General features: G+C 35.6%; 1 protein-coding gene and 1 pseudogene across 1 annotated transcript; both read left to right on the top strand.

Moving 5' to 3' along the window:
* Positions 1-47848: 47848 nt before the first annotated feature.
* LOC129903707 (scopoletin 8-hydroxylase-like) lies at positions 47849-120179 on the top strand (annotated as a pseudogene).
* Positions 120180-133416: 13237 nt separating this feature from the next.
* On the top strand, positions 133417-134733 carry LOC129903706 (scopoletin 8-hydroxylase-like). Its single transcript, XM_055979251.1, has 2 exons — positions 133417-133758; positions 134448-134733. The coding sequence occupies exons 1-2, from the start codon at positions 133417-133419 to the stop codon at positions 134700-134702; spliced, it is 597 nt and encodes a 198-aa protein (XP_055835226.1). The 3' UTR covers positions 134703-134733.
* The last annotated feature ends 9446 nt before the right edge of the window (positions 134734-144179 follow it).

Raw genomic sequence — 144179 nt, 5'->3', positions numbered from 1 at the left:
TCCTTTTCAGATGATAGGAAATGAGACCTTGAATTTTGAGTAGATGATTGAGTCTATTTGAAGGTTTAACCCATGAAGGGTGTAATGCTTTTCAGCAAGAAAGGGAAACTACGTTCTAGATACGTTGGACCTTATAAGATACTAAGACGTATTGGCAAAGTGGCTTATGAGTTAGATTTTCCATTTTAGTTGGCTATGGTTAACCTGGTGTTTCATGTATCTATGTTGAGAAAGTGTGTGGGTGACCCGAATTCCATTGTCCCATTGGAAGATGTAAGTGCTGAAAAGAACTTAACATATGAGGAGGTTCCAGTGGAAATATTAGACCGGCAAGTTAAGAGGATAAGAAACAAAAAGGTTGTGTCCGTCAAAGTATTCTGACAAAATCAACAAGTTGAAAGTGCTACTTGGGAGGCAGAGGCAAATATCATGAAATGATAACCGTACCTCTTTTCCTGTACTCAAGCCTAACATAGTAAGTTGTTCTTATTCAAGTTAATTAAACTCTTACTTATTTAATTCATCCTATGTCATTCATATGCATATATGTTCATAAAAGTTGATTTTTAAAGTCATGATTTATGTCAAGTTTGAAGTTTCATGTTCCATGCATTTTAAGGTGTCATTATATACATGTTGGGTTTCTAGTCCACTTTCCGTGTCTTTCCTATGATAAGTAGTCTCATTAGAGAATGAAGTTTCCCAAGAGGAAGATATTGTAAGACCCCGAAAGTCAAAAAGTTGGAACGAAGGAGAAAATTGTCAAAATTCTCGAACTGACTCATGTTTAGGAGTCTCTCTTTGACTCGTACAACTTTTTATGACTCATAAGAGTGAGTCGTAGAGTATCCCCTCGAGCATTGTTCAGCTCCACCCTCAGAAGAGGATCTACGACTCAACAAGATGAGTTGTCATCCTATTGATAAGTCGTATGAACGACTCATAACCAAACTGCAGTAGCCCATATTTCAAATTTCCTCAGGGTTGAGTCTACGACATAACAGGATGATTCGTAGGAATTATTACTAGTGTCGACACGACTCATAATGAAAGTCCAGAGGCCTTCAAGTTTGTGGGTTTTGATACCTACAGGACAAATGCACTTTACTATTTGTCTTCATTAAGAAGAGTATCAGAAACTAATTGTTTGCAAATTTTAGAGGCTTGATTTTTCAGAGTTTTCCTCAGACCTATGGGACGAGTCATCTTGATGACTAGTCAACTTTTCTATGACTCGTAGTTTTATCTTGTAGGGTCGAAATCCGTGTTTTAATAAGGGGCATTTTTGGTATTTCCCAAGTTTGGTTCAACAAAACTAGACATATTTATGGAAAAGTTCAACCCTATATCATCCCAATTCTTTAAAATTTCCCTCAATCTAAATCACTCTCCCAAAATTCACAAAGGCAAGAACCAAATTCTCTCAAGGATTCCTCTCCAAGTTCCAAGCTAAGGTTTATGATTTCACCAAGGTTCCTTCTTCAATTTTGAGTAATTTCAATTAAGGTATGTGGGGATTGATCAATACGTTCCTTTCACCCATGGAGTCCCAAAGTTTTCTCAAGTATTCTTCAATTTTCAATGGTTTATGAACCCATGTTTTGATGAATTACATTGGGTTGTTTCAATTTTATTTTGAATTGTTATCAATGATTATTCTAAGAATGTGTCTAAATAAATTACATGATTTTAAGTTGAATTATGAATGCCCATGCATAAAGCTATTTTCAAGTTATGATTATGAAGTTAAAAATGATTTTCATGAATTGATTAAGAGTTTAATGATTCTCAAGGAAAGTTCTATGATTTAAAGTTGAGATTATGATTTAATGATGAAAGTTCTGATGATTATTTAGTTATGATCAAAGATAGTTATTATGGTGTGATAAATACAGTTCTCACATGTTAAAGATGGTGATAAGGATAATTCTCACCGAAGTTAGGGATTTCTATGAATCACTAATTTTAATGAGTTTTCCTACTAATTTTTATAAACATGGATTGATAGGTAGTTACTATCTTTCCCTATTATGTTATGATCATGTTTTTATGAGTTTCCATTGGGATATTAACTAAGCACCAAGAGAAATTCTAGGTGGGGTTCCATCTATTAATGGAGTTAATTACCCAAGGGAATCCAAGTAGCAACCTAAAGTCCCAAACTACGTTGCCCGCATAGGATTGCCTTCATGGCCTTGCTAGTGGATCCACATAAAGCACAGTTGAGTTGAGTTGACTACCGTGATAGAGTATACCCGGGCAAGGTAGCCTCCCTCTTCTCGATAAGGGTTCTATCATATTCCATGTTATAGGTTGCATAGTCTAAGATGTCAATTAACGGTCCTATCCAACACAAGTTGATGTTAAGCTATGAGTTTATGATAAAGTTTTGTGATATACATTGACCAAGAGTTTTCATATGTTTTCAAATGCTTTTAAGCCTTACTCATGTTCATTACTATTTGTCCTGCATCTTATGGCATATTATTCACGTTCCTTTACTTGTTCATGCATATATCACATACTTAGTACCCTCTACGTAGTAATATATATTTTGCCTACATTGTCTCATAATGTAGGGATGAACGACACTCACAACCATCCTTTTCGTGGCTCGAGTTGCTTTAGATATCAAGGAGTTGGTGACTCATCATTCTATTGAGGACATGACTTTCAGTCTCATTGCTTTCTTGACATTTCTTCTATTGTTTTAAGTGAGCTAGGATCTTTGTCATTACCAAGCCCCGTGGGCCGCGACTGGTACCCTATTTGGACACCCAAATAAACTTATACACCAAATCATCATATTACAGAATAATTCAAATTTAATATTTATTTCACTTAGAACAGTAGGCAATTATTAAATTAAGTAGTCGCACATGCAAAAATTAACATATCAAACCAATAGAGGCGGCGGAATGCGCATCGCCAGATATGTGCATATATACAAACAGATGGGCCATTTAGGCCATTATAACAGAAGGGACCGCATTGAGACATAAGTCATAAAAAGACGAGCATACACGACCCACAACCCATACCTATGTCTATAGGTCTCTACAGAACATAGCGAAAATGTATGATAGGACAAGGGGCCGCCGTACCCAAATGGTCAAATATACAGGAGCATGTACATAGGAAAGCCATATACTAAAGTGCGGGCTCTGAGTCAAAGGAGCACTCTGTGGTAGCAGAAGGTGTGTAGCCTACACTGACGGATCACGAATGTCTGTACCTGCGGGCATGAAATGAAGCCTTCGAAGAAATGGGGTCCAAACAAAATGTGTACTGAATATGCAAACCACAAGCATAAAGAATATAAACTATAACTTAAAGGAAAGGTACAAGGAGCTCATACCAAACCAGGACATCAAAATCTGTACTAAAAACATATATGCATAATACAAATAAACATCATGCATAAGGCTCAGTAATATGGTCACCACCCCGACGCTGGTTCCACAGCACATCATACTTTGGAAGGTTTGAAGTCCCCATATAAACCCCGAGCACATCATATCATCACAGCATGCCATATTATCAGAACATACCATATGCCATTTCATCAGAAAATATCATATGCCATATCACATCATGACAACATAGATGGTATCCGGCCCTATGGGGAGGTCTCAGGACCCGTAACACATCATACTGCCGAGTACATTATAGGGCGCACAATTACAAAGCCGGCTCAAGTTCCGACGAATGAGATCATAATAGTATGCATGAGTGGAGTAGTGAGAAACTAATGCAGCACATGTATATAAAGCATTTTTGGACACAAGGGTTGTCCCGTGATAGCATTTCTAAAATCATATTTTCAGCTGCAACATAGGTATTAGAACGCAAGGGAACGATTAGTACATTATTCTTTAGTAGGGAAAATGATAGACATGTTATTCCTTTATGTCATATGAGAATAAACTAGATAGGACAAACTAGGCGAGTTTCAGAGTTAGTGGGTCCACCTCTGTCCAAGACTAGGTGGCGTATATGAATTTCAAACATTTGGCTCTACGGAGTCATCTATCAAGGTTGTAGGATGATTCGATCTCATAAGTAGAAGTTACGGATGTTTGCACGTTCCTTTTCAATATACATGAGTTTTAAATTCAATTTCACTGAATGGATTTGTAGGAAAACAAAATTCGGATTTTCATTGACAGAATTTCCCCGAGGCTCAAATTACAACTTACTACACTTAAGATATGCCAAAAGAAGGAAAGGGAGAACTTTATATACTGTATCCGCTTCTTACGCTCACTCAAACTCAAATCCCATTTCCTCCAAAATCTAGAAATGGTCACAATTATCAAATGTAAGTTATATACCTTTAAGAGTTCAATTTTAACCCCTTACTTGCCTACAAAAATTTGGGGAGCATCTCCCCTATAAGTTCAACATCCTTGAGAATTTAACTCGGCCAGAATATCAACAACAACACCCACAAGCATGCCTACAACATCAGCCACTATTACAAAACATAATTTACACTAATAGTCTTTCTTCGTCTCTTGGTTTTTTTGTTACATAAGGCAATAAATTCTACTCCAACTTCACACCTTCAACTAATATCGACATTTCATATTCATTCACTAACTCAAGACCACTTAGACACAATTCAAAAGTGATTCACATTATTCCACACAATATACAAAAATTCCACCAAAACCATAATCCACCCAAAACTTCTACGAATGCAACGAAGCTACCAAGTCGCATTGTCTTCTTCTAAATTCATTAAGAATAACAATAATTTCCATATTAGAATTCTACTTTTATAATTATATAAAAACTATACTAAAATCACATAATTCCCTATAATAACTTGTAACCAATTTCAAGGTCGTCTCGAATCATTAAACTTTTAATTACACCATAACCGCCATAACCATGCAACTAACAAGCTAAATAAAATTCAATTCCTCTTCTCCTAACCCTCACACCACACGACCCCACATACTTGCACACCCATACAGTAACACACACACACATACATCACGATTTTATGATTTTTATTTAATTCTAACACATACAACACATACACTTCTTCCATAACATAAAAGATAGAATTCTTACATTTTTCATCAAATTTCCACTTGCCACAAACGTAGTTTTCTCGCTTACCCAATTATACCACGTTGAAGAGGACCTTGAACTTAACAAGAATTTGAGAAGGAAGAGATTTTTGGATCAAAGTTGAAGATTGGAAATTTTTTCCCTTTTTTTCCCTCAAGTTCGGCCAAGAGGCCTTTTTGGTCTCACTCTCTCTTTTATTTTGATGACTTCTCTTTCTTGAAGTTACTAGTAACTAGATGATATATTTATATAGAAGATATAAGGATAATGGGCCTTCTTAATTAATTTGCTACATAAGATTAATTTCCATGGGTTTGGGTCACCCTCTTGCTTTGGGCCTCAACTTCTATTATTATTATTATTATCTTCTTCTTCTTTTTTGAGCCCAAAACTATAAGTCTTACTTTGTAATTCACAAAACTAATTTCCAAAATTCCTAATTTTTTCTCTCGGCCTTCCTCTATATTTCCACATCAATTTTTCCTAAATATCACACTGGTATTACATAAAATAAATTATAACCCCATTCCTAGCAAGTCAATTTTTTTTTCCGAATGTGCAAAAGTGCGAGATGTAACAATTTTGTCCTAAAGCCCCCTTCAAAGACTAGACCAGAGGCATGTTTAGACGCTATTGTGATGTAGTCCATTCGGACATCAATTGATTGATTCTATACCTTATTCCCATTCCCTTGAGTTGTTAATTCCGTTTATTTTACTATGTTCCTTTATCTTATGTATGGAAAGTATGCTAAGATTGCTTGTTTTGGTCCCTCTTATCCTGATTGTCGTGTCACGGCCTGTCCCTAGTTTGGGTAGTGGTTACTTTGTTGTCATTCTAGGCATGCTTTTTATGTCTCAATCGATTGTAGAACTTAAGTTTTCGAGTTTCAATTTCTAAATGAGTCATCCATATAGTGGAAGGGTCATCCAGCAGTGCCTAAAGGTCAATTTATTTCATACCTTAAGCACAGAAAGTTAGTCTCTAAGAGGTGTATCTACCACATTATTCAAGTTAGAGATGATGATGTGGTGATATCATTTCGTCGGCCAGTCCCAATCTTGAGCGAGTTTCCTGTAGTCTTTCCTTATTATTTAGCTGGAGTACCTCGTGATAGAAAAATGGACTTTGGAGTAGATATTCTCCCCAATTCTCATGCTATTTCTATTCTTCCATATAGAATGGCTCCATCCGAGTTGAAAGAGTTAAAAGAGAAGTTGAAAGATCTGTTAGATAAGGGATTTATTAGGCTGAGTGTCTTACATTGAGGAGTTCCTATCCTATTCATGAGAAATAAAATATTTCCCTAAGAATGTGCATTGACTACAATTAGTTGAACAAAGTTACTTTAAAGTTCCCTCTTCCCAGAATGAACAATTTCCATTACAACTCTTCTGATGGTTAGTCTCATTAGCTGCCATCCTTGCTATTTTTTATTGGTGCTCCACCCACTATTTATTCTTTTTCTCCTCAACCTATTCAATGTACACCATAAGTGTAGAGGTGTCCATGTCCCAAATCAATAATACAACCTGACACTCCTTCTTCACATGCTTGCTAAGGTGTCACGACATGATGTAGGGCCCAACTGCGATACTACGATTGGGATGCGAAGGACCCCAACCATAGGCCATCTTATCATACATTAGATACATAAGGTAAAGAAACATGAAAATATAAGCGAAAGTAATATAAGGGAATGGGTCTAAGGGATAGTAACTCAAAAGATGTCCAATCTAGACTATATCATAAACCGTCTAAACATGCCTCTAATCTAGTCTTTGATAGGGGATTAGGAGAAGCTCCTAGATCAACCTAACAAAGAAGAAAATCGAAATAATAGAAATATGAATAAAACTCAATTCCTCGATAGAATGAGGACTCACCAACTCTTTGATAATATAGGTCAATCTCTAGCGATGAATAAAATGGTCGTGAGAGTCATTTGTCCCTACATTATGAGACAATGTATGCAAAATATACGTTAGTATATTTGAATGCACTAAGTATGTGAGGTATGCATGAACAAGTAATTGAACATAATCAATATGTCATAAGATGCATGACCGATCATAATGAGCATGAGTAAAGTTTAAAAGCATTTTAAAACATATGAAACTCATGGTCAATGCATATCATACAACTTCAACTTTAAAGTCATACTTAACTTCAACTTGTATGGGATAAGACCTTTAATCAACATCTAAGACCATGCGAGCTGTTACATGGAATCTGATAACTCCTGCATCAAGATAGGAGAGGCTACCTTCCCAGGGCATACTCCATAGGTAACTCATCTCAACTCAACTCAGTTGTGCTATATGTGGATCCACTAGCAAGGCCATGAAGGCAACATACGAGAAATGTAGTTTAGGACTTTAGGTTGCTACTAGGATTCCCTTGGGTAACTAACTGCATTACTAGACCGAACCCCACCTAGAAGTCCTCTCAGTGGTTAGTCAATATCCCAATGGAAAACTCATAAAACATGATCATAGCATAATAGGGAAAGATAGTAACTGTCTATCAATCCATGTTTAAAACATATTAGGAATAGCTTATTAACTTAGTAATTCATATGAATTCTTAAATTCGGTGAGAATTGTCCTTATCAGTATATTTAAACATATTTGATCTAAAATTTGATCATTATCATGTCCTCAACTTTAAAATCATAATCTCAACTTTATCTTATAGAAACTTTCATAGAAAACCATTCAACTAATTATCAACTCATAAAATCATCTTTAACTCATGATCTTAGCTTGAAAATAACTTTATGCATAGGCATCTATAATTTAACTTGAAATCACGCAATTTATATGATAATATACATATAATGATCATTGATACCATCTAAAAACAATATCAAATCAGCCCAATGTAATTCATTAAAACTAGGATTCATAATAAATTGTAAATTAAATGAAAACTTGAGGAATCTTTGGATCTTCATGGGTGAAAATAGCCCATGAATCAATCCCCACATACCTTGTTTGAATCCACTAAGAATTGAAGAAGAACCTTGAATAAATCTGGAAACCCTAGCTTGAGCTTGAAGAAGAAACCTTGAGAGACGTTTTTCTTACCTTAGAAAATTTTGGGAGAAGGAACTGAATGGGAGGAGAATTTGAAGAATGGAATATTTATAGACTCTGAAATTGTCCATAAAAGTGTCTATGTTCATTGAACCTATCTTTGAAAAAGACACAATTGCCCTTCATTATACTTCAAATTTTAAACCTATGAAACCGTTCCTACGGGTCATCTAAGGGATGACAAGTCAGTGCAATGACTCTTCTTGTATGTCTGATAAAAGAGCGTAAAATTGAGTCTCTGAAGTTTTGGAATGGGTAAGATTTACTACTCGTCAACTTGTGTCATGCCCCGGGAGGGTACCCTAGATATAACCGGCACCTGAAGACCATTTCTGACCTCCGAGCGAACGACCTGGTCCAGTCACACATTCATTCAATCACATTCTCTTAGCGAAAACTCAATTAATGAAATATTATTCACAATATGGGGGCCGAAGGCCAAACATTCATCAACTCAACAAACAAATATAATAAGACTCCTCAAAATAACCGTTCAACCTCCCCACACTCTAGTCTATGAAGCCTCTATCAAAGTCTAAAAGGTGCCAATGACATGTCCATGTCTACCAACAATCAAAATAAGGGAAATGACAACAAAATTGTACAAGAAGGCTCAACATCCTCCGGGAATTAGGAGGACTCACCAACTAACTGGAAGTGTATGTGGATCTTCAATAGAGCGCCGGTTGATGATCTCTAGTACCTGTCTCTGCATCATGAAATGATACAGGCCAACTGGAGTCAGTACATGGAATGTACGAGTATGTAAAATGGCCGAATACAACGAACATCAAGGAAGAATCAGTCAACTCGGAATCTCAACTCATATATATATATATATATATATATATATACAGGATAACTCACTCAAATATCCTAAGTCTAAACAAGAATATGATTTAGATGGGACCAATCACATATCATTCAACTCAGTCTGACTCAGCATACTATCAAGACCTATTTGGGAGTTTCTCTTATCCGACAACCATCACTTATGAGCCAGTGACAGTACAACAAGCTGACATTGTTGTCGCGTCTGTTCATGCTTTGCCAGGGTATAAATGAGTCAACCAATCATGGATCTAATCCAACAAAGTCCTATAATGTCAGGACAAACATCTCGGGGAAATATCTGACTTTAACGGTTCAATCCCCCCTACGTTTGGCGACGTAGTTATTGGGTTTGAGCATGTACTATACTCTTGCCAAATTCGATGCTTGGTACTCCTCCCAAGTCTCAATGCTCATAAAACTCCATCCAATCAACTCAATCAAATCACACCGACAAGTCTCATTATAACCTTGTCAACTCATCGACTCTATCATGATCAAATCTCTCTCAATCATACTATCCGATCAATCTCAATTATATCTTTCAAAAGAAATTTGAATGCACATTTATAGAAACATATAGACATAACCAATCATTTCCTCCATCCATTGAGAAATCTTTGAGACTCATAACAACTTCAAGACTTTAAATTGACACTTTATAATAGGCAACATTTTTTAAGAAGATAGCATCTTTTATCATAATCTACATAATTAAGAAAATCAATAAAATATATTTAACAACTCATCTTCATCAACTCATACTCATATAAAGGCCCATTTTAAGAACTTTTTAGCTCAACAACATCAACACATATAGAGTGAAATAAATAGGGGACAAAGCTCATACAAATATAACCATACCAAGAAAACTCCATTTTTCATGAACATCTAACCTTAAAGCAAGAGTAGGGCACATGGGTGGACTCAACCCATATTTTGGATATCCTTACATACCTTAGAATAGACTCTTGAAGAAACCTTGTTGTTGGGTCTTCAATGGAAAGCTTGAAGTCTTGAAGCTCTTGGAACTCTTCTTATTGGAAATAGAGAAGAAGAAGAAGAGATAGGGAGAGATTTCTAGGGCTTTTCTAGAAAGAGAGTGGGGGCTAAAAATATGTCCCCAAATTGGCCAAGGATGATACATATATAACTTGGGTAAGTTCCCAAATTACCCCTCCTCAAGAGTTCTGAAAATAGGCAAAAATACACTTGGCGCAATAGTGGCGTCGCGCCATTGCAGCGCCAGGCTGATTTCACCTAAAAACCTGCACACCTCATAGTGGCGCACCGCGCCAAAGACCAAACTACTGAGGCATGTTTCTAGCGCGATAGTGGCGCATCGCGCCCTTATAGCGCCAAGACCATTGTTCATGGATCCTGGAAATTTAGCTTGAAAGACCCTGCACATCTTTTAGTGGCGCACCGCGCCAGAGCCCAAACTACTGAGGCATGTTTCTGGCGCGATAGTGGCGCATCGCGCCACTGCGGCGCCAAGCCCAGTTTTCCAGCAATTGCAACCCAGGCCTGAAAACTCTGCTGTGCTAGTTCATCTTAGGATCGTCATCTCTTTCGACTCCAAACTCCAAAAATTAAATTCTTGGTGGCATTGGAAAGAAGACTCGACGACCTTTAATTTAATAGGTCGTAGGCCACCCAAATTGTCGTCTTTCAAAAGATAGGGTCATTAGAAGTCGATCCCTTTTACAAACTCATCCTAAAGCTTAGCCCCGATGGATCTTCTAGACATAGCTTGGTCCTAGGGGTCCTTCATGACCCCACATCACCTCTAACGCTGCTCAATTTCTCAATGACTCATCTTACTCATGCAATTGCTTCACAATACTCGAGTTCGACCTTACACGTGTACAAGAAAGGTCTGAATCTTAGGGAAAAAATTTTTAAGGGGTGTTACAACTTGTCTATTGATCGTTCATAAGTCTCATCTTGAAGGTCCCAAAAGCCTGTAAATTCTAGGGTCTCTGAACTTTCCTGACAGGTGGTTCTTACGACCCATCATTATTTCTACTACCCATCCTAGCAAGTCATAGAATTGGCCCTGAGGAGTCTTTGAATCAAGGCCTCTGAATTTGGTTTACGAGGGGTTTCTACGACCCATCAATAGGATGATGACTCATCCTATTGAGTCTAGAATGTCTCCTAAGGAAACATCCCATTTTGTTCGAAGGGGTCACTCTACAACTCAACTTTACCAGTCGTAGAATGACTCGTTCACATGGTTTATTTCAAGATTTTTGAGAATTTTCTCCTTATTTCCAACTTTCCTACTTAAGGGGTCTTACAATATCTCCTCCTTGGAAACATGAACATGCATGCATATGAATGACATAGGAGGAACTGAATATGTAATAGTTCAGTTAACTTGAATAAGAACACTTACTACTTTAAGATTGAGTAGAGGAAAAGAGGTACGGGTATCATTTTATCATATCTGCCTCTGCCTCCCAAGTAGCACTTTCTACTTCTTGATTCCTCCATAATACTTTGACAGACACAACTTCTGTATTTCTTAACTCCTTATCTTGCCGGTCTAAGATTTCCACCGGAATCTCTTCATAAGTCAAATCCTCCTCAACACTTATATCTTTCAATGGCACAATGGAGTTTGGATCACCTACCAACTTTCTCAACATAGATACATGGAACACCGAGTGAACCATAGCTAACTCAAATGGAAAATCTAGCTCATAATCCACCTTACCAACACATCTCAATATCTTATAAGGTCCTACGTATCTAGGACTCAATTTTCCTTTCATACCAAAATGCATTACATCCTCCATGGGTGAAACCTTCAAATAAACAATCATCCACCTCAAATTCAATCTCTTTTTTCCTAACATCGGGATAGGACTTTTGATGACTTTGACCCATTTTCAACCTCCCCCATATGATTCTTACCTTATCCATAGCATCCATCACCAAATCTGGACCAATCAAGGTCATCTCACCTACTTCAAACCATCCTACCGGGGATGTACATCTTCTCCCATAAAATACTTCGAATAGAGTCATTTGGATACTAGAATGATAACTATTATTATAGGCAAACTCATCAATGGTAAATGTTCATCCCAACTCCTTTTGAAATCAATAACACACCCCCTTAATATATTATCTATAGTTTGGATCATTCTTTTGGCTTGACCATCGGTTTGAGGATGAAAAGCTGTACTTGACTTAACTTTTGTACCAAGACCCTTTTGAAATGACTTCCAAAAGTGTGAAGTGAATTATGTACCTAGGTACAATATGATGGATAAGGCACACAATGAAGTCTTACCGATTCACAAACATACAACTAAGCATAATCTTTGGCACCGTATGAAGTCTTAACCGATAGAAAATGAGCCGAATTGGTCATCCGATCTACAATAACCTAAATGGAATCATGTTTCTTCTTAGTACGAGTTAAACTCATTAAAAAATCCATATTCACATCTTCCTACTTTCAAGTAGGAATTTCAATATCTTGGGCTAGACCTCTCAATCTTTGATATTGAACTTTGACTTGTTGTCAATTAGGACACGTAGCTCCAAACTCCGTTATGTCCTTTTTCATTTCATTCCACCAATACACTTCTCTCAAGTCATGATACATCTTGGTGGAATCCGAATGAATCAAATATTGGGAACTATGGGCTTCATTCAATATCACATCTGTCAACCCATCAACATTAGGTACACACAAACGACTTTGGTAATGTAGCACACCATATCCCTCTTGCGAGAAAGCCTCAATGGATTTTTTGGCAACTTACTTCCTTAACTAAACCACATTGGATCTAGATCTTGCTTGGCCTTAACATCCGCTACAAGAGACGATTCTGAACCATTACGAACAAGAAAACCTCCATAATTAGAATCTATCAAATGCTCACCTAAACATGCAATCTATGAACATCTTTAATCAATTCTTTCTTATCTTCTTCAACATGTGCCACACTACTCATGGACAATCTACTTAGTGCATCGGCGACAACATTATCTTTGCCATATGGTACAATACACTCATGTCATAGTCCTTGAAAAATTCAAGTCATCTTCTTTGTTGAAAGTTCAAATCTTTTCGCTTAAACACATATTGTAAACTCTTATGGTCAGTGAATACATCTACATGAACACCACAAAGTTAGTGTCTCCAAATGTTCAATGCAAACAAGTCATCGCTAGATCAAGATCATGGGTTTAATAATTCCATTCATGCACCTTAAGTTGCCTAGAAGCATAGGCTATTACCTTACCATGTTGCATCAATACACAACCAAGACCAACCCTTGAAATGTCACAATACCCCACAAAACTATCGTACCCCTCTGATAGAGTCAAGATAGGAGAGGTAGTGAGGCAATATTTCAACTCTTGAAAACTCTTTTCACAGTTTTTGAACCATTTAAACTTCACCTTCTTTTGAGTAAGCTTGGTCAAATGTGATGCTTCCATAAATCTCCTATAGCATCCGACTAGGCCCAAGAAACTCCTAATATCTGAACGAGATAATGGTCTAGGCCAATTTTTCACCACCTTGATTTTCTTAGGATCGACCATAATCTCTTCACCGAACACTGTGACCATGGAAAGCCACCTCTCTTAACCAAAAATTACATTTATTGAATTTGACAAATAATTGTTTGTCCCTTAGATTTTGCAACACAATCTTCAAGTGATTAGTATGGTTTTCCTCATTTGGGGAGTAAACCAATATATCATCAGTAAACATAATGACAAACGTGTCCAAATATTGTTTGAATAACCTATTCATCAAATCCATGAAAGCTGCAAGAGCATTGGTCAAACCGAACGACATGACTCAAAACTCATAATTGCCATACCTCATATAAAATATCATTTTGGGAATTCCACACTCCCTCACCCTCAATTAGTGATAACCAGAACCTAGATCTATTTGGAGAAGTAACTTTCCTCTTGTAATTGATCAACCAATTCATCTATCTTAGGAATCAGGTAATTATTCTTGATGGTTATCTTGTTCAATTGCTGGTAGTCAATGCATATATGCAATGAGCAATCCCTCTTTCTAACAAACAATATGGGAGAACCCCTTGGGGATTATTTGGTCTAATAAAACCCTTTTCGAACAAGTCAATTTCTCTTTTGGGAGGAATAGCGGGTAAATTATCTGGAAACACATCTAGAAAACTCATTAACAATGGAGATCGACTCTAAGATAGGGGCTTCAGAATTCTCATCCCTAACCCTCACAAGATGATAAATACAACCCTTGGAAATCATTTTACGAGCTTTACAACATGAAATAAATTGACCTTTAAACATGGAATAACTACCCTTCCATTTTAGGGTTGGCTCATTTGGAAATTGGAACTTAACCACTTACGTTCTACAATCAATAGAAGCAAAACATGCATAGAGCCAATCTATACCAAGGATAATATAAAAATCAGTCATCTCAAGCTCAACTAGATCACATAAAGTAACTTTATGAAAGACCATAACCAGACAATTTCTATAAACTCTTTTAGCCATAATCGACTCACCTACGGGAGTATAAATAGAGAAAGGCTCTAACAATGTGTCGGGACTAACATCAAATCTCATGGGCATATAAGGGGAAATAAAAGGCAAGTTTTCACCTGGATCAAGCAAAGCACAAATATCATAGTGAAAGACCCATAACATAGCGGTAACAACATCGGGAGTCTCCTCCATCTCTTTCCTACCACGGAGGGCATAAAACTTATTGTTGGGTTGACTACCCTTTGGTTTCACTTGTGAATCTTGAGGAACTTGTCCTTGATGATGAATATCTTTGACCATTCCTTGGAATAATGACCCGGCTTACCACATCGGTATAACAGATTCAACCCGGCTAGACATTCCCCCTTGTGGTTCCTCCCACACTTCTTGCATGCGGGTGTAACTTGTCCTATAGGAGCACCTCCTTGAGATTTAGTATTGGTCATCCTATCCTTGTCAAATCTTGGAGAAGTGGCATTTGAAGACCCTTGGCCGAAGTACTTTTTGTAAAAACGAGGACGTCCACCACTTTTGGACTTGGCATAGAGAAGTCACTATCATCGATCCTTTCCTTTTTAGACTCCATATTCTTCATCTTTAGCTTGTCACTCTCTACTTGATTCGCATAGGTCAAGAGTCTAGATATATCCATCTCCTTAATCAACATAGCCATGTTGCACTCTATCATGACCATATCTGATATACCCAATACAAACTTGCTTATATGAACCCTTATATCGACAACCATAAATGGGGTAAATTTTGACAATTGAGTAAACTTGAGGGCATACTCCATCACACTCATACCTCTTTGCTTAAACTGGATAAACTCATGCACTTTGGCCTCCCTCAATTCTAATTGAAAAAAGCAATTAAGAAATACCTCTTTGAACTCATCCCAAGTCACGGGCTCTGCCTCTTTAGACCTCTCAATTTTCTATTGATCAAACCAAATTTGAGCAATACTCCTCAATTGGTACATGGATAACTCTGCCCTCTCAACCGGACTAATCTCGATGATCTTAAGAATCTTATGGATGTCATCAACAAACTCTTGGGGATCCTCATCAACTTTAGAACCCCAAAACTCTAAAGGACTCATCCTTATGAAATCACGAACCCTTGTCGTAGCCGTATCCATATTTGGGTTCATAGGAGATACCACCTCATTGTTTACTTGAGCTGTAATAGCTTGAGCGAGCACTTGAAAGGCCGCTCAAAACTCAGTATTGGAAACTTGATCATTCATAGGATCATTTTAATCTTGTTTCTCCTCTTCAACTACTTTTCTTCTAGCGGGGTATCTCCATAGAGGAACCATTTAAAAATTGCAAAGAACGAGCATTAGAGAGAAAATACTTAACCTCTCTACCAATACGACATAGATCATGAAAGAAGTGATGATTTCCTCAGAAGTTTTGTAGCCTCCTATTCATGGATGTGGTTCACTTCAGAGCAATCAATAAGTCTCTTCTTAACGTGGCATGTTAGACTCCCTAGGATGTAACACCCTCTAAAATGTTATTGATTCATGGATCCTTTCATTCATGAAACCCAAATAAATTATCAAAGTTTTCTATTTAATTCAAGCATTAGACTTTATGGGTTTTCATATGATGATTCCAAATGCATAGATTATTAAATATTTGAACTTTAATTATCTATCTTATATTAGCTTATGTTGGCTCTTAAATGCATTAAATTGTTGATTTATCAAAGGTCCTTATATAAAGGCATGAAAAGGTTTTAAAGTATTTTGATTATAATTATGTTCTCATGCCTAAAGTATTTTGGTTATAATTATGTTATCTCATGTCTAAAGTATTTTGATTATATTATGTTTTGTCATTCCTAAAGTATTTTTTTTATAATTATGTTCTCTCATTTCTAAAGTATTTTGATTATATTATGTTCTTTCATGTCTAAAGTATTTTGATTATATTGTGTTATCTCATGCCTAAAGTATTTTGATTATAATTATGTTTTCTCATGTCTAAAGTATTATGATTATATTATATTCTCTCATGCTTAAAGTATTTTTATTGTAATTATGTTCTCTCATGACTAAAGTATTTTGATTATAATTATATTCTCTCATGCCTAAAGTATTTTGCTTATACAAATTATGTTTATTTTCTTTAAACTTTACTCTAAGGTATGTAAGACTTCAATAAGAGTATTTCTTCCTATAACACCCCCTAAAACGTTGTATATGGTATTTCAATTCTCGATAAAAATGATACTGCTTCTGTATTTTGGGCATAATATTTCATAGAGTAGTCCAAATTAGGTGATTCAAATTTTTGAATAACTCCAATGACATTAACTACAACTTTCATGATGACCATATCTCAAGATTCGAAGGATAAGAAGGTTAAATAAATTATTTTTTGTAAGACATGGTGTTGTGATGAAATAGAGTATTTGTAGAAGAAAAATCATATCTCATGGTAGGTTGCTCCAAATTTGATAATTCTTGAACTACATGAAACTAGCCTTCTATATATACCATTCTTAAGACACCAAATCCTAATGAGGAATTTATTTTCTTCAAATGCAGCTCCGAAAAAGAGTATTTCATTAAAAGAGAGCTCATATCACCTACCATGGAAAGGTCTAGAACCATTTGACATCATCCATAACATTAAAATACTCCATTAAATTTTTAAGTGTATTTATTGTTAGATCCCTCCTCCACACCTATAAATACCCACCTTATTTCTTTATTTTATTCATCCAGCTTTCTCAAGAAACTCTTCTCTCTATACACTTCTTTACTCATTCTCAAATATATTTTTAGTAGTATAGAAATACTATTCTAGTGATTCTTATACTGCGGGTACTACACAAAATGCTCTAGCTAGGCGAAAAGGCTAGGAGTTCAAGAGTATTCCAATTCTGAATAATGCTTTGGATTTCAGGTATGTAAGGCTATTCATAGCATTGGATTGAGTTCGTCCATGCGTCCAATATTTAAATTTATCATAATTGAGATATAGTTGAGTTTTATTATTATTATTAAACTTACAATACATATTGATGTTGAGATGATATTGAGTTATGAGCCTAGTCTTCCTGAGAGGAGTTTCTTGATATCTGTCCTTACTTTCCTGCCATTTTACATACTCGTACATTCTATGTACTGAATTCATTCGACCTGCATTATTTTATGATATAGATATAGGTGTTAAAGATCTTCAATAGGCTCATCGTTGAAGATCATTACTTTCCAGCTATTTGGTGAGTCCTTCTTAAATTCGGAGGAACTCTTTATCCTTTTATTATTATTGAGTATTATGTTTCTTTTGAGGTAGACATGGACATGTCATTTGCACTATATTATAGTGTCAGAGGCTTTATAGATAGAGTTTGATGATGTAATTGGAGTAGTTTTCCTTTAAAACTACTTCTTTTAAGAATTTCTTTTTTTCATTTGATGTTGATGACGGAGAGTCCACATAAGTATTCTTATTTTCACTTAAGTCTTCTATTGATGAACGAATAAGTGATGAGACCAAGAGGTTCTCTCAGAGGCCAGAGATGGTTTTTGAGTGCCGGTTTAGAAGGTTTAGGACTCTTCTAAACCTTATGCTCTGATACTAAGTTTTTCATGACTCGATCTAGGTCCAAACAATGACACGGCTATTGGGATGGGAGGGACCCCAACCATAAGCCATCCTAGCATATATCGCATACATAAGGTAAAGAAACATGACAATATAAGCGGAAGTAATCAACATAGGGGAATGGGTCTAAGGGATAACAACTCTAAAGATGTCCAATCCGGACTACATCATAAACCTTCTAAATATCCACTAATCTAGTCTTTGATGGTGGCTTAGGACAAGCTCCTAGATCACCCTAACAAATAATAAAGTCAAAACAATAGAAATATGAATAAAACTCAATTCCTCGATAGAATGAGGACTCACCAACTCCTTGAGAATCTAGGTCAATCTCTGCCATGAATAAAATATTCGTGAGAGTCATTTGTCCCTACATTATGAGATAATGTATGCAAAATATGCATTAGTATGTTTGAATGCACTAAGTATGTGAGGTATGCATGAACAAGTAATTGAACATAATCAATATGTCATAAGATGCATGACCGATCATAATGAACATGAGTAAATCGTAAAAGCATTTTAAAACATCTAAAAATGAAATCAAATCACCCCAATGTAATTCATCAAAACTAGGGTTCATAATCCATTATAAATTGAATGAAAACTTCAAAAATCTTTGGGAATTCATGGGTGAAAAAATCCCATTAATCAATCCCCACTTGCCTTTCTTGAATCCACTAAGAATTGAAGAAGAACCTTGAAGAAATCTTGAAACCCCAGTTTGATCCTGAAGAAGAAACCTTGAGAGACTTTGTTCTTACCTTAGAAAATTTTGGGAGAATGAATTGAATAGGAATGGAGTTTGAAGAATGGAATATTTATAGACTCTAAACTTGGCCATAAAAGTTTCTAGGTTCATTGAACTATACTTTTGAAAATACACAATTTCCCTTCATTAAACTTCAGATTTTAAGCCTACGAAACCATTCCTATGAGTGGTCGAAGGAATGACGAGTCATCTAAATGACTCATCCTTTAGGTCTGAGAAAAGAGCATTAAATTGAGTTTCTGAATTTTTTTTATAATGGCTAAGGTTTATGGCCCATCAACTTATCTTCGGATCATTTATAAGGCTCTTACTACATGTCTCAAAAACTTACAAATTTTAGGGTCTCTAAAGTTTCATGATGGGTGGTTCTTATGACCCGTCATTATTTCTACGACCCATCCTAGCAAGTCATAGACTTGGTCCTGAGGAATCTTTGAATCAAGGCCTCTAAATTTGGGTTACGAGGGGTTTCTAAAAATGTGCAGGAAATACAATATCAGAAAGAATCAGGTAAGATTACTTGTGTTATTTCAACTTCTAGTACTTCTAAGTGTATGAACACAATAGGGAATCATTCACAAACTAATGCAAATGATCAACATTGTGTTGCACTAACATCTCTATTGCAGGATAAGAGCCAATTGGAAACTGAACACAATCCTAATCAGAATGACAATTAGAATCTCCCATCCCAGGCCCAAAAAAACACCTCTAACCCCCTTGTGGGGAAATCTCATTCAATTTTCCAGCTATAGTAATCTTTGGTGTACTATTGTGTTAATGAACCCCAATTCTGTAACTGGGCCTGATGGTATGAGTAGCAAGTTCTTCCAAGCTTGATGGGAAGTTATTAATATTTACATTCTTAATGTGGTCATTTTATTTTTTTGTGGCCACCATATACCAAAGTAATTTTCCCATACACATTTGGTCTTACTCTAAAAAAATAGACCATCCTAATAAGTTCACTGAATTTAGACCAATAAATCTTAGTTACTTTACTAACAATATCATATATAAAATTCTTTGTCTGATATTGGCTCCTATTCTCCCTAACCTTATTTCTGAAAACCAATATGGATTTTTTAAAGGGAGAAGTATTGATGAGAACATCATGTTGGCTCAAGAAATCACTCGTGGTATCAAGAAACCTAAGAAAGGAGACAATGTGGTTATCAAACCTGGCATGCCAAAAGCATATGAAAGGGTCTCTTGGTCTTATACTTGTTTGGTACTAAGAAGAATGAGATTAAGGAGAAGTATTTATTGACATGGTATGGAGAATAATGAGCAACAATTGGTACTCCAATATCATCAATGACTCAAAACTTGGTGTTTTCAAGTCCACCAGAGGGTTAAGACAAGGGGATTCCTTATCCCCACCCTTGTTCATTATGGGAGCTAAAGTTTTGACTGGAGTACTGAATATTCTTAATCAAAATCATTGTTATCAGGGCTTTCAGATGGAAATGAGAGGTCCTCGGATCAACCACCTTAGTTTTCCAGATGATGTGATAATTTTTACTTCATGCCATAAGCAATCTCTTCAGCTTATTATGCACACTTTGGTACATATGAGATAATGTCAGATCAACTCATTAATAGGGACAAAATCCATTTTTTGGTCCCCTCAAAAACTCCTAAAACCATTGTGAACGTAATCAGAGAAGTCACTAGTTTTGTGCAAAAGGAAAGTCCTCTTATCTACCTTGGTTCCCCCTATACATAGGTCATCAAAGAATTATTTACTACTCTACTATGGTTGCAAAAGTGATCAAGAAAAATAGTGGTTGACAAGCTAGAATAATGAGCTATGGTTGACCTACATTGGTAAAATATGTCGTGCAATCCCTCCCTATACATACTCTAATTGTTATATCTCCTCTTAAGGCTACCCTCAAGTACATTAACAAATTAACTACTGACTTTTTTTTGGGGTAGGACAGAAATAAGAAAAAAATACCATTAGGCTTCATGGGATACTCTCAGCTTTCCTTATGATGATGGAGGTATAGGCATTAGATTAATTTCTAATGTATGCACCTTTTTACAGTGTAAATAGTGGTGGATGTTTAGGACCAAGAATTCATTATGGGGTCAGTTCGTTAGAGGTAAATATTGTTAAAGGGCTAATCTTGTGACAAAGAAAAGGAATACTAGGCAATCTTTAGTTTGGAAGCATATGATGTGAAACAAAACCTAGGTTGAAACTCATATTCATTAGAAGCTCAACTCTGAAAGTTTTCTCTTCTGATGGGAAGATTAGTTAGGCACTAGACCATTAGCTAATCATAGTATTGGCAGATCCATGCCTAAAAATTATAAAGTTTCTAACTTCCTTGTGAATGGACAATGGGATGAAGGTATGGTAAGACTGCATGCCCCCCCCCCTTATGGTTCCTGTAACTTTGAGAAATCCATTGCAATATCAAGAAGGGATCCCAGACTCTGCAATCTGGAAAATAAATTATGACAGCTCCTTTGCATGTTCTTCTGCCAGGGACATTATGAGGAAGAAAAAATCCAAGAACCCGATTAATACTCTCACATTGAACAAAAATACTCCCTACAAGATCTCTTTTCTTTGGTGGAGAGCACTTAGAGACAAACTCCCCACTAATGATAGGATTAATTCTTTTGGAGGAGAGTATGTTGACTGTTCATGTAGGATCAGACCAGGTCTTGACACCATAGATCACATATTTATATCTAAACATTTTGCAAACTACATTTTGAAGTATTTCTCAACTTTTCTGGGAAGCAGTCACAGGCATGTTCCTCTCGGGAACTTGTTAATGACATGTGGACTATAGAGCATAAACATGAGGTGCATAACTTGTTTATTAACTCCCTTCCTATAATTGTTTGTTGGAACTTATGGAAGAATAGATGTATTTTAAAATATGGAGGCAAATAATCCAATATTTCAAGAGTTAAGTTTTCTATAACGAAAGATATGTGACATCTCTTGAACATTTTCTATCCCTGTATCTCTTGGCCAAACAATTTCAAAGATCTGGTAATGGGTATAGAAAAATGCAGGCATGAAGTGAAGATTCTCAAAGTCCTTTGGATCACACCTCCCATAAGTATATACAAGCTGAACCCTGATGGGAGTACACTTCAGATTCCTGGATAGATTGGTGGAGGGGACATACTTAGGGACTATCTTGGCAATAAGATTTATGCATTTTCCACTCCTTTAGGCAATGGCTCTAACAACCAAGCTGAGATTCAGGCAGAAAGTTTTGGAATGCACTGGTAAATTTAACATGGTTATAATAAGGTCATCTTAGAGGTTGATTCTGAATTGCTTTCAAGATGGCTTAATCACAATAGTACTCATCCTTAGACACTCCAACAGCATACTAGTGATCTTCTTCACCTTATTAGACAGTGGGAATATTTTCAATGCAGGCATATGTAAGGACCCGTTAGGTATTTTTTAGTAGGAGTCCTCCTTCTTTCATAAAAGATCCCTTTTGTACATTTAAATTGGGAATTTTGGACTATTCGATAACTTCAATTAATTAAATTAATGGATGATTTTAAATAATTAATTTAATTGATGGGCTAAAGTGTTAATTTATTTAATACCTATACCACTTGACCTATTTATTAAAATAAGTTAAAGAAGGTTATTGTTTTTTATAACATAATCCAACTGCGGCTAATATCCTGAGACGAGAGAAGGAAGGGCACCTCATACTACATGTTCAGGTAAATAAATAATTGGTAGGTAGTATTTAATCTTCTATATCTAATATATGTTGAATAGATGAAAAATCCAATTTTCACTATTATATTAATTAACTTAGATAGAAGATTGGTAACTGCAACATTAAAGCATAACTGTTGTTGCAACTTTTGGTGGTTTTGTAAGTTTATGGGGACAAGAAGTAGTGGGTCATTTATGGCATAATGATCATCCAATTAAGAAAAATCATAGAGGGGTGGGGCGTAGGATTCCTAAATAAATTGATACAATTTTGGCCTTTTAGCTTTATGTTTGGGAATGTCTGTTATGAATATGGTGTTGCAACTTCTAATTTTTATATGTATATGGGGTGATATAATTAAATATTAGGTGTATTGTATTATATGAATTCTATTGGATTTATGATGTTTGGAGAAATTGAGACCTAACCCTAGACTTGATAATTAGGAATTGAATATAGAATTGGGTGAGTTTTTTTGGGGGGTTTAACTTAGGCATATAGTAATATGGGTATTACTAGTCTCAAAATATTATTGTGATTATTTATTGGACCAGATTACATTGATTGGGAGGCCCAATGAAAAGAGAAGTTTCAAGTCTTAGAGTGATTACTTGATTAATTAAGGCAAGTAAATTTCTAAACTTTAGTTTAAGCTTGTAGATGCATGTATTTCTGTGTTATGTGTATTGGGGAGTCATGAGAATTGGAATGGATTATTGATTGTATAATTAACCTTAAAAATGGAGATGAGGGGTGTATTGGTGGAATTGATGTGATAAGATTATGGATTTATTTTGGACATGTAAAATGACTATGTTAATATGAGATAGGAAAAATTATTGTTGTTATAATGTTATTATCGTGAATCATATGAACATGAATTAATTGCATTGGTTCTGACATACTGTGCTGAGAGTGAAAATGATATGAAACAAAGGGGTCGAGCCATACGTTCTATGGCAGGTTTTATGAAATAAAGGGGTCGAGCCACACTCTCTGTGGCAGGTATTATGAAACAAAGAGGTCGGGCCACATGCTCTGTGGCAGGATATATATATTTAGGGGATGGCCACACACTCCATGGTAGGTTACATGGACAGAAATATCCCCCATGGGTTTCGAACTGTAATTCAGCGGATGTGTATCGATAGGACAAGTATGCATCATCTCATTGCATTGATCATATTTTGTTGATATTTGTGAATTCATTTTTACCTCTTTATTGCTCTGTATATGCTAAACCTTACTTGATATGATTCATTGATGAGACTATTGATGAGTATTGATGGACTGTATTACTGTTATTATTGTACAAGTGTAGAGTTGGGATGGTTTTATACAGGTTGTAGTTAAGGAGGTTCGGTTAGGAGAATAGGAGTAATTATATCTATTGAGCTTTGCTTAGTTTTAGTTATCCACTTGTTGAGTACCATGTTGTTTGGTACTCACCCCTTGCTTCTACACTTGTGTAGGTTATGAACCCGGACCTGTTTGATCTCCTAGTGTTTCCTACCAATTCTGAGGCTATCATCTTGAGTGTTGAGGTAGCTGTTACATCCATCTAGCGGACACAATTTACTTTTTTATTATATTTTATTCCTATTGTAGAGACAAAGACATTGTGATTGTATTTTCTTTCAAACTTCGGTAATATAGTAGTGACTTGTACACGTGACAATTATTCCTAGGGATTTTTAGATTATTTATTTGTTTTTGACTAAGTTAAACCTTGTTTTATCTCAATTACTTCCGTATTTACCTTTTGTTGAGTTTTAGGCTAACTTATCTCAGTTGGTTGAGATAAGTGTCATCACACCTAGATTCAGGTCATGACAAAATGGTATCAGATCCCAGGTTCATAGGTCTCACGTGTATACAAGCCGAGTCTAAGTAGAGTCTTGAGGATTGGTATGGAGACGTCTGTACTTATTTCTAAGAGGCTATGAGGACTTTTAGGAAATTTTTTCTTTGTTCTTTCACTTTGTATCGTGAGTGGTTACTTGTTTTGGTTCTGAATTTTTGCATGTCCTTTTTAGCAATGTCTAGGACCAGAACTACGACTTGTGGAGGTAGAGGGTCCTATAGAGGAAGTGGTTCTTTCTAGCATAGAGGACCAGTTCATGCATCTATGTCGGCTTTTGAGGATGGTCAGACATCTCACGGGTCCTATAGTACAGGTCAGAGTTATCAGGGGTCACAACAGAGTCCGGTGAGCTAAGGTGGTTATATAAGTTCTTCAAGTGCATCACAGAGATTTTGACACGAGAGAGCATGTTAGAATTATGGAGATATGGATCATCTTTCGTGGCAGTGTACATCTCAGGGTCGAGGAGGAACCCAACCTAGTTCTTTAGTTTCAGTTAGAGGACCAATGCCGCCAATTAGAGGTCGAGGTAGAGCCTAAACTAGTAGAGGTGGTCACACTCCTAGTAGAGGTGATGGTGGTTCTATAGTCCTTAAGGGAGGAGCTAGAGGTGTTGGGAAGGTCGGAGGTGATAGGGGAGCTCAGGGTTATACTTTTCTAGGTAGACCCAAGGCTGAGGCTTCTGACACATTTATCACAAGTATTTTCCCAGTTTGCCATCGACCTACATCTGTATTATTTGATCCAAGGTCTACATTTTTCTATATGTCTGCCTACTTTGCATCTGACTTTGATTTGACATGTGATCATATGTCTGTGCTTGTTCTTATTTCTACACTCATGGGCAAGCCCTTAGTGGTGGATCTAGTATATCAATCCTGTCTTGTTTACTTGGCCGGGTATGATACTTGGGTAGATATGATAATTCTGGGGATGGTAGATTTTGAGGTTATATTCGCTATGGATTGGCTTTCTCCCAATCATACTATTCTCGATTGTTATGCTAAAATTGTTACCTTAGCGATAACTGGTGCACCGAGGATTGAGTGGAAGGCTACTAATGGCTCCTATCCCTGTAAGGTTATCTCATATATTTGTGCTTAGAGGTTGATTGATAGAGGGTGTATGTCTTATTTGGCCTTTATTCAGGATACCAATATAGAGTCACCTCCTATGGAGACTATTCCAATGGCTAAGGAGTTTTCTTATGTATTTCCTACTGATCTTCTTGGTGTTCCTCCAGATAGGGATATTAATTTCTCTATTGACTTAGAGCATGGCACGAAACCCATTTCTATTCCTCCATATCATATGGCTCCAGTTGAGTTGAAAGAGTTGAAGGATAAATTTCAAGACTTGTTGAGTAAGGGATTTATTCACCCTAGTATGTCACCTTGGGATGCACCAGTTCTGTTTGTAAGGAAGAAAGATGGGACTATGAGGATGTATATAGATTACAGGCAGTTAAACAAGGTAACTGTTAAAAACAAGTATCCTCTTCCCCGTATTGATGATTTATTTGATCAGCTTCAGAGAGCAGCATTATTCTCCAAAATAGACTTAAGGTCCGGTTATCATCAGTTGAAGATTAGGGCGTCATATATCCCTAAGACAGCTTTTTCGACTCATTATGGTCATTATGAGTTCTTGGTGATGTCATTTGGGTGAGCTAATGCCCCCATAGAATTCATGGAGTTGATGAATGGAGTATTTTACCCGTACTTTGATTCTTTTGTGATAGTGTTCATTGATGACATCTTGGTGTATTCCAAGACTGAGGAAGATCATGTCCGCCATTTGAGGTTGGTACTTCAAAAGTTGAGGGAAGAAAAGTTGTATGCAAAGTTCTCCAAGTGTTAATTTTTACTTGATTTGGTGATATTCTTGGGACACGTGGTGTCCAAAGAGGGGATTGGAGTTGATCCAGCTAAAATTAAGGCAGTTAGAGGTTGGACAAGGCATACTTCTCTTATTAAGACTCGTAGTTTCATGGGGTTAGCCGGTTATTACAAATGGTTTGTGCAGGGCTTCTCAATTATTGCAACTCCATTGACTAGATTGACTCAGAAGGTCATGGATTTTCATTGGTCCGACAAGTGTGAGGCGAGCTTCCAAAAGCTCAATACTTTATTGACTTTGTCTCTTATTTTGATGCTACCCGAGGAGGGTGTGGGCTTTACTGTATACTGTGATGCTTCCATTGTTTTTTAGGTGGAGTGTTGATGCAAAAGGGGAAAGCGGTTGCCTATGCTTCGAGACAGTTGAAGGCCCATGAGAAAAACTATCCTACTCATGATTTGGAGTTAGTGGTTGTGGTCTTCATGCTTAATTTGTTGCGCTATTACCTATACGGTGTGCATTGTGAGGTCTTCACCGATCATAAGATTCTTCAATATATATTCAGTCAGAGGGATCTAAAGTTGAGGCAACGTAGATGGCTTGAGTTGCTAAAGGACTATGAAATGACTTATTTGTACCATCTAGGAAAAGCCAATGTGGTGATGGATGCCTTGAGTAGAAGTCCTCTAGTATAGGGAGTCTTGCTGCGATCCGAGTTGAGGTGCGACCATTGGCTAGAGATGTTCAGACGCCGACTAATAGTCTTGTTCAGTTTCAGATTTTAGAGAATGGTGGTGTTCTTGCCTTTGTGGAGGCAAGTTCTTCCTTAGTTGAGAAGATTCAGGAGAGATAGTTTTAGGATTTATGTATCATTCGAGACAAGGTATTAAGAGGTGAATCTAAGGAGGCGGTACTTGATTCAGAAGGCGTATGAGGATTGGCGGCAACATTTGTGTGCCTAAGGTGGGTGACCTGACTAGACTTATTTTGGAAAAGGCTCATTGTTCAAGGTATTCTGTCCATCCGGGAGAGGACACGATGTATCATGATCCGTACCAGCACTATTGGTGGTATGGGATGAAGAATGACATTGCAGAGTTCGTGTACAAGTATTTGACTTGCCAGCAGGTAAAGTGTGAGTACTAGCGGCCTAGGGGTGTGAGTGAGAGGATGCCTATTCCCACTTGGAAGTGGGAAATGATCACTATGGAATTTATTGTGGGTTTACCTCCACCGTGAATGGTTATGACTCTATATGGGTAGTGGTTGACAGACTGACAAAGTCTGCCAATTTTATTCCAGTTAAGGTGAGGTACACAGTAGATAAGCTAGCCCAATTGTATATTAGTAAGATCTTTTGGTTTTATGGTGTCCCAATATCCATTATTTTAGATTGGGGTTCAGTATTTACTTTGCACTTTTGGCAGGCATTATAATATGGTTTGGGCACTAAACTTGATATGAGTACAACTTTTCACCTACAGATCGATGGTCAGTCCGAGTAGTCAATTCAGGTGTTGGAGGACATGCTCCAAGCTTGTGTTATTGATTTTGGTGCTAGATGGGATCAACACTTGCCCCTAGCGGAGTTTGCCTATAACAACAGTTATCAATCCAGTATTTAGATGGACCCATTTGAGGCTTTGTATGGTAGGCAGTGTCGATCTCCTATTAGGTGGTTTGAATTAACTAAGATGCACTATTTACACACAAACTTGCTTAGATATGCTATAGAGAAGGTTTATATGATTCAGGGTAGACTCTTGACAGCCCAGAGTAGGCAAAAGAGTTATGCAGACCGGCGAGTTCGACCATTGGAATTCATGGTGGGCGATCAAGTTTGACTTCGATTGTCTCTCATGAAGGGCATGATACGGTTTGACAGGAAGGCCAAGCTCAGCCCTCGATTCGTTGGCCCATTTGAGATTTTGGCGTGGGTGGGAGAGGTAGCATATAAACTGTCCTTACCACCGAGCTTATCGGCTGTGCATAACGTGTTTCATATTTCCATGATTCGGAAGTATGTTTCGGATGAGTCCCATGTGTTATCACTTGATTCAGTGGAGTTGGGTCCATACCTGACATTTGAGAAAGAGCCTATAGCTATTCTAGATAGGTAAGTTTGTAAGCTTAGAACCAAGGAGATAGCTTTAGTAAAGGTACAATGGAAGCACCGTTCAGTAGGAGAGGCGACTTGGGAGACGGAGGCTAATATGCGTGCTAGATATCCCCATCGTTTTTAGGCTTCAGGTATATTCCTCTAGTTTATGTTCGAGGACGAACATGATATTTAGTGGTGGATAATGTAATGACCCATTAGGTCATTGTGAGTACGAATCCTCCTTCTATCATAACAGATCCCTTTTGTACATTTAAATTGGGAATTTTGGACTATTCGATAACTTCAATTAATTAATTGATAGGTGATTTTAAATAATTAATTCAATTGATGCTAAAGTGTTAATTTATTTAATACCTATACTACTTGACCTATTTTTTTAAGTAAGTTAAGTCTTGCAACTGATCCTTCAAGTCCTTCAACTCAACTAGAGCCATGCGATATGGAGGAATAGAAATGGGTTTAGTTAGTGTCAGGCTCTAAGTCAATAGAAAAATCAATGTCCCTATCCTCAGGAACACCAGGAAGATTAGTAGGAAATATATCAGAAAACTCCTTAAGCACTGGAACAGTCTCTATAAGAGGTGACTCAATACTGGTACCCCGAATAAAGGCCAAATAAGACATACACCCTCTACCATTCAACCTCTGAGTTCGAATATATGAGATAACTTTACTGGGATAAGAGCCACTAGTACCCTTCCACTCAATCCTTGGGGCACCAGGTATTGCTAAGGTAACAGTTTTAGCATAACTATCGAGAATAGCACGATAGGGAGAATGCCAATCCATACCCAATATCACTCCAAAATCTACCATCTCCAGAATAATCATATCTACCCAAGTATCATACCCATCTAAGGAAACAAGACAGGATCAATATACTCGATCCACCACTAAGGGCTCACCCACGGGTAGAAAAACATGAACAGGAATAGACATACAGTCACATATCAAATCAAAGTCAGATGCAAAATAGGCAAAAACATAGGAAAATGTTGACCCTGGTTCAAATAATATAGATATAAGTCGATGGCAGACTGGGATGATACCTGTGATAACTGCATTGGAAGCCTCAGCCTTGGGTCTCCCTGGAAAAGCATAACACTGAGCTCCCCTACCACCTCCAACTTGCCCAACACCTCTACCTCCTCCCTGAGTGACTATAGCACCACCCACACCCCTACTAGGAGTGCGACTACCTTTACTAATCTAGGCTCTACCTCTACCTCTGACCGGCGGCTCTGGTCCTCTAACTGAAACTGAAGAACTAGGTTGGGTTCCTCCTCGACCCTGAGATGTAAACTTCCATGAAAGATAATTCGGATCACCACAAGTATAATATGCTCTCCCATGCAAAAACTTCTATGATGAACCTAAAGAACTTGTATAACCACCCTGACTCACCGGCCTTTGTTATGACCCCTGGTAACTCAGACCTATACTATAGGACCCACAAGGTATCTGACCATTCTCATAAGCCGGCATAGATGCATGAACTGGTCCTCTACGCTAGAAGGAATCACCTCCTCTATAGGACCCTCTAACTTCAGATGAGGTACCCAAAAACTGACCAGAAGTACAGGCCCTCTTGGGGTCCCCAAACTCCTCTCTCTCCATCAACTCTGCCTCTTTGAAAGTACCCATAATGGACTAGAAGGAAGATCCCTCATGGGCGGGTCAAAAAATTATTGTACGAATGGTATAGTTTAGTCCTCGCACAAATCTGCGAATCCGCTCTGTCTCAACAGAAAGGACAACCATGGCATGTCTAGATAACTAGTAGAAATGAGACTCATACTCAAGAACTATAAGACCCTCTTGCCTCAAATTCTTAAACCATAATCGGCTCTCTTTCTTTATACTCTAGGGGACGAAATGATCTTAAAAAGCACTAGCAAACTCATCCCAAGTCATCTAGGGTGACCCAACTTGCCTGGAACTCAGATACATTCTCCACCATTCTCTGGTTGTCCCAAGTAACTAAAGTGTAGTATAACAAACTCCGTGAGTCTAAGCTAACCCTACTACCTCCAACAAATCTCAGCACATGGTCAAGAACTCATGTGCATCCTTAGTCCTCCCATCTTGAAACTGTAGAGGGTCCATTTTTTGGAACCTCTCATATTGGCATTGCTCGTCGTTAGTCAATATGACTCTAGGTACACCCTCATCAGCTCTAAGTCCCGTGGGTGGCTGACCCACCGGATCCTGAACAACTGGAATCTGATTCTGCCTTAGGGTTTAAGCCCCTGCTCTAGTTTGAGAATCCTGGGGTGTACCATTCACCCTCACACTCTGATTAAATCCTTCGAGCGCATCCAATACTCGCATCAAAGTGGCCTAAAGTAATGGTGCAGTAGCAAGCTCTGTAGGGATCTATTCCTTTCTAGCACCTGTCTATAAATCAAGAGAAATCTCTCAAACATGACCTCTAGCTGGTGCCGCTCCTCGGGCACGACCTCTGCCTGCCTCTACACCCCAACCACAGACTCTAGCTCGACCTCTATCTCTACCCCTAGTTGGGGTCCCAACATCAACCTCAGGGAGTGCCTCCCTTCCTCTACCTCTAGTCATAATTCTAGTCCTAGCCATCTGTCAGAATGGACATGCGAAAATTTAGTTCCAATATGAGTAACCATGCACGATACAAAGTTAAAGAACAAAGGGAAAATTTCCTAAAAGTCCTCATAGCCTCTCGGAGATAAGTATAGACATCTCCATACCAATCCGCAAGACTTTACTAAGACTCGGATTGTATACATGTGAGACCTATGAACCTGGGGCTCTCTGATACTATTTTGTCATGACACAAATCTGGGTGTAATCGAACTTATCTCAACCCACCAATACAAGTCAACATAATACCCAACGAAAAGTAAATGCGGAAGAAAATGAAATAAATCAAGGTTTAACTTAATCAAACACACATAAAACAAACTCAAATTCCTCTAAAATTGGTTGTCATGTGTACAAGCCACTAATACATTAATAAAGTCCGAAAGGAAAATATAGTCACAATGTCTTTGTCTCTAGAATATGACTAAAACATAATAAAAGAGTAAGAGGTATTTATTAGATAGATATAACAGCTACCTCAACACTCGAAATGATAGCCTCAGAAGTGGAATACAATACTGGAGATTAAGCAGGTTTGGGCTCACAACCTAAACAATTGTAGAAGTAAGGGGTGAGTAAAAAATAACATGGTACTCAGCAAATGAATAACTAAAACTAAGCAAAGCTTAATAGATACATGTACTCTTGTCCTCTCAACCGAACCTCCTTAACTACAACCTACATAAAACCAGCCCAACTCTACACTTGTACAATAACAATAGTAATACAGTCTACGAATACTCATCAATAGTCTCATCAATAAATTATATAAAGTCTAGTTCAGCATATACCGAGCAATATAGGGGTAAACACAAATTCACAAATATCAGAAAGGTGCAATGCAATGTAATGAAATGATGCATGTCTGTCCTATTGGTACACATCCGCTGAATCACAGTCCAGAACCCATGGGGACATTTCTGCCTATGTTACCTGCCATGGAGTGTCTGGCCCATCCCCTTAATATACATATCCTGCCATGGAGCGTGTCGCCTGATCCCTTTATTTCATAATACCTGCCACAGAGCGTGTGGCCCGACCCCTTTCGTTTCATATCATTTTCAGTCTTAACATAATATGTCAGAACCAATGCAATCAATTCATGTTCATATAATTCACGATAATAACATGACAACAACAATAATTTTTCCTATCTCACATCAACATAGTCATTTCACATGTCTAAAATAATTTTATAATCACAATATATCAATTCCATCAATACATGTCATTAGATCACCATTTTATATTCCTCATCTCTATTTTTAAGGTCAATCATACAGTCAATAACCTAGTCCAATTCTCATTACTCCCTAGTACACATAACATGGAAATACAAGCATCTACAAGCTTAAACTGAGGTTTAAAAATTTACTTACCTCAATTAAATTTAATAACCTATTTAAAACTTGAGACTTTTGTAACACTTCCGAATGATCAAAATATGTTCAAAGACATAATCTTCATAAGAATACTAATTCAATGACACCCATATTGCTATATTTATTTTCGGATCAAAAATTGGGTCAAAAGGATAGCCCAATTTATTGAAGTCAAATTTGAAATTTCTTTCTGATTATATTCACTCATGATAAAATAAACTCACATGTCAAATTTCAGCTAAAACGGATTGTTATTTGACTCCCAAATCAAGATTTTATGTGAAGAATCTTAGGGTCATATTTTCTTATTTCAACATTATTTTTCCACCAATATACCCTAAAAATATGTTCATAATCACATAAAAATTTAATGAAAAGGATGAGAATAATTACCTTGAAGCTTTGGAATGAAAATCCCTATTTTCTCTTCTCCTTTATATTTCTTTTCCGCTTTCTTTTCTTTCTTCCTCCGTATTTGTTTTTCCAATTTATGCCGCTGCGCTTTCTCATTGTACTCCTTTTTTTGTCTTTCTCAAACTTATTATATATTAAAATTTACAAACTCTACTAATCTATTTTAATAAATATAAGAAAAGTGGTATAGGATATTAAATAAATTAACACTTTAGCCCACCATTTAAATTAATACTCTAAAATTATCCCTCAACTAATTAACCTAAGTTACCGAAAGGTCTGAAATTTTCAACTTAAATTTATGAAAAGGGTCTTCTATAAAAGGAGGAGGACTCATTCTCAAAATGACCTAATGGGTCATTACACAATCCAACTTCAGCTATTATGCTGACACGAGAGAAGGAAGGACGCCTCGTACTAAATGTTCAGGTAAATAAATAATTGGTAGTTACTGTTTAATCTTCTATAGCTAATATATGTTGAATAGATGAAAAATCCAATTTCATTATTATATTAATTAAGTTAGATAGAAGATAGGTAACTGCAACGTTAAAGCATAGTTGTTGTTGTAACTTTTGGTGGTTTTGTAAGTTTATGGGGACAAGAAGTAGTGGGACATTTATGGCATAATGATGATCCAATTAAGAAAATTCATAGAAGGGTGGGGCGTAGGATTCCTAAATAAATTGATATAGTTTTGGTTTTTTAGCTTTATGTTTGGGAATGTCTGTAATGAATATCGTGCTGCAACTTCTAATTTTTATATGTATATGGGGTGATGTAATTAAATATTAGGTGTATTGTATTATATAAATTCTATTGGACTTATGATGTTTGGAGAAATTGAGACCTAACCCTAGACTTGATAATTAGGAATTGACTATAGAATTGGGTGAGTGTTTTTGGGGTCTAGCCTAAGCATATAGTAATATGGGTATTATTAGTCTCGAAATCTTATTGTGATTATTTATTGGACTAGATTACATTGATTAGGAGGCCCAATGGAAAGGAAAGGCTCAAGTCTCAAAGTGATTGCTTGATTAATTAAGGCAAGTGAATTTCTAAACTTTAGTTTAAGCATGTAGATGCATGTATTATTGTGTTATGTGTACTGGGGAGTAATGAGAATTGGAATGGATTATTGATTGTATGATTAACCTTAAAATGGAGATAAGGGGTATAAAATGATGATCTAATGACATGTATTGGTGGAATTGATGTGATGAGATTATGGATTTATTTTGGATATGTGAAATGACTATGTTGATATGAGATAGGAAAAATTATTATTGTTATCATGTTATTATCGTGAATCATATGAACATAAATTGATTGCATTGGTTCTTACATACTATGCGGAGATTTAAAATGATATGAAACAAAGGGATCGAGCCACACGCTCCATGGTAAAATAAGTATATCGAAGGGATGGGCCACACGCTCTATGGCATATAACATGGAAAGAAATCAACCCCCTGGATTTTGCACTATAATTCAGCGGATGTGTACCGATAAGATAGACATGCATCATCTCATTGCATTGCATCAAATTTTGTTGATATTTGTGAATTCGTGTTTACCACTTATTGCTCTATATATGTTGAACTTGAATTGATATAATTCACTTGATGAGACTACTGATGAGTATTCGTGGACTATATTATTATTATTATTGTGTACAGTGTAGAGTTTGGTTGGTTTTATGCGGGTTGTAGTTAACGAGGTTCAGTTGGGATGACAGGAGTACTTGTATCTATTGAGCTTTGCTTGGTTTTAGTTATCCACTTGCTGAGTACCGTGTTGTTTGGTACTCACCCCTTGCTTCTACACTTGTGTAGGTTGTGAGCCCGGACATTCTTGATCTCCTAGTGTTTTATACTACATCCGATTCTATTATCTCGAGTGTTGAGGTAGTTGTTACATCCAACTAGCGGACACCTCTTACTCTTTTATTATGTTTTAGTCCTATTCTAGAGACAAACACATTGTGACTGTATTTTATTTCATACTTCGGTAATATATTAGTGACTTGTACACGTAAGAACCAGTCTTGGAGGATTTTGAGATTATTTTTTTTGACTAAGTTAAACCTTACTTTATCTTAATTACTTCTGCATTTATCTTTCGTTAAGTTTTAGGCTGACTTGTCTCGGTGGGTTGAGATGAGTGTCATCACACCCGGATTCGGGTCATGATAGCATATCTACAAGGAAGCAAATTATACAGCCGACTCACTTTCAAAATTGAGTCACAACAGTGATATTCCCCAGCATTTCTACACACCACAACAGCTACTAGATGAGGTCAGAGGATACTTCAATTTGGACAAGTTGGATATGGCAAATTTTAGAAGAAAGAAGCTAAGGAGAATTATAAAACCACCTTGAAGATTTTTACTCGGTTTTGGTTTTTCTTTTGAGTATAGCACTTCTCTATACTAATCTTGTACTCTATTAACCTTTTCACCTTAGTTATTTCTTTTTTCGTATTTATAGCTCTTATGAATAGGTTCTAGAATTTACTGATTTTCCTTTCTTATTTTGTAAGGGGAGAGTCTCCCTAGTTTATGCAATTTCTATATACTTGTATTTGAGTGAAGTCCTCTCTTTTTAAGTGTTTAGTACTTATTTCTAGAATTGGGGGCAAGTTGACCGACCTTAGCAGGTTAGTCGAATTGTGTACCACCATAGGAGAGGAGGTAAGGTCTATGTCCCCTTCCTTGTAATTTTGTATTAGTATTTATTTATGTTAAGGCTTGGGGGTGTTTAAAACAATCTCTCACCGCCTCGAGGGATAAGATCCTTGGATTAGATCTGTTTATATATATAAAAAAAGCACAAATATGTAATTCTTTGAGAGATCCTAAATGCAAGATGATAATAAAGGGCTTCGAAAATGACTTTTTCGTATGTGTGGGCCAACACTGCTTGAAAATAATACATAATATGTAGAAACTAATCTTTTTAAAACAATATTTTTGTCATAAGACGGGTGCTATTGACCTGCTACTAATAATATGAAGGTTCGACAAAAAAATATAAGGTGCTTCTTAAATAAATGTACTGCACTATAGAAAAGAATTTAAAAAATTATTTTTTGTCGCCACAATCATCCATATGAAATTCATCAAAAAGAAAAAAGGACGCATCACTTGCTTTTAATGACATATTATCATGACAATTTACCATTAAATCACCAACATTGTTAGAAAGTATATAAATATTATGTAATAATATATAAAAGATGTATATATATTCACATATAGTTATATACTATATTTATACATTATTATACACTGTATCTATATTGTATAAATAGTGTATAACATTGTATATATAGTGTATAACTATATATAACAATGTAGATACACATACAGTATGTTTATATTAGAACATACCTTTATTTTAACACCATAATTAATCACCAATAACACAACAAAAATGAAAATATATAAAGTTTGCCAGTTTGCATTGAATCTTTTTTATTTAATTAAGATCTAAAAACTCCTTCTAAAACATCCATCCAACGAATTTTCTTTTACTCAGACTAAAAAATATCTTAAATTTGGGTTTGTAGGTGAAGTAACAAAGAAAAGAAAGAAACATGAATGATAGAGGCAGAAAGAAAGATAAGCAGTCACATGGAAGACGACAGAAAAAAGCAATGGGGATTAAGTAATGTGGTAATTGGGTTAAATTGGGTGATAAAATATTATAATTGAGTCATAAATTAATTGATCGAGTGGCCTTCAGCCTTAATTATATCAAAATAAAAGTTAAAACATTACAAGAAAGGTTAAAAACTGTGCAAACTATTACTAGATATAAAACCAACGCTAGAAAGTAAATATGCATATTTCATCTGTATGGGACTTTGATGATATGTCCTGATCTGTGTGTTGTATTATCTTGGATTTTATATTTTTCTGATCTTGGTACTTGACACTTATAGTATTTCATCAAATTCAAAAGTAATATTTGTTAATATCCAAGATGTTGAACTATATGAGCATGGGATTGTGTCATTGCATCTCTTACCTCTTCCAATATCTCTATAATCTGTCGTGGTATCTTCTACTTGTTCACTAAATATGTTTGAGAATTAATGAATTTGTCTCTAGTTGAATATTTTGTACATTAGCATCTCTGCAATATTAGAGAGCTTTCTATAGCTTCAATTGTTTTGTGTATATCTTGTGTCTGAGCAAAAATCAGATCCCCTTTGTATCTCTCAAGTAAAGGTTATAAGAGTTTCTTTCCGTTTCTCTTTACTAATACCATATGTGTTGCATTTTATTGTATTTATCCTTGGTTATTTATATAATACCTTAGCTAATTAAACTCCTGATTTTATAGTTGTGCAAATTCTGAATGAGTGTTGGCGAATTTCCATGTACATTATACAATCAAGGAGATATTACTCTAATCAATTGATTTAAGATGGGCTGCTTTTGATGTAGTAAATTATGGAATGTCATGTTGCATTTATGCTTAAAGCAGTTTTTCTGTTTTATAGTTTTCACATTATGATAGTAGACACATCATAGGAAAATGGCTTAAGTTTTGGGTCAATTAAAGTTATCCATCATTTAACTATGACTTATGTTTGCTGAATTTCTCCATTTTGTATATTTTCACAAGTAGAAACAATTCTTCATATCATTGCAACTATTGGAGAGGATAGGAATAAATGTAACATGCTTTCTTATTTAATTTTAGATCACTGTAAAATCAACATCTACAAGTAAGATATCTTTTTTTCTTTTCAAAGTTTCATATGTAGGAAGTTTAATTAAACTTTCAGCTACTCCACCAAAAGAAATTTGTATTAGTGATCTCTTTGTCCATATAAATTTATTTGCATATTTCTTTTCAGCTTTCATATCCCAAATAATTTTATGCATTTTTCACTATGCAAATTTCATTTGTAATTTTCATTCACCACGCCGAATTGTTAACTTCAACCTCTATTGGATGTGCAAATGTTCTTCATTATGTGTTGCATCAATTCACGTGGGAGATTTTCCTTCAACGTGTTGTCATTCCACTATCCAACTATCACAAAATTAGATAGTTGTATCTTCTAACAATTAGAACACCATATAATACATGATATAGTGCTCCTAGATTAGTTTAATTGTCAAATCAAAAATTAGAATTGCCCTGCTTAGGTTGCCACCAGATTTAAAGTTCTACCACTTCTCTAATAATTATCATCTTCATCCAAATAGGTGTACTTCTTTAGCTTGAGCAATAATAAGATCAAAGTTTTTATATTATTTATTCTTCATATAAGCACTCCACATGAATATTATGGTCTCAAAGTACCAGTATAACTTTTCAAATAAAATATTTCATATGTCATGTAATAATCTAAAAATTAAAGATTTCCTTCTTTTTTATTAGACACATCTTTTTCCAACTTACTCATTGATTGGCTTTCATTCCAATGGTATTACTCTAGAAAGTTTTCGCAAATAATTTATGGCCCAAAAATTTATCCTCTTCATCACCTTCTTCAATATGTCATTATATATAATAGGCTATTTTCTTCCAATCATAGTATATAGGATATCCTAGATATATGAATTTTCTTTCCTTATTCATGTATTAACATTGATTCTCTCCACTATATTAGCATAATTGTTTGTGCATATAAAAGAAACTCTTTAATTAGTAAGTGATCTAAATGTTAACCTTTTATGGAAGATTCTAGATATAACTTTATTGGCAATTGAGCTAAAATTTATTAACCTTAAATCTGCAAAAGTATTCTCCACTTTTTTTTAAACAGTAATTTTAGATTGGTGTGAGTAATGAATAGAGCTATCAAAATAGGCTGGCCAAATCCAATCCAACCCAACCCTACCCTAAAGGGCTAGCGAGTTAAATGGGTTAGGATAGGATGACTATTTCAAATAAAGGGCCTATAAAATTATAATGACCCTCCAGGTTATTTTTGAATTTAAGCATTCACTCCGTCATTTAGAGCATTCTTGTATCGACCCTAGATCATTTATGACATACTGGCACTAACTTTTCGAGCGCTTGATTGTTCGTTTGAGTTTTAGGCCTGTTTCCCTATTTTGGAGCTTTTATAACTTGAAAAGTTGACTTCGGTTATAACTTCAGGAAAATGACCTCAGAACAAAAATCTGATAATTCCATCAACTTTGTAATGGACAACTTAGGATAGTAGAAAGGTCAGCACAAGTATCGAGGCAATCAATATGAGTTTAGGACCATTTAGCGTTTTTTCTTTGAAATTTGGTCTATAGTTGACTTTGGTCAACATTCTTGAAAAATGCACTCGGATGAAAATTCAGACATTCTAGTTAGCTCTGGAATGTCGAGTTTGGTCTAGAATGACCCCTCATTCACTACCCGAGGCTTTCGGTCAAATCCTGAGGTATGTTGTGAAAATAGGCTAAAAATCACTTGGGTGTGGAACCCATTTTTTATTAAAATTACCTCATATGAGAATTTTCAATGTGCCATCGAGTCAGGAATATCAAATTTGGTGGGGTAGCATAGCTCATTTATGCGCACGGGATTTCGAATAAATTCCAAGCACACCGTTGGAGTATTCGAACGTAGTGAGAATCAGCTGTTGCAGCAGTTGCTGGTGCAGGTGGCTTTCCTCATCGCATTCACGAAGGAGCCATCGTGATCGCAATGAAGAGTTGGCTGGGTTTGACCTAGTTGGTCTTCACGATCGCGGGACCTGACCCTCGCGATCGCGAGGTCTTTTTGGGAGCTGGTTGCAATCGTGACATGTGTCCCCGTGATCGCGAAGAGCAATTAACTGGTCTTTCAAATTAAGACCAGAAATGAAAATCAGCCATCTTCCATGTTTTAGAACTCAAATTCTCTCTCATTCCTTTATCAATTTTGGCTATTCAAAGGTTGAACTTCAAGAGAATTTCGAGGGTAACGTATTAGGGACTTAGGGAGTGCATTAGAAGCTTTGTTGGACGTAAATTCGATGTCTTAGCTGTTGCACGTCCCATTTTCAGAGTGTTCTTTTAGTAATTTTTTAGAGGTTTGTAACTTGATCATCCTAACTCTATTTTTAGTAATTTTTGAGGCTAACTTTTGAGTTTTTCCGCAAGGAAAATCGTAGTGTACTTAACTTGAATCATGGGGTTCTGTTTTTGAGAATTTTTCTACTTTTAGAAGATGCCATAGATGCTCTTTTAGCTTGATTGTGGGATTTTTGTTGCAACCCGTTTCGTGTCGTTTCCCAATCATTCTATTTACCAAATTGATTTGTGAGCTTGGGGTGCTGCTTTGGACTAGTTTTTGTGGTCAATTCTAGAATTTTGAATGTGGGTCCTATATATCCAGTTTTAGACTCCAAAATTGGCTTGTCTTCGAATTCGATAATTTTATTGTCATAACGACCGATAAAACATTGTGATTCTATTGGTGATAGTGTGGCAAAATTTGGAGGCCGCTCGGAAAGGAAGAAACTTTGATTTTGTGAGTTAGAGCACGAAGTCAGCCTACAGGTAGGCTACTGTCACGACCCATTTTTCATCAGGTCATGATGACACCTACTATAACCCTCTAGTAGGTAAGCCAACCCGTCAACCTGGAACTTCAAATAATGGGTTTGAGGGAAGAAACTAAATAAGAGTATCGAATTATAAAAGTAAACAGAATGAGTAAGCGGAAGTTACCCAAAACATGTTTTACACAACTAAAGATCCCTCCCAGAACTTGGAAGTCATAAGTACAGAGCTACTAGAAAATAAAATACGAGTACAAGTCCCGAAAGTGGACCGAAAATATATATAACCACTGGCTAGTCTCAGAAGACAAAAGACAGGCCATCCATGCTGAAGGAGACAAGAATGATCTAAAAACTCCAAGTACTCACCCTAGTCTCCGAAGTTGACCGCAATAGGCTTGATTTATCCACGGCGATAGCTAGTGCTCGGTCCTGCATCACGAAAGTAGATGCAGAGTGTAGTATGAGTACTAAGACAACAGGTACCCAGTAGGCATCATAGGCCGACTGAGCAAAAAAGGTAAAAACAATATGAAAAAGAAGAATAGCCTAAATAGGAGTCAACATAAGCATCAAAAGGCAAAAGAGTACTACCTATGAAAACTACAGCTAACTATACCCAACTGGGCCCCCATAAGCCCAATCGGGACATTTGTGCGCAAGTTAAATAAAAACTCGGACGAACCCCCATAAGCCCGCCGAGTACGCAGAATAGCTACAACTACCAAGGCTAGGAACCAAGAATCTGCGATGTTAGGAGCCGAAGTACTATATCATTTCCAAACCCAGAATCTCTAAGAGTCAATCGATCTAGTGGTGACTTAGGGGTCGAGGCGGGATTGGGACCCAGATGCTCACCCAAATATTCAAAGTGGCCAAGGCCAGGATTGGGTACCCGGATGCTTGCTATAATACATAAGTGTGGTCAACGTCGGGACTGGGTACCCGGATGCTCACCGTAATACATAGGTATGATCGAGACTGAGACTGGGTACCTGGATGCTCGTCATACTAGCAAGTCGGTAGAGGCCGAGGCTGAGTACCCAGATGCTCCCCGATAATTAAGAACGGAGGCCAGGACTTGATACCCGGATACTCACAGATAATTTATCCCATGATACCAAACATTCTACTTCCCAACTAGAATACAACAGTATCAAAAATCTTTTCCCAAATGAATCAACCGATATGCCGCCAAAAATAGAACCGGAGCTAAATTTAACGATCATGAAATCTAATATTGCCGACGCATCACAAAAATCATGATTGTATCGATTTATGGATGAAGATATTTTTAAGAGCAAGGGTAATGCCTAACCAAGGCCAAACTACCAGGCACTAGCCCGATACACCATTCTACAAGGATCTAAGTCCATCGGAACGACACCAGGACATCTAAAGCAAGTTTACATCATATACTAAGGACAACATACCCCACAGTGTCAACAACATTCTCATTCAACTCTCCTTATAATACTAACAAATAACGACAAGATACACATGCTTCTAAATATCCAAAAACCCCGATAATAAGCCTAAAGCATGATTTCTACATCTAAGATATACAATCAAACTACCCAACCCAAATTCCAATTATTTCAACATGCTTTCACATATTCTTGCTTAATCTAAAGATAAGGTAAACCGTAGCCTACCTGTAGGATAAACACGCGAGCTTCAATTCACTGTGCTGGAGCTTTTCCTTTTCGAACAGCCTCAGAACGCTGTCAAGCTTTCAAAAATAGAACCAATACGTCGATACGGTCGTTTAGACACTAATTTCATAATTTTTGGAGATGGACCAATTTTGGGGTCGAAAATGGGAATTGTGGTACCCACATATAAAATTCTGGATTTGACCCCCAAAACAGGTTCTAAACGTCACCCCAAGATCACAAATCAGTTTTATAACACAATTCGGGGTGGGAAATTACGTAAGATGATCAAACAATCAATTCCCACATTTTCAAACTAAGAAAACAATATAAGGCAGCCTCTTTACACTTCGATTTCTTAAAAACGAAAATCTATCAATCAAAACAAATTTCCATGACGTTCCTTGCGAAAACCCCACAATCTAGCCTCAAGAATCACTCAAAACGGAGTTATATTAACCAAGATACACTCTTCCAAAATTCCACAAAATTTCATTCCAAAAATGACTAAATCAGTAACTTAAAATGCATTTTTACCTCAAACGAAGCTTCTCCTCGCGTTTCTAAGATTACCACGAGATTTCTCATGAAATTATCTTGAATTTAGACCCTTGAATCACCAAAATCGGGTTTATATAGGTCAAGAAACAATTACTCAAAGTTCTTCAAAAACTCAATCCGAAAATAGACACAGTTGCAATTAAAATCGCGATTTTTACCTGAATCGATTGCTCCAAATCAGTTTTCAATCTCTCCAATGCATTCTCCACGAAAAACCTCATAATTTTTCCTTTTGAATAACCCAATTTGGAGCCCTAAAGCTCAAGTTATGGGGTTATAAAGTTGGAGAAAAATCCCAAAAATGGGATTGTACCAGCTTTTGTCAAATGAGATTTTGGAAAATCCAAAATCTCTGATGGGGTGCTCGAAATTCGTTCGGAATCCGATAAAAATAAACCAAATATGTACCCCAGTAAATTTGATGTTCTAGATTCAATGGCGCATTCAGAATTCCGATACGAGATCATTTTATTAAAAAGTGTGTCCCACACCCAAGAGCTATTTTCCACAACGGGCCTCGATATTTGCCTGAGAGCCTCGAGAAGCAAACGAAAGATCGTTCCTGACCAAAATTGACATTCCGGAACTAAACGCGCTGTCAGAATTTTTATTCGAGCGCGTTTTCTAAGAATGTTGACCAAAGTCAACCATAGGCTAACTTTCAAAGTCAAAAGCGCCAAAATGGCCCAAACTCGTATCGATTGCCTCGATAGTTATTCCAACAGTGCTACTAGCCTAATTTGGTCATTTCAAAGCTGATTGAACCATCAGAATTTGAATTTGAGATTTTGTTGACCCAAAACTCGAAAAGTCGCAACTAAACCAACTTAGGCCTTCAAAATACAAAAACGGACTCGGGACCTCTAAAAATTCAACCAACACTTCTTCTAGACCAAAAACCATCTCCCGAATCCAAAGGAGTCGTCGGAATTCCATTCCGAGCATCGGAACGCCAAAAGTTGACCAAAGTCAAACCTTGGCTTAAAGTTCCTCAAATTCTCAACTCAAGGCCTCAAATCTTCATTAAAACTCCAAAACTGATTCCGTAAAGTCTCCTAAGCCTATTTCAACATTTTGGAGCTGCTGGAATCGACGGAATTCCATTCCAAGACTCGTAGCTCCAATTGACCCCAAATACCACTTTTTAATACTTAAAACTTATGAAAACTCAAAATTTTCAAGCACTTAACTGTTCATGAGATTTTCTTAAAATCAACACCCGGTAACAATTAGAAATGACCCGGGGCATCTAAAAGAAGGGGTACAATGGTCATTTTACAAAAATTCTCAAAAAATGTCCTTCAGGGTCATTACAGCTATGATTTTCCCCTCATTAGACTGAGTATGTTTAGTCAATTGTCTATTGAATTGTATGAGTTTGGAGGGGTTTGGGTGTCAATCATGCTAAATTTCTAGATTCCATGCCCTAGGTGTTATTTTCTAGAAATTGTTGGACTGTGTAAGCATGACTTCTACTAATGTTGATCATCCATGCCTTGTGGTGAATGTCGTGCATGTGGTTATATGTTTGGAAGCATGTTGGGCCTTAGTCTAGGCTTAGACTAGTGATTGCCTTAGACTTGTGCGATCTTAGTGCCTTGGGCCTTAGAACTTTTCCAAAGTAGTTTCGGACGGTTAGCTCCCTGTAATTGATATAGCCAACTTCAATCTGATAGTCTGAGCTTTAGTTAGGCGGTAACACAGCTTGTGACCTTACCTCCATAATGCCCTATTCTCTTATCGATCCTGTATCGCTTGGTTCTTAATTTTGGGGAGTCTTCTCGATGATTCAGTTATATTTGGTTCGAGCTAGAGTGGTGTGCTGATAACATTCGGTTTGGGGGTACTCCATGTGATGCATGGTTAGTCACTGATTCTAATTCGATTCACTCCCCTAGTTACAGTTACCAGGTTAAAGTCTGTGGTCCATCTTTCTTGTGTTCAGCTCCGTAGCTACAATTATCTAGTTGAAGTACATGATCTAACTTACTTGTGATTAGGCTCCTTAGCTAAAGTTATCCGGTCGAAGTACATGGTCTAGCTTACTCATTTTTGATGCTTCACTACAGTTACCCGATCAAAATCCATGGTTGAGCTTACTCGTGTCGACTCATTAGCTACAGTTACCCGATTAAAGTCTGTGGTCCATCTTACACGTAATTCAAATCTTGATTCCCTAATGAATCTTCAGTTCAATGTCTTCATCTACTCTTAGCTTGGGATTGAGTATTAGAGTTGGGAATGGTCCAGTTAAAGTCTGAGAGATGGTGATATTATTGGAATCCTTTTAGCTCCGTTCATTTTCCTTCAGCTATTCTTGCATCTGTCGGTCTTATGACAGTCAGTGCAGATAGTTACTCTTTACTTGTGCACGAGCGTACCCATCGGGTTTATGGGATCCTGATGGATTTAGTTAGATTCTTTCTCTTTGTTTGTTTGTACGCTCGTGTACATAGCTAAATTTACTTCTTGCCCTATCTTTGGTTGTGATCTTTTACTCGCATTTCAGTTTACTTTTGTTTATCTTCCTCAGTCGGCCTATGATGCCTACTGGGTACATGTTATTTTGGTACTCATACTACACTTTATATCTGTTTTTGTGATGTGGGTACGAGTACAAGCTATCGGCGTTGATTCGAGCCAGCTGCGATCGTGATTGGAGGCCAGGGTGAGCGCATTGTGTCATAGATTTACCCATCTCCCTCTGTACATATGGAATTATTCATCAAACTACTACCCACTACATACCACAATCAAATGGAATTGAGGAAAGGAAAAAACAAACATTAGAGGAGATGATAAATTCTTTATTAATAAGTTCCTGTTTACAGTAGATATTTTGGGAGGAAGCTATTTTTAGGACTAACTGAAAACTCAATAGGGTGCCCACAACAAAACTCAATCAATTCTATATGAACTATGGAAAGGAAGAAGACTAAACTTAAAATATTTCAAAGTGTGGGGGGTGCTTGGCAAAGGTACAAGTTCCTTTATCCAAAAGAGTAAACATTGTACCAAAAATTGTGGATTGTATAGTTAATATATATGCAACAAATAGAAAGACTTGTATGTTTTTAGTTCACAAATATGATAATTCTGAAATTCATGTTAATATAGTAATTGAGTCAAATAATGCTGAATCCTTCAAACAATTTATTCGTATACAACTAAATATAAGTCTTCAAGTGAAAGATCTAAACGATTGCGGAAATAACCAAAATAAAGTTGTCACGATCCAAAAATTGAGGTCATGATAGCACATACCCCAAAAACCAACCCGGTCTGTAAGCTTAAGAAATCTAACTCAAAGGTTATCTCATATGTTGCGGAAATAGAAGGTAACAACACATACTGGCCGCTTAGATACAACAAGGTATTGGTGTAATATACCACAATTACATTATATTAGAGATGAAAATAAAATAAACAAAATGAATAAAAATATATTCCGGCTGAAGCGCGGATATCTCACTCTCTTTTAAGGAGATTCAATCTCACTGCGGCATAATCTATACCGATACATCAGTAATACTCTTGACTTGTCTCCTCCAGGATACAATAGCCCAACAAAGTTGTACAAATCAAGCAACTCTACATTAGTTGAAGAGTCCAACGCTCCACAAAAAGAATACCTTCCGTCAACATATAATTACTCTCTTTTGTAAAGTGAATATAATTGAAGACTTAGAATATTTTCTTGTCTCAACTCTCTCTTTCACTACTACACACTATAATATTATCTACACTTCTCATCTTTCTTCCATCCTTCACAAAGAAAGACCACCACTATTTATAAGTGAGGAAATTTTCCTTGTCTTGAATAGGAATAAAATGGATAATGATTTAGGTAAATGAATGGAGGATTTTATGCCTTGGAAATTATATATGCTACAAAGCATAATGAGGTAGAGCATGAGTTAGCGGTTACATAAGTTACACCAACAATAATTGACCACATTCTTGTCAATTTATATTCACTAAAATATGCACTTAATATTTTGTTTTACTAATAAAATACATATACACCAACACCAAGAAATACATATATATATATATCATTTTTATAAATAGTCTTGATATTTTTTTTAAAAAAAAGGTATAATCTATTATTGCTAAAACAAATTGAGGCCTCTCAAATTTGGAGGCCTAAGGAGCTTGCCTTTTTTCTAACTCTATCGAGCCAAGCCTGAAAATAACATAAATTATCAACTTGTAAATGAAGTAAAACCCACAAACCCTAACCCAAACTCGTGTACATCGAGGTGTGACAAAGAATTGATATTATGTCTCGATTGTTAAGGGTCATCACGAAAGGTTTGTAATACATTCTTCCAAACAACAAAACACTCACATTGGTGCAAAGTCTCAAATTTGACGACTAAAAGGCATCATGGTTCATGCCATAATAGATGAATCACCCTTTTGATCTAAAATTATATTTAAAATTATTCTTTGATAAGGAGATACTAACCACTCTTTTTTCCAGTTGACTAATAACAAAAAGAAAGTGTGATTTTATCACGTGTCATTAATAAAGAGCCTGTTTGAATTGATTTTTTATTTGTGATTTATTTTTTTTATTTTAGCTTAAAATCAAGTGTTGCATTTTTTAAATTTATCCAAATACTTCAATAGTTCCTAAAAGTTATTTTGACTTTAAAATACTTAAAAGACGTCAATCCAAACAGGCTCAAAGTATCTTATCACATGAAATATATCTTATTATGATAGGCTAAATTTTATTCCTAAAACTTCACTAACTAGAAATATTGATTTGGAATAGTGTGCAATTGATATTCTTTGCAATTGGATAAAATTTTATTTAAGCACAAAAATTCTTCTTTGTCTTCACCTACTTTGAGGGTCAAAACCGTGCTTTTATGAACCTTACATGTTATTGGAGTCTTGGACATCCATATTATTATATGGTTTTTGGGTTGATTCTTAGACAACAATTAAACTAATGCAAGCAAAGGTTAGAATAAAGAATCAAAGAAAAATGTCTTCTACATTTCATATATATTTTTTGATGTTCAACTTGATCATAGTATATTTCCAACAACTTCAAGTGACAAAATCTTGCTTTCTGAATATAAAATAGAATTTGACTATATACCAAAAAAAAACATTTACTATAAATTGGTATAGACAGGAAGCACAACTTCCTCATTGAAAATCACAAGATATTGATTAACCAACAACCCAAAAGAGGAAAAAGAATATTTCCAAGAATATAATATGGCCCCTAGTATTGATGAAGGTAATGCCTTGTTTGATTTTGTGGTCCAAAAGAGTAATGGAGTAAAGGGACTTGTAGACAATGGCATTAAGATGGTACCAAAAAGATACATACAACCACCAAATGAAAGAATATTAATTGACAAGAAAATCATCAATTCAAATGATGATGATCAACTATTGGTGGCCATTGATTTATCAAAATTACATGGACCTGAGCATGATCAAGTAGTGGGAGCTATTACAATGGCTGTTGAGACACTTCGATTCTTTCAAGTAGTAAACCATGGTGTGACTTTGAAATTGTTGGAATCTGTTAAAGCTACAGCCCATAACTTCTTTGATTAGCCACCTATGAAAAAAGGAAAAATTACTTAGAGCCCGTTTGGATTGGCTTTAAGTTGGTCAAAACCAACTTAAAGCTCCTTTTTAGCTTTTGGACGTGTTTGTCTAATGCTGACTTTAAGCCATAAAGTTCTTAAAGTCAGTCAAAAATGAAAAGTTAGGATTCCTAACTTTTTTTTTCCAAAGTGCTTAAAGTCATTTTCTTTGACCATGGAAATTACTTTTATATCCCTTATATTATAACTAAATTCTCAAACTATCTTTTTTTATTCTTTTAACCCTAAAATTCACATCATAAGCACTTTTATCCAAACACTCAACTGCTTATTTATAAAAATAACTTTCAGCACTTCAAAGTTCTAAAAGCACTTCATACATAAAAGTTACTTTTTTAAGCCCATCCAAACGGGCTCTTAATTGAATATGTTTTAAAAAATATTTACTATTTTTAAATATACTTTTATTTTATTATAATTTTTAACAATCAATAATAATATTTTAATTAAAGAAGACATTATATAAACTTTTTATTTGAGGAAAAGAAAAGGGCGTTATCTCTCTCTCTAAGGGTTTTTCTTCAGTTTCTGCGTCTCTCTCTCTTATTCCTTCATCTCTTCTTCATTCTTTCCTTATTTCTTCATCTTTTTATTTATTTCATACGAAACTCATAGGTTTTAGGTGCACAATTATAATAAAAGATCAGAAATCTCCTAGAAGAAGCCTAAGAATTCGAATTGTTGATTTAATCGACAATGGTGAAGTGAATGTCGGTCCAACTTTTAGTTTGGGAATTTCTGTAAATCAATCTCCAAAAGAAGATGGTGGTGAGGTTAATCAAAATTTCTAAGCATTGCATGTAAAGAAAAAGGGTGGTAGAAGTAAGAAAAAAACCAGTGAATTGAGTTCTAAATCTAAATCGAAAAGAAAATGAGTTGATGTTGCATCGGTATCTAAGAAATTTGTTGACAGTGATGATGATTTTGAGGATTTACCTTCTCAATTTTAGTCAAAGAAAGTGAAAACTACAGTTGCTCAGGAGAAGAATCCAAATATTTGAAATCGATTGTGCAAAAATATGGTTTTACCGGAGAATTTATATCTGGTATGTCATTCTACAAACACATTATTTAACTGATAATATTTTTAATCCGTTTATGTGTATTTTCTTAGTTTGTTATTGTTTTGAACTTGTGTGCTAGATGTTGAAGAAATATTTGTGTATTTGATACTTTTATTATAGTCTAAATTTATTTGCTCAAGTTTATTACATCAGTGATTGTTGGGAGTTTTGCCATGAATTGTTAGATCTTTTGTGTTACAATTTATTAATTTTTTTAAATAAATAAATATAAATGAATTAAACTTTGAACTAAAATGTATTACACATACATTAAAATTGAATTAGAAGAGAATAAGAGATGAATGAAATCTGTAGTTAATTGAAAAATGTTTTCAGTTATCTGTACACCACAAAAATGAATTAAACTTTGAATGAAAATGTGTATTACACATATTAAAGTTGAATTAGAAGGGAATTAGAGACGAATGAAAACTATAGCTAATGAAAAAGGTTTTTAGTGATTTGTACAACACAAAAATAAATTAAACTTTGAACAAAAATGTGTATTACACACATATTAAAGTTGAATTAGAAGAGAACTAGAGACAGTAATCTTTAATTCTAATATGCAACCTATGTTAGCATCTTCCTACTTATTGGAACAATCAATAATCTCATTCATAATCCTCCCATAAATCTAATGTTTTTAGAACTAGCCACATGTAGACCAGCAAAAACTGCAGGAAAAAATTAATCCAACACAGATTTCTTTACCATATGATTGTTCAAGCTTATTCTCCCTCACAACTATTAGTTTTTCAATGAGAATAATTTAATCTAAGCTAAGACTGCTTTAAAGAGTTTTCCATTATTAAAAGAGGAGTGAAAATGAAATAGTAATATCTTTTTTTTTGCAAAAAGTAAAGCGATCATTAAAGTTTAGTATGTTTGTGATGATGTGTTTTCCTTGAAACTTGAGGAGTACACATTAGCAGTAGTTCATTTTTAAATGAAATATTTGATTTGCTTTTATTTTACATTGGAGTCATGTTTGTTTCTTTTCCTTTTTCCTAAATTGCTGAAGAAATCTTTAGATGTATAACTATTGCATGACTAGCTCCTTTTTATATATCTACACTCTACAGTATCTCTGTATGTTCACTTTAAATCAAGTGTAGTTTGATAAAATTTTGATTTATTGTCGAGTGCAGTTTCTCTGTTTTGAAATCACTTCTTACGTTAGATTCATAATCCCTTAATCTTTTGTATTTATCTTATCTTATTGTTGAGCTTAAGACCAAAGGCAGATTTGATATCAATAAATTGATCTTCTAAGATCATTGATTTGTATTATCAATTACTGTCATATAAAAGACATTCCAATATAAAAACAGTCATGGGTAGAATTTGCTAATATTAGCACTGATAAAGCTACTCTTCTTTCCTTAAAATCTCACATATCTTTTAAGTTCTATTTGAGGGTTCATGTTAAGATATAATTATCTATAGTGATAGATTGATATTATTTATATGTAGGATCGTAAATTCTAGTGACATCCAGATGTTTTGTATTCTTCAAGTAGGTGGTCGTCATATACTAATCATGACGTGATTGAGAAAATAAAACTTTTTTTATCTGAAAAACAGCTCGAGTTGTTTAGGAATACTTATTTTGGTTACTTTCTTGTCCTTCCGAAAGTGACCACACAACTCTAACTTATTTATTGCCTTATGAATAGGGAGTTAAAACACACACCAGATGATGTATTTGGTGTTGAATTAAATGAGAAGATGCTATTTTTCGGGTTTAGAGAATTTGGATTAATTACAGGCTTAAATTATATTAGTGATGGTTGCTCTGTTAATGTTCCAGATTCTCCTTGTCGGTTGTTGAGCAATTATTTCCTTGAATAAATTACTGTTCAAAAGAATCATCTACGCAAGTTATTTTTATCAAAAAAATTCATAGATGATGATTCCACCGTTTCACTAGCTATTTTGTTCTTTATTAATGATTTTTGTTCTCATATGAGAACAATGAATACCAAATTAGTAATAGAGATTTCTACCTTATGAAAAGTGGACAATTCAATTCTTACCCGTGAGTTTTAGATATCTACAAGAAGTTGCTTGATAATATGAGGCACAAGCTTAATTCAACCAATCAGTACTATAGATTAGGTGGATTGCCTCTTGCCCTTCAAATTTGGATTTTTGAGTGTTGTTATAGAGTCGATGAAGATTTAGCTCTTCGAATTTCTTATTCTATTCTAAGAATTTAGAGGTGGAAAACAGTTGCTGAAAGTCCTTGGAAAAAGCATATTGAAAATGGCATCGTCATGCCTACGAAATTCAAGGTATCTATACAAAGTTAATACAATTTATGACACATATATATATTAGTTCAACTCAAGTTAATACATCTATTTGTTTCTATATTTTAATTTTAGTTTGAGAATATAGTGGCGATTGAAGATGAGGTATCTAAATTGAGGCTTTCTGAACCTCGTGATTACCATTCTAAAATTTTGAAATTGGAGCCGAAACGATCAAAGCATAGTCTAGATATGTTGACCAGGGAGGTTATAGAGTTGAGAAAAGAACTTGTAAAGATATAAGCTAACTTTCCTTTAGGCTTTATCTTTTTCAAAACTGTTATTCTAATATTTGTGTTATATTTAATTATATACTAGGCGAATGAAAAACACAAAGCTCTTGAAGAGAAGATAGACTTACAATCTATTCAAATAAAAGAATTTGTGATGAATTCCAACAAATAATTATTGAAGGATATTTCTTTGTTGTTTGCTAGGAGAGACATCAACAGTTCTTTTACTCGAAGAGCCAGGGAATCATCTAACAAAAAGGCTGGTGAGACATTTTCGGGTGGATTAGACTTCAATGGAGGTTCTTTTATATTTTAAATACATCTATATTATCTTGTTATACTTTCTGGCAGGGACTTAAGTTTATTTACTATTTAGAGTTTTTACTTATCTAGTGTTACTATTCATAATCATAGACCTTGGAACTGAATAGTGGACCGTGTGCTTTTATTCTCTGTGCTAATGTAGAGGGGTTATATTTTTATGAATTAGACACGAATGAAGATTGTAGCTAATGAAAAAGCCTTCAGTGATGTGTTTTAGTAGTGTTATCAAACTGAAACCTGCATTATGAATTAAATTTGAATGAAAAATGAATTAAACTTGAATGAAAAATAAATTACATACATATTAAAGTTGAATTAGAATAGAATTAGAAACGAATAAAAAGTATAGCTAATGAAAAAGCCTTCAGTGATCTATAGAAACACAAAAATGAATTACATACATACTAAAGTTGTCTCTACCTCCCAAAGTAGGGAAAAGGTCTGCGAAGACTCTACCTTCCCCACACCTTCTTTGTGGGATTACATAGGGTATATTGTTGTTGTATATGGTTTAGCTGCTAGTGTTACTATTCATAATCATAGGCATTGCGGAGCTGAATAGTAGATTGTGTGCTTGTATTCTCTGTGCTAATGTGAATGAGTTCTTTTACCAAATAAAATTGTTTGTGTGCTATAGTTTTCAAGTGACATTGACTAGCACTTTCCTATATATTTTAGCTTTAGTGATTTCCATACTCTAATGTAGTGTCTAGTTAATCATCTTTTGTTTCACTCCATAAATTTGGTTAAAGTATCTTGAATAGAGAAATTGGATGTAAATGAGATGGAGGAGAGTTTTCATTGTAATAGAGCTTGTTGTTTGAAGTTGGAGATTTTTAATATGTTAAAAATTCTCTGTTCCCATGATAATGGAAATGCTTATACTTATCGAATGCTATGTGTAACTTGGGATAAAGAGGAGTGGAAGTAAAAGTGGATAGGTGTCATCCATTTCCCAAGTTTGGTAGTGAAATAAATTAGGGAATTGAAATAACAGCAGGATAGCTGGGTAATTGTCCATTTGGCTTTTTCAATTTTCCTTCTCCCTTACTCTCCTCCAGGAACCAAAAATGGCATATTTTGCTTAGACTCTCCAAAAATGTTATCGCATCCAAATTGGGTCTTCCAAAAATGCACTATTCTTGGAGGATCCAACACGCACCTAATTGTATTTTTGAGGAGGCTGAGCAACATAGAACATTATCTGCCAAAATTGATTATTTCCCACTTAGCATGAAATTCACTTGCTAAAGTTAGCCATCATATTAGCAGTAAAGCCTATCATGGTCAAGCTCAAATTAGCTGGTTTGAAGATGTATTTCATTTGATGCATATTCCTTAAGGTTCACCAAGAAGAGTTAGTTTGGTCAAGGGACGGGAAAAACAATAAAAGGTGACATGCGTATATGCATTTGAAACTATAATTAAACCAATGAAGGTGTGGATATTCAAGAGATATATTTGTTTTTATGTGTCCTTATATAATATTCAAAAATGCACCACAAATCTATATAACTACAATAGTAGGTCTCAGATTGTTAATACATTAAAATTTGGTAAGGGTAGTAGACCTCTACTCAGTAACTTGCCATAAACTTTAAAGTGAACAAAGATTTTACAAGCAAAAGTTTGGCCTAAGCCCTTGCAATTATAATTCTTATGTCTCTCCTTCTACAAGGCACCAAATATGCTAGAAAATATAGCTGATGGCTAAATCCATTTGAGCAACTCAGCTAAAAGGTATTCTTTTGATGAAGGTCTTAGTTGGAGGTTGTTTAAAGTTATGTAGCTTCAGAATCTGGTTTAAACGGGTCTTCATAATGAAGCTCATTACTCGTAGATGAACAATTGGAAATTAGAATATAACTTGGTGTCTAAATAAAAGAAGTAAATGATAATTTTGATTGAAACAGAAAAACAACTTCTGATGGATACTTGTAATAAGTATCTTAAACTGGTAGAGCACTTCTCATATCAAAGCAGGTGGTTTCTGATTATTACTCCCTCCAGTCCAAAATAAGTAAATTTTTGGGGTGTGGTACACCCTTTAAGAAAGTTAAATTAAATACATCAGTCAAGGTTTTTTTTGACACTATTACCATATTGCTTTTCCCCAAACTTTTATTCACATATTTTTCTTGTAATATATTTTAATTACACACAATATTTTTTTCCTTGTGTTGATGCATCAATACATGTGGCAAGAGGGCATGACACTCGAGTTGTAGAATCAGCTCAGCATGAAAAATCTCAAGTGTTTAAAGCTTTCGTTAAATTTGGTACTGTTGGAAATTTTGAAAGAAAATTTGGTAATGAAGGGTTTAATACAAATATAATACACATTTCATATACTTTCATTCATCTTTGTTTAAATTGTTCATGTTACTTACAGATGAAGATGTTGTAGGAATTACTATTAAACAAGTTTTATCTGAGGTTGTTGCTGATATAAATGGTATTAGTTTTATTTTGAAAGTTCAAATAAACTTCTTTGATCTCTAATTACTCTACCTGCTCCTCCCTTAATGCATTACTAAAAGATTTATTTTGTATATAGAAGAAGAGGTTGCTGATCTTAATTCAGTTGAGGCGCAACCTAATAGTAGTGCAGCTAACAAAGGTAAACTAGATTGTGGTGCCTACTGATGCCTATGCGGCAAAGGGTAGTCAAAAAACTCCTCAAACGCTTGATGACTTCATGTTGTGTGTTGAAGATCTTTCCCAAATTCGCAAGGCAGAAGCATCATATCTAAGAAAGAAAGCCACTGTTGAGGAAAACAAAAATAAAAAGGCAGCCACTATTGAGGAAAAGAAAAAGAAAAAGAAAGCCACTGTTGATGAAAATAAAAAGAAAGCGACACCGAAGAAGCGGGCAATAAAAAAAATTCTAGGAAAGTCAATTAAATCTCCTTATATATAATATTTTGAATCTAGAGGGACTATATGTGTAACACGCCAAATATTTGAGATAAAACACCCCTTTTCACTTGTAATCGGAGTAGATGATGAATCTGATTTGATAGATTCATTCACTTCGTGGCTTTATACGGGTACAAAAAAGAGGTAATTTATTAATGTTTGTTATTTTATATGTCAAATTTTTTTTTTAGTTTAAATGAGTTAACTGACTGAAAATTTCATTTTTTATGCTTTAAAGGGGAAAGAAACCGTATCCAGAAGTTGTTAATGTCCTCAAGCCAGCATTTGAATTAGGTGTTTGCAATGTAGAAGCAAAAGAATGGTTTTTCAAATTGGAACATTCTGGTCAAGCATGGAATGATGAGGTTAGTTATGTAAACTCCAGGTGAACACTCTCATTTTTCTGAATCAACTTCTTCTCCCATTTTTCTGGACAAGCTTTAATGAGCTCACTGAATTGAACTTGCTACAGATTTGAAATATTATCTGACACTTGACATCATTTTAAATCTTTTGCAGCATCTTGACATCATTTTTTATTATATTAGAAAGAAGGGAAAGTATGAAACCAATAATAATATTCGATTTACAACTACTGATTGTCTATTCAAGAAAAAGATTGCTCAATCTTATTTTCAACTCTATGAAGCTCATGAAAATAATAAGAAATTTGGAATTAAAGCTTCGGATGCTATTGCTGAGTATATATGCGGACACCGTTTCTTGGCAAGCACCCCATGGGACAAAGTGGATTATGTTCTTTTTCCAATAAACATTAAAAAGGGTTATCATTGGATTTTTGTTGTGTTTGATATTGTTGAAAGGTCTTTGAAGGTGTATGATTCATTTCCATCTACAGGGGGATGAATTTTCTGACTCAAAATGTTGCTGGCATGATTTCATTGGTTTTACCATACTACTTGAGTGTGGTCAAGTTCTATGATAAGTGTCCTAAATTGAAGAAATCACCTAAATACAATGGGAAAAAATGAGTTTGAGCTCATTGAATCTAAGTTCATAACTGAAGGGATTCCTAGACAACAAGAAGATTAATTGTAAGTTTAATTGTTTATGAAATAAATACTATCTTTTGTATTGGTCTTATTAAACTCAATAGTATTTTTATAATGATTTTATATTTTAAATTTTGTAGGGACTGTGGAGTTTTTGTGGCTGCATTTGCAGAGTTAGTAAGCAATGGCCCTATATTGCAAATCAACAACTAAGTATAGACAGTCTCCGAAAGAGGTTTGGGGCTCTACTATGGGAATATGCAGTGAAGAAGCAAAAGAGTAACCTTCAAAGTGAAGACGAAAGCCCACATAAATAAATAAATGTAGTTATATTAGTTAAAATATCTATGAAAACTATGTTGTGTAAAAACAGATTATAGCTGATGTATTAGTTAGGTTTTGAAGATTGTTTTGTGCTATCATTTTTAAGATGATTTTTGTACATGTAAAATACACTTTTAATATAGTTTTTTGTTCATGTAAAATATATCTTCTTCTTTTTTTATAATGCAATACATAGCTACGTTAATGTTAAAGCATTTTAGTAGTGTTATCAAACTAAAACCTGCATTATGAATTAAACTTGAATAAAAAATGAATTAAACTTGAATGAAAAATAAATTACATACATATTAAAGTTGAATTAGAATAAAATTAGATACGAATGAAAAGTGTGGCTAATGAAAAAGCCTTCAGTGATCTATAGAAACACAAAAATGAATTACATACACACTAAAGTTGAATTAGAAGAGAATTAGACATGAATAAAAAGTATAGCTAATGAAAAAGCCTTCAGTGATGTGTTTCAGTAGTGTTATCAAACTGAAACCTACGTTATGAATTAAACTTGAATGAAAAATAAATTACATACATATTAAAGTTGAATTAGAATAGAATTAGACAAGAATAAAAAGTGTAGCTAATGAAAAGCCTTCAGTGATCTATAGAAACACAAAAATGAATTACATACACACTAAAATTGAATTAGAAGAGAATTAGACAAGAATGGAAAATGTAGCTATTAAAAAAGCCTCCAGTAATCTATAGAACACAAAAATAAATTAGACTTGAACTAAAAATGAATTACATACACACTAAAATTGAGTTAGAAGATAATTAGACACGAATGAAAATTGTAGCTAATGAAAAAGCCTTCAGTGATCTATAAACCAAAAAATATGAATTAAAATCGAACTAAAAAATGAATTCTTGTAGCAAACTAATGACCTAAAACAAACAGAGTTTATTCTTTATTTCAAGTGTCATTCTTTATTCTTAATTCAAAGGCCTAACATTCTTGTAAGTCTTCCTATTGTGACCTTGTTGTCCACAACTGCTGCATGTTATTTTTAATTTTTTGAATCCATCTTCTCTCAATTGCGTGTGTCTTTTATATTTTGTCCTCCCAGGAGGTCTCTTTCAAAGGAGTGGAAGTACAACCTCTTCAAGAACGTGTGTTGGTATATTCCAGGTGCTTTCATCTGGGAGAGAATTCAAGTGAAACTGGTATGTCCACAATAAATTCCCTCTTGTGTAGTAATCAGAGCAATATTTTTCATAATCAGCGTGTTTTGTTGTTAAAACAACCAAAGCATGTGGATATGGCAACTCATCCTATTGAAATCTCTCACATGTGCATGTACGTTATTGAAGACATATCGTGAATCATGTAATGCCATCAAGTACTGTATACACATATTCATTTGTCTCCCTAACCTATTAAAAATAAAAAGAAATATAAGCAAGAGAGATGTTACATGTGAATCAAAAGAAAAAATATTAGCAAAAATAAATTTACAGATACCATACTCTTAATTTCTCCGATGCAGTTTTGTTACGTTGTAGAATTTTTTCATACTTTTTCCTAAGGTAAAATCCTGAAAATATTGCCTTTGACTTGTTGTTGTTATTCTATTTTTGAACAAGTTGTCTCATGAATTCTAGAAGGTGTAAGACTATAAGAACTTTGGCATGTCTTGTTCTTAGGGCTGGGCGTTCGGTATTCGGTTCGGTATTTTCAAAATTTAGATTCGATAATTCGGTAATCGGTAATTTAAAGTATATACCAAATACCGAACTTTCAAACTTCGGTTTGGTAATTCAGTAATCGGTAAATAAAAATTCGGTTCGGTACAGTATTCGGTAATACCAAAATTTCTGCATCTTATAAGATAAACACAAATGCAAGTATTTTTTTTACAAGATAAGTAACCACAAACCATCTTAAAATAAAATCTAAAACTAAAAGGCAACAACAGGCAACAGCAACAAAGTGCTTCAGCTGCAACACACAACAACTAACAACATAAGCTGCAACACTACACCCAGCAGCAGCACATTACACACACCACCACCACCTCCTGCAGCAGCTCCCTACAACAGCCACCAAAACAAGCAAAAACCTGCAACAACAACACCTGCAGGCTGCACTGCAGTAGCAATAAGCCAATAATTGGCAGGAGAAACACAACAACAGCACCTGCAACAGCATACAACATGCAACAATAGCAACAAAATGCTTCAGCTGCAACACACAACAACAACTAACAACATAAGCTGCAACACTACACCCAGCAGCAGCACACTACACACAACACCACCACCTCCTGCAGTAGCTCCCTACAACAGCCACCAAAATAAGTAACAATCAGCAATAACAACACCTGCAGGCTGCACTGCAGCAGCAATAAGCCAATAATTGGCAGGAGCAACACAACAACAGCACCTGCAACAACATACAACATGCAATAACAACAACAAAATGCTTCAGCTGCAACACACAACAACAATAAACAACATAAGTTGCAACACTACCTGCAGCAGCAGCACACTACACACAACACCACCACCACCTGAAGCAGCTCCAAAATCAGAAGTCAGAAACAGTAGCAGCAGAGGAAATAGAGTCCAAAATCTGCTTTTACTGTTTTTCAGCTTAAACAATGCAAGTCAATATCATCCATAGCTAAAAAGAATTTAAAATGTGTCAACAATTAAACAAAGTAAAAAAATATAAAAATAAAATATCGAAACTAAAAAACACACCAAGTTCAAGTTTCATAAGATCATTAAAATCTTCTTCAACATTTATGGGATAAGGCTCATTTCGACGCCAATCTTGAAGACAAATAACAGCTTGCACCAATTTCGGAGTCAAAGAACTCCTAAATGAATCAAGAATACGGCCCCCGGTGCTAAAGGCACATTTCGATGCCACACTAGAAATTGGAATTGCCAACACATCACGAGCCATCTCGAAAAGAATTTTATACCTAGGAGAATGAACTTTCCACCACGACAAGATATCAAAATTGTCGTCATCATCAGTCGGCTCTAGTTCTTCACTAAGATACCTTTCCAACTCCGACTTACTACCCAAACCTGTACCATCTAGTTTGTTCCTCTTCATTTGGATCCTATTTCTTACTTTTGTTGATTTTGTGCTAGTGTTAGAGATAGATGAATCTGATGTCTGACCCGATAAATCAGAGAGAGTAGCTGGGCGTCGAGATACATTAGATAATTTTGCTACATACTCTTCAAACATAGATTTCATGTAAGTCACCATTTCATCTTTTATTTCACTCCCCTTTTCATCTCCAAACATATCCTCAAGTGCGTCGCCAACATACTCAAGTTTGTTATGAGGATCTAAGATAGAGGCAATAAAAAGCACTTTATTCATTTTTTCCGGAGCACCCCAATACTTGACAAACTTTTGTTTCATTTTTTCTCCCATTTTTGACAAAGAAGGATCATTGTCTTCCATACACTCTCTTAAATGATTGTGAAGCTCAACTATATCTTCAAAGTGACCAGCAGAAGTGACGTAGAGTGAACCTGAAACCTTTTCAGTTAGATCATAAAATCTTTTAAGAAATATTACCATATTTCTCACCTTTTGCCAATCATCACTTTCAAGTACACCTGCAACACTTCCATCTTCACAAACATGATTAGCAAGATAAGTTGACAATCCACCATCTTCGAGATCAAAGTAATCAAATGCACTCTCAAAATGTTGTGTGGCATCCAACATCAAGTAGGTCAAATTCCACCGGGTTGAAATATCTAAACATAATGACTTCTTACTGTCTATATTTTTTAGTTCACAACATTCCTCAAATTTTCTAATCCATATGGGAGATTGTCTAACATATTTCACCATTTGCCTAACACGTTTGATCGATGAACCAACTTCTTTCATGCCATCTTGCACAATAAGATTCAAAATGTGAGTCATACATCTCACGTGAAGATGGTTACCACATTTCATGTTAGATTCCCAATTAACCATTTGTTTGTGTAACTCTTTCACCATGACATCATTAGAAGAAGCATTATCTACAGTTATAGTGATTATTTTCTCCAATTTCCAATCAAGGAAACACTTACTAATACAACGGGCCATTTTGTCACCCTTATGACTAGTAACAACCTGAAAGTTTAAAATTCGTTTATGCAAAAGCCAATCACTATCAATAAAGTGTACTGTTAAACACATATAATTTATTCTTTGAATAGAAGTCCATGTGTCTGTGGTTAGACAAACTCTCGGTGATGTTTCTTTCAAATACTTCATAAACTTTTGTCTCTCTTCACCAAAAACTTGATAACAATCCCTAGTCACTGTTCTACGGGAGGGAACTCAAAATAAAGGTTGGGTTTTTTTCATAAAATTCTTAAAACCTTCCTTTTCAACAAAACGAAAAGGAAGTTCATCAAGGATTAACATCTCAACTAAAGCCCTCCGAGATGCCTCTTGATCAAAAGTCCAAATTGCCCCATCACGCATTTCACCTTCTAAGGGAAAGTTTAAATTTGATTATTTGTACTTGGAATTGAAATTGTTAACCTTATTTGGATTTTTAGGACAAGTTTTCAAATGTTTATTCAGTCCACTTGTTCCATTTTTAGTTGAATCAGCTAAGAGAACTTTACCACAATACTTGCACTTAGCTTTATTAATTCCATCTTCTATGAGTTTCTCATAATGCGGCCAAGCAGCAGATCTTGATTCTATAGCTTTTCTCTTCACCGTCACTGCATGTTGTTGAACTTCTATTGTTGAATCAAGAGACTCGGTAAGAGCCAAAGGTGCGCTTCCAATGACATTGGTCGTTCGACTTGTTTCATCTTCCATCTAAACATTGAAGAGATTACAAATGTTATAAGACATAAATTAACAATCATTTTCATTTGAAAGAAAGGAAGCAAGAAACAAAGCAACAAAGAAGGATACTTTGATCAGGTAATGTAGATTCAATCTCATTCTTCCTATCATAGCACAATACATACACTGGAAAATGCAGTATTCAATACATTAAAGTTACAAACTGAAAAATAGAGAACCAAGAATGCTGCTATATGATTTTTCCATTAACTTATAATTACATCACTTAGCTTCTTTTCCTTGTGAACACAGAACAGGAAAAATGTAGAAATAAAACTCTTTTAAAAGTCAAGTTTCTAACAATAAATGCTATCAGAAGTCAGAACACAGTCCAAAATTTCCCTATACTTAAACAATCTATCAAGTAACTACAAGTCTAGAACCACATACTTTTTCTCACTTCATCTATGCCCAAAAGCAAAAAGCCCGTGATTTTTAAGTTCTAACTGAATTAAAAGTTCAAATTTAACAAATTAAACTGCTTAGAAATGTTGAAATTGCACAGAAAAATGAATCAACAAATTAATTACCAACGAGAACCAAACTGAGTTTAGCGCAATTGTAAACTTGCGGAAAAGCCGAAAAGATCAAAACTTTAGATTTTTTTCATTTTCTTCATACAAAGAGCAATGTTCAACAGATATACAAATAACGCTGGTGGAAGAAAACTTGCCTGAGCTTCAAAAAAATTCAGCTCGTCTAAATCAGCTTAATGCCCCGAACCTGCTGATCTGTCCCTCCAAAGTTCAGGCTCGTGATATCCAGATAGACTCGTACAACTGTTTCGCCTTCAGAACCTCTTCCCGATAAACTCTAAAGCCACTAATTTCTTATACCAATTTTGTTGAAGAAGATTCAGCCATAACCAAAAAAGCTTTTGCTTTCCTGTGAAGCTACTTTTTCTTTTTTTTTTTTACTTTCCCGTGAGACGATGACTGTCAACTGATGAGTGATGACTGATGACGAGTTGACGACGAGAACTGAGAAGTGAGAAACTGAGAAGAAGTGAAGAAGAACTGAAGAAGTGAAGAACTGAAGAAGAAGAAGAAGTGAAGAACGAGAGAATTGAGAAGAAGAGAAAGTGAGAAACAGAAAGAAAGAATAAAATTTAACCCTAGCCTAAATGGATTTTTGTTGTAATGTTGTTAGACTGGGCTGTTGGGTTATTGGGTTAGGGATTTAGGCTGCCCTAAAATAATTCCTAAAGGGCTTAGGCCCAACAGACATATAATAGACTATTAATAGTGGACTAGTCATATTAATTACGGTATTCGGTATTTACCGAAATACCGAACGGGAAAAAAATAAATACCGTAACCGAAACCGAATACCGAAATTGTGGACTTTTGGTACCGACTACCGAACCTAATTACCGAATACCGAAATACCGAAATAGCCAGTTCGGTTTGGTAATTCGGTTTTTTGTATTTTATGCCCATCTCTACTTGTTCTTGAATTGACTGATTCTGCAATGTTTGATGTTATTATCCAAGTCCTATTTACCTGAGCATGAACACGCGACCATTTGTTATATCCAACGTTCATCAAGAAGTCTTTAATCCTGTTGTTTATCTTCTCAACAATTGCCATATGTTGATTAAACTCTATCGTGGTGTATGTTTTTGCCATAGAGTAGAACAATTCTGTTACCTTTTTCTGACTTTTTCTTAAGTTTTTCATTATGTTTTGCAACAAGTGCCATATACACGTGAAATGAGGTATTTCTTCATAGACAGTTGAAGTTGCCTTAATAATGCTTGCATCCCTATCCAAAATGATAGACATCTCTAATCTTTGACCAAATGCCTCTCTGAATTGTTCAAAAAACCACCTCCAAGATGCATCATTCTCTGAATCAACAATGGCATAGGCAAGAGGCAATATACTCCCTGCATCAGGTATAATGTTTAATACATTTTTAATATATTTTTAAGATATTTTTATTTCATATATAATACACTTTTAATACATTGTGCAAACTCTTAATACAAATTAGAATTTCATTTATAGAAGCATTAGTATTGTATTCGAAAAGTCTCACCTGCTGCATCTAAGGTATTAGCTGTTAGAATTATACCTTTGTATGCTCCTTTTAGAAAATTTCCATCAACAACTACAATTGGTCTACAATACTCCCATCCTTTTATCGATATAAACAGAGCTACAAATGCATATAGGAAATGGTCATCCTCTGATTTATGAAATCTTATATAAAAACCAGGGTAAGTTGCCTCTAGTATGTGAAAGTAACTTGGCAACTTTCCATATGATTGAGCTGGATCACCTAAACTAATTCAAGAGATTTTTCTTTAGCTCTCCAAGCTTGCATATATGTGAGCCGCACACCATATTCCTGTAACATGTCATTTTGTATATCTCTTGGTGTGTAGTTGGCATCTCGATCAATACATTTGGCAACTCCCAAGAACTGTCTTTGTTGCTTGTCTTTCTGATAATGAATTATGCAGCAACAAACACGTGTGTTCTCTTTCAAAATATCTAATAGCGAACATTTGAGATTCATTCACGCTTGAAGCGCATAAATTCCAACTAAAGTTTTCTCCGAGGCATTGTGTTGAATAGCTGTTGAAAAAAAATTATTAATAGACAATCAATAGTATAAACTAACTTGAATTTGAGTCTTACCATGTTGAACTTGATCTCAATGTCTTGAATTCGAAGTGTTTAAGAATGGAATGACTTTTTAGTGCACTGGTAAGGACATATTTATTTTTGTAAACTTGATCTTTCTCAAAAAAAGATTGATTGGGGTTAATAATGATGTCTGGTTGTATTTCTTCTTGCTCATCAACTTCTTCACATGATCCAAAACCAATTAACTCTAGCGCATCATCGATACCACTAAATGCATTAGAAAAGTATGAATTGTGTGTAATCCTCATGTCTTCTGAAGTTCTGAACATAATAATGGAATTAAGGTGGAATCACTCTCTAAGTTGACCTATTCAATTGTTGTGACACATAAAGGGTATTTTGACATATCTCTATGTTCCTTTTTGGTTTCAATATACACTTTTACTCCCATATCGTTATGAATTCAAATTGTAGGAGACCTTTCATCAATCTTATATCTGATTTCAACTTTACTTGTTGATGTGTCTATTGATAATTGAGCAGCAATTACAGAAACGAGGCTAGCAAATATTGAATCGGTATTTATCAACACACCATCTGCCAAGTAATTAATATACTTGTTTCTACAATCCCATCAGCCATTGGATTAAAGTAGCACAGCCAGATTAGCTATGTTTTTCTCCTGCATATTTTTTTGTTGAATTAGAAGAGAATTAGAGAATTAGACACGAATGAACCATGTAGCTAATTAAACCAGCCTTCAATGATCTGTAGGCCATAAAAATAATTAAACTTGAACAATAAATGTATTACACACACATTAAACTTGAATTAGAAGAGAATTAGATATGAATAAAACCTATACTAATAAAACCAACCTTCAGTGATCTGTAGGCTACATAAATGAATTAAACTTGAACAACAAAGGTATTACACACACATTAAACTTGAATTAGAAGAGAATTAGATACGAATGAAACATGTAGCTAACAAAACCAACCTTCGGTGATCTGTAGGACACAAAAATGAATTAAACTTGAACAACAAACGTATTACATACATATTAAACTTGAATTAGAAGAGAATTAGACATGAATGGAATTTGTATCTAATGAAACCAACCTTCAGTGATCTGTAGGCCAAAAAAATGAATTAAACTTGAACAAAAATTGTATTACACACACATTAAACAAGTAAACAAGTAATTGTGATAAACGTAGAAACAAAAATAAACTTTCATATTGAATCACAACTTAATACAAATTGTGTATCGCTAATGAATTAGGTATGAAATCTAATTCAAACCTTCAGATAAGTAAACAATCAAGCATTCAAACATTTAAGTAGTCACAGATCTCTACTCAGAAATCACAATTCCTCAACTGATTCAAATCTGCATTTACCTAAATTTGTCCATTCTTCTGCAATAACATACGCATTAATCATTATACAACACAAAACATTCATTCACACATTACAAATAAACTATAAACATAGGAGATCAAAGTTAAATAGATGAACATATGGCGAATCTGAGAAGAGGACATGATTTGCCGACAGAAGAATCGCCGATTAACAACAGTTTGAACAAGTAATCGCTACAACCAAAGAAATGAAAATCAGTAATAAAAATGAAAAATTATGGAGAAAATTTCACATGAATATTGTTGAATATTGTACTATTCGTTGCTCATGTTTGCTTCTTCCTCTTTTTGGCTATGGAGAACAAAAAAATTTCTTTTAAGAAGTGATATTCCACCGAATATACATCATTTAATTCCAAATTTGGAGAACAAATGTTATAGAAAGTCGTGGTTCCCTTTTATCTCTCTTTCTACAACTTTAACAGCAGCTGATCAGTTTGCACCAACGATCTCTCTATTTTCCGACTCAAAATCCGGTGAATTTGAAGCTATGAAGCTAAGTATTTCCCTAATTTTAGAGAAAATTATGGGTGAGAAGATTGGAGAGAATATTGGTGTAAACAATTTATAGAGAAACAGAGGAAGAGAAAATAGCGGGTGAGAGTTTTAGAAGAATAAAGACCGTAATTAATTTAATTTAAATAATTTTCTATATATGGTTAAATTAATTATGTTGCTCTATGTGGTAAATATTTTTTAAATATTGTACATTCAGGTGATTTACCCATGAAAAAATTTGTTTATCTAAAAGAAGTGAGCCCAAGTCCTTTGGTAAAATATGGGACTAGCTTTGTACCTGAAAAGGAAATGGCTTTGGAATGGAAAGATTATGTCAGTATGATGTATACTAATGATGATGAAGCACATGCACAACGGCCTCCTCAATGCAAGTAGGAATCCTTCTTCACTTCCTCTTTGATCACTTACTATCCTATATTTTATGGTATAATTTATTTCTACAATAATAGTGCAAATAAATTAAATTCTATCAAATAGAGTATGCATATCGGCATGTACATGTCAATTCCTCAACTTTATCGGTATACTTTTTTTTGGATTTTACCTTACTGTAGAAGGTAATAATATGTTATTACTTTTATTTTTTATGAACGATTATTTACAATTATCTTTTAAGTGACTTAGGGTATGTTTCGTATAAAGGGGAAAAATCTCATATTTGGTTGGTCATGTTCTCTAGAAAAATAAGTTATTTAAAACTCGGGAATATGACTTTCCTTGTGGGAATAGGAAAACAAGCATCATAAGTGGTGTTCCACGTTAATTATCTCCTCCTCACCCCCAATCACCCCATTCCAATAGTATTTTCTATAATATGTATAAATAATTTTGGGACAATATTTTTTGCTAGTTATCAAACATAGGAATTAAGTAGAAAACTCATTTTAATTTTTTTTTCACATGTTAGGGATGTGGCTCTTGAATACTTGAAGTCATCAACAAAAATGGTGAGGGTACTATTGGAGATATTATTTGATAATATTGAAGTAAAACTAGATGAAGCAAAATTTTAATCACTAACAGGGCTCAAAATGGTAAGGATGAACTTTTACCCAAGTTGTCCTAATCTAGAGCTAACAATAGGCATCGGACTCCATTCGGTCATGGGAACCCTAACTGTTTTACTACAAGATGGAATTGGTGGTCTATATGTTAAAATGGAAAAAGGTGTGAAAGATGAGTGTGTTACACCCCATATTCTCGAGCTCGGAATGACTCTTAAGTTCCTTAGACATTATTATGTGAGCTGGATAAGCTACGACACTATCAAACGACTCTAAAGAAAGGAGAATGTGATACCCCATAGTAGAGAAGGTTAGAAATAGAGTCATAAGAATCCGGAAGTAATTGGAGGCCAAGTAATGAGTCGTAGGACTCAATTTACCTACGTAAGCTCCTAACTTAGAAGTGTTAGATACCTAAGCTACTTGAGGATATGCCAAGCTTATGTAGTATGGATTACATAGGCTCTTAAAATAAGACAAGATTACGAACCCACGAGGAAGAGAAAAAGAAGACACGTGGCAGCCAATGAGGGAGTGACACATGGAAGCACCTCAAGCAATAAGGTAACCCAACTTCTTGGGTTTAGGTAGGTGACCCACCTACTTGGGGGAGGTGGCATCCACTGCCATGTGGCAGCCTCTCCTTCAATGCATGGATACGGTGGCCCAATAGGGGCTGGACATGTGTCCCCTTTAGGGAATGACATGTTTCACCCCCTACGACCACATATATGTATGTATATATAACATATAATTCAGCTTTCATTCATTAAATCTACAGAAAATAAAAAAAGAAGAACAAACCCTAAAGTGGAGAGAAAAACATGACGGCTTGGAGCAAAAAAATAGGTAAGTCCCGATTTCGTTCCGTAAATAAATTATCCAGAGTATAACACGATGATATGGAGGTATTATAAGTATAAAATAATGGTTTGATGCAGCCAAAACGGACAGCAAACAGTCCGCAACTTTCAGCACGCTAAAGAGGTTTCTGAGGTGCAATTTTGGCTAGTTTTGGCCAATTTCGGGTAAGGTAAGGTTTCTCCTTTAAATTTGGAATTTATGGGGTTTTTATGGAGTGTATTATTTACTTTTTATACTGCTGGAAGTATAAAAAAATCATGGTGATGCTCAGCAAAAGAAACAATCTAAATTGAAGTCGTCGTAGTTAAATTGTAGTCGAAGTGAGGCGTTGTGTGTTTGGAGGCGGGGGATGGTTGTGTTGTGTGTGTTTCAGGGAATAAATGTATTCTAAAAGATTTGGGGGATCTTATGGTTTCAGCCACACGACCCTTCACTTCGTACGGTTAAAGGTTTTGCAAATTGGAAACTAGAAACCTTATTTTGGCATCGTAGTTTCGAGCGAGTCGTTTGGAGTTTATGTTGTGTAATGTTTCCATGTTGTACATATATATGATCTGCAGGTTATGTTTTTGGTTGGATTTAGGTATTAAAGACGTAATTGGGGATTCGGATAGGGCACATTATAGGGGAGATGCTGCCCGATTTTCATTAACTCTTTAACTAGTTAAGGAACTAGTTGAGAAGGCGAGCGACATGATGAGTTCTATAAATACTCGTATGTAACCTAAGGTGATGAAAAGCCTAAGGTTGTTGATACTTGTATTGCTTCCATTTTAAATAGGTTTGGTGGACGACGACGTGGACGTGATTAAGGGATGTCCGGAAGAGGTATGTAAAGCTTATTCCTTCTCTTGGCATGTCTTTGGCATAAGTATGTAAAGCTATTCTTATTTATTTTGGCATGTCTTAGATATAAGTTATGAATGGTTTGTATATGGAACTTGGGGATAATTCCATTCGTAAAGCTCCGAGTACAGTCCATAATTCTTATCCACTTTGTAATGGTAGAACTCCTGTAATAGTTGAGTTATTGCCTTTTTAAGGCTTCTATAAGATAAAAGGCAATATATGTAGAGCCTATTGACTCATGTTCACTTCTAAATTCTAAGGTTCTTAAGGTAGCTGAGCTATCACCCTCGAGCCTTCTATACAGGAAATAGTAACCGGATGCATGGGAAGCATGAACTATAACTCCTATTCATTTCTTAATATCAAAGTTCTTGAAGTAGTTGAACTGCTACACTCGAGTCCCTATATGATGAATACTAATTAAATGTATGAGCTCTCATGCCTAAGAACTCTATAATGACAAGTGTCTCTAATTGCAGAAGCCGTTTGGTATTACCTTTATAAAAGTCTAGGACTCTTGAGACTCCATCGATATGGCCCCTAATGGCATTTAGAGGATACTTGAGATGATGATCATTTTGATCCTCAAATGATAGTCCATGAGGATTGTTATACCGAGTCTCAGATGATGAGCTAAATGCTTATAGTTCCTCGTTACTCTACTCGTGCAGGTTGTTAATACATCACTCACTGCGTCCCGTGAAGAGCTGGGCAGGACAAACTCACCGCATCCCATGAAGGGCTGGGCATGATAAATTCACGGCATCCCATGAAGAGCCAGGCATAATAAATAATAAAATGCTGATTCACCACATCCCATAAAGGGCCGAGAATGATATATGATGAAATGATTATTCACCGCATCCCATGAAGGGCGGGGCATGATACATGATGAAATGACAACTTCACTGAGTCCCTCACTGAAGGGGCGGATACAGTCTATAGGCATGTATGTGGAAATATAGTGACACACTTGTAGAACCAAGTCCCACATCGGGCCAGGTATGGTATGTAAGGAAGATATATACGCCCTCATGTCATAGGATGCAGGTAGAGAAATTTGTTAACTGTTATATTTGTTTCCTACATCCCTACTTTAGTTGTTAGCTCGGTTATGTGTTGTTATCTTTATATACTCAGTACATATATCATACTAACCCCCCATTCTCCGGGAGGATGCATTTTATGCCTGCAGGTACAAATGTTCATTTTGGAGATTCACCAGCTTAGGGTTTCCACTCAGCGAGATTAGAAGCGCTCCACTGTTCCAGAGCCTAACTTTTGATACTAGCCATATAATATGTATATATTTATTTGTCCAGGGGTACGGTGGGGGCCCTGTCCTGCCATATGTTGATGTTACTATTCTTAGAGGTCTATAGACATATATATATGTGGGTTGTTTATAAGTTTGTTTCGAATGTGCCTATACGGCATGTTATAAATGTTTTTATGTTATGGCAGCCTCGTCGGATTGTGTGCCCTTTCATGATATGATACGAATGAAAGAGGCTACATGTACATGAAAAGTTTTAAGCTATTGAGGTTTTTTTTTATAGTATCACATCACGCATGGTTCAACTTAAGTGTAGCTGATAAATATGCATAAGAGGGTCTAGGTCGGACCCCTGTTGTGGCCTATGGGGTTGGGTCATGATAGAAATGGTATCAGAGAAGTTCGTCCTTAGAATGTCTACAGACCGTGTCTAGTAGAGTCTTTTTTATCAGTGTGTTATGCACCACATCTATAGACAGGAGGCTACAGGTCATTGAGGATGTTACCTTTCTTTCATATCTAAGATTGTGCAATAGAGCCGAGTCATAGGGAATGAAATTCCTCATACTAACTTGTGATTTCAGTAGAAGGACAATATCAATAGAAGAAAGAAACTAATGATACTGGAAGTTACAAAGCACGCAGGTAAGCCAAGGCATGAAAGACAAATGTCAGGTAAGGTATTGAAATGCGATTGACATATAAAGTTGAAGAGTGAAAGGAAAGGTAAACAGGAAAGTGTAATAGGTGCAGTTCGAGTAGACATACGTGGTAAGTCCCTTTCCATACTGTTAATTGTGGGCGCCCTGTATGGATGCGATATAAGATGATATGACTATATGTATGTGTGCCTTGTAAGATACTGTTGGCATTTTCTGCTTGCAGGTGTTGAGAGAGTAAGAAATACAGAGGAAACTCTGCTCAAATTTTCTTAGAAATAAGAAGAGAATGAGATACAGGGCTGTAGTATGTCTTGAAAGGTTGTGCTCATAACAATGATGAGATTTGAATAAACGAGTATGGATGACCTCAAGAAATGAGTTAATTACTGAATTAAGAGCAATAAAAACTAGGAGGTCGATACTGGTATAGTAGAACGAAGGTCAAAAGGACCTATAAGCCAAATAAGATGACTTAGAGAAGACTGATAGATCGAGATAAAATGATATAGTAAGGCATCGCCTGAATTGATACATTGGGATAAACTATGACGAGTTATAGTTGAGAGAAGTAATGATATGATTACAAAAAGAGTACAAGGGAAAAAGGATTATGATGGAAGTGAAGTGTTAATAAGATAGCTTGTGAAATATTAAAGATAAGACTAACTAAGAAGGGTAAGTAGCCCATAGTAAGAATCGTGAAGAAGGTCAAGCGGTGTTATACTATGGGACTGATTGCGAACAGGGTACCAGGGGAATATAATAAAAACCATTATGAGAATAAGAAAAGCTTAGTAAGGAAATAACTAAAAGGTATGATGTGGTCCATGTGAATGGAATGTAAAGATAGGTGTGAAACAGAAAAGCAAGCTATGGAAAAAATAAGGAAGATTTATCAAATTCTATAAGGAAAGTTTCGAATAAAGGTTATGTGATGACGAAAAGGATAGCTAGTGCAAGGAAATAAAGGGTAATATGGAATTCCTAGTGCACAACCAAAAATGGATATGAGCTAGAGGAATAATAGAGAAGTTCTAATAGAGGCACTCAAGATAGATGTGATTAATTAAGTATGAGTATCAAATAAAAAGGGAAATAGACAGTTACGAACTGAAGGTATAGTACGATGAAAAGGTGATAAGACAAGGCCACTACTATAATGAAGCTGATATGGTTTTACGCAGGATTAGAAGTGAGCCTTAAGCACATGACAAAGAGGAAAGTTCAGGAGGCATAAAGAAGTATTATGTATACGTGACTCCACCTTGATGATTAGTGAGATCCTACAAGAAGAGAAAATGTCAATTTGTAGAACAACTGTTGCATTACAAGGTTATTAGAAGAATGAGTGGTATCCACTGGAATAAGGATAGTATAATGACGGAGCTTGAAACACGAATCATCAAAGTATAAGTACTCCCAAATGGAGAATTTGAACCAATTATGAGCATGAGCTAATTATTGATTGGGATGAATGGAATATGGCTTTAAATGCACTACTACATTATAGATATTTACTCGAGTATCAACCATTAGATGAGATTTTATACGATATATTGCGAATACTAAAGCACCCTATGGTTGTGCTAGGGTTTCCTATAAAGGCAACCTAACGTATGGGTGACCCACTGGGAAGTGAAAAAATGGAATGAAACAAGTATAACAAAAACAGATTATGAAGGCATGTTAGTACAATGACACATATACAATAGAGTAAGTCAAAGTAGAAAAGATTATGACTAAATTGGAATGCACCTCGTGCAAATGGCACAAAAATAATTGTGCAGTCTATGAGCATTAGCATACTAAGAGTAAGAGCAAGTGATTACTCGATAAAAAGAAATATAATGTGATTGCCATATTTAGAATCTATTAAAGAAAAGTGTGAGATGGTTCGAGGCAGAACTATTAAGATATAATCGGTATTAAGGACATAAGCCATAGCGGAGCCCTGACCTCGACTGACGAAGGTAAGCCACTAGTATAGCGACGCTAAAGTATTTTCTGAATTGCTCTAAGTACCTACACACGTTTGTGTAAGAATTACACTATAATGTATGGTAATAAAATGGGAAAGAATATCTGAGTAAAAGCATAGGATAGCATACCTAAAGTGTTACAAGTTGGATTAAGAGGAGTTGTATAATAGCTTAAACGAAGTGGAGCATCAGAGGCTTGATAGCCTATTACGGGGGATGGGAATCCTGACTTTGAAATGGAAAGCAATTAATGTAGGTTATAGTGCAGGCTGATCTCGCACTCTACGAAAGTATAAGTTCATATGGGTTTTGATAGATAAACTGACAGAATCCACCCATTATCTTCTAGTTAGGAAGGTATATTCAGCGAAGGGATATGTGAGATGAAATAGGAAGGAAACAATAAGATTTCACGAGGTTCCCACATCTATTATCTCAGACAGGGAAGTTCAATTTACATCTAACCGCTGGAGATCATTTCGGTAGGGATTGGGAACACAGGTGAATCTTAGTACAATATTTCTCCCTTTGATTAATGGATAGGCCCAGAGGGGATCCAGCAAATTATTAATGAAGTAAAGCTTATTCAGGGACAAGCTATCGATTAGCAGCCTAGAGTCGGCAAGAAGGGGATATATTGGTCCCTCTCAGGTCATTCGTAGCATAGATAAAGCTTCCTATGAGTTAGACCTACCGGCCGATTTGAAGCAATACATTCGATTTTCACAAATCAATGCTCCGCGAATATATAGGCGACCCTCCTAAAATATTTTTCGTGGGTGAGGTCTACATGAAAGGAAAGTTATCCTATGAGGGGCAACCTATTGCCATCTTGGATCGGCAGATTAAAAGGTTACAAATTAAGGACGTAGCTTTTGTCAAGGTGCTGTGGCGGAGTAAGAATCGTGAAGAAATGACTTCGATAGCTGAAGAGGACATAAAACACAGGTATCCATACCTATTCCTGATGTCTACAGGTAACCCCTACTCCTGGAACTCCCTACAGTTTGTATAAAGTCTTAAGAGAAGTCTTATTCAACATTCGGGGATGAATGTTCTAAAGGGGGAAAGGATGTTACACCCTACATTCTCGAGCTTGGAATGTCTCTTAATTTCCTTAGACATTATTATGTGAACTGGATAAGCTACGACACTATCAAACGACTCTAAGGAAAGGAGAATATGATACCCCATAGTAGAGAAGGTTGGAAATAGAGTCATAAGAATCCGAAAGAAATTGGAGGCCAAGTCATGAGTCGTAGGACTCGATTTACCTACGTAAGCTCCTAACTTAGAAGTCTTAGATACCTAAGCTACTTGAGGATATGCCAAGCTTACGTAGTATGGATTACATAGGCTCTTAAAATAAGATGAGATTATAAACCCACGAGGAAGAGAAAAATAAGACATGTGGCAGCCAATGAGGGAGTGACATGTGGCATCACCTCAAGCAAGCATGTGACCCACTTTTTTGTGTTCAGGTAGGTGACCCACCTACTTGGGGGAGGTGGCATCCACTGCCATGTGGCAGCCTCTCCTTCAATGCATGGATGCGGTGGCCCAATAGGGGCTGGACACGTGTCCCCCTTAGGGAATAACATGTGTCACCCCCTAATACCACATATATGTATGTATATGTAACATATACTTCAGCTTTCATTCATTAAATCTTCAGCAAACAATAAAAAGAAGAACAAACCCTAAAGTGGAGAGAAAAACGTGACAGCTTGGAGAAAACAAATTAGGTAAGTCCCTATTTCTTTCCATAAATTAATTATCCAGAATGTACCACTATTATATGGAGGTATTATAAGTATAAAATTATGGCTTGGTGCAGCCAAAACGGACAGCAAACGGTCCGCAACTTTCAGCACGCTAAAGAGGTTTCTGAGGCACAATTTTGGCTAGTTTTGGCCAATTTCGGGTAAGGTAAGGTTTGTAATTTAAATTTGGACTTTATGGGGTTTTTATGGAGTATATTATGTACCTTTTATACGGCTGCAAGTATAAAAAAATCGTGGACATGCTCAGCGAAAGAAACAATCTAAATTGAAGTCGTCGTAGTTAAATTGTAGTCGAAGTGAGGCGTTATGTGTTTGGAGGCGGCGTCTGGTTGTGTTGTGTGTGTTGCAGGGACTAAATGTCTTCTAAAATAGTTTGGGGAGCTTATGGTTTCATCCAAATGACCCCCTGCTTTGTATGGTTAAAGGTTTTGCAAATTGAAAACTAGAAACCTTATTTTGGCGTGGTAGTTTCGAGCGAGTCGTTTGGAGTTTATATTGTGTAATTTTTCCATGTTGTACATATATATGAGCTGCTGGTTATGTTTTTTTGTTGGATGTAGGTATTAAGTATCTAATTGGGTATTCGGATAGGGCACATTATAGGGGAGATGCTGCCCGATTTTCGTTAACTCTTTAACTAGTTAAGGAACTAGTTGAGAAGGCGAGTGAGGGGATGAGTTCTATAAATACTCTCGCATAACCTAAGGTGATGAAAATCCTAAGGTTATTGATATTTTTATTGATTCTATGTTAAATAGGATTGGAGGACGACGACGTGGACATGATTAAGAGAAGTCCGGAAGAGGTATGTAAAGCTTATTCCGTCTTGGCATGTTTTTGGCATAAGTATGTAAAGTTATTCTTCTTTATTTTAGCATGTATTAGATATAAGTTATGAATGGTTTGTATAAGGAACTTGAGGATAATTCCATTCGTAAAGCTCCGAGTACAGTCCATAATTCTTATCCACTTCGTAATGTAGAACTTCTGTAATAGTTGAGCTATTGCCTTTTTAAGGCTTCTATAGGATAAAAGGTAATATATATAGAGCCTATTGACTCGTTTTCACTTCTAAATGCTAAGGTTATTAAGGTAGATGAGCTATCACCCTCGAGCCTTCTATACAGGAAATAGTAACTAGATGAATGGGAAGCATGAACTATAACTCCTATTCATTTCTTAATATCAAAGTTCAGAAGTAGTTGAACTGCTACCCTCGAGTCCCTTTGTGATGAATACTAATTAAATGTATGAGATCTCGTGCCTAAGAACTCTATAATGACAAGTGTCTCTAATTGCATAAACCATTTGGTATTACCTTAATAAAAGTCTAGGACTCTTGAGACTCCATCGATATAACCCCTAATGGCATTTAGAGGATCCTTGAGATGATGATCATTTTGATCCTCAAATGATAGTCCATGACGATTGTTATACTGAGTCTCAGATGATGAGCTAATTGCATATGGTTCCTCATTACGCTTCTCGTACAGGCGGTTAATACATCACTCACCGCATCCCATGAAGGGCCGGGTAGGATAAACTCACCGCGTCCCATGAAGGGTCGGGTAGGATAAACTCACCGCGTCCCATAAAGGGTCGGGCATGATAAATTCACCATGTCCCATGAAGGGCCGGGCATGATAAACGATAAAATATTAATTCACCGTATCCCATGAAGGGTTGGGCATGATATATGGTGAAATGATTATTCACCGCATCCCATGAAGGGCCGGGCATGATATATGATAAAATGACAGCTTCACTGAGTCCCTCACTGAAGGGTCGGATACAGTCTATAGGCATACATATGGAAATATAGTGACACACTTGTAGCACCAAGTCCACAGCGGGCCAGGTTTGGTATGTAAGGAAGATATACACGCCCTCATGTCATAGGATGCAGGTAGAGAAATTTGTTAACTGTTATATTTGTTTCCTGCATCCCTACTTCAGTTGTTCGCTCAGTTATGTGTTGCTATGCTTTATATACTCAGTACATATATCGTATTGAACCTCTATTCTCCTGGGGGCTACATTTTATGCCCGCACGTACAGATGTTCATTTTGGAGATCCGCCTACTTAGGGTTTCTACTCAGCGAGATTGGGAGCACTCCACTATTCCGGAGACTAACTTTTGATACTAGCCATATAATATGTATATATTTATTTGTCCAGGAGTACGGCGGGGGCCCTGTCCTGCCATATGTTGCTGTTACTATTCTTAAAGATCTATAGACATATGTATATATGGGTTATTTATACGTTTGTTTTGATTGTGCCTATACGGCATGTTGTAAATATTTTTATGTTATGGTAGCCTCGTCGGCTCGCGTGCCCTTTCATGATATGATACGAATGAAAGAGGCTATATGTACATGAAAAGTTTCAAGCTATTGAGGTTTTTGTGTATAGTATCACATCACACATGGTTCAACTTAAGTGTAGCTAATAGATACGTATAAGGGAGTCCAGGTCGAACTCCAGTCGTGGCCTACGGGGTTGGGTCATGACAGAGTGGATAGAGATTCCTCCCATTCCTGGTGCTTTAGTTATCAATGTTGGAGATACCATGCAAGTAAGAATGGGTTTCACTTTTTTATACTGACAACATAAAGAATTTAATTTTACATTATTATATTTATATATTATATTTGATTTGTAGTAGTATATAATCAATCTTCATATTGTAAATGGGAGAAAATCCCCATTTTTGCTCCCTCTATTTATAGAAAGAGGGCACTCTTATCGTTGTTTCAGTAACTCATAAGGCTTCTCTCAACTCAGGTGCAGGTAGCTTGAACGCCTTACCCTTCATTGAAACACAAGTTGGATACATATCAGCCTATATTCCCACCAATGTGATCCCCATTATTGATTCTTAGGTTACTGATTTCATTTTACAGACAATTACCTACCTATAGTTATCATTTTAGGTAACCATATAGTATTAGAATAAATTTACAGAGTCAAGAGTATGTAAGTTTATACACTAAAAGTTTAAGAAAGTTTTACACTATTAATGTATTTTAACTTGTTGTAGTCAGTAACCTACCTTTCTTATTTAGAATACAAAATCACTTTCATAAATGACTCTTTGTAGTTATATCTTTAAGGTTGCTAGATAGTTTTACATAGTAAGTATATAAGTTACTCTTATGAAATATACAATAGATTTTTACATAATCAAAGGAAATGGAGCCTAATATTTGTAAATATTAAACTTTTGTTTTCCCCTAAAATTTTGTTTTTGGATTTTGGATTTAGATCTTAAGTAATGGGAAATACAAAAGTGCGGAACATAGGATTCGTACAACAAGTTGAGAATCAAGAGTTTTAGTTCCATTGTTTGCTACACCAAAGCCATGTGAGAAGATAGGTCTATTGCCTCAACATGTGGAAAGTGATGGAGTTGCTCACTACAAACAAGTCTTGTTTGGTGATTACATGAAAAACTTTTTTGGAAAAGCTTATGAAGGGAAAAAATCTCTTGATTTTGCTCAAAATGATGATTCTGTTTAAGTTGTATACTTATGGGGTTTCTTCTTCTCTTTTCACTCCCAAAATTTAAAGTTCTTCAAATAACTTAAAGCATGCACAAATAAACAATTGTACTTGTTGTAACCATTTTGAGTTCACTATGTCAGGTTGACTTTTAATGAATTGCATTTTTTCTCCTATTGTAGTCAAGTCTAAAGCACAGCATAAACTCTCTTTAGCCGTTACATACTCTACAGTTCCGCCGAAATAGCCTCACCACCATCGGTACAGCTTTCCAGGTCACCAGATCAGTCATAAAAGATGTATATCTCCAGATGAACAAAACCCATCAACCATCATCTCCTAATTCATCTCATAATTCTTCAAATCTGCAAATTGTAGCAATTTTGAACGAAGACATGAACTGGAAACAAAGAACAATGTTCCTAAAAGAATCTGGTTTGATTAAAGTCAAGGCAACTGTGGGAGATGATTCTCCATCACAAGATCCATATATGGTCAAAGAGATGATTCTCCATCTAAAGATGTATATATGGTCAAAGCATCAGACCAAACCACCATCCAGTTGTTAGAACTCAGCAGACGTTTCTTGTGAGATTTGACAATACATCGCCTGAACACCACCATCAATTTTGAAGGATTTCAAATGATATTCGAGGCATAACCACCACAGGGCTTTGCTCAGTACACCAACATGCACCTATTAATGAAACTTCAGGCAAAAAACATGATCGGAGCAAATTCTAGCGAGGTAATCGAAGAATAGGTGGTTTTTTAAGACCAATAGCAAGGTCAAAAGGGTAATGGAGATGAGCTTGTTGATGCTCAACAACAAATTCCAATTAAAATGAACACACCAAGTTCGAATTAGAAAAATAGAGTTCCCAGTAATTTGAGTCTTAATAAAGGTTCAAAATTTGACAAGTCGCAAGGTCGTTATGATTCAAATGCTGAAGAAAATACTTGTAATAGCCAACCAACTTTAAAGGATGAAATAATTCCTCCTAATGTTTGAATGAGGATCGAGGTTATTGTTCCATTACAGGAGCAAGGAAGCACCACTAAGGACCAGGTCCCTCAAGAACAAAAACACAATGATAGCAATTTGAAAGGATTGAATCATAACCAAGCACCACAGTTGGGAATAACTGAGAAAAATTCAATAGGGAAAAATATGCAAGAAATGCAATATTAGAAAGAATCAGGTAAGCTTACTTGTGTTATTGCAACTTCTGGTACTTCTAAGTTTATGAACACAATGGGGAATCATTCGCAAACCAATGTAAATGATCAACATTGTGCTGCACTAACCTCTCTATTGCAGGATAAGATCCATTTGGAAACTAAAACAATCCTAACCAGAAAGACAATTAGAATCCCCATCCCAAGCACAAAAAACACCTCTAACCCCCCTTCTAAATTCCCTCAGGTTTCCAATAACTTTGGAAAGTAAATTCCCAACAATCAAAACAACAGATCTTTTAACAAAACCACACACCCTAATGTTAACAATAACAAGACCCCTACACCAAATCCTATCTGCAATACCAAAAAGACTTAGTGCTAGAACCAGCTCCATTCACAGTAGTTCAAACTTTTACTACTAGACTAAGAGCTAATCAAGCCAAGAATGAAACTCCAATTAAACTCTCCACTCCTAAAATTACTACAAGGCAAGGCTTACATATTGTGATCTTCAACAAAGAAGACTTTATGGTTAACCTGGCTAAAAGGTGCAGGTTTACACTTGTTGGAAAGTTTAGCAGCACTATGCCCAAGGTGGAACTCAGTAGAAAGAATGTCATCCTCCAAACACAACTATCTGGTGGAGTAAAGATAGAACACTTCAATGCGAGGCATGTATATATTTGTTTAGATAATGAGAGTGATTATATTACTGTATGGACAAAATAGAGGATGCATGTTGAAGGTCAGCTCATGAGGATCCAAACATGGACTCCAACCTTCAAACCTGAAGAAGAGACACTCATAGTTCCCATTTGGGTAACACTACTTGAGCTACTTGGCATTGCTATGATAAAGAGTTTGTAGCAGCTCTTTTATCACGAATTGGAAAGGTCTTATACTTAGATACTGGATCCATATAGAAAATTAGAGGAATTTTGGCTAAAGTTAAGATTCAATTTGATCTAACCAAAGCCAATCCACCCGATGTTTGGATGGGATTTGATGAGGAAGATCTTATAATTGGTAGGTGGCAAGAAATTCAATATGAGGAGGTGCCAGATTATTTCTCCTAATATAAACACCACGGTCACATGGTTCATGTGTGTATAATCAAGAAAAAAGAGGAGGAACAAAGAAAAATAAAGGATTAGGAAACTGAGAATAAGAACAAAAACAAGGGTCATACTAAGAAAAAGAGGTCTGAAAATTCTCAGGGACCTGAATTGGATGCAGATGGATTCATCGCCAATACAATCCACCAACAAGAAGAATCAAAGAAACAACAGTAAAGATACTGATAATATTATTACCTCTAACAATTTTGTTGATCTTGAGGAGACAGAACAACTTACTGACCAAATTGAAAGATAGGAGAAAAACAAGGATAACAACCTTTTAAAAAAGGTGCAAGCAACTGAACACAAGTCTAATGCTAGAGGATAAGGTATTAACTTATCACTCCCAAAATTCCAAAACCCTTATACTGTCTGCAATAATACATGTATCAAGAAAAGATCAATGAAAAACAAAAAAGAAGGGAACTCGGGTATTAACTTAATTCTCCCATAATCCCATGTCCCTGTTGATAACTCTTATGTTGGGCTAAATAATTATGAAGATAAAGGAGTAAAGGATGGTGGGGTTAAGGACAAACCAACTAACTTGCAACAAGGGTCTTCCAAGGAGGGAGGGATACCTATTGAACCTAAAAAGACCTTAGAGATCCTACAACCAATTCACAGATCATGCCAAGTGTTCTCATTCAAGTTCAGAATTCTGATCCTAAAAACACTATGGGGTCAGAACTAGTTGATTCTATGGGCACTGATAAAAGACCAGATAAAGGGAACATGCCACACCATAGTTTAGGAGGAGTTCATGAAATGCCTACTAAGAGTCTGATGAAGTAGAATAGTGACATCAACCATAACTATAATATTCAGGGTCATGACAGCTCCAAAAATCCCCAGGCTCAAAATAGTATTCAGGGTGTGAAGGGTGTTTAGGATAATCAGGGTTAGGCTAAGCATAAACTTTCTATATCTCCCAAAACCCCTAACAATAAATCCCAGGAGAAAATGAGTAAGAAGAAGAGGGGATCAAAAAGAAAAGCAGAAAATTTATGATGTTTCTTCCAAGTCCCACCCAAACCAATAAGACAGTCTTAATGGCCTTATCAACTTAATAATCTACCAAGATATGTTGATGATTACAATGTTGTGAATTCTTAAGATGAGTTCGATAAAAATAAATTGTCACTAGAGGAAAATGATGAGGAGAATGAAGAGACCAGTAAGCAACTTGTAAAAGCCTTTAGGTCAACTGCATATAATGATTTACAGGAGGAAATTCAGGAGGTTTCTGATCAGCAGGGTTTATCTCCAAGGGGAAGGAAGATTCAAAGACAAACTATCAAATCTAGATCCATCAGTATATCTGCTATTTCTAGAAGACCCAGTACTAGAGCTAAGAGTAAAGGTTTTTAATGATCAGTGCTATTTGTTGGAATACAAGGAGTATTAATATCAAAGAGGCACTGAAAAAAATGAAACAACTCAAGAAGATGCATAAGTTATCCATCATTACTATTCTTGAACCATTCTCAAATAATGCACATATCAATACTTACAAACTTCAGCTTAATATGGACAAAGCCTTTTGCAACAACAATGGGAAAATTTAGATCTTCTACACTAATTATATTGATTATGAGGTACTGGATAATGATGAACAACAGGTAACTTGTGAAATGAAGCATGTGGAGTGTACAACATCTTTCAATATTACCTTTGTGTATGCCAAGTGTACAGATTTACTCTGAAGACCCTTGTGGGGAAAGTTCATTTAATTTTCCACCTATAGTAATCTTTGGTGTACTATTGAGGTCAATGAACCCCAATTCTGCAGCTGGGCCTGATGGTATGAGTGGCAAGTTCTTCCAAGCTTGCTGGGAAGTTATTAATATTTTCATTCTGAATGTGGTCATTTCATTTTTTTTGTGGCCACCACATACCAAAGTACTTTTCCCATACATATTTGGTCTTACTCCCAAAAATAGAACATCCTAATAAGTTCACTGAATTTAGACCAATAAGTCTTAGTAACTTTACTAACACGATCATATCCTAACTTCTTTGTCTGAGATTGGCTCCTATTCTCCCTAACCTTATTTCTAAAAACCAATCAGGATTTTTTAAAGAGCAAAGTATTGCTGAGAACATCATATTGGCTCAAGAAATCACTCTTTGTATCAATAAAACTAAGGAAGGAGACAATGTGGTTATCAAACCTGTTATGGGAAAATCATATGACAAGGTCTCATGATCTTATACTTGTTTCTTACTAAGAAGAATGGGATTTGGAGAAGTATTTATTGACATGGTATGGATAATAATGAGCAATAATTGGTACTCCATTATCATCAATGGCTTAAAACATGGTTTTTCCAAGTCCACCAGAGGGTTAAGAGAAGGGGATCCCTTATCCCTAGCCTTGCTCATTATGGGAGCTGATGTTTTGACTAGAATGCTGAATATTCTTGATCAAAATAATCTTTATCAAGGCTTTCATATGGAAAGGAGGGGTCCTTAGATCAACCACCTGAGTTTTCTAGATGATGTGATAATTTTTACTTCAAGCCATAAGCAATCTCTTCAGCTTATTATGCACACTTTGGGTACATATGAGACAGTTTCAGATTTGCTCATTAATAGGGACTAAAGCTATTTTGTGGTCCCTCAAAAACTCCTCAAACCATTGTGAACATAATAAGAGAAGTCATTGGTTTTGTGCAAAAGGAGAGTCGTCTTATCTACCTTGGTTCCCCCTCTACATTGGTCGTTAAAGAATTATTTACTACTCTGCTATGGTTGCAAAAGTGATCAAGAAAATTAGTGGTTGACAAGATAGAATACTGAGCTATGGTGGTCCTACATGGGTAAAATATGTCCTGCAATCCCTCTCTATATATACTCTAACTGTTATATCTCCTTTTAAGGCTACCCTCAAGTACATCAACAAATTGGCTGCTGGCTTCTTTTAGGGGTTGGACAGAAATAAGAAAAAATACCATTGGCCTTCATGGGATACTCTCATCTTTCCTTATGATAAGAGAGGTATAGGTGTTAGATTAATTTCTAATATCTGTACCTTTTTACAGTATAAACAGTGTTAGATGTTTAGGACCAAGATTTCATTGTGGGGTCAGTTCCTCAGAGGCAAATACTGTCAAAGGTCTAATCCCGTGACAAAGAAAAGGAATACTAGGCAATCTTTAGTTTGGAAGCATATTATGAGAAACAAAACTTAGGTTGAAACTCATTTTCATTCGAAGCTCAACTCTGAAAGTTTTCTCTTTTGATGCGAAGATTGGTTAGGCACTGGACCATTGGCTAATCATAGTATTGACAGATCCAGACCTAACAATAATAAAGTTTCTAACTTTCTTGTGAATGGAAAATGGGGTGAGGGTATGGTAAGACCGCATGCCCCCTTTATGGTTCCTGCAATTTTGAGAAATCCATTACAATACCAAGAAGGGATCCCAGACTCTGCAATCTGGAAACCAAATTCTTATGGATCCTTCGCATGTTCCTCTGCTTGGGACATTATAAGAAAGAAAAAAGCCAAGAACCTAATTAATACTCTCACATTGAACAAAAATATTCTCTACAAGACCTCTTTTCTTTTGTGGACAACACTTAGAGACAAACTGCCCACTAATAAGAGGATTACTTCTTTTGGAGGAGAGTATGTTGACTTTTCCTGTTGGATCAGACCAGGTCTGGATGCCATAGATCACATATTTGTATCTAGATATTTTGCAAACTATATTTGGAAGTATTTCTCAGCTTTTTTGGGCAGCAGTCACAGGCATATTCCTCTCGGGAACTTGTTAATGACCTGGTGGACTATGGACCATAAAAATAAGGTGCATAAGTTGTTTATTCACTCCCTTCCTATAATTTCTTGTTGGAACTTATGGAAGAATAGATGTGCTTCAAAATATGGAGGCAAATAATCCAACATTTCAAGAGTTAAGTTTTCTACCATGAAAGACATGTGACATCTCTTGAACACTGTCTACCCCGGTATCTCTTGGCCAAACAATTTCAAAGATTTGGTAATGGGGATAGAAAAATGTAGGCATGAAGTGAAGATTCTCAAAATCCTTTAGATCACACCTCCCATCAGTATATACAAGTTGAACCCTGATAGGAGTGCACTTTAGAATCCTTTACAGATTGGTGGAGGGGTCATACTTAGGGACTATCTTAGCAACATGATTTATGCATTTGCCACTCCTTTAGGCAATGATTCTAATAACCAAGCTGAGATTCAAGCAACAAGTTTTGGAATACATTGGTGCATTCAACATGGTTATAATAAGGTCATCTTAGAGGTTGATTCTGAATTGCTTTAAAGATGGCTTAATCACAATAGCAATTCTCCTTAGACACTCCAACAGCATATTAGTGATCTTATTCACCTTATTAGACAGTTGGAAAGTTTTCAATGTAGTCATATCTATCAGAAAGAAAATTATACAACTGACTCAATTTCAAAATTGAGTCACAACAGTGATATTCTCCAACATTTCTACACACCACAGCAGCTACCAGATGAGGTCAGAGGATACTTCAATTTGGGCAAGTTGGATATGGAAAATTTCAGAAGGAAGAAGCTAAGGAGAATTAAAAAACCACCTTGAAGATTTGTACTCAGTTTTGGTTTGAAGATTTGTACTCAGTTTTGGTTTTCTTTTGAGTATAGCAATTCTCTATACTAATCTTGTACTCTATTAACCTTTTCACCATAGCTATTTCTTTTTTCAGAGTTATAGCTCTTATGAATAGGTTCTAGATTTTATTGATTTTCCTTTCTTATTTTGTAAGGGGAGAGTCTCCCTCGTTTATGCATTTCCTAGATACTTATATTTGAGAGGAGTCCTCTCTTCTTAAGTGTTTAGTATTTATTTCTAGAATTGGGGGAAAGTTGACTGATCTTAGCAAGTTAGTCTAATTGTGTACCACCATAGGAGCTGAGGTAAGGTCTATGTCCCCTTTCTTGTACTTTTGTATTAGTATTTATTTATGTTAAGGCTTGAGGGTGTTTGGATCAATCTCTGACAACCATGAGGGATAAGATCCTTGGATTAGGTCTATTTATATATAAAAAAAGCACAAATATGTCATTCTATGAGAGATCCTGAATGCAAGATGATCATAAAGGGCTTCACAAATGACTTTTTCGTATCTGTGGGCCAACACTGCTTGAAAATAATACATACTATGTAGAAATTAATCTTTTTTAAAAAATATTTTTTTCATAAGATGAGAGCTATTGACCTGCTACTAATAATATGAAGGTTCGACAAAAAACATAAGGTGCTTCTTAAATAAATATACTGCACTATAGAAAAGAATTGTTATAAAGTGTATAAATATTATATAATAATATATAAAAGATATATATATATATATATTCACATATATTTATATATAATATTTATACATTATTATACAATGTATCTATATTGTATAAATAGTGTATAACCTTGTATATATAGTGTATAACTATGTATAACAATGAAGATACACATACTATACGTTTATATTATAACAGACTTTTATTTTAACAACATAGTTAATCACCAATAACACAACAAAAAAGAAAATATACAAACTCTACCAGTTTGTATTGAATCTTTTTTATTTAATTAAGATCTAAAAACTCTTTCTAAAACATCCGTCCAACCAATTTTCTTTTACTCAAACTAAAAAATATCCTAAATTTGGGTTTGTTAGTGAAGTAACAAAGAAAAGAAAAAGGAAAGAGAGAAACATGAATGATAGAGACAGAAAGAAATATAGACAGTCACATGGAAGACGACAGAAAAAACCAATGGGATTAAGTAATTTGGTAATTGGGTTAAATTGGGTGATAAAATATTATAATTGAGTCAATTTTTAGTAAATTAAATGATCGAGTGGCCTTTAGCCGTAATTATCTCAAAATAAAAGTTAAAATATTACAAGAAAGGTTAAAAAGTGTGCAAACTATTACTAGATATAAAACCAATGCTAGAAAGTAAATATGCATATTTCATCTGTATGGGACTTTGATGATATGTCCTGATGTGTGTGTTGTATTATCTTGGATTTTATATTTTTGTGATCTTGATACTTGACACTTATTCATATTGAGAGATTTTGTTTCCAATAAAGGTATATTACTGAATGAACGGACCGGAATTATAGTATTTCATCAAATTCAAAAGTAATATTTGTTAATAGCCAAGATGTTGAACTATATGAGCAGGGGATTGTGTCATTGCATCTCTTACCTCTTCCAACATCTCTATAATCTCTCATGGTATCTTCTACTTATTCACTAAATGTGTTTGAGAATTAATGAATTAGTCTCTAGTTGAATATTATGTACATTAGCAGCTCTGCAATATTAGAGAGCTTTCTATAGCTTCAATTGTTTTGAGTATATCTTGTGTCTATGCAAAAATCAGATCCCCTTTGTTATCCCTCAACCAAAAGTCATAAGAGTTTCTTTCCGTGTAATGAGCCGTTAGGTCATTTTGAGAACGAGTCCTCTTCCCTTCATAAAAGACTCCTTCCGTATATTTAAGTTGAAAATTTTGGACCTTTCGATAACTTCGGTTAATTAGTTGAGGGATAATTTTAGAGAATTAATTTAACTGATGGGCTAAAGTGTTAATTTATTTAATACCCTATACCACTTTTCTTCTATTTATTAAAATAGGTTAGTAGGGTTTGTAAATCTTAATACATAATTAGTTTGGAAAAAGAAAATAATAATAATAATAATAATAAAAGAAAAAAATAATTATATATTTATATATATAATCTGATGGCTTAATGCCATCAGATGTAACAAAAACAAAAAGAGAGAACAACGACGCAAAAACAAAAACTGGAGAGATAAAATACGGAGGAAGAAAGAAAAGAAAGAGGAAAAAAATAAAGGAGAAGGGGAAATATGAATTTTTATTCCAAAGCGTCAAGGTAATTATTCTCATCCTTTTCATTAAATTTTCATGTGATTATGAACATATTTTTAGGGTATATTGGTGGAGAAACAATGCTGAAATAAGAAAATATGACCATAGGGTTCTTCATATAAAATCTTTATTTAGGGGTCGAATAACGATCCATTTTAGCTGAAATTTGACATGTGAGTTTATTTTATCATGAGTGAACATAATCAGAAAGAAAATTTCAGATTTGACTTCAATAACATAGATGAGTTAGTTTTTGAATTTTGATATATTGAGATAGATAATTAAATATTAGGTATATTATATTTTATGAATTTCATTAAATTTATGATATTGGGGAAATTAGAACCTAACCCTAGGTTTAAAATTTGGAAATATGAGAGTTGACATGTTATTTGACATCAATATTAGGAACTTGATTATAGTTTTGGGTAGGTTTTGGGTCTAGGCTAGACATATAATAATATGGGTGTTGTTAGTTTCAAAATCTTATTGTGGTTATTTATTTGATTAGATTATACTTATTTGGATGCCCAACGAAAGGGAAGACTCAAGTGCCGGAGTAATTGTTTGATTAATTAAGGCAAGTAAATTTCTAAACCTCAGTTTAAGCTTGTAGATGCTTGTATTTCTGTATTATGTGTACTGGGGAGTAATGAGAATTGGACTGGATTATTGACTGTATGATTGGCCTTAAAAATAGAGATGAGGGATATAATATAGTGATCTAATGACATGTATAGGTGAAATTGATATGTTGTGATTATGGGTTTATTTTGGACATGTAAAATGACTATGTTGATGTGAGATAGAAAAAAATTATTTGTCATATTATTTTCGTGAATTATATGAACATGAATTGATTGCATTGGTTCTGACATATTATGTGAGACTGAAAATGATACGAAACAAAGGGGTTGGGCCACACGCTCCATGACAAGTATTATGAAATAAAGGAGTCGGGCCACATGCTTTATGGCAGGTATTATGAAACAAAGGGGTCGGGCCACACGCTCCGTGGCAGGTATTATGAAACAAAGGGGTCGGGCCACACGCTCCGTGGCAAGTTACATGGACAGAAATGTCCCCTATGGATTTCGGATTGTGATTCAGCGGATATGTACCGATAGGACAGACATGCATCATTTCATTGCATTACATTGCACCTTTCTGACATTTGTGAATTTGTGTTCACCTCTATAGTGCTCTGTGTATGTTGAACTTGACTTGGTATAATTCATTGATGAGACTATTAATGAGAATTTGTGGACTGTATTACTATTGTTATTGCACAAGTGTAGAGCTGGGCTGATTTTATGCAGGTTGTAGTTAAGGAGGTTCGGTTGGGAGGACAGGAGAACTTGTATCTATTGAGATTTGCTTAGTTTTAGTTATCCACTTGGTTTGTACCATGTTGTTTGGTACTCACCCCTTGCTTCTATACTTTTGTAGGTTGTGAGCCCGGACCTGCTTGATCTCCTACTATTTTCTACTACATCCACGGCTATCATTCCGAGTGTTGAGGTAGCTGTTACATCCATCTAGTGGACACCTCTTACTTGTTAATATGTTTTTAGTCCTATTCTAGAGACAAAGACATTGTGACTGTATTTTCCTTTCGTACTTTGTCAATGTATTAGTGGCTTGTATACGTGACAACCAGTCTTCGGGGAATTTGAGATTATTTAGTTATCTTTGAATAAGTTAAGCCTCGCTTCATCTCAATTACTTCCGCATTCACTTTCCGTTGAGTTTTAGGCTGACTTATCTCGGTGGGTTGAGATGAGTGCCATCACACCCAAATTCGGGTTGTGACATTCCGTTTCTCTTTACTAATACCATATGTGTTTCATTTTATTGTATTTATCCTTGCTTATTTATATAATACCTTAGCTAATTAAACTCCTGATTTTATAGTTGTGCAAATTCTGAATGAGCATTGGCGAATTTCCATGTACATTATACCATCAAGGAGATCTTACTCTAATCAATTCATTTAAGATGGACTGCTTTTAATGTAGTAAATTATGGAATGTCATGTTGCATTTATTCTTAAAGCATTTTTTCTATTTCATAGTTTTCACATTATCATAGTAGACACATCATAGAAAAGTGGCTTAAGTTTTGGGTCAATTAAAGTTGTCCAACATTTAACTATGACTTATGTTAGCTGAATTTATCCATTTTGTATATTTTCACAAGTAGAAAAAAATTCTCCATAACCTTGCAACTATTAGAGAGGTTAGGAATAAATGTAAAATGCGTTCTTATTTAATTTTTGATCACTGCAAAATCAACATCTGCAAGTAAGATATCTTTTTTTCTTTTCAAAGTTTCATATGTAGGAAGTTTAATTAAACTTTCAGGCACTCCACAAAAAGTAACCTTGATTAGTGATCTCTTTGTCCATATAAATTTGTTTGCATACTTGTTTTCAGCTTTATATCTCAAATAATTTTATGCATTTTTCATTGTGCAAATTTCATTTGTAATTTTCCTCCACTACGCCGAATTGTTAACTTCAACCTCTATTGGATGTGCAAATGTTCTTCATTATGTGTTGCATCAATTCATGTGGGAGATTTTCCTTCAACGTGTTATCATTCCACTATCCAACTATCACAAAATTAGATAGTTGTATCTTCTAACAATTAGAACACCATATAATACATGATATAGTCCTCCTAGATTAGTTTAATTGTCAAATCCAAAATTAGAATTGCCCTTCTTAGTTTGTATCACGACTCGAGTTCTGGTGTGATGGCACTCATCTCAACCCACCGAGACAAGTCATCCTAAAGCTCAATGGAAAGTAAATGTGAAAGTAATTTAGATAAAACAAGATTTAACTTAGTCAAAAACAAATAAATAATCTCAAAATCCCCCAAGACTGATTGTCACGTATACAAGACACGAAGCATGTGTCCCATCCCATCAATATATATATCCTGCCACAGAGCGTATGGCCCGACTCCTTTATTTCATAATACCTGCCACAGAGCATGTGCCTGACCCCTTTGTTTCATAATACTTGCCACAGAGTGTGTGGCCCGACCCTTTTTGTGTCATATCATTTTCAGTCTCAACACAACATGTCAGAACCAATGCAATCAATTCATGTTTATATAATTCACGATAATAACATGACAACAATAATAATTTTTCCTAACTCACATCAACAGAGTCATTTCATATGTCCAAAATAAACCCATAATCACAACATATCAATTCCACCAAAACATATCATTAGATCACCATTTTATACCCCTCATCTCCATTTTTAAGGCCAATCATACAGTCAATGATCCAGTCCAATTCTCATTACTCCACAGTATACATAACACGGAAAGACAAGCATCCATAAGCTTAAACCGAGGTTTAGAAATTCACTTGCCTTAATTAATCAAGCAATCACTCCGGGACTTGAGCCTTCCCTTTTCGTTGGGCCTCCAAATCAACGTAATCTAGTCAAATAAATAATCATAATAAGATTTTTGAAACTAACAACACCCTTATTACCATATGTCTAGCCTAGACCCAAAAACTTAAGCAAATCTATAAATACGTTCCTAATCTTGATGCCACTTAACATGTCAACTCCCATATTTTCCGAATTTCAAAACTAGGATTAAACCTTAATTAAATTGAATAATCCCTTTAAAATTTGATACCTTCATAACGCTTCCTAACAATCAAAATATATTCAAATACATAATCTTCATAAGAATACGAATCCAGTGACACTCATATTGCTATATTTATTTTCAGATCAAAATTGGGTCAAAACGTCATCCTCAGTCATTGAAGTCAAATCTGAAATTTTCTTTCCGATTATGTTCATTCATGATAAAATAAACTCATATGTCAAATTTTAGCTAAAACAGATCGTTATTCGACCCCAAATCAAGATTTTATGTGAAGAACCTTAGGGTCATATTTTCTTATTTCAGCGTTATTTCTCCACCAATATACCTTAAAAATATGTTCATAATCACATAAAAATTTAATGGAAAATATAAGAATAATTACCTTGATACTTTGGAATAAAAATCCCTATTTTTCCCTTCTTCTTTATTTTTCTTTTTCCCTTTCTTTTCTTTCTTCCTCCATATGTTTTTTTTTCCAGTTTGTAATCATTTCTCGTTCGTCGTTGTTCTCTTCCAGTTTGTATATATATATATATATATATTATTTTTATTTTTTTCTTTTCTTTTATTATTATTTATTTCCTTCTTTTTCCAATTAATTATGTACTAAAATAACAAACCCTACTAACCTATTTTATTAAATATAAGAAAAGTGGTATAAGTATTAAATAAATTAACACTTTAGCCCATCAATTAAATTAATTATTTAAAACCACCCATCAATTAATTAACTAAAGTTATTGAATAGTCCAAAATTCCCAATTTAAATATACGAAAGGAGTCTTTTATGAAGGGAAGAGGCCTCGATCTCAAAATGACCTAACGGGTCATTACATTATCCACCACTAAAAATCATGTTCGTCCTCGAATATAAAGTAAAGGAAAATACTTGAAGCTTTGAAAAGGTAGGGATATCTAGCACGCATATCAGCCTCTGTCTCCCAAGTCGTCTCTCTGACTAAACGGTGCTTCCATTGTACCCTCATTGAAGTTATCTCCTTGGTTCTAAGCTTACAAACCTGCCTATCTACAATGACTACAGGCTCCTCCTCAAATGTTAGGTCTAGAGCCTACTCCACTAAATCGAGTGATAAAACATGGGACTTATTCGGAACATACTTTCGGAGCATAGAAACATGAAACACGTTATGCACAGCCGATAAGCTAGGTGGTAAGGCCAATTTATAAGCTACCTCTCCAACTCGCGCCAAAATCTCAAATGTCCTAATGAATCGAGGGATAAGCTTGCCCTTCCTCCCGAACTGCATCACGCCTTTCATGGGCGACACTCAAAGCCAAACGTGATCACCCACCATGAACTCCAATGGCCGAACTCTCTGGTTTGCATAACTCTTCTGCCTACTCTAGGCTGTCAAGAGTCTACCCTGAATCCTACGAACCTGCTCCATAGCATCTCTAAGAAAGTCTGTGTCTAAGGAGTCCATCTCAGCTAATTCAAACCATCCAATAGGGGACAGACACCACCTACCATACAAAGTCTCAAATGGAGCCATCTGGATACTGAAGTGATAACTGTTGTTGTAGGCAAACTCCACTAGGGGAAAGTGTTGATCCTATCTAGCACCAAAATTGATAACACAAACTCGGAGCATGTCCTCCAACACCTGAATCATTCACTCAGACTCCCCATATTAGAGGACTTCTTACTCAAGGCATCCGCCACCACATTGGCTTTTCCTGGGTGATACAAGATAATCATGTCGTAGTCCTTCAGCAACTTAAGCCATCTACGTTGCCTCAAGTTCAGATCCCTCTGACTAAAGACTAAAGACTCTTATGATCGGTGAGGACCTCGCAATGCACATTGTATAGGTAATGACGCCACAACTTAAGCACCGAAACCACAACCGCTAACTTTAAATCATGAGTAGGATAGGTTTTATCATGGGCCTTCAACTGTCTCGAGGCATAGGCAACAACTTTCCCCTTCTGCATCAACACACGCCTAAACAAACACCGAAAGCATCACAGTATACAGTAACTCCCACACCTTCCTCGGGTAGCGTCAAAACAGGAGCCGAAGTCAATAAAGTCTTAAGGTTTTGGAAGCTCGCTTCATACTCGTCGGACCAATGAAAATCCATGGCCTTCTGAGTCAATCTAGTCAATGGAGCTGCAATAGTGGAGAAGCCCTGCATGAACCGTCTGTAATAACCGGCTAACCCAACAAAACTATGAATCTCAATAGGAGAAGTAGGCCTTGTCCAACCTTTAACTGCCTCAATCTTAGTTGGATCCACTCTAATACCCTCTTTGGACACCACGTGTCCTAAGAATATCACAGAATCAAGCCAAAATGCACACTTCGAGAACTTTGCATACAACTTTTTTTCCCTCAACTTCTAAAGTACCAACCTCAAATGGAATCCATGATCTGCCTCAGTCTTGAAATACACCAAGATGTCATCAATGAATACTATCACAAAAGAATCTAAGTACGGGCAAAACACTCCATTCATCTTGTCGTTCTATACTTTGACGAAACATACCGCCATAATCTAGACTTAAAATGAACAGCTTGAATTTTGAATTCCATCCATGTAACCAATTATCTATCAACATTAGCTCATACACTGAAGACTTTTATGAATTCATGTATTTTAGCTATTATTGATCACCTCTCCATTGATCTTATTGTATCCTTCGTTAAAATTTAATTATACCAGTTACCAAACTCGAAACCACAAAAGAACTTATTACCATACTCGAGTCAAACACTAATAGAGTTATTTCTCAAATCTTATCCAATAATTATTAACTCATATGAATCATACATAACACTGCCACTATAAACAGAGCAAAATAAACAGAACCACGTGTCACTAAATTTAATTCTTCTCTCTCTGAAGATACATTCGGCCCTTACAACCAGAGTAAATATAATTGTTCTTGCCTTATTTTGATGGATAAACTATATTTCACTAATTATTTTCATTTATGAATCTAGATTCTTTCAATTCTATCCGAGCGGTGTCTCAACATATTCTACGACTTTCCGTACCACCACGCCACTCACCAAATAGTAGAAAATCATAATTTAGATACCTGCAAGTCATTATTATCATATCGAATCTATTTAACCAAAAATTCTTAAAGTATGGTTGTGTCCGAATCATAATCCATCACAAATTCTTATTACCGTTACGCTCAATAACCATTGCCATCATCTCAAAGTCAACCTTCTTAATTGACAAGACACCTTAAACCCAATTATACCAACCAAATCTAATGGAATAACCCAATTTTATGTGCACTCTCACTGAAATTCTTAATTGCCTTCACACAAGTATACTCACTGTTACTTTCTTTATCCATAAGCTTATCATTCTGATATCGATCCACTCCCTTGGAGTTTACGGTTAAATTACAAGTCCTCACTTAGAATTTTAGGGATACACTTCACAACCTAAACATATTAATCATACCAAAATCCACCACTAAGATCTTTCTTATAAACAATGCTTACCCCTAGCATCCCTAGTAACAAACTAGTTGGGTTTTCTTAAAATGTGAATGCAACATCAAATCTTATCATACGAGAAGATGATACATCTGATAACTCCTTAAGTAGTTATTAATCACACTTGTTAATCGATGTATTTATTTTTGTATACCAATAGTACCACACCGTGAAAGTTTGATAGATCCACCACTAGAATACATCATACCCACCGTAAAGATCATAACTAGATAGTCTGCACCTTTCTATCCATTGCATAACTGTCATACATTACCAAAGTATTTTAGTCTCCACTCAAAATCGATATCACCCTTCAGTAGCTAAGGTCAATAGCAGAAGCAACACAACCCATAACCCTAACCAAATAATCACAAGTACCGTGGTAGTAGACTTATAATAACCCTTCCTGATATACATCCACCCTATCAAACCATTGTAGAGATTTGGATCTTGATTAGCGTAAAATCATCCTCATCACACACTATCTAACTCATTTTTTCACTATGAACTTCAAAGTATGTAGTCTTCGAGGGCACAGTGCTCACAAAATAGTCATTCCCTTAACTATACCATTCTCAACTGTAGAACCACTACAAATATCGGGTAGGCCAAACAAGCATCAATCTCAATGCTTAACCACTATCCAGAAATATAAGACGTTCATATAATCCTCCAAACCATTATTTCTCTTCCTATACCCTATCCTCAAATTATCTTATTGAACCATAACCTTACTCACTCTTTTAAAATCACAGTGCATTACAAGTCTCACCATACACCTTTTCCATAAGTTTATTACTTCCACCTCCAAATTAGATCTAGACCACGTGATGATATTTCAACTATACGCACATAGAATCAGGCAAGAGTCACCACTATATATGAGAGAATGGAGTGAGGCAATAGAAAATAGATCGGATCAAGGATGCACGATAGAGAATCAAAAGGTGAAGATATTTCCTAACAGTCTTCACAGCCTCTCGAAGATAAGTATAAACGTCTCCGTACTGATCCTAAAGACTCTACTTAGACTCGGCTTGTATATACGTGAGACCTATGAACTTGGGGTTCTGATACCATTTTTGTCACGACCCGAATTCGGGTGTGATGGCACTCATCTCAACCTACCAAGACAAGTTAGCCTAAAACTCAATGAAAAGTAAATGCGGAAATAATTGAGATAAAATAAGATTTAACTTAGTCAAAAATAAATAAATAATCTAAAAATCCCCCAAGATTAGTTGTCACATATACAAGACACTAATAAATTACCGAAGTCCAAAAGAAAAAATATAGTCACAATGTCTTTGTCTCTAGAGTAGGACTAAAACATAATAAAAGAGTAAGAGGTGTCCGCTAGATGGATGTAACAGCAACCTCAACACTCAAAATGATATCCTCGGATGTGGTGGAAACACTAGGAGATCAAGCATGTCCGGGCTCACAACCTACACAAGTGTAGAAGCAAGGGGTGAGTACCAAACAACACGATACTCAGCAAGTGGACAACTAAAACTAAGCAAAGCTCAATAGATACAAGTACTCCTGTCCTCCCAACCAACCCTCCTTAACTACAACCTTCATAAAACCATCCCAACTCTACACTAGTACAATAATAACAGTAACACAATCCACGAATACTCATCAATAGTCTCATCAATGAATTATATCAAGTCATGTTTAGCGTATACATATAAAGGGGTAAACACGAATTCACAAATATTAACAAAATGTGATGCAATGCAATGATATGATGTATGTCTGTCCTATCGGTACACATCCACTGAATTATATTGCGGAACCCATGGGGGACATTTTTGTCCATGTAACCTGCCATAGAGCGTGTAGCCCTTCCCCTCAATATAAATATCCTGCCATGGAGCATGTGGCCCGACCCTTTTGTTTCATAATAACTGCCACAAAGCGTGTGGCCCGACCCCTTTATTTCATAATACCTACCACGGAGCATGTGGCCCAACCCTGTTTGTTTCATATCATTTTCAGTCTCAACACAATATGTCAGAACCAATGCAATCAATTCATGTTCATATAATTCACGATAATAACATGAAAACAACAATAATTTTTCCTATCTCACATCAACATAGTCATTTCACAAGTCCAAAATAAACCCATAATCACAACATATCTATTCCACCAAAACATGTCATTAGATCCCCATTTTATACCCCTCATCTCAATTTTTAAGGTCAATCATACGGTCAATACCCAGTCCAATTCTCATTACTCCTCAGTACATATAACATGGAAATACAAGCATCTACAAGCTTAAACCAAGGTTTAGAAATTCACTTGCCTTAATTAATCAAGCAATAACTCTGGGACTTGAGCCTTTCCTTTTCATTAGGCCTCCAAATCAACGTAATCTAGTCGAATAAATAATCACAATAAGATTTTTGAAACTAACAACACCCTTATTACCATATGTCTAGCCTTGACCTAAAAATTTAAGCAAATCTATAAACAAGTTTCTAATCTTGATGCCACTTAACATGTCAACTCACATATTTTTTGAATTTCAAAACTAGGGTTAAACCTTAATTAAATTGAATAATCACTTTAAAACTTGATACTTTTGTAATGCTTCCTAATGATCAAAATATGTTCAAATACATAATCTTTATAAGAATACAAATCCAATGACACTCATATTGCTATATTTATTTTCGGATCAAAATTGGGTCAAAAAGTCATCCCGAGTCATTGAAGTCAAATATGAAATTTTCTTTCCGATTATGTTCATTCATGATAAAATAAACTCACATGTCAAATTTCAGCTAAAATGGATCGTTATTCGACCCCAAATCAAGATTTTATGTGAAGAACCCTAGGGTCATATTTTCTTATTTCAGCGTTATTTCTCCACCAATATACCTTAAAAATATGTTCATAATCACATAAAAATTTAATGGAAAATATAAGAATAATTACCTTGATACTTTGGAATAAAAATCCCTATTTTTCCCTTCTCCTTTATTTTTCTTTTTCCCTTTCTTTTCTTTCTTCCTCCATATGTTTTTTTTTTCAGTTTGTAATCATTTCTCGTTCGTCGTTGTTCTCGTCCAGTTTGTATATATATATATATTATTTTTATTTTTTTCTTTTCTTTTATTATTATTTATTTCCTTCTTTTTCCAATTAATTATGTACTAAAATAACAAACCCTACTAACCTATTTTATTAAATATAAGAAAAGTGGTATAAGTATTAAATAAATTAATACTTTAGCCCATCAATTAAATTAATTATTTAAAACCACCCATCAATTAATTAACTAAAGTTATCGAATAGTCCAAAATTCCCAATTTAAATATACGAAAGGAGTCTTTTATGAAGGAAAGAGGACTCGTTCTCAAAATGACCTAACGGGTCATTACAGGTTGCCACCAGATTTAATGTTCTACCACTTCTCTAACAATTATCATCTTCTTCCAGATAGGTGTACTTCTTTAGCTTGAGCAATAGTAAAATGAAAGTTTTTATATTATTTATTGTTCATATAAGAACTCCACATGAATATTATGGTCCTAAAGCACCAGCATAACTTTTCAAATAAAGTATTTCATATGTCATGTAATAATTTAAAAATCAAAGATTTCCTTCTTTTTTATTAGACACGTCTTTTTCCAACTTACTCATTGATTGGCTTTCACTCCAATGGTATTACTCTAGAAATTTTTTGCAAATAATTTATGGCCCAGAAATGTATCCTTTTCATCACCTTCTTCAATATGTCATTATATATAATAGGCTATTTCCTTCCGATCATAGTATATTGGATATCCTAGATATATGAATTTGCTTTCCTTATTCATGTATTAACATTGATTATTTCCACTATCTTAGCATAATATTTTGTGCATATAGAAGGAACTCTTTAATTGGTAAGTGATCTAAATGTTAACATTTTATGTAAGATTCTAGATATAATTTTATTGGCAATTAAGCTAAAATTTATTAACCTTAAATCTGCAAAGTATTTTTCACTTCTTTTTTAAACAGTAATATTAGATTGGTGTGAGTAATGACTAGAGCTGTCAAAATCAGCTGGCCAAATCCAACCCAACCCAACCCTACCCTACCCTAAAGGGCTAGAAAGTTAAATGGGTTAGGATGGGCAGATCTTTTAAAATAAAGGACCTATAAAATTGTAATGATCCTCCAGGTTATTTTTGAATTTAAGAATTCATTCCATCGTTTAGAGTAATCCTGTAACAACCCCAAGTCATTTATGACTTACTGGCACTGTCTGTTTGAACGTCTGGTCATTCGTTTGGGTTTAGGCATGTTTCCCTATTTTAAAGCTTTTATAACTTGAAAAGTTGACTTCGGTTATAACTTCAGGAAAATAAACTTAGAACGAAAAATCTAATAATTCCATCTGCTCCAGAATGGCAAACTTAGAATAGTAGCATGGTCAACATGAGTACCGAGGCAATCAGTATGAGTTTAGGACCATTTGTCGCCACACACATCCATATGAAATTCATCAAAAAGAAAAAAGGACGCATCACTAGGTTTTAATGACCTATCATCATGAAAATTTACCATTAAATCGCCAACATTGTTATAAAGTGTATAAATATTATATAATAATATATAAAAGATGTATATATATATATATATATTCACATATATTTATATACAATATTTATATATTATTATACAATATATCTATATTGTATAAATAGTGTATAACTATGTACAAAAATGTAGATACACATACTATACGTTTATATTATAACAGACCTTTATTTTAACACCATAATTAATCACCAATAACACAACAAAAAAGAAATTATACGACGTCTGCTAGTTTGTATTGAATCTTTTTTATTTAATTAAGATCTAAAAACTCTTTCTAAAACATCCGTCCAACCAATTTTATTTTACTCAAACTAAAAAATATCCTAAATTTGGGTTTGTAAGTGAAGTAACAAACAAAAGAATAAGGAAAGAGAGAAACATGAATGATAGAGACAGAAAGAAAGATAGACAGTCACATGGAAGACAACAGAAAAAAGCAATTAGGATTAAGTAATGTGGTAATTGGGTTAAATTGGGTGATAAAATATTATAATTGAGTCAATTTTTAGTAAATTGAATGATCGAGTGGCCTTCAGCCGTAATTATCTCAAAATAAAAGTTAAAACATCAAAAGAAAGGTTAAAAAGTATGCAAACTATTACTAGATAAAAAACTAACGCTAGAAAGTAAATATGCATATTTCATCTGTATGGGACTTTGATGATATGTCCTGATGTGTGTGTTGTCTTATCTTGGATTTTATATTTTTCTGATCTTGGTACTTGACACTTATTCATATTGAGAGATTTTGTTTCCAATAAAGGTATATTACTGAATGAATGGACCGGAATTATAGTATTTCATCACATTCAAAAGTAATATTTGTTAATAGCCAAGATGTTGAACTATATGAGTAGGGGATTGTGTCATTGCATCTCTTACCTCTTCCAATATCTCTATAATCTCTCATGGTATCTTCTACTTGTTCACTAAATGTTTTTGAGAATTAATGAATTTGTCTCTAGTTGAATATTATGTACATTAGCAGCTCTGCAATATTAGAGAGCTTTCCATAGCTTCAATTATTTTGTGTATATCTTATGTCTGTGCAAAAATCAAATCCCCTTTGTTATCCCTCAAGCAAAAGTTATAAGAGTTTCTTTCCGTTTCTCTCTACTAATACCATATGTGTTGCATTTTATTGTATTTATCCTTGGTTATTTATATAATACCTTAGCTAATTAAACTCCTGATTTTATTGTTGTGCAAATTCTGAATGAGCGTTGGCGAATTTCTATGTACATTATACAATCAATGAGATCTTACTCTAATCAATTGATTTAAGATGGAGTGCTTTTGATGTAGTAAATTATGGAATGTCATGTTGCATTTATGCTTAAAGCATTTTTTCTATTTCATAGTTTTCACATTATGATAGTAGACACATCATAGAAAAGTGGCTTAAGTTTTGGGTCAATTAAAGTTGTATAGCATTTAACTATGACTTATGTTAGCTGAATTTCTCCATTTTGTATATTTTCACAAGTAGAAAAAATTCTCCATAGCCTTGCAACTATTGGAGAGGTTAGCAATAAATGTAACATGCTTTCTTATTTAATATTTGATCACTGAAAAATCAACATCTACAAGAAAGATATCTTTTTTTCTTTTCAAAGTATCATATGTAGGAAGTTTAATTAAACTTTCAGGCAGTCCACAAAAAGAAACTTTGATTAGTGATCTCTTTGTCCATATAAATTTGTTTGCATACTTCTTTTCAGCTTTATATCTCAAATAATTTTATGCATTTTTCACTGTGCAAATTTCATTTGTAATTTTCATCCACCATGCCGAATTGTTAACTTCAACCTCTATTGGATGTGCAAATGTTCTTCATTATGTGTTGCATCAATTCATGTGGGAGATTTTCCTTCAACGTGTTCTCACTCAACTATCCAACTATCACAAAATTAGATCGTTTATCTTCTAACAATTATAACACCATATAATACATGATATAGTGGTCCTAGATTAGTTTAATTTTCCAATCAAAAATTCGAATTGCCCTGCTTAGGTTGCTACTAGATTTAATGTTCTACCAGTTCTCTAACAATTATCATCTTCTTCCAGATAGGTGTACTTCTTTAGCGTGAGTAATAATAAGATGAAAGTTTTTATATTATTTATTGTTCATATAAGCACTCCACATGAATATTATGGTCCTAAAGTACCAGCATAACTTTTCAAATAAAGTATTTCATATGTCATGTAATAATATAAAAATCAAAGATTTCCTTCTTTTTTATTAGACACATCTTTTTCCAACTTACTCATTAATTGGATTTCACTCCAATGGTATTACTCTAGAAATTTTTTGCAAAAAATTTATGGCCCAGAAATATATCCTATTCATCACCTTCTTCAATATGTCATTATATATAATAGACTATTTTCTTCCGATCATAGTATATAGGATATCCTAGATATATGAATTTTCTTTCCTTATTCATGTATTAACATTGATTATTTCCACTATCTTAGCATAATGTTTTGTGCATATAGAAGGAACTCTTTAATTGGTAAGTGATCTAAATGTTAACTTTTTATGTAAGATTCTAGATATAATTTTATTGGCAATTGAGCTAAAATTTATTAACCTTAAATCTGCAAAAGTATTTTTCATTTCTTTTTTAAACAGTAATATTAGATTGGTGTGAGTAATGAATAGAGTTGTCAAAATAGGCTGGACAAATCCAACCCTACCCTAAAGGGCTAGCGAGTTAAATGGGTTAGGATGTGATGACCCTTTCAAATATAGGGCCTATAAAATTGTAATGACCCTCCAAGTTATTTTTGAATTTAAGAATTAATTATGTCGTTTAGAGCGCTCCTGTAGTGATCCAAGTCATTTATGACTTACTGGCACATACTTTTCGGGCACCTGGTCATTCGTCTGGGTTTAAGTCCTGTTTCCCTATTTTGGAGCTTTTATAACTTGAAAAGTTAACTTTGGTCATAACTTTAGGAAAATGACCTCAGAACAAAAATATGATGATTCCATCAGCTCTGGAATGGCCAAATTAGGATAGTAGTATGGTCAACATGAGTACCGAGGCATTCAGTATGAGTTAAGGACAATTTGGCGCCTTTGCCTTTGAAATTTGGTCTATAGTTAGCTTTGGTCAACATTTTTGGAAAATGCGTTCAGATAAAAATTCAGACATTGTAGTTTGCTCTAGAATGTCAAGTTTGGTCAAGAACGACCCTTCGTTCACTAACCGAGGCTTCGGATCAAATCCTGAGGTCTATTGTGAAAATAGGCTCAAAATCACTAGGTGTGGGACCCACTTTTTATTCAAATCATCTCATATGGGAATTTTGAATATTCCATTGAGTCAGGAATGTCGAATTTAGTGGGGTAGCGTATCTCATTTGCATGCATGGGATTCCAAATGAATTCCAAGCACACCGTTGGAGTATTCGAACTTAGTGAGAATCAGCTGTTTCAGTAGTTGCTGGTGCAGGTGGCTTTCCTCATCACATTCGCAAAGGAGACATCGCAATCGCGATGAAGAGCTGATTGGGTTTGACCTAGTTGGTCTTCATGATCGTGAGACCTGACCCTCGCGATCGCGATGGTGTTTTTGGGAACTGGTTGTGATCGCAACACATGTCCCCATGATCGCGAAGAGCAATTAATTGGTCTTTTAAATTAAGACTAGAAATGAGAATCAGCCATCTTCTATATTTTAGAACTAAAATTCTCTCTTGTTCCTTTATCAATTTTGGCTATTCAAAGGTTGAACTTCAGGAGGATTTCAAGGGTAACGCATAAGGGACTCAGGGAGTACATTAGAAGCTTTGTTGGAGGTAAATTCGATGTCTTAGCTGCTACATGTCCCATTTTCAGAGTGTTCTTTTAGTAAGTTCTTAGAGATTTGTAACGTGATCATCCTAACTCCATTTTTAGTAATTCTTGAAGTTAACTTTTGAGTTTTTATGCAAGGAACATTGTAGTGTACTTGACTTGGGTCATGGGGTTTCGTTTTAAAGAATTTTTCTACTTTTTAAAGATGCCATAGATGCTCTTTTAGCTTGATTGTGGTATTTTTATTGCATGCCCATTTCGTGTCGTTTCCCAACTCGTACTATTTACCAAATTGATTTGTGATCTTGGGGTGCTACTTTGGACTAGTTTTTGGGGTCAATTCTAGAATTTAGAATGTGGGTCCCATATTTTCTAGTTTTAGACTTCGAAATTGGCCCATCTCCAAATTCGATAATTTTAATGTCATAACGACTGTATTAACGTTGTGATTATATTGGTGATAGTGTGGCAATAATTGAAGGCCGCTCGAAAAGGAAAAAGCTCTAATTTCATGAGTTAGAGCACGCGCAGTCGGCCTACAGTTAGGCTACGATTTCCCCCTCATTAGACTAAGCATGATTAGTCAATTGTATATTGCAATTGTATCAGTTTGGAGGGGTTTGGATGTCAAGCATGCTAGATTCCTAGTTTCCATGCCCTAGGTGTTATTTTTGGGAAATTGTTGAACTGTGTAAGTATGACTCCTATTAATGTTGATCATCCATTCCTTGTGGTGAATGTCGTGCATGTAGTTATATGTTTGGAAGCATGTTGGGCCTTAGTCTAGGCTTAGACTAGTGATTGCCTTAGACTTGTGCGATCTTGGTGCCGTTGGGCCTTAGAACTTGTCCAACATAGTTTCGAATAGTTAGCTCCCTGTAGATTGATATAGCCAACTTTAATCTGATAGTCTTAGCTTTAGTTAGGAGGTAACACAGCTTGTGACCTTACCTCCACAATGCCCTATTCTCCTATCGGTCCTGTATCGCTTGGTTCTTGATTCTTGGGAGTCTTCTCAATGATTCGGGTTATATTTGGTTTGGGATGGAGTAGTGTGCTGATAAAACTCAGTTTTGGGGTACTCCTTGTGACGCATGGTTGGTCGCTGATTCGAATTCGGTTCACTTCCTTAGCTATAATTACCAGGTTAAAGTTTGTATCAAGCTTGCTTGTGTTTGGCTCCGTATCTACAGTGATCCAGTTGAAGTACGTGATCTAACTTACAGCTAATTAGGCTCCTTAGCTATAGTTACTCGGTTGAAGTCCATGGTCTAGCTTACTCGTGTTTGACCCTTGGCTATAGTTACCCAATCAAAATCAGTGTTCAAGCTTACTCGTGTCGACTCATTAGCTACAGTTACCGTATCGAAGTGCGTGGTCCATCTTACACGTAATTCATATCCTGATTCCCTGATGAATATTTGGTTCAATGTCTTTATCTACTCTCATCTTTGGATTAAGGTATTAGAGTTGGGAATGGTCCAGTTCAAGTCCGAGAGATGGCGATATTATTAAAATCCTTTTAGCTCCATTCATTTTCCTTCAGCTATTCTTATATCTGTCGGCTTATGGGAGTCACTACAGATAGTTACTCTTTACTTTTGCACCAACATACCCATCGGGTTTATGGGAGCCCGATGGATTTAGTTAGATTTTTTCTCTTTGTTTGTTTGTACGCTCGTGTACATACCTAAATTTAATTCTTGCCCTGTCTTTGGTTGTGATCTTTGACTTGCATTTCAGTTTACTTTTGTTTATCTTGCTCAGTCAGCCTATGATGCCTACTGGATGCATGTTGTTTTGGTACTCATACTACACTCTGTATTTATTTTTGTGATGTGGGTACGAATACTAGCTATCGGCGTTTATTCGAGCCAGCTGTGGTCGTGATCGGAGGCCAAGGTGAGCGCATTGTGTTATAGATTTACTTGTCTCCCTCTGTAAATATGGAATTATTCATCAAACTACTACCCCTACATACCACAATAAAATGGAATTGAGGAAAGGAAAAAACAAACATTAGTGGAGATGATGAATTCTTTATTAATAAGTTCCGGTTTACTATAGAGTTTTTGGGAGGAAGCTATTTTTAAGGCTAACTGAAAACTCAATAGGGTTTCCACAACAAAACTCAATCAATTCTATATGAACTGTGGAAAGGAAGAAGACTAAACTTAAAATATTTCAAAGTGTGGGGGCTGCTTGGCAAAGGTACAAGTTCCTTTATCCAAAAAAGTAAACATTGTACCAAAATTGTGGATTGTATACTCAATGTATATGAAACAAATAGAAAGACTCGTAGGTTTTTAGGTCCCAAATATGACAATTCTGAAATTCATGTTAATATGGTAATTGAGTCAGATAATGTTGAATCCTTCAAACATATTTATTCGTATACAACTAAATGTGAGTCTTCAAGTGAAAGATCTAAATGATCGTGGAAATAACCAAAATAAAGTTGTCACGATCCAAAAATTGAGGTCATGATGGCACATACCCCAAAAACCAACCCGGTGTGTAAGCTTAAGAAATCTAACTCAAAGGTTATCTCATATGTTGCGGAAATAGAAGGTAATAGCACATATGGGCCTCTTAGATACAAAAATGTATTGGTGTAATATACCACAATTACATTATATTACAGATGAAAATAAAATAAACAAAATGAATAACAATATTTCCAGGCTGAAGCGCAGATATCTCACTCTCTTTTAAGGAGATTCAAGCTCACTGCGGCATAATCTATACTGATCCAGCAGTAATACTCTTTACTTATCCCCTCTAGGATACAATAGCCCAACAAAGTTTTACAAATCAAGCAATTCTACATTAGTTGAAGAGTCCGACACTCCACAAAAAGAACACCTTCCATCAACATATAATTACTCTCTTTTGTAAAGTGAATATAATTGAAGACTTAGAATATTTTCTTGTCTCAACTCTCTCTTTCACTACTACACACTATAATATTATCTACACTTCTCATCTTTCTTCCATCCTTCACAAAGAAAGACCCCCACTATTTATAAGTGAGGAAATTTTCCTTGTCTTGAATAGGAATAAAATGGATAATAATTTAGGTAAATGAATGAAGGATTTTATGCCTTGGAAATTATATATGCTACAAAGCATAATGAGGTAGAGCATGAGTTAGCTGTTACATAAGTTACACCAACAATAATTGACCACATTCTTATCAATTTATATTCACTAAAATATGCACTTAATATTTTGTTTTACTAATAAAATACATATACACCAACACCAAGAAATATATATCATTTTTATAAATAGTCTTGATATTGTTTTTTTTAAAAAAGCTATAACCTATTATTGCTAAAAAGGAATTGAGGCCTCTCAAATTTGGAGGCCTAAGGCACTTGCCTTTTTTCTAACTCTATCGAGCCAAGCCTGAAAATAACATAAATTATCAACTTGTAAATGAAGTAATACCCACAAACCCTAACCCAAACTCGTGTATATCGAGTTGTGACAATGAATTGATATTACATCTCGGTTGTTAATGGCCATCACGAAAGGTTTGTAATACATTCTTCCTAACAACAAAACACTCACATTGGTGCAAAGTCTCAAATTTGACGACCAAAAGGCATCATGGACCTGAGCATGATCAAGTAGTGGGAGCTATTACAATGGCTGCTGAGACACTTGGACTCTTTCAAGTAGTAAATCATGTTGTGACTTTTGAATTATTGGAATCTATTAAAGCTGCAGCCCATAACTTCTTTGATCAACCACCTATGAAAAAATCTGTTTATCTAAAAGAAGTGAGCCCAAGTCCTTTGGTAAAATATGGGACTAGCTTTGTACCTAAAAAAGGAAATGGCTTTTGAATGGAAAGATTATGTTAGTATGATGTATACTAATGATGATGAGTCACATGCACAATGGCCTCCTTAATGCAAGTATTTCACGAACCAAACATGGGTATGATGGCACTCATCTAAACCCACCGAGACAAGTCAGCCTAATCCCAAATGGAAAGTAGATGCGGAAGAAAAGGAAATAAATCAAAATTTAACTTAACGAAAAACATGTAAAATAAACTCAAACTCTCCCAAGATTGGTTGTCATGTGTACAAGCCACTAATACATTAATGAAATACGAAAAAAAGATACAGTCACAATATCTTTGTCTCTAGAATAGGACTAAAACATATTAAAAGAGTAAGAGGTGTCCGCTAGATGGATGTAACAGCTACCTCAACACTCGAGATGATAGCCTCAAAAGTAGTAGGAAACACTAGGAGATCAAGCATGTCCGGGCTCACAACCTACACAAGTGTAGAAGCAAGGGGTGAGTACCAAAGAACATGGTACTCAATAAGTGGATAACTAAAACTAAGCAAAATTTAATAGATACAAGTACTCCTGTCATCCCAACCGAACCTTCTTAACTACAACCTGCATAAAACCAGCCCAACTCTACACAATAATAATAATATAGCCCACGAATACTCATCAGTAGTCTCATTAAGTGAATCATATCAAGTCAAGTTCAACGTATACAACACAATAAGTGGTAAACACGAATTCACAAATATCAACAAAATGCGATGCAATGCAATGAAATAATGCATGTCTGTCCTATAAGTACACATCTACTGAATTATAGTACGAAACTCATAGGAGACATTTCTATCCATGTCACCTGCCACAGAGCGTGTAGCCCGACTCCTTTGTTTCATAATACCTGCCACGGAGCGTGTGGCCCAACTCCTTTATTTTATATCATTTTCAGTCTCAGCACAGTATGTCAGAACCAATGCAATCAATTCATGTTCATATTATTCACAATAATAACATGACAACAACAATAATTTTTCCTATCTCACATCAACATAGTAATTTCACATGTCCAAAATAAACTCATAATCACAACATATCAATTCCACCAATACATGTCATTAGATCACCATTTTATACCCCTCATCTCCATTTTTAAGGCCAATCATACAGTCAATAACCCATTCTAATTCTCATTACTCCACAGTACATATAACACGGAAATACAAGCATCTACAAGCTTAAACTGAGGTTTAAAAATTCACTTGCCTTAATTAATCAAGCAATCACTCCGGGACTTAAGCCTTCCCTTTTTGTTGGGCCTCCAAATCAACGTAATCTAGTCCAATAAATAATCACAATAAGATTTTCAAAATTGAGAACATTCATATCACTATATGTCTAGACTAGACCCAAAAACTTACCCAAATTTATACTCAAGTTTCTAATCTTGGTGCCACTTGACATGCCAACTCTCTTTTTTTTTTTGAATTTCAATACTAGGGTTAAGTTTTGATTCCTCCAAATAATGTAAATCTAATGGTGTTTATATAATACAATAAAACTAATAATATATCAAAACTTGAGCCATAATGTAGTAACCACTAAAGAAAGATATTCCAAAATCAATCAACTAATTTCGAACTAGTGATGTCAATCACGAAAACAGAGTGCATGCCTTATTCTAATCTTCAATTTATAAATTTAATTTATCTTCTCCAATCCACACCGCATCATTACACTATAATATTAGACCTCAAATTACTAGCCATAACCAAACTACTACCTCTACGTATGTCAAAGTTGAGAAAAGAAGGTATATCTTCCCATTTTTGTTATATTTAAATATATTAATTGGCAAATTAGACTTATTATCTTTGATTCTCTAGAAGTGATGACAACTTTCTAGTAGTTTTTTTTTTGGTTTAAGATAGGTTTTAAATTATATTGAAATATATTATAATATATCGATGTTTAGTGGATTAATAGTCCACCTAGCCTGCTGTCTTGACATCCATGTCCACCCCCTCATTTTCCCACAACTTTCAGTAACCCACATGCCAAATGAAATAGTGCACCACTTAACTCATGAACCCAACAAACTAATACACCTTCAAAGGATTAAAAGTTTGAAGCTCTTACCTGAATACACCGTGCTCTCGTGTCATCGTCGCCAGGTAAGTTTCTGCCTCTCTTTTCTTTTCTAAATAAATAATTAGGTACTAAAAGTGACAAATCCTACTAACCTATTTTATTAAATATAAGAAAAGTGTTATAAGTATTAAATAAATTAACACTTTAGTCCATCAATTAAATTAATTATTTAAAATCACCCAACAATTAATTAACTGAAGTTGTCGAATAGTCCAAAATTCCTAATTTAAATATACAAAATAGATCTTTTATGAAAGAAGGAGGACTCGTACTCGAAATGAACGAGCGGGTCATTACAAAGTAGGAACCCTTCTTCACTTCCTCTTTGATCACTTACTAATCATATTTTTTTATGGTATAGTATTTTTCTACAATAATAGTGCAAATAAATTAAATTCTATCTAATAGAGGATGCATATCGTCATGTACATGTCAATTCCTCAACTTTATCGGTATACTTTTTTTTTGTATTTTACCTTATTGTAGCAGGTAATAATATGTTATTACTTTTATTTTTTATGAATGATTATTTACTATTATCTTTTAAGTGACTTAGAGTATGTTTCGTATAAAGGTGGGAAAATCTCATATTTGGTTGGTCATGTTGTAATGACCCGTTTGATCATTTTGAGAATGAGTCATCTCTCTTTCATAAAATACTCTCTCCGGAAAAAAAAATTAAATTATAAATTTGGACTTTTCGGTAACTACGGTTAATTAGTTGAGAGGTGTTTTTAAATAATTAATTTAATTGATGGGCTAAATGATTAATTTAATTAAAATCCTATACCACTTTTCTTATATTTAACAAAATAGGTATGTAGGGTTGTCATTTTTAATACATAACTAGTTTGGAAAAAAAATATATATATATAATCTGATGACTTAATGCCATCAGATGTAACGAGAAGAAGAGGGGAAGAAATTAGGTCAGTAGGACTTACTCGTCGGCGCTGTGACAAATAGAAGTCAGGTGATACTTTTACGTCAATTTTACTTGGTTACATTAATAGTTTAGATAGGTTGAATATAGATTAGTGTGATTGTCTATGAGGTAAACTAATGTTAAAGTGCAAAAAAAATATGGTCTCTGTTTATGTTGAATTTGTGGGGTAAAGAATGAAGAATGTAACAATTTTGCAATGATGAGTAATAATTGCATACTGCTAATACAAAAATTTAAATACTAAATCCCTGTACATTGCATGATAGGCATTGGGTCAATTTGGCAACCCCTTTATTTTGTGCAGTAACGCACGACTAAGGTAATATGGGCTTCATTTTTTTTTTACTTGTTTTTGGTTATCACATTATAATTTAAGTTTTGACATATTTGTATAGCTAATTAAATATTTGGTGTATTATATTATATGAACACCATTAGATTTTATGTATTTGGAGAAATTGGAACTTAACCCTAGGCTTGAGATTTAGGGAATAAAGTATAGATTTGGGTGAGTTTTTGGGTCTAGGCTAAACATATAGTAATATGGGTATTATTAGTCTCAAAAATATTATTGTGGTTATTTATTTGATTAGATTATACTTATTTGGAGGCCCAACGAAAAGGGAAGTCTCAAGTACCACAGTAATTGCTTAATTAATTAAGGCAAGTGAATTTCTAAACCTTAGTTTAAGCTTATAGATGCTTGTATTTCCGTGTCATATATATTAGGGAGTAATGAGAATTGGACTGGGTTATTGACTATATGATTGGCCTTAAAAATGGAGATGAGGGGTATAATATGGTGATCTAATGACATGTATTGGTAGAATTGATATGTTGTGATTGTGGATTTATTTTGGACATATGAAATGACTATGTTGATGTGAGATAGGAAAAATTATTGTTGTTGTCATATTATTATTGTGAATTATATGAACATGAATTGATTGCATTGGTTCTGACATACTGTGTTGAGACTAAAAATGATATAAAAGAAAAGGGGTCGGGCCACACGCTCTATGGCAGGTATTATGAAACAAAGGGGTTGGGCCACACGCTCCGTGGAAGGATATATATATTGAGGGGATGGGCCACACTCTCTGTGGCAGGTTACATGGAAAAAAATATCCCCCATGGGTTCCGGACTGTGATTCAGCGGATGTGTATCGATAGGACAGACATGCATCATTTCATTGCATTGTATTGCACCTTTTTGATATTTGTGAATTTATGTTTACCCCTATATTGCTCTGTGTGTGCTGAACTTGATTTGGTATGATTCATTGACGAGACTATTAATGAGTAATTGTGGACCGTATTACTATTGTTAATGTACAAGTGTAGAGTTGGGCTGATTTTATGTAGGTTGTAGTTAAGGAGGTTCGGTAGGGAGGACAGGAGTACTTGTATCTATTAAGCTTTGCTTAGTTTTAGTTATCCACTTGCTGAGTACCGTGTTGTTTGGTACCCACCCCTTGCTTCCACACTTGTGTAGGTTGTGAGTCCGGACCTGCTTGATCTCCTACTATTTTCTACTACATCCAAGGCTATCATTCTGAGTGTTGAGGTAGTTGTTACATCCATCTAGCGGACACCTCTTACTCTTTTATTATGTTTTAGTCCTACTCTAGAGACAAAGACATTGTGACTGTATTTTTTTCGTACTTCGGTAAATTATTAATGGCTTGTATACGTGACAACCAGTCTTGAGGGATTTTGAGATTATTTATTTATTTTTGACAGAGTTAAACCTTTTTTTTTCTCAATTACTTCCGCATTTACTTTTCGTTGAGTATTAGGCTGACTTATCTTGGTGGGTTGAGATGAGTGCCATCACACCTGAATTCGGATCATGACAAAATGGTATCAGAGCTCAGGTTCATAGGTTTCACGTGTATATAAGCTGAGTCTAAGTAGAGTCTTGAGGATCGGTACGGAGACGTCTGTACTTATCTTCAAGAGGCTGTGAGGACTTTTAGGAAATTTTCCCTTTGTTCTTTCCCTTTGTATCGTGCGTGTTGTGTTGGTACTAAATTTTCGCATGTCCTTTCTGATAGATGGCCAGGACTAGAACTACGGCTAGAGATAGAGGCCGAGCTAGAGGCCATGGTCGGGGTGTGACGGTAGGCAGAGGTCGTGCCTGAGAAGCGGCACCAGCTAGAGGTCGTGCTAGAGAGATTCCTCTTGATCCACAGATTGATGCTAGAGAGGAACAGGTCCATCTAGAGTCTGCTACTGCACCACTACTTCAGGCCACCTTGATGCGAGTATTGGATGCGCTCGAAGGATTTAATCAGAGTATGAGGGTGAATAGTACACCTGAGGGTTCTCAGACTAGAGTAGGAGCTCATACCCCAAGGCAGTATCAAATTCTAGTTGTTCAGGATCCAGTGGGCTAGCTACCTACTGGCCTTAGAGCTAATGAGGGTGGAGTACAGGTAAGTGGAACTCAAGGTGCACCTGTAGTCCTGTTGACTGACGATGAGCAATGCCGATATGAGAGATTTCAAAAAATAGACCCCCCATAGTTTCAGGGTGGGAAGACTGAGGATGCACATGAGTTCTTGACCATGTGCCGAGAGTTGTTAGAGGCAGTAGGGTTAGCTGAGACTCACGGAGTTTGTTATACTACACTACAGTTGCGAGGACTAGCCAGAGAGTGGTGGAGAGTGTATACGAGTTCCAAGCTAGTTGGGTCACCCCAGATGACTTGGGATGAGTTTGCTAGTGCTTTTTTTTACCATTTCATCCTCTGGAGTGTGAAGGAAGAGAGCCGATTACAGTTTGAGAATTTGAGGTAGGAGGGACTTACAGTTGCTGAATATGAGACTCGTTTCTACCAGTTATCTAAACATACCATAGCTGTCCTTCCTGATGAGACAGAGCGGATTCGCAGATTTATGCGAGGACTGAACTATACCATTTGTACCGCAGTTTTTTGACTCGCCCGTGAGGATGCTTCCTTCCAGTCCATCATGGGTGCCGCCAGGGAGGCTGAGTTGATGGAGAGAGAGGAGTTTGGGGACCCCAAGAGGGCCCGTGCTTCTGGTCAGTTTTCGGGTACCTCATCTGGAGGTAGAGGGTCCTATAGAGGAGGTAGTTCCTTCCAGCGTAGAGGACCAGTTCTTGCATCTATGTTGGCTTCTGAGGATGGTCAGGCACCTCGTAGGTCCTACAGTACAGGTCAGAGTTATCAGGGGTCACAGCAAAGGCCGGTGAGATGGGGTAGTTATAAAAGTTCTGCATGTTCATCACAGAGGTTTTCGCACGGGAGAGTATGTTATACTTGTGGTGATCTGGATCATCTTTTATGGCAGTGTACATCTCAGGGTCAAGGAGGAACCCAGCCTAGTTCTTCAGTTTCAGTTAGAGGACCAGCGTCGCCGGTTAGAGGTCGAGGTAGAGCCCAGACTAGTAGAGGTGGTTGCACTCCTGGTAGGGGTGCTGGTGGTGCTATATTCCCTCAGGGAGGAGGTAGAGGTGTTGGGCAGGTCAAAGGTGGTAGGGGAGCTTAGTGTTATTCTTTTCTAGGAAGACCCGAGGCTGAGGCTTCCGACGCAGTTATCACAATTATTGTCCCAGTCTGCCATCGACCTGCATCTGTGTTATTTGATCCAGGGTCTATATTTTTCTATGTGTCTGCCTATTTTGCATCTGACTTTGATTTGACATGTGATCGTATGTCCGTGCCTATTCATGTTTCTATACTTGTAGGTAAACCCTTAGTGGTGGACCGAGTATATCGATCCTGTCTTGTTTCCTTAGCCGGGTATGATACTTGGGTATATATGATTATTCTAGGGAATGTAGATTTTGATGTGATATTGGGTATGGATTAGCTTTCTCCCCATCATGCTATTCTCAATTATTATGCAAAAACTGTTACGTTAGCGATACCTAGTGCCCCGAAGATTAAGTGGAAGGGTACTAGTGGTTCCTATCCCAGTAAGGTTATCTCATATATTCATGCTCAGAGGTTGATTGATAGAAGGTGTATGTTTTATTTGGCCTTTATTCGGGATACCAGTATTGAGTCACCTCCTATAGAGACTGTCCCAGTAGTTAAGGAGTTTTCTGATGTATTCCCTACTGATCTTCTTGGTGTTCCTCTGAATAGGAATATTGATTTTTCTATTGACTTAGAGCCTGGCACTAAACCCATTTCTATTCCCCCATATCGCATGGCTCCAGTTGAATTGAAGGAGTTGAAGGATCAATTGCAAGACTTGTTGAGTAAGGGGTTTATTCTCCTTAGTGTGTCTCCTTGGGGTGCACCGGTTCTGTTTGTAAAGAAGAAAGATGGGACTATGAGGATGTGTATCGATTATAGGCAGTTGAACAAGGTAAATGTTAAAAATAAGTATCCTCTTCCCCGTATTAAGGATTTATTTGATCAACTACAAGGAGCGGCATTGTTTTCCAAAATAGACTTGAGGTCCGGTTATCATCAGTTGAAGATTAAGGCTTCAAATATCCCTAAGATAGCTTTTCGGACTCGTTATGGTCACTACGAGTTTTTGGTGATGTCATTTAGGTTGACCAACGCCCCCGCAGCATTCATGGAGTTGATGAACGGAGTGTTTCGCCCATACTTAGATTCTTTTGTGATAGTATTCATTGATGACATCTTGGTGTATTCCAAGACTGAGACAGATCATGTTCGCCATTTGAGGTTGGTACTCCAGAAGTTGAGGGAAGAAAAGTTGTATGCAAAGTTATCCAAGTATGAATTTTGGCTTGATTCTGTGACATTCTTAGGACACGTGGTGTCCAAAGAGAGGATTAGAGTGGACCCAGCTAAGATTGAGGCAATTAGAGGTTGGACAAGGCCTACTTCTCCTACCGAGATTCGTAGTTTTGTGGGGTTAGCCGGTTATTATAGATGGTTCGTGCAGGGCTTCTCCACTATTGAAGCTCCATTGACTAGATTGACTCAGAAGTCCATGAATTTTCATTGGTCCGACGAGTGTGAAGCGAGTTTTCAAAAGCTCAAGACTTTATTGACTTTGACTCCTGTTTTGACGCTACTCAAGGAAGGTGTGGGATTTGCTATATACTGTGATGCTTTCGGTGTTGGTTTAGGCGGAGTGTTGATGCAAAAGGGGAAAGTGGTTTCCTATGCCTCGAGATAGTTGAAAGCCCATGAGCAAAACTATCCTACTTATGATTTGGAGTTAGCAGCTGTGGTTTTCATGCTTAAGTTATGGCGTCATTACCTATACGGTGTGCATTGCGAGGTCTTCACCAATCATAAGAGTCTTCAGTATATATTCAGTCAGAGGGATCTGAACTTAGGGCAACGTAGATAGCTTGAGTTGCTGAAGGACTACGACATGACTATCTTGTATCACCTAGGAAAAGCCAATGTGGTGGCGGATGCCTTAAGTAGGAAGTCCTCTAGTATGGGGAGTCTTGCCGCGATCCGAGTTGAGGAGCGACCATTGGCTAGAGATGTTCAGAGGCTGGCTAATAGCCTTGTCCGGTTACAGATTTCAGAGGATGGTGGTATTCTTGCCTTTGTGGAGGCACGTTCTTCCTTGGTTGAGCAGATTTGGGAGAGGTAGTTTAAGGATGAGAAGTTATGTATCATTCGAGCAAGGTATTAAGAGGTGAAGCTAAGGAGGCGGTACTTGATTTGGAAGGCGTATTGAGTATTGGCAGCAGAATTTGTGTGCCTAAGGTGGGTGACCTAACTAGACTTATTCTGGAAGAGTCTCATTGTTCAAGGTATTCCATCCATTTGGGAGAAGCCAAGATGTATCATGATCTGTGCCAGCACTATTGGTGGTGTGGGATGAAGAAGGACATCATAGAGTTCGTGTCTAAGTGTTTGACTTGCCAGCAGGTAAAGTGTGAGCACCAGCGGCCTGGTGATGTGAGTCAGAGGATGCCTATTCCCACTTGGAAGTGGGAAATGATCACCATGGACTTCGTTGTGGGTTTACCTCCCACCGTGGGTGGTTATGATTCTATGTGGGTGGTTGTTGACAGACTGACAAAGTCTTCCCATTTAATTCCGATTAAGGTGAGGTACACAGTAGATAAGCTAGCCCAGTTGTATATTAGCCATATCGTTTGGCTTCATGGTGTCCTAGTATCCATTGTTTCGGATCGAGGTTCAGTATTTACTTCGCACTTTTGGCAGGCATTATAGCATGGTTTGGGTACTCGACTTGATATGAGTACTTCTTTTCACCCACAGACCGATGGCCAGTCCGAGCGGACGATCCAAGTGTTATAGGACATGCTCTGAGCTTGTGTTATTAATTTTGGTGCTAGGTGTGATCAACACTTTCCCCTAGCGGAGTTTGCCTACAATAACAGTTATCACTCCAGTATTCAGATGGCTCCATTTGAGGCTCTGTATGGTAGGTGGTGTTGATCTCCTATTGGCTGGTTTGATTTAGCTAAGATGGACTCCTTAGACACAGACTTGCTTAGAGATCTATAGAGCAAGTTTGTATAATTCAGGGTAGACTCTTGATAGCCCAGAGTAGGCAGAAGAGTTATGCAGATCGGAGAGTTCGACCATTGAAGTTCATGGTGGGCGATCACGTTTGGCTTCGAGTGTCGCCCATGAAGGGCGTGATGCAGTTCGGGAGGAAGGGCAAGCTCAACCCTCGATTTATTGGCCCATTTGAGATTTTGGCGCAAGTTGGAGAGGTGGCTTATAGATTGGCCTTACCACCAAACTTATCGACTGTGCATAACGTGTTTCATGTTTCTATGCTTTGGAAGTATATTCCGGATGAGTCTCATGTGTTATCACTCGATTCAGTGGAGTTAGGTCCAGACTTGACATTTGAGGAGGAGCCTATAGCCATTCTAGATAGGCATGTTCGTAAGCTTAGAACCAAGGAGATAGCTTCAATGAAGGTACAATGGAAGCACCATTCAGTCGGAGAGGTGACTTGGGAGACAGAAGCTGATGTGCGTGCCAGATATCCCCATCTTTTTGAATCTCCAGGTATATTCCTTTACTTTATGTTCGGGGACGAACATGATTTTTAGTAGTGGATAATGTAATAACCCGTTTGGTCATTTTGAGAATGAGTCATCTCTCTTCCATAAAATACTCTCTCTGGAAAAAAAATTAAATTATAAATTTGGACTTTTCAGTAACTACGGTTAATTAGTTGAGAGGTGTTTTTAAATAATTAATTTAATTAATGGGCTAAATGATTAATTTAATTAAAATCCTATAGCACTTTTCTTATATTTAACAAAATAGGTAAGTAGGGTTGTCATTTTTAATACATATTTAGTTTGGAAAATAATATATATATATATATATATATATATATATATATATATATATATATATATATATATAATCTGATGGCTTAATGCCATCAGATGTAACGAGAAGAAGAGGGGAAGAAATTAGGTCAGTAGGACTAACGCGTCGGCGCCGTGACAAATAGAAGTCAGGTGATACTTTTACGTCAATTTTTCTTGGTTACATTAATAGTATAGATAGGTTGAATATAGATTAGTGTGATTTTCTATGAGGTAAACTAATGTTAAGGTGCAAAAAAAAATGGTTTCTGTTTATGTTGAATTTGTGGGGTAAAGAATGAAGAATGTAACAATTTTGCAATGATGAGTAATAATTGCATACTGCTAATACAAAAATTTAAATACTAAATCCCTATACATTGCATGATAGGCATTGGATCAATTTGGCAACCCCTTTATTTTGTGCAGTAACGCACGACTAATGGTAATATGGGCTTCATATTTTTTTTTACTTGTTTTTGGTTATCACATTATAATTTAAGTTTTGACATATTTGTATAGCTAATTAAATATTTGGTGTATTATATTATATGAACACCATTAGATTTTATGTATTTGGAGAAATTGGATCTTAACCCTAGGCTTGAGATTTAGGGAATAAAGTATAGATTTGTGTGAGTTTTTGGGTCTAGGCTAAACATATAGTAATATGGGTATTATTAGTCTCAAAAATCGTATTGTGGTTATTTCTTTGATTAGATTATACTTATTTGGAGGCCCAACGAAAAGGGAAGGCTCAAGTACCGGAGTAATTGCTTGATTAATTAAGGCTAGTGAATTTTTAAACCTCAGTTTAAGCTTATAGATGCTTGTATTTCCGTGTCATATATATTAGGGAGTAATGAGAATTGGACTGGGTTATTGACTATATGATTGGCCTTAAAAATAGAGATGAGGGGTATAATATGGTGATCTAATGACATGTATTGGTAGAATTGATATATTGTGATTGTGGATTTATTTTGGACATGTGAAATGACTATGTTGATGTGAGATAGGAAAAAATATTATTGTTGTCATATTATTATCGTGAATTATATGAACATGAATTGATTGCATTGGTTCTGACATACTGTGTTAAGACTGAAAATGATATGAAACAAAAGCGGTCGGGCCACACGCTCCATGGCAAGTATTATGAAACAAAGGGGTCGGGCCACACACTCTGTGGCAGGACATATATATTGAGAGGATGGGCCACAAGCTCCGTGGCAGGTTACATGGACAGAAATATCCCCCATGGGTTTCGGACTGTGATTCAGCGGATGTGTACCGATAGGACATACATGCATCATTTCATTGCATTGCATTGCACCTTTCTAATATTTGTGAATTTGTGTTTACCCCTATATTGCTCCGTGTGTGCTAAACTTGATTTGGTATGATTCATTGACGAGACTATTGATGAGTAATTGTGGACCGTATTACTATTGTTAAATTACAAGTGTAGAGTTGGGCTGATTTTATGTAGGTTGTAGTTACGGAGGTTCGGTTGGGAGGACAGGAGTACTTGTATCTATTAAGCTTTGCTTAGTTTTAGTTATCCACTTGCTGAGTACCGTGTTGTTTGGTACTCACCCCTTGCTTCCACACTTGTGTAGGTTGTGAGCCCGGACCTGCTTGATCTCCTACTATTTTCTACTACCCGAGGCTATCATTCCGAGTGTTGAGGTAGCTGTTACATCCATCTAGCGGATACCTCTTACTCTTTTATTATGTTTTAGTCCTACTCTAGAGACAAAGACATTTTGACTGTATTTTCTTTTGTACTTCGGTAATTTATTAGTGGCTTGTATACGTGACAACTAGTTTTGAGGGATTTTGAGATTATGTATTTATTTTTGACTGAGTTAAACCATTTTTTTCTCAATTACTTCCACATTTACTTTTCATTGAGTATTAGGCTGACTTATCTCGGTGGGTCGAGATGAGTGCCATCACACTAGAATTCGGGTCGTGACACATGTTCTCTAGAAAAATAAGTTATTTAGAACTCGGGAATATGACTTACCTTGTGGGAATAGGAAAACAAGCATCATAAGTTTGTGTTCCACGTTAATTATCTCCTCTTCACCCCCAATCACCCCATTCCAATAGTATTTTCTATATTATGTATAAATAATTTTGGGACAATATTTTTTGCTAGTTATCAAACATAAGAATTAAGTATAAAACTCAATTTTTTTCACATGTTAGGAATGTGGCTCTTGAATACTTGAAGTCATCAACAAAAATGGTGAGGGTACTATTGGAGATATTATTTGATAATATTGGAGTAACACTAGATGAAGCAAAATTTGAATCACTAATAGGGCTCAAAATGGTAAACATGAAATTTTACCCAAGTTGTCCTAATCCAGAGCTAACAGTAGGCGTCGGACTCCATTCGAACATGGGAACCCTAACTATTTTACTACAAGATAGCATTGGTGGTCTATATGTTAAACTGGAAAAAGGTGTGGAAGATGAGTGGATAGAGATTCCTCCCATTCCTGGTGCTTTAGTTATCAACGTTGGAGATACCATGCAAGTTCACTTTTTTATACTGACAACATAAAGAATTTAATTTTACACTATTATATTTATATATTATATTTGATTTGTTGTAGTAGATAATCAGTCTTCGTATTATAAAGGGGTGAAAACCCCCTTTTTTCTCCCTCTATTTATAGAAAAAGGGCACTCCTGTCGTTGTTTCAGTAACTCATAAGGCTTCTCTCAACTCAGGCGCAGGTAGCTTGACCGCCTTACCCATCATTGAAACATAAGATGGAGACATATCGGCCTATATTTCCACCAATATGATCCCCATTATTGATTCCTAGGTTATTGATTTCATTTTATAGACAATTACCTACCTATAGTTATCATTTTAGGTAACCATATAGTATTAGAATAAATTTACAGAGTCAAGCGTATGTAAGTTTATACACTAAAAGTTTAAGAAAGTTTTACACTATTAATGTATTTGAACTTGTTGTAGTCAGTAACCTACCTTTCTTATTTAGAACGCAAAATCACTTTCATAAACGACTATTTGTAGTTATATCTTTAAGGTTGCTAGATAGTTTTACATAGTCAGTATATAAGGTACTCTTATGAAATATAGAATAGATTTTTACATAATCAAAGGAAACGGAGCCTAATATTTATAAATATTAAACTTTTTTTTCTCCTAACATTTTGTTTTTGGATTTTGGATTTAGATCTTAAGAAATAGGAGATACAAAAGTGCGGAACATAGGATTCGTACAACAAGTTCAGAATCAAGAGTTTCAGTACCATTGTTTGCTACACCAAAGCCATGTAAGAAGATAGGTCCGTTGCCTCAACTTGTGGAAAGTGATGGAGTTTCTCACTACAAACAAGTCTTGTTTGCTGATTACATGAAAAACATTTTTGGAAAAGCTCATGAAGGGAAAAAATCTCTTGATTTTACTAAAAATGATTATTCTGCTTAAGTTGTATGCTTATGGGGTTTCTTCTTCTCTTTTCACTCCAAAAATTTAAATTGCTTCAAATAACTTAAAGCATGCACAAATAAACATTTGTACTTGTTGTAACCATTTTGTATTCATTTTGTCAAGTTGACGTTTAATGAATTGCATTTTTTCTCCCGTTGTATTCAAGTCTAAAGCACAACATAAACTCTCTCTAGCCGTTACATAAAAAATAGCCATTACATACTCTACTGTTCCGCCGGAATGGCCTCACTGCCGTCGATACAGCTTTCCAGGCCATCAGATCAGTCCCAAAAGATGTAAATCTCCAGATGAACAAAACCCATCAACCATCATCTCCTAATTCATCTCCTAATTCATCTCATAATTCTTCGAATCTGCAAATTGTAGCAATTTCGGATGAAGACATGAACTGGTCACAAAGAATAATGTTCCTAAAAGAATCTGGTTTGATTCAAGTCAAGGCAACAGAAGGTGATGATTCTCTATCACAAGAGCCATATATGGTCAAAGCATCAGTCCAAACCACCTTCCCAGTTGTTAGAACTCACCAGACGTTTCTTGAGAGATTCGACAATACATCACCTGAACACCACCACTAATTTTGAAGGATTTTAGATTATATTCGAGGAATAACCACCACAGGTTTTTACTCAGCACACTAACATTCACCTATCAATGAAACTATAGGAAAAAAAGATGATCGGAGCAAATTTTGGTGAGGTAATCGGAGACCAGGTGGTTTTTTAGACCAACACCAAGGGCAAAAGGATCATGGAGATAAGATTGTTGATGCTCAACAATAAATTCCAATCCAAATGAGAACATCAAGTTCGAATTAGAAATATCAAGTTCCCAGTAATTTGAGTGTTAGTAAAGGTTCAAAATTTGACAAGTCGCAAGGTCATTATGATTCAAATGCTGAAGAAAATACTTGTAATAGCCAACCAACTTTAAAGGATGAGGTAAGTCCTCCCAATGTTTCAATGGGGATCGAAGTTATTGTTCCATTGCAGGAGAAAGGAAGCACCACTAAGGACTAGGTCCCTCAAGAAAAAAAAGCACAATTATAGAAATTTGAAAGGCTTGAATAATAACCAAGCACCATAGTTGGGTATAACTGAGCAAAATTCAATAGGGAAAAATGTGCAGGAAATGCAATATCAGAAAGAATCAGGTAAGCTTACTTGTGTTATTTCAACTTTTGGTACTTCTAAGTTTATGAACACAATGGGAATCATTCACAAACAAATGCAAATGATCAACATTGTGCTTCACTAACCTCTCTATTGCAGGATAAGAGCTATTTGGAAACTGAAAATAACATAAATTATCAACTTGTAAATAAAGTAAAACCCATAAACCCTAACCCAAACTCGTGTACATCGAGTTGCTACAATGAATTGATATTACGTCTCGGTTGTTAATTATCACACCCCGAAAGGGTACCCTAGGCATGACCAACACTCAGAAACCATCTCTGGCCTTTAAGAAAATCACTTGGTCTCATCACTTATTCATTCATCAGCGAAAGGCTTAAGTGAAAATAAGAATAATTATGTGGGCTCTCCATAATCAACATCAAATGAAAGAAAGAAATTCTTAGAAGAAGTAGTTTCAAAGGAGAAATACTCCAATTACATCATCAAACTCTATCTACGAAGCCTCCAACACTTTCAGATGCTGCCAATGACATGTCCATGGCAACCTCAAAAGAAACATAATAATCAACAATAATAAAAGGATAAGTAGTTCCTCTGAATACAAGAAGGACTCACCAAATGACTAAAAAATAATAATCTTCAACGATGTGCCTGTTGAGGATCTCTAGCACTTGCATCTGCATTATAAAATATTGCAAGTCGAATGACGTCATTACGTGGAATGTATGAGTATGTAAAATGGTAGGAAAGTAAGGACAAATATCATGAAACTCCTCTCAGGAAGACTCGGTTCAGAACTCAACATCACTATGTTATGCAAGTTTAAAAATAATAAGAAGAAGAAATGCTTACTTAGTTGGGAGTTTCTCTAACCGACAACTATCACTTATGAGCTAGTGATGATACAACGAACTGATGTCGTTGCCACATCCATCCAATACCTTTCCAGGGTAAAGGACATCACCATCTTGGATCCAATCATCAAAGTATTCTTTTTGATACTTAAGAGGCATAGCCTCCATCCTATGCTGGTTACGTAGTTCTGAGATTTGAGTCAATTAAATTCTTATCCAACTCAGTGCTCAATACTACTCCCAAAATATGTGCTCATATTAACCTCATCATCTAGTCTCATTGGACTTAAATTTAAATAATCAAACTCATCTCATTACCTCTTCATCAATCATTATACTTCAAAAATATCATTTATATCTCATCAAAATATATTGCTCAAAACATCATTTAATCCAAAGAATCAAACTCATTTAAACTCAATTCTTTTACTTTTTCAAAACTCAATAAAATACATATATAGTATTAATTCAAATCACTCTTTTTGTTAATAAATATTAAAAGCCAACATATTTACCCAAAACACGTGTAAATATATTCATGAACATGAAATCAATTAGTGTTCATGGAAACGTAGCCATGACCAATAATTCCAATAATATGAGAGGTAAAAATAATAATAATCTCAATGTATAAATATATCTAATTCAATAGAAGAAGAGAACTCATTTAGAATTCAAGAATTAGGGTAAAACTCAACTATAACTCAATTACGATGAATTTAGATATTGGGCGCATGGACGAACTCAATCCAATGCTATGAATAGCCTTACATAACTGAAATCCGAAGCTTTACTCCAAATTGGAACACTCTTAAACCCCTAGTCTTTTCTCCTCGCCGAATAGTTTTGTGTACTATCCGAAGTATAAGAATCACCGGAATAGTATTTCTATACTACTAAAACTAAAACTATATTTGAGAATGAGTAAAGAAGTGTATAGAGAGAAGAGTTGATTAAAAAAACTTGATGAATAAAATGAGGAAATAAGGTGGGTATTTATGGAGGAGGGACGTAACAATAAATAAAAATAATTACAAATGACGATCTTGAAAATTCAATGGAGAATTTTGATGTCATGGATGATATCAACTAGTTCTAGATCTTTTCATGGTAGGTGAGATGAGCTCTCTTTTAACGGAATACCCTTTTTCAGAGCTGCATTTGAATAAGATAAATTCCTCATTAGGATTTCGTGTCTTATAAGAATTGTAGATCTAGAAATCTAGTTTCATGTCGTTCAAGAATCAACTAATTTGAAGCATCCTACCATGAGATATGATTTTAGGCATGAGAGAACATAATTATGATCAAAATACTTTAGGAATGGAAGAACATAATTATGATCACAATACTTTAGGCATGAGAGAACATAATTATAATCAAAATATTTTAAAATCTTTTTATGCCTTCATATAAGGACTTTTGATAAATCAACTATTCAATGCATTTAAGAGCCAACATAATCTAATATAAGATAGGTAATTAAATTTTAAATATTTAATAAACTATGCATTTGGAATCATGATATGAAAAACCCATAAAGCTTCATGCTTGAATTAAATAGAAAACTTTGATAATTTATTTGGACTTCATGAATGAAAGGATCCATGAATCAATAACATTTTAGAGGGAGTTACAATATCTCCCCCTTGGTATCATTCGTCCTCGAATGAAGATGAAACTTGGAGACATAAAGAATGAATATTATCAAGACGTCAATTTCTCAAAAACTCCACTGCTCAAATGGTCAATGACTCAAATTCAAGAATACACATCGACTCAAAGGTAGAAGTGAGGAATATTACCTTGAAAATCATCATCGGAAGGCACAAATAGATGAGGATATTTAGCCTTCATATCTTCTTCAGCTTCTCATGTAGCCTCTTCAACAAATTGATTTCGCCATAGGACTTTGATAGATGCCACTTACTTAGTTCTTAATTTGCAAACCTGACGATCAAGAATCTGAACTGGAATCTCTTCATAACTCAAACTCTTTTTCACCCCAATGATCTCATTCGGGACAACAAGTGAAGGATCTCCCAAACATTTCTTAAGCATAGATATATGAAACATGGGATGAATAGCAGCTAATTCTGGGGGCAACTCCAATTCATAGACTACGTTACCAACCCTCATCATAATCTTATAAGGACCAATGTAGCGGGAACTAAGCTTTCCTTTCTTTCCAAATCTCATCACATCCTTCATGGGTGAAACTTTTAAGTATACCCAATCATACACTTTGAACTCCAAATCTCTCCTCCTAACATCAGTGTAGGATTTTTGGAGACTCTGAGCAGTCTTCAACCTCTCTTAGATGGTTTTTACCTTCTCCATAGCTTGTGTCCGGCCCTTATTGGTCCACCATATCTATGCAGCCAATTAGGGACTGCCACGTGGCAGCGGGGTCCATCCCTCCAAGTAGGTAGGTAAGTCAGCTACTTACTGCCATCTGTCACTCATTCCTTTTTGCCATATGTCATTCTCTCCTCCTTCTCATGGGTTCGTAATCTCATCTTATTTTAAGAACCTAAGTAATCCATGCTACATAAGCTTGGTATGTACTCAAGTGGTTTAAGTTAAACATAAGGGACATTCCAAGCTCAAGAGTATGGGGTGTAACATCCTTCCCCCTTTAGAACATTCATCCCCGAATGTTAAATAACACTTCCCTTAAGACTTTATACAGATTGTAGGGAGATTCCTTTCTATTGCGATAACACACATTTTTATCCAAGTAATTAATATATAAGTTTCAGGAGTTGGGGTTACCTATAGACATCGGAAATAGGTACGAATACTTGTGTTTCATGTCCTCTTCAGTTTAGTTTCCTACGTCATTTATTCACGATTCCTATTTTGCCATAACACCTTGACAGAAGCTACACCCTTAGTCCGTAATCTTCTAATATGTCGATCTAGGATGGCAACTAGTTGTTCTTCATAGGATAACTTCTCTGTGACCTGGTCATCATTTGTAGGGTATACTCCGGATAGATCATTAGTACCCTTATGAAGCCTTGATATATGCAAGACTGGGTGTACTGCTTTTAATATACTAGTAGATCCAGCTCGTAGGCAACCTTGCTTATTCGGTGGAGGACCTGATAAGGACCAATGTACCTCGAACTCAGCCACTTAAAACTCTAGAAGTCGACGTCGATCACCTATATATAGCCTCTATCGACTATGGGCGGTTGATAACCCTGCCTGAATGAGCTTTACCTTTTATACCGCTTATTGAACCTTATCTGGCCTATTAGTCGTGTTTTAGCAACCTCAAACCCACTAATTGGCAACCTACACTTTCTGTTATATGAGGTTTCGTATGAAGCCATCTAAATACAAGGATGATAACTAACATCAAAGATAATCTTGCTAGGTAGTAGACAATTGCCTTAGCTGCCTTTGAAGTCAACCGTATAGGCCCACAGTACACCTTCTAGCCCTCAGCTAGTAAGCTCAATCTGTCCATTATCCTGAGAGTAAAATGTTATACGAAGACCTATCTGACTTTCTAATCTCTCTGTGGGCTAATTTTCAATAGTTGACTGTAACTTGGGCTTCTTCATCTTAGACAATAGCTAATGGGAACTCCATAGAGTCTTATTACCTTCTTAACTTATGACTTTATACAGTTTCAATTGAACAAGTAGGCCTGAGTAACGTATAGGGGCTGATGTTGTTAACCTATTAACAACAACCCCATATAGAGTCATACATCCATGGAGTACAAAGTGAGTTTTGTAACCAAGGTCGTATTGTGGAATCTTTGACCTGGTGTATTACTTCTTGCCTTCCTTAGATGACACCAACTAGTACCCTTACTTTTTAATTTTGCTTTTTGCCCCTCAGAGTTAGTTGCTGAGTGGTGCTGAAGTTCCTTCACACAATAATCTTCATCTCCGCTCCGTACTTTGTCCATCATTAACTGGTATAACTCTGAAGGACTTTGGCATCTACGTGCACCATCTATTAGTAACTAACTAATCTTATCTGTTTTGCTTAAGCCTTTTGTCAACTCCCTTGACCTAATTTGTAATATTCTAGGTACATGATCTTATGTCGTTGTTTCATTGTTAGCTCAGACTCTTCCATTGTTAGCTCAGACTCTTCGAAGGACCGCTAGAACTAAAAGTTCTACCACATCTTCTACCATGGCTTGCTGGTGTCTGAATACCCTGTCCCACAGGGCGTACAGCCACTGGAAAAAAAACCCAGCAACTAACCTAGTAGGCTGAGCTGCACCCTTTGGGTTACCTCTGAGTTGACACTCTCTCATGATATGGCCTTGACGACTACAAGTGAAACAAGCACCTATCATAAAATGACATTCCCCAATATGAGCCCCTCCACAATGAGGACACTGAGGTAAAAGTGGCCTTGACTAACGTAAACCCCTGTTTATTTGTGAGCCTGAAACCCTGGAGCTCTAACTGGATCTTGAATACACTATGCTATCGAACCCCCTACCCGTGAACTGTGAGGGTGCACTCCAAGCTTGCTAGGAAGGATACCTACTATACTTCTGAGGCTGCTTGCCGCGAAACTCCCCCGAATAACAACCCGACCTAGCTTTCTTATGCTGGCCCCTATCATAATCTCTATCGGGTTGTCGCCCTCCGTGCCAATCCTCCACCCCTTGTGCATACACCTATACCCGAGCAATATCCATGTCTGGATGAGAAGCCATGGCCATACAGCTATCAATCAAGTGATAATCTAGCCCCATCATATAGTGATGCACCCTATCAGCCATATCAGCTACACTAGTGGGTACATGTCTCACCAATGAGTCAAACTCAAGGCTATAATCTCTAATTCTCCTGCCATTTTCCCTTAACTGTAAGAATTTATCAACTCTAGCTCGCTTTATTTATGAAGGTAGAAAGTTGCTAAGGAAGGCTTCCACAAAATCATCCCAGACTGCTAAAGAAGCACTCTCACCCCTTGATAATTCCCAGGACTCATACCAATTAATGGCTACGTCACGCAGCCGATATGAAGCCAATTCAACAGACTCAGTCTCAGAAGCCCTAAGTATTCTCAATGTATGCTGCATCTGTTGAATGAACTTTTGTGGGTCCTCCGCGGGTCTCGACCCATAAAAATTTGGAGGGTTACAAGTCAGGAAGTCATGAACCCTCAAGATGTCACGTTTATCTATATCATCGGCTCCTAGCCCATGCCTTTGAGCCTGCCCTTGGCTAGTAAATTTGATATCCTTCCTGAGTGTCTTCTTGAGCTTTTCAGCGTGTGTACTCCTGTTGGTGAGTCTATCTTAGCTGAAAGGGTCTATAGAGATTGTACTGTGTCAATCTATCATAAAGATACCATGACTTACTTAGTTGAGTTGGACATGGTTGATTTTGATGTGATTCTTGGCATGGACTGGCTTATGCTTGTTATACCTCAGTTGATTGTAGGACCCGAATTGTTAAGTTTCAATTTCCAAATGAGCTTATATTAGAGTGGAAGGGGAGTTCTGTTGTGCCTAGGGATAAATTTATTTCCTACCTTAAGGACAGAAAGTTAATCTCTAAGGGATGCATATATCATATAGTTCGAGTCAAAAATATTAATGATCAGGCTCCATCTCTTGAGTCAGTTCTCATTGTGAGTGAGTTTCTTGAAGTCTTTCCTAAGGATCTACCCAGAATCCCTCCTGATAGAGAGATAGACTTTGGTATTGATGTCCTTACTGATACACAACTTATCTTCATTCCTCCTTATAGGATGGCTCCCGCTGAGTTGAAAGAGTTGAAAGAACAGTTGAAAGACCTCCTAGATAAGGGATTTATTAGGCCAAGTATCTCACCTTGGGATGCTCCTATCCTATTTGTGCAAAAGAAAGATGGGACCCTTAGAATGTGCATTGATTACCGACAACTGAATAAGGTCACCATAAAGAACAAGTATCCTCTCCCCAGAATAGATGATTTATTTGACCAACTTCAGGGTGCCACATGCTTCTCTAAGATAGACCTCAGATCAAGCTATCATTAGTTAAAAGTGAGAGAATGTGACATCCCGAAGACGGCTTTTCCGAACTCGCGATGGTCATTTTGAGTTTCTTGTTATGTCCTTTGGATTGACAAATGCCCCTGCAGCTTTTATGGACCTCATGAACTGGGAATTCAATCTATACCTAGATATGTTTGTGATTGTCTTCATCGATGATATTTTGGTCTACTCTAGAAGTAAGAGTGAGCATGCTAACCACCTTAGGATTGTCCTTCAAACTATTAAGGAGAAGGAGTTGTATGATAAGTTTTCGAAGTGTGAGTTTTGTCTTGAGTCTGTAGTGTTCCTAGGCCATATTATATCTAGTGATAGAATTCGAGTTGATACTCAAAAGATTGAGGCAGTTAAGAACTGGCCCAGACCTACCTCTCCAACCGACATAAGGAGTTTCTTAGGTTTGGTTGGTTACTACAAGAGGTTTGTTGAGGGATTTTCATCCATATCCTCACCATTGACTAAGCTAACTCAAAAAAGGCTAAGTCTGGTCTAATAAACTCAGCTTCACCAACTTCAAACCAACCAATTGGTGATTTACATCTCCTCCTATACAGAGCTTCATAAGGAGCCATTTGAATACTTGAATGGAAGCTATTATTATATGAAAACTCAATATGGGTAAATGATCGTCCCAATTACCTTTGAAGTCAATGACACATTCTCTTAACATATACTCCAAAGTATGTATCGTACGCTTTGCCTGGCCGTCTGTCTGCGGATGAAAAGCAATACTAAGGTTCACTCTTGAACCCAAACCCTTTTGAAATGACTTCAAAAATTGAGCAGTGAATTGAGGTCCCCTATCTGAGATGATAGAAAAAGGAACTCCATGTAGTCTAGCAATCTCTCTAAGATACAGTTTGGCATAATCCTATGTAGTGTCCGTAGTCTTAACCGGCGAGAAATGGGCCAATTTGGTCATCATATCCACAATCACCCAAATAGAGTCATGTTGTTTGCGAGTTCGTGGTAAACCTCTAATGAAGTCCATATTGATCATTTCCCACTTCTATTCCGGGATCTCAATATTCTGAGCCACTCCACAAGGCCTTTGGTGCTCAACTTTAACTTGTTGGTAGTTCGGGCGCTTGGACACAAACACTGATATATCTCTCTTCATTCCACTCCACCAGTATACTTCTCTCAAGTCGTGGTACATCTTTGTTGAACTTGGATGGATGGAATACCTGGAATTATGGGCTTCTGCCATGATTCTCTCTCGAATACCATCAACACTTAGAATACATAATCTCCCTTGATATCTCAATACTCCATCTCCCTCTTTGGTAAAAGCCATTACCTTCTGCTTTTGAACCTCATCTTTCAGTTGAAGAAGAATGGGATCCTGATCTTAGTTTCCTTTCACCTCTGCAACTAGAGATGATTCAGCTCCATTTCAAACTATTATACCACCCTCACTAGAGTCAATTAGTTTAAGTCCCAAATGGGCGCAAGTCTATTCACTTTCCTTGCCAACTCCTTTTTTTCCTTTTCCACATGGGTCATACTCTCCATGGATAACCTTCTAAGAGCGTCGACAACTACATTTGCTTTACCAGGGTGGTACAGAATGCTTATGTCATAATCCTTGAGAAACTCTACCCATCTCCTCTGCCTCAAGTTCAGCTCCTTCTGGCTGAATACATACTGCAAGCTCTTTTGGTTTGTGAATACATCCACATGTATACCATAAACATAGTGACGCCATATCTTGAGAGCAAATACCATAGCTGCCAACTCAAGGTCATGAGTGGGGTAGTTCCTCTTATAAGTCTTAAAATGTCTAGAGGCATAGGCAATGACCTTACCTTTATGCATCAACACACATCCCAACCCAACTTTAGAAGCATCACAATAGATTACAAAATCATCCATCCCCTCGGGTAGGGACAGTATTGGAGCAGTAGTCAATCTAGTTTTCAACTCTTGAAAGCTTTTCTCACAAGCATCAGACCATTGATTATATCATCAAACTCTGTCTACGAAGCCTCTAACACTATCAGATGGTACCAATGATATGTCCATGGCTACCTCAAAAGAAACATAATCCTAAACAATAATAAAAGGATAAATAGTTCCTCCGAATACAAGGACTCACCAAATAGCTGAAAAATAATGATCTTCAACGATTCTACTATTGAGGATCTTTAGCACCTGTATCTGCATCACAAAATGATGCAGATCAAATGACATCACTACGTGGAATGTACGAGTATGTAAAATGGCAGGAAAGTAAGGATAGATATCAAGAAACTCCTCTCAGGAAGACTCGGCTCAGAACTCAACATCATCTCAACATAAATATGTAATGCAAGTTTAAAAATAATAATAAGAAGAAATGCTTACTCATTTGGGAGTTTCTCTAACTGACAACCATCACTTATGAGCTAATGATGATACAACGAACCGATGTTGTTGTCATCCATCCAATACCTTGCTAGGGTAAAGAACATCACCATCTTGGATCCAATCATCAAAGTCCTCTTTTTGGGACTTAAGAGGCATAGCCTCTATCCTACGCTGACTACGTAATTCTGGGGTTTGAGTCAATTAAACTCTTACCCAACTCGGTGCTCAATACTACTCCCAAAATATGTGCTAATATTAACTTCATCATCTAGTCTCATTGGACTTTAATTTAAATAATCAAACTCATCTCATTACCTCTTCATCGATCATTATACTTCAAAAACATCATTTACATCTCATCAAAACATATTGCTCAAAACATTATTTAATCCAAAGAATCAAACTCATTTAAACTCAATTCTTTTACTCTTTTCTAAACTCAATAAAATACATATATAGTATTAATTCAAATCGCTTTTTTTGTTAATAAATATTAAAAGCCAACATCTTTACTCAAAACACGTGTAAAATATTCATGAACATCAAATCAATTAGGATTAATGGGAAAGTAGCCTTGAACAATAATTCTAATAATATGAGAGGTAAAAATAATAATAATCTCAATGTATAAATATATTTAATTCAATAAAAGAAGAGTTAACTCATTTAGAATTTAAGAATTAAGGTAAAACTCAACTATAAATCAATTATGATGAATTTAGATATTACACACATGGACGAACTCAATCCAATGCTATTAATAGCCTTACATAACTGAAATCCCAAGATTTAATCAGAATTGGAACACTCTTAAAGCCCTAGCCTTTTCTTCTTACCGGAGCGTTTTATGTACTACCCGGAGTATAAGAATCACCAGAATAGTATTTCTATACTACTAAAACTAAAATTATATTTGAAAATGAGTAAAAAAGTGTATAGAGAGAAGAGTTGCTTGAGAAAGCTTGATGAATAAAAAGGAGAAATAAGGTGGGTATTTATAGGTGTAGAGGAGGGACGTAACAATAAATAAAAATAATTACAAAGAATGATCTAGAAAATTCAATGGAGAATTTTGATGTCATGGATGATTTCAAATGGTTTTAGATCTTTTCATGGTAGGTGAGTTAAGCTCTCTTTTAACGGAATAACCTTTTTTTGGAGCTGCATTTGAACACGATTAATTCCTCATTAGGATTTCGTGTCTTCATAAGAATTGTAGATATAGAATTATAGTTTCATATCGTTCAAGAATCAACTAATTAGAAGCATCCTACCTTGTGTAACGACCCATTATGTCGTTTTGAGAAACAGAGATTTTTATTTCATAAAAGACGCATTCCGTATATTTTTATGAGTACTTTAGACTATTCGATAACCATATTTATTTAGTTGAGGGGTAAATTTAAATAACTAATTTAATTAGTGGGCTAAGTTGGTATTTTACTTAACATTCTATATCAATTATTAAAGGAAAAGGATAGGGTTTATTAATTTTGATTCATAAAAGAAAAAGAAGAAAAAAATAATAATAAAAGAAAAGATAAAAAAATATTATATATAATGAGAAAACGAGAAAACTCAGAAACTAGAAGAAGAAGAAAAAATACGGAGGAAGAAAGAAAAGAAAGGGGAAAAGAAAAATAAAGGAAAAGAGAAAAATAGAAATTTTTATTTCAAAGCGTCAAGGTAATTATTCTCATCCTTTCCATTAAATTTTTATGTGATTATGAACATATTTTTAGGGTATATTGGTGGAAAAATAATGCTAAAATAAGGAAATATGACCCTAGGGTTCTTCACATAAAATCTTGATTTGGGGGTCGAATAACAATCCGTTTTAGCTGAAATTTGACATGTGAATTTATTTTATCATGAGTGAACATAATCGGAAAGAAAATTTCAGATTTGACTTCAATGATTCGGGATGACTTTTTGACCCAATTGTTTATCCAAAAATAAATATAGCTATATGGGTGTCATTGGATTCGTATTCTTATGAAGATTATGTATTTGAACAGATTTTGATCATTTGGAAGCGTTACGAAAGGCTCAAATTTTAAAGTGATTATTTAATTTAATTGAGGTTTAACCCTAGTTTTGAAATTCAGAAAATATGGGAGTGGACATGTTAAGTGGCATCAAGATTAGGAACGTGTTTATAGAATTAGGTGAGTTATTGGGTCTAGGTTAAACATATATATAATATTGGTGTTTACGGATTAGTTTACTTATAAATATTATATATTTGATAGATTGAAATTGGTCTGAGACATTGAAGAAAGGAAAGACATTGGTGGATTAACTTGCTTTACTTCGGTTCTTCGGTTGAGGTAGGTTATGGTTTTATTCTATATCATAGATAGACTCTTAATAGTTCCCGAGGCCATGAAATCCATAATCTTGAACTTGCCTTATCAAAAATGGTGCCTTGAATAAAGAAGGCTTGATGAAATATTGTTAATGAAGTGGAATGTAATTATGAAGAATGATAAATTAATTATATTTGGATCGGGTGTCACATTCCGACATGATATATTTGGATCGGGTGTCACATTCTGACACGATATATTTGGATCGGGTGTCACGTTCTGACACGATATATTTGTATCGGGTGTCACATTTCGACACGGTATATTTGGATCTGGTGTCACGTTCCGGCACGGTAATATTAAAGAAAAATAAATTAAAATGACTTAATACTACCCAATCTCCATAACTCATTTTCCAAAAGAGTGTGATATGGAGGCTTGAGTCCTCATGTGTGATCTTGATATTGTTGACTGGTTATGTAATTGTTCATTGGTTGCCTCCTGTTAAGTGTTATGGTTGATTTTCCACTATTACTTTATGCATATTGATTTCTATTTTGAATACTTGAAGTCATCAACAAAAATGGTGAGGGTACTATTGGAGATATTATTTGATAATATTGGAGTAACACTAGATGAAGCAAAATTTGAATCACTAACAAGGCTCAAAATGGTAAACATGAACTTTTACCCAAGTTTTCTTCTTCCAGGGCTAACAGTGGGCGTCGGATGCCATTCGAAGATGGGAACCCTAACTGTTTTACTACAAGATGGCATTGGTGGTCTATATGTTAAACTGGAAAAAGGTGTGGAAGATGATTGGATAGAGATTCCACCCATTCCTGGTGCTTTAGTTATCAACATTGCAGATACCATGCAAGTAAGAATGGGTTTCACTTTTTTATACTGACAACATAAAGAATTTAATTTTACACTATCATATTTATATATTATATTTCATTTGTTGTAGTAGATAATCAATTTTCATATTGTAAAGGGGAGAAAAGCCCCCTTTTTGCTCCCTCTATTTATAGAAAAAGGGCACTCCTGTCATTGTTTCAGTAACTCATAAGGCTTCTCTCAACTCAGGCGCAGGTAGCTTAACCGCCTTACCCATCATTGAAACACAAGTTGGAGACATATCGGCCCATATTCCTACCAATGTGATCCTCATTATTGATTCCTAGGTTATTGATTTCATTTTACAGACAATTACCTACCTATAGTTATCATTTTAGGTAACCATATAGTATTAGAATAAATTTACAGAGTCAAGAGTATGTAAGTTTATACACTAAAAGTTTAAGAAAGTTTTACACTATTAATGTATATTAACTTGTTGTATTCAGTAACCTACCTTTCTTATATAGAATACAAAATCACTTTCATAAACGACTATTCGTAGCTATATCTTTAAGGTTGCTAGATAGTTTTACATAGTCAGTATATAAGTTACTCTTATGAAATATATAATAGGTTTTTCCATAATCAAAGGAAATAGAGCCTAATATCTGTAAATATTAAACATTTGTTTTCTCCTAACATTTTGTTTTTGGATTTTGTATTTAGATCTTAAGTAATGGGAGATATAAAAGTGCAGAACATAGAGTTCGTACAACAAGTTCAGAATCAAGAGTTTCAGTTCCATTGTTTGCTACACCAAATCCATGTGAGAAGATAGGTCCATTGCCTCAACTTGTGGAAAGTGATGGAGTTTCTCACTACAAACAAGTCTTGTTTGCTGATTACATGAAAAACATTTTTGGAAAAGTTCACGAAGGAAAACAATCTCTTGATTTTGCTCAAAATGATGATTCTGCTTAAGTTGTATGCTTATGGGGTTTCTTCTTCTCTTTTCACTCCCAAAATTTAAAGTGCTTCAAATAACTTAAAGCAAGCACAAATAAACAATTGTACCTGTTGTAACCATTTTGAGTTCATTTTGTCAAGTTGATGTTTAATGAATTGCATTTTTTTCTCCCGTTGTAGTCAAGTCTAAAGCACAGCATAAACTCTGTCTAGCTGTTACATAAAAAATAGTCGTTACATAATCTATAGTTCCGCTAGAATGGCCTCACCGCACCGATATAGATTTTTAGGCCACCAGATCAGTCCCAAAAGATGTATATCTCCAGATGAACAAAACCCATCAACCATCATCTCCTAATTCATCTCATTATTCTTCGAATCTGCAAATTGTAGCAATTTCGGATAAAGACATAAACTGGGAACAAAGAATAATGTTCCTAAAAGAATCCGATTTGATTCAAGTCAAGGCAACTGTGGGAGATGATTCTCCATCACAAGAGCCATATATGGTTAAAGAATCAGACCAAACCACCATCCTAGTTGTTAGAAATCAGCAGACGTTTCTTACGAGATTCGACAATACATAGCCTGAACACCACCATCAATTTTGAAGGATTTCAGATGATATTCGAGGCATAACCACCACAGGGTTTTACTCTGCATACCAATATGCACCTCTGAATGAAACTTCAGTCAAAAAAGATGATCGGAAGATGGTCGGAGCAAATTCCGCGAGGTAATTGGAGACCAGGTGGTTTTTTCAGACCAACACCAAGGGAAAAAGGATCATGAGATGAGCTTGTTGATGCTCAACAACAAATTCCAATTCAAATGAGCACACCAAGTTCGAATTAGAAAAATCAAGTTCCCAGTAATTCGAGTCTTTGTAAAGGTTCAAAATTTGACAAGTCGCAAGGTCGTTATGATTCAAATGCTGAAGAAAATACTTGTAATATCCAACCAACTTTAAAGGATGAGGTAAGTCCTCCCAATGTTTCAATGGAGATCGAAGTTATTGTTCCATTGCAGGAGCAAGGAAGCACCACTAAGGACCAGGTCCCTCAAGAACAAAAACACAATGATAGTAATTTGAAAGGCTTGAATCATAACCAAGCACCACAGTTGGGCATAACTGAGCAAAATTCAATAAGAAAAACTGTGCAGGAAATGTAATACCAGAAAGAATCTGGTAAGCTTACTTGTGTTATTTCAACTTCTGGTACTTCTAAGTTTATGAACACAATAGAGAATCATTCGCAAACCAATGCAAATGATCCACATTGTGCTGCACTAACCTCTCTATTGCAGGATAAGAGCCATTTGCAAACTGATCACAATCCTAAACAGAATGACAATTAGAATCCCCCATCCCAAGCACAAAAAAACACCTCTAACCCCCCTCCTAAATTCCCTCAGGTTTCCAATAACTTTGGAAAGTATATTACCAACAATCAAAATAACAGATCTTTTAACAAAACCACACACCCTAATGTTAATAATAACAAGACCCCTATACCAAATCCTATCAGCAATACCAAAAAGACTTAGTGCCATAACCAGCTCCATTCACAGTAGTTCAAACTTTCCTACTAGACTAAGAGCTAATCAAGCCTAGAATGAAACTCCAATTAAACTCTCCACTCCCAAAATTACTACAACGCAAGGCTTACCTGTTGTGATCTTCAACAAAGAAGACTGTATGGTTAAACATGCTGAAAGGTGCAGGTTTACACTTGTTGGAAAGTTTAGCAACACCATGCCCAAGGTGGAACTCATTAAAAAGAATTTCATCCTCCAAACACAACTATCTGGTGGAGTAAAGATAGCACACTTCAATGCGAGGCATGTCTATATTGATTTATACAATGAGACTGATTATATTACTATATGGAAAAAGTAGAGGATGCACATTGAAGGTCAGCTTATGAGGATCCAAACATGGACTCCAACCTTCAAACCTGAAGAAGAGACACCATAGTTCCCATTTGGGTAACACTACTTGAGCTACCTTGGCATTGCTATAATAAGGAGTTTTTAGCAGCTCTTTTATCATCAATTGGAAAGATCTTATACTTAGATACTGCATCCATATAGAAAATTAGAGGAAGTTTGGCCAAAGTTAAGATTCAATTTGATCTAACCAAAGCCAGGCCACCCCATGTTTGGATGGGATTTGATGAGGAAGATCTTATAATTGGTAGGTGGCAAGCAATTCACTATGTCCCTTTTGTCGCACCCTATTTTCGAACTGATCGAAATAGTTCACAATATAAAAATGGCTATGCCTCTGATTTTGAAAATGTTTAGAGTCGCCACCTAATTTTAAGGAAAATATTAGGAATTCTTTTTTATGTAAACGTAAACTCTGTTTTGATTTGCGAAGCCAGTGACATTCTAGGTAAGGATTTTGGTTACTCGAGGGGAAGGTGTTAAGCATCTCTCAGAACCTATCCGAAGATAGTTCTTAAATTTAGTTTGGAAAAAATAATTAGGGATATTTTATTCATTTATTTACTTTAGAAAATATTGATAAGAAATTTTTTTATTAATTTGCGAAAGAGGATAAAATACAAGGCATGTTATATATATGTTTACAATATCCATGAAAAATTAAATAGTAATATTTATTCTAAAAATGAATTAAAAATAAATAAATGTATTTGAAATAGGTGAAAATTTATGATCTCTTTATATATGTAGAAGTTGAGTTTAAAAGGTATGAGAATTTATGATTTTTATAAAATAAATAAATAAAGGCAACAGTTGAAGTGTAAAATATAACAATATATGTGATTTATAGTAAATATATTTGAGCAAATACGCAAAAAAAGATAATGGAGTTTTTCATAAAAACTAATAATAGTACGAAAATGTTAAAATATTAAGTAAAAGTTTGTGATCTTACACATATTCAAAAATAAAATATGCATATGTATGCTGCTTAAACTTATGAGAGCTTATTATTATAAGGTGACGATAAATACATTAGTAGTAAAATAATATATATCTAAGTTAAAGTGTAGAGAGTTAGAAGTCACATAAAAAAAATTATAAAGGGGATAGTAGATTTATGAAATGATACTTATGAGAGCTTATTATTATCAGGTGACGATAGATACATTAGTAGTAAAATAATATATATCCAAGTTAAAGTGTAGAGAGTTATAAGTCACATAAAAAAAATTATAAAGGGGATAGTAGATATAGGAAATGATACTTATAACGAGATAAGTTATGTATAATCATAATATAAGTAAAATTATGCTTCACAAAAGTAGAATATATATACCTTGGTGTGTATTACATATATATGTATCTTATATTTTGAACCCGTTAACAAATCCGAACTCTTGAAAAATATATTAAGAAAATTAACATATTTGGCCTATATTTATCTAAAAAATGGTAATAAATCAGATTTTTGACCAAAATGGTTATTTAAAGAACCTAATTATTGGGGACCTGTTCCATGGTTAATTAAATTTTGCAAATAAAATACATGGCCAACTACTATTCTCATTTAAAGTGTTTCTAAAGGTAATTATTCTACCCTTTTAAACTAATTTCGAATACATTTGGATATCTAAACAAAGGTTTTCTTATTCTTTTTACTCAAGTTAAAAATCTAAAAGATATTGACAAGTAAACTAAGCATCAATCAATTTTTTAAGAAAAAGATTTATTATTAATATTATTTAACTCTAGAGATATTGCCGAGAATTTATAACATACTATCAAATTTCTTATCAAATACTATTGTATCACACAAATAAAGCACGAAATAAAAAGGCGAGGGATTAAATATATCAAAACCTTAAGAAATATGCAGGCATGTGTAAGAATGGGTTAGTATATCAAAACAATATAATCAAAAGTAGTAAGGGACGTTGGACTCCTAATTTATGATACTCCGAGCTCTGACGATCCTAATAGCTATTGACCCAATATTTTGGGCCAAAACGAGTTTCAAAGTAGAACTCCAGCCCTCTAATTGTACATGAAATATTATAAGAAGAAAAATAAGGATTAGGGAACTAACAGAACAAGAAAATAATGTGGGAAAAGAAAAACTAAGACAGAGTACGGATTAAATACATTTTTTTTTGAAAAATAAGGCAAATGATCAAGTTATTCTTAATATCATAAATTTGTCTTTGGTTGATAACAACAATAATAAAAATAAAAAACCGTCTATCATTAAGAGAGAAGGGATTCCAAACAGAGAAAAAGCGTGACCCTTACAAATTAAATAAATTTTTGAGTTGCTTTGGTCATCTTGAAAGCACAGGGGTCTTTTAAGTGGTGTATAGAAACAATATTGAATATGATTATTAGATAATGATTAGCACACCTCTTTGAGTATTCAATGTATAATACATTATTAAATCTAAGATATTTTAATCACAAGAGGGCTAAATCTCTAGACACTTTCAGTAAATATCTTAACTTAGGAGGTCAAAGATAATCATCCTTAAAGCATGTCCTTGGGACTTCTTTTTAAATACTAAAGGAACTTTCCATAACATCCCCATTGGTATGCAGATCAGTCCCCTTTTTAAAGAAATGAAGGCAGAATAATGTTCGGATTTAAACCAAATTGTTGATATCTCTAGACTGATTTTTGTGAAAATCTTAGTAGTGAAATCGGAAGAAGTCTTTTAATGATTTGCCGGGCTCAAGGAGGTCCTATGATCAAAATGACTACAAGCAACTAATTGACAGTGGCTATATATATATATATGACAAAGTGTGTATTAATTGGGAGTGATCAAATAATTTCAATAAATAAATAAATAAACTACTCTAGGAGGAAATATATACATACAAGAGCACGTATTTAAGTTAATTCTACTTGAGGAAAGTCAGATGCCTACTAACTTTTGGCAGATCCTTTTGATTGGTAAAACAAGACTAGTTTAGAAAAAAACACTCAATCCAACATAAAGCATAAGATGAGACATCAGTCATGAAGAAGCCGAAGCATGTATTGGCTTACTGTTGTTGTATTAGTGTTCATTCAGAGTATCAAACTCTTATAGTCATATCTTTGATCAAAGTAACTTAAAGATACACAGTACAATTGTTTAAAGCTTTCCAGAATAGACATTTCAACTTATATATGGATAAAAGAGGAACTCTTAAATAAAGTGAATGATATTCATTTAGACGAAGCTAATACCCCCAAGAATGGAAGTTAATTTAAGGAATCTTAAGACGGGAAAGGGGAAATATGGAAATGGGACAAACTAGAGATTTGCGAATAGGACCAAACAACTCAAACTCGGTAAAATTTGAAAACACAAATGGCCAATCAGATCATTCAAATGCTCGAGAAAGACATGTTTTATAATAAAAGATCATAGCAACGCCAAAACGTAACTGATGAAACTGTTAAACCAAATGACTACGAATTTAGAACGAATAGGGAATTCAACTAAAAGGGTAAGATCTTAAAGTTAAAATAACCAACAAAAATGGCAACACTCATAAATAAAGATTAGACCAGGATTTTTCAAAACAAAATTTAGCTATATTGCAGCCCGGAAACTTTAATCAGGAACACATTCTCAACGATTCATATATACACATCCTAAATCATATTCAAATCAAAACAAACACAAAGGGGATGTAAGATAGTTATGTATTACACTTCAAAAAAATTTCTTTAATGCCTATGCAGTTTCCTATACAGTTATAGAACTATAATTTTAGCAATTGATGTTGTTTTTGGTTCTAACTGAATTATATCATTGTTAAATGAAAACTCAACTATAACCAAAGTATAGGAACGAAATATGAACAAAACCAAGAACCTTAATCTTTACTGAAATCATCAAAAATCAACTAAAAACAACTAGTGCTAGAAAGAAAATAAGAGCGAGGCAATGTATCTTTTTCGAAGCAGCAAACTAAAGGACTTTTCGTCAGGGATTCCAACTCCGAACTCGAATTCCAAAGACAAAAAAAAATTAAAAACAGACAAAGAATAATTTTCGAAATCCAAAGTTTGCGGTAGAGAGTATTGCTACTATTTTTTTCTAAATCAATTTCAAAATGGCTTCTTTGATGCCAATTTTTCTCTGGGATCTCCATTTTTTTTCTTTTTTCTCTCTCCCCCTTTTGGGGTGAAAACCTTGTTATTTATAGACAAATACGGACTTAAAAATCTGGGTTTTAACAAAAATCAAAGCCTTTTTTTAGGCAAAACAGGGAGCAGGTGGGGAAGAGATTTCACTAATCTCACCTTTTCTTGATTTGAGCCGAAAGTTGCGAAAATTTCACAGTAAAGGCAAGCGGATTTTCTAAGGTGGGATGTAAAGAAGCCAGAGGTTCCGGGTTCGATTCCCACGAAGCTCTGCAGGGTGAAGGAAGGGATGGACTAGCTGACCCTGGCATAAACAATACCTGAATATGTGGGCCCGAAGAGGGGGTCGTCACAATGCCCCTTAGAGTTGAGGTTGTCTTCCTCGATCTCCTGTTTTCCTGTGCTCAAAGAAAAAAATTAGTTTTGGAGGGGGTGTTGATTTGTTTTGACTCTCGAATTCAGGTCTTGTCATCGGGAACCTCCAACACTTTTTTAGTTTGTCTGTAGTATCTTAACTTAGAGACTTGGTAGGTGGAATAGTAGAGAAGTATATTTTTTTTAAAAAAAGTTTATTCCTTAACAAAGGAGTAGATGATGTATATATTAGGTATATATATACATATATATATATAGAGAGAGAGAAAATCCTTTATCATTTTAAGGTTATGACATGCTTCAAAGTCCATCAAGCTTCTCCATATCCAAATATAATCTTTCTCGTAGGCTTCTTCTGATGATGCTTCTTTTGACTCGTTCGTGAGATCCTTCATGTTCTAATGATACCTAACTAAAGAAGGGTTACCTATAGGTATAACCGAATCTTCAAGGTTGCCTACGTATCTCCTAGTAGGAATCAGGTTTGTACGTAGTTTGAGGATAAAAAGTGAATATTACGCAATGCAATGATCGAGCCTAACTCAGGCTGCCTACGTACCCAAGTAGAATCAGGTCAGGACGTAGTTCAATTACAAAGGGGTAAATGTAAGAATAAAAATATGTGATGCAATGACCGAGCCTAACTCAGGCTGCCTACGTATCCAAGTGGAATCAGGTCAGGACGTAGTTCAAATACAATTGAAAAATGAAAATATGAAGAGACCGAATCCGACAAAGATTGCCTACATATCCGCCGAGGGAAGTCAGGTTGAGCGTAGTTCTGAATACATGGAAATGATGTTTTTGGATTTTCTAAGAGAGGACCAAACCCGATGTGAGCTTTCTACGTACCCCACCATGGGAATTCAGGTCGAGACGTAATTCTTTTATACATGGAATGTAAGAATATAAAAAAATGAAAGATAGTCTTGATGTCTTTAGACGTAGTACTTTTTGATGGCGTCTGAATTGATTGGCTTCGTGCTCACCGTGCCTTCCATTTCTGCCAAGATTATCACTCCTCCAGATAGTATTCTATGAGCTATGTAAGGACCTTACCAGTTTGGTGCAAATTTCCCTTTAGCTTCTCCTTGGTGAGAAAGTATCTTCTTCAATACTAATTGTCCCGATGTGAACTGTCGGAGTTTGACTTTCTTGTTGAATGCTTTAGCCATTCTGTTCTGATAAAGTTGACCATGACAAACTGCGCCCATTCTTTTCTCATCAATGAGCATTAATTGTTCAATCCTGCTGCGAATCCATTATGCATCATCTAAACCAACCTCTTAAATAATCCTTAAAGATGGTATTTTTACTTCAGCAGGTATTACTTGTAACACCCCTCAAAATTCTTCCCTAGGATTTGGACCCTTTTTGTTTTCGTGCGGGGTCGAACCCAATTATTTAGAAGTATGTGCGTGAGTTAAGATGAGTCTACGAGTAATTGAGGAGTGTTGGAGGTGATGTGGGGTCACGGAGGACCCCTAGGACCGAGCTAAGAGTAAAAAGATTCATTGTGGCTAAGCTTGAGGAAGAGTTCGCATGAGGGGTTGACTTCTAACGACCCTATCTTTTAATATATGATGATCTGGGTGTCCCACGACCTATTAAATTAATGGTCATCGAGTCTTCTTTCCAACGCCACCAAGAATGTACATTTTGGAGTTTGGAGTCAAAAGATATGACGATCTTAAGATGAACTAGCCCAGCATAGATTTTCAGGCCTGGATTGCAATTGCTGGAAAACTAGGCTTGGCGCCGCAGTGGCGCAAAGCGCCACTATCGCGCCAGAAACATGCCTCAGTAGTTTGGTCTCTGGCGCGGCGTGCCATAAAAAGGTGTGCAGAGTTATTCAAGCCAATTTCCAGAACCCAGAAAATATTGTCCTTGACGCTGTAAGGGCGCGACGCGCCACTATCGCGCCAAGAATGTGCCTCAGTAGTTTGGTCCTTGGCGCGGTACACCACTACGAGGTGTGCAGGTTTTAGGCGTAATCAGCCTGGCGCTGCAATGGCGCAATTCGCCACTATCGCGCCAGGTGCATTTTTGCCTATTTTTTTCAGAACTTTTGAGAAGGGGCAATTTGGGAACTTACCCAAATTATATATGTATCACCCTATACTATTTTGAGATTATATTTTCAGCCCCCTCTCTCTAAAAAAAAAAGCCCTAGGAGTTCCTCTCTCTCTCTCTCTTGTTCTTCCTCTCTAAATCCTCCTCCAACAAGAAGAGTTCCAAGAGCTTCAAGGTTTGAGTTCTCCATTGAAGACCCAACCACAAGGTTTTATTCAAGTCTTCACTGAGGAATGTAAGGCTATCCAAAACATGGGTTGAGTCCACCCATGTGCCCTACTCTTGCTTTGAGGTTAGATGTTCATGAAAAATGGAGCTTTCTCGGTATGGTTATGTTTGTATGAGCTTTGTCCCCTATTTACTTGACTCTATATGTGTTGATGTTGTTGAGCTAAAAAGTTCTTAAAATGGGCCTTTATGTGAGTATGAGTTGATGAAGACGAGTTGTTAAATATATTTTATTGATCTTCTTAATTATGTAGATTATGATAAAAGATGCTATCTCCTTAAGAATGTTGCCTATTATAAAGTGTCGATTTAAAGTTTTGAAGTTGTGATGAGTCTCAAAGATTTTTCAATGGATGGAGGAAATGATTGGTTATGTCTATATGTTGCTATAAACGTGCATTTAAATTTCTTCGAAAGATATGATTGAGATTGATCAGATAGTATGATTGAGAGAGATTTGATCATGATAGAGTTGATGAGTTGACAAGGTTGAAATGATACTTGTCGATGTGATTTGATTGAGTTGATTGGATGGAGTTTTATGAGCATTGTGTCTTGGGAGGAGTATCGAGCACCGAATTGGGCAAGAGTATAGTCCATACTCGAACCCAATAACTACGTCGCCAAACGTAGGGAGGATTGAACCATTAAAGTCGGATGTTTCCCCGAGATGTTTGTCCTGACATTATAGGACTTGGTTGGATTGGATCCATGATTGGTTGATTCGTTCA

Source organism: Solanum dulcamara, chromosome 9, assembly GCF_947179165.1.
Source record: "Solanum dulcamara chromosome 9, daSolDulc1.2, whole genome shotgun sequence".
In the NCBI taxonomy this organism is placed as follows: domain Eukaryota; kingdom Viridiplantae; phylum Streptophyta; class Magnoliopsida; order Solanales; family Solanaceae; genus Solanum; species Solanum dulcamara.
Note: the sequence above shows the minus strand (reverse complement) of the source record. Positions and strands in the feature narration are given on the sequence as shown.

What these genes read in the sequence shown, in the direction of transcription:
- LOC129903706 (XM_055979251.1), top strand. Translation starts at nt 133,417, where the DNA reads ATGCATATTGATTTCTATTTTGAATACTTGAAGTCATCAACAAAAATG. An exon ending in ACATTGCAGATACCATGCAA is followed by an intron (nt 133,759 to 134,447) that starts GTAAGAATGGGT and finishes TTTTGTATTTAG; the next exon opens with ATCTTAAGTAATGGGAGATA.